We start from the raw sequence: 117,952 nt of genomic DNA, 5'->3' as shown, positions 1-117,952 counted from the left end.
GGGAGCAGAAAAAAAAAACATTTTCAAAACTGTTCCCGTTCCAGACATTGACGATTCACTACATTACTAAATCCTGAGCCAAATATTGTTTTACACATTCTCTTTGGCAAGGTTCTCCTGTGATACAAAAGTATCTGGAGCGGGATGGGCTACTATTTGGGGTCCTTCCTGGGTCCTTAATTTCCATGGTAACATTGTTGTTAACGTAACAATGCATCCGGGTCCCTGAAGCTACTAGCTAGCCGAATGGAAGAGGGACGACGTGTTATTACAGTAATGTATTCGCTAACTAGCGCCCCTGTTTGCTTCATCTAACGTTAAACATTAGATTACCACATTTGTCGTCGTTTGAACGGAAAGTGGCCTCTAATTTAGCTTGCTAGCTCACTCAGATAGTTTAGCGATTTATCTAGCTATGATGCTAGCTAATCATAATAATAAACGTTTTTAGCTAACTATCTAATTGTAGTAGTTTCCATATCACTTCTTAGACAATCAACAACATGACGCCGAAAAAAGAAGTGGGCGGCAAGTGGCAATTGGAGGTCCTGGCTCATCAGTAGAGTCTAGCATCAAACAGAGTAAGATAGATCATGTTAGCAGTTAGCTAACGTGATTTTAATATTTTGGATATAGCGATATGGACACATACTAAACTATTATTTCCCCTCGCTTGCTAATTGTTTTGTAAGGTTGGCTCAACCTGGCCTGCCCATGTCTCCACTCAAGTTGTTCAGCAGGGGCGGAGACAGTACTTCAGGTGGAGAGATCAGGAACCATGGGTATTTTACAAATTATATGCACTGTATCATATGAAAGAGTTAAAGTTGTGGAAGAATTTACTGATACCAATCATGTGCTACAGATGTGGTGATGAGTTTTGTGGCCCTCTGGAGCAGCTTGAAAGCTACCTGTAGAGGGAGCTGCAGGCTCTTGACCCACTTCTGCCAAAAGTCAAACTTCACGTCCCATCCATCTGCCTTTTAATTTATACATGTTATCCATACATTTTCATGGGTTTGGTACATGGTATTTACCTAACTACAATAAGGAGTACAGCCTATAACTTGGTTGTCAAGTCACAAAATCTGCCCTCTGTCATATATACTGTACAAGCCGCTACAGTCTTACATACTTCTTAAAAATGAAATCACATTTGGTGTGTAGCATTGCAGCATGGAGTGTTTGAATGCCAAGCGTTATATCTGGAGGAAACCTGGCACCATCCCTACGGTGAAGCATGGTGGTGGCATCATCATGCTGAGGGGATGTTTTTCCACGGCAGGAACTGGGAGACTAGTTGGGGTCGCTGGAAAGATGTACAGAGAAGCCCTTGATGAAAACCTGCTCCAGACCGCTCAGAACCTAAGACTGGGGTGAATGTTCACCTTCCAACAGGACAACGACCTGAAGCACACAGCCAAGACAATGCAGGAGTGGCTTTGGGACAAGTCTCTGAATGTCCTTGAGTGGCCCAGAAAGAGCCCGGACTTGAACCCGATCGAACATCCATTTGCAAACATTTCTAAAAATCTGTTTTTGCTTTGTCATTATGGGGTATTGTGTGTAGATTGATGAAGGGGAAAAAACAATTTAATCAATTCAAGAATAAGGCTGTAACGTAACACAATGTAGAAAAAGTCAAGGAGTCTGAATACTTAACTGAATGCATTATATATACAAAAGTATGTGGACAATTAGTGCATTTGGCTATTTCAGTCACAAATGTTGCTGACAGGTGTATAAAATCGAGCATCCAGCCATGCAATCATTGGGAGTAGATTGGCCTTACTGAAGAGCTCACTGACTTTCAACGTGGTAGCGTCATAGGATGCCACTTTTCCAACAATTTGTTTTGTCAAATGTCTGTCCTGCTAGAGCTGCCCCGGTCAACTGTAAAAGCTTTTATTATGAAGTGGAACCTTCTAGGAGCAACGGCTCAGCCGGGAAGTGGTAGGCCACACAGGCTCACAGAACGGGACCGCTGAGTGCTGAAGCGCGTAAAAATCATCTGTCCTTGGTTGCAACACTCACTACCGAGTTCCAAACTGGCCCTGGAATCAACGTCAGCACAATAACTGTTTTCTGGAGCTTCATGAAATGGGTTTCCATGGCTGAGCAGCCGCACAGAAACCTAAGATCACCATGCATAATGTCAAGCGTTGGCTGGAGTGGTGTAAAGCTCACCGTCATTGGAGTCTGGAGCAGTGGAAACGCGTTCTCTGGAGTGATTAAAAGTGATCACGCTTCACCATCGCAGTCTGACGAACGAATCTGGGTTTGGCGGATGCCAGGAGAATGCTCCCTGCCTCAATGCATAGTGCCAACTGTAAAGTTTGGTGGAGGAGGAATAATGGTCTGGGGCTGTTCATGGTTCGGGCTAGGTCCCTTAGTTCCAGTGAAGGAAAATATTAACGCTACATCATACAACGACACTAGACGATTCTGTGCTTCCAACTTTGTGGCAACAGTTTGGGGAAGGACCTTTCCTGTTTCAGCATGACAATGCCCCTGTGCACAAGCGAGATCCATACAGAAATTGTTTGTTGAGGTCGTGTGGAAGAACTTGACTGGCCTGCACAAAGCCCTGACCTTAACCCCATTTAACACTTTTGGGATGAATTGGTATGAGACTGCGAGCCAGGCCTAATCGCCCAACATCAGTGCCCGATCTCACTAATACTCTTGTCGCTGAATGGAAGAAAGTCCCCGCAGCAATATTCCAACATCTAGTGGGAAGCCTTCCCAGAAGAGTGGAGACTGTTATAGCAGCAAAGGGGGGACCAACTCCATATTAATGCCCATGATTTTGGAATGAGATGTTCGACGAGCAGGCGTCCACTTTCTTTTGATCGTGTTGTGTATGAAGTGGGTAAAACAGTATGTAAACATTATTAAAGTGACCATTGTTTAATGACTATGTGCATAGGGCAGCAATCTCTAAGGTGCAGGGTTGAGTATCGGGTGGTAGCCGGCTAGTAACATTGACTAAAGTTCTGGAGAGGGTACTGGGCAGAGGCCGGCTAGTGGTGACTAACAGTGATGGCCTGAGTCTCTCTCTTGCACCTGTACTGTGTCTGTCTGCCTTCTAGATGGTAGCAGGGTTATCAGGCCGTGGCTCGAGTGGCTGAGGTCCTTGATGATTTTCCTTGCCTTCTTGATCTTGGATCCTGGGCCTGCGAGAGGAGGAGAGGGCAGAGATCTGAGTGGTATACTACGAAGCACACTAGATCTACTCAGGCTTTTACAAATCTAGCCAGCTTCAGTTGGCTTCACATTCCAGATCAGGCTTCATCCGTACTACGATGGTGGATATTGCTCATCTGTCTGCTGCCTTTATGTTGAAACATCAGTCCATGGGCGAGTCAGTGCCACATTTTCATTTGTGCCGAAATCAAAATGAAAGTAAAGTTATCTTGCAAATTCAGCAGGCTATGGTGTGAAATAGGCATTTAGAAGTGCTGTCTTTATTTTATTAGGCTAGTTCTCATTAATGGGAAAGGGTGGATATTAGTACAACTCAGTCAGTTGTACAGCTGAATGCATTCATCTGAAATGTGTTTTCCGCATTTAATCCAACCCCTCTGAATCAGAGAGGTACGGGGGGCTGCCATAATCAACATCCAGGTCTTCGGGCGCCTGGGAAATAGTGGGTTAACTGCCTTGCTCAGGGGCAGAATGACAGATTTGTACCTTGTCAGCTCGGGGATTAGATCCAGCATCCTTTTGGTTACCGGCTCAACACTCTAACCACTAGGCTACCTGCCATCCAACAGCTAATGCCGTCTTTGGTGTGCTTATCAATGCACAAGCACCTTTTTCCGCACTCCTATTGCTCCTTCTGAACAGCTTGTTGGGTTGTGGCCAAAGACATATCATCCATAGAATGGGGTTGGAACATCTAACCCTATCAATTTGACTGTTAAACTCATGAGTACACTAGCAATGGCTGCCAGTCTTGACTTGAATGGGAACTGCCATATATGGTTTATATGTCTATGGTTGGTTGTGACCGTTTAACTTTCGCAAATTTTTACATTTGTGAAAGTTAAACTGACAGTTGCAAAAAATGTACAGTTTGGAAAGCAAATACTGTTTTAACTAAATGTGTAATGTGATAGGTATTTTAACATTATTTTTCTACACACAAAAGAAAACTATTTAATCAGTTTCTCAAATGAAGGGGATGATGACACAATCTTTACGAGAGGGAGGGTATCTGATTTAATTGGTCCTCAACTCGTGTCTCAGGCACTTCATTAAGGATAAATAGAGCAGCCTGGAGCAGGTTAGTTCTGAAAGATTTGTTTGCCATAGAAATATACCTGGGTAAAAGGTGGGCCACTTTTGTGGTATTGGTGAATTATGATTTTCATGTGTATGTTTGATGGGGTGCCATCCTCAGATAATAACATGTTTGCTTTCAATCTAAAGCCTTTTTGAAATTTGACACTGTTGCTGGATTAACAAGAAGTTAATCTTTAAACCCATGTATAACACTTGTATGATTTATGAATTATTATTATGAGTATTTCTGTTTTTGAATTTGGCACGCTGCTATTTCACTGGGTGTTTTCAAACGGAATTGGCGCGGGAAGGGATCACTAAGAAGTTTTTTAAATTTCTAAAAAATAAAAAACAGAAAAGTGGTGTGTACATACAGTGCCTTGCGAAAGTATTCGGCCCCCTTGAACTTTGCGACCTTTTGCCACATTTCAGGCTTCAAACATAAAGATATAAAACTGTATTTTTTTGTGAAGAATCAACAAGTGGGACACAATCATGAAGTGGAATGACATTTATTGGATATTTCAAACTTTTTTAACAAATCAAAAACTGAAAAATTGGGCGTGCAAAATGATTCAGCCCCCTTAAGTTAATACTTTGTAGCGCCACCTTTTGCTGCGATTACAGCTGTAAGTCGCTTGGGGTATGTCTCTATCAGTTTTGCACATCGAGAGACTGAATTTTTTCCCCATTCCTCCTTGCAAAACAGCTCGAGCTCAGTGAGGTTGGATGGAGAGCATTTGTGAACAGCAGTTCAATTCTTTCCACAGATTCTCGATTGGATTCTGGTCTGGACTTTGACTTGGCCATTCTAACACCTGGATATGTTTATTTTTGAACCATTCCATTGTAGATTTTGCTTTATGTTTTGGATCATTGTCTTGTTGGAAGACAAATCTCCGTCCCAGTCTCAGGTCTTTTGCAGACTCCATCAGGTTTTCTTCCAGAATGGTCCTGTATTTAGCTCCATCCATCTTCCCATCAATTTTAACCATCTTCCCTGTCCCTGCTGAAGAAAAGCAGGCCCAAACCATGATGCTGCCACCACCATGTTTGACAGTGGGGATGGTGTGTTCAGGGTGATGGGCTGTGTTGCTTTTACGCCAAACATAACATTTTGCATTGTTGCCAAAAAGTTCAATTTTGGTTTCATCTGATCAGAGCACCTTCTTCCACATGTCTTATGTGTCTCCCAGGTGGCTTGTGGCAAACTTTGTAGCGGTATTTATTAGAGAGGGGTAAAGAAAGATTTTGTTCGGGCACCAGGCAGGTATTAACCATGCCGAAAGGAAAAGAGTAGAATAGAGAGAGTACCACTACCAGAGCCACACACATCAGCAGAAGAGACTGCCTAGAGTGTAGCCTGTTTACCAGATAGCCAGTGGAGAGAAAAGGGAATACACACCATATAAAACCCACATCACAGCACAGGGGTAACCCAAACAAGAATACCTCATACAATAATACTAATAATGGCAGAGCAATTCAACAGCAACTTCATACAAGAACGAACCCAGTCATTAACATAGGATTTGCAATAATCTGTATTATTTTCTAGTGGATGAGTGCAGAGGGTATGAATGTGGGGGGTGTTCATCGACACAACAAAGGCCTTAAAAATGTCCACAGTCTTCTCGGCCACATGTCATTAGTACACCCCACCTCAATACAGTTCACATAATATACAACTTGCAAGCAACCTACTAAAATGTCCATCCAAATACTTCTGGCAGGGAAATAATAGTCCAGCTCTAATGAACTTCAATTGGAAGTGCATTTAAAAAATAGAGAGTCTGTTTCAGGGTAAAGCACTGGAATGAGAGGGAAGAGAAAGAGAGAGAAAAAGATACATCTTAGCTGTGGTCTTCAGGCCTGCCGGTGTCTGACTGTCCAATGGTTTGTTGGTTTGTTTGTTAAAGCTTCGCAACAATGTTGCTACTAATCCATGCGATCCATAACGGGCGCGTTCCCAAACAAAAACAACCACAATCTAAAGCGATCACACCGATGATTGAGTTAAATACTTTATAAACTACAAACGCTGAAAACAAACAACTTCTGCAGCACAGCACACACAATCAAACTGTCGTGCCACCCAATAGCTCCTCCCCAAAGAGCTGAACGAGCTCTCTTTATCTCCTCCTTCCTTACTGCTCATGCGCTCTTAAAGTGGCAGTGCACAGTGAAGGCTCCGAGCAGATTTCGCCACAACTTTAAACAACACTTTTTATGAATATCTTTAAGAAATGGCTTTCTTCTTGCCACTCTTCCATAAAGGCCAGATTTGTGCAATATACGACTGATTGTTGTCCTATGGACAGAGTCTCCCACCTCAGCTGTAGATCTCTGCAGTTCATCCAGAGTGATCATGGGCCTCTTGGCTGCATCTCTGATCAGTCTTCTCCTTGTATGAGCTGAAAGTTTAGAGGGACGGCCAGGTCTTGGTAGATTTGCAGTGGTCTGATACTCCTTCCATTTCAATATTATCGCTTGCACAGTGCTCCTTGGGATGTTTAAAGCTTGGGAAATCTTTTTGTATCCAAATCCGGCTTTAAACTTCTTCACAACAGTATCTCGGACCTGCCTGGTGTGTTCCTTGTTCTTCATGATGCTCTCTGCGCTTTTAACGGACCTCTGAGACTATCACAGTGCAGGTGCATTTATACGGAGACTTGATTACACACAGGTGGATTGTATTTATCATCATTAGTCATTTAGGTCAACATTGGATCATTCAGAGATCCTCACTGAACTTCTGGAGAGAGTTTGCTGCACTGAAAGTAAAGGGGCTGAATAATTTTGCACGTGTTATGAACTTGAATGAGGACTCAAAAGCGGTTGAACAAAAACAGAGTCCTTTAATGTCAAAACACAGGGAAGACATAGATCCTCTTCAGATGTAGAATAATGGCAAAATAGACAACCCGCAGAGAGGGCGACAAATGAAACAAAAAGTCCTTCTGATATTTACAGAAGAGTCCCCTTCTTAGCAGCAGAGGAGAATAGCTGGGTAGAGTCCCCTTCTTAGCAGCAGAGGAGAATAGCTGGGTTAGAGTCCCCTTCTTAGCAGCAGAGGAGAATAGCTGGGTTAGCGGCGACAGACTGCTGGTCTCTCTGGGTAGGCGCGGGTCATAGAGGACAGAGGTACCTGATCACACGTAGCATCAGAAGAACAGGCAGATTCCGACAGGACGGGACAAGGGTGAAGCAAACGAGACGATAGTTTGGATCTGGCATGAGAAACTCAAACGAGAATCTGACAAAGACTGAAGCAGGAACAGAGAGAGAAATAGAGACCTAATCAGAGGGAAAAAGGGAACAGGTGGGAAAAGGGTGAACGAGGTAGTTAGAGAAGATGAGGAACAGCTGGGGGAAGGAGAGGAAGAGAAGGTAACCTAATACGACCAGCAGGGGGAGATGGAGTGAAGAGAAAGAACAGGAACAAGACATAATATGACAATACATGACAGCACGCCCAATTTTTCCGTTTTTGATTTGTTAAAAAAGTTTGAAATATCCAATAAATGTCCTTCCACTTCATGATTGTGTCCCACTTGTTGTTGATTCTTCACAAAAAAATACAGTTTTATATCTTTATGTTTGAAGCCTGAAATGTGGCAAAAGGTTGCAAAGTTCAAGGGGGCCGAATACTTTTGCAAGGCACTGTATGTATTCACCACCTTTGCTATGAAGCCCCTAAATAAGATCTGGTGCAACCAATTACCTTCAGAAGTCACAATTATTTAAACACATAATTATTTAAAGTGCACCTGTGTGCACCTAAGTGTCACATGATCTCAGTATATATAGACCTGTTCTGAAAGGCCCCAGAGTCTGCAACACCACTAAGCAAGGGGCACCACCAAGCAAGTGGTAGCATGAAGACCAAGGAGTTCTCCAAACAGGTCAGGGACAAAGTTGTGGAGAAGTACAGGTCAAGGTTGGGTTATAAAAAAAAACTGAAATTTTGAACATCCCACAGAGCACCATCAAATCCATTATTAAGAAATTGAAAGAATATGGCACCACAACAAACTTGCCAAGAGAAGGCCGCCCAACAAAACTCACGGACCAGGCAAGAAGAGCATTAATCAGAGGCAACAAAGAGACCAAAGATAACCCTGAAGGAGCTGCAAAGCTCCACAGTGGAGATTGGAGTATCTGTTCATAGGACCACTTTAAGCCGTACACTCCATGGAGCTGGGCTTTATGGAAGAGTGGCCAGAAAAAAGCCATTGCTTAAAGAAAAAAAAAAGCATGTGGGAGACTCCCAAAACATATGGAATATTCTGGTCAGATGAGACTAAAATTGAGCATTTTGGCCATCAAGGAAAACGCTATGTCTGGCACAAACCCAACACCTCTCATCACCCTGAGAACACCATCGCAGTATCATGCTGTGGGGATGTTTTTCATCAGCGGGGACTGGTACACTGGTCAGAATTGAAGGATATTCTTGAGGAAAACCTGCTTCAGTCTTCCAGAGATTTGAGACTGGGACAGGTTCACCTTCCAGCAGGACAATGACCGTAAGCATACTGCTAAAGCAACACTCGGGTTAATTATTGAGGAATCATTTAAATGTCTTGGAATGGCCTAAACAAAGCCCAAACCTCAATCCAATTGAGATTCTGTGGTATGACTTAAAGATTGCTGTACACCAGCAGAACCCATCCAACTTGAAGGAGCTGGAGCTGTTTTGCCATGAAGAATGATGGATGTGCCAAGCTTATAGAGACATACCCCAAGAGACTTGCAGCTGTAATTGCTGCAGAAGGTGGCTATACAAAGTATTGACTTTGAGGGGGTGAATAGTTATGCACACCCAAGTTCATTTTTTTGCTATTATCTATTTTTTGTTTCACAATTATAAAATATTTTGCATCTTCAAAGTGGAAGGCATGTTGTGTAATTCAAATGACCCCCCCCCCCCCAAATCTATTTTAATTCCAGGTTGTAAGGCAACAAAATAAGAAAAATGCCAAGCGGGGTGAATACTTTAGCAAGCCACTGTAGAGTTTTGCTTTGTGACAGAATCACTATCAACAGTTTTAGATCGGAACATTTACACAACTGTGTGATTACAGATGTGCTGGGAGGTACTGAGTGTTGGTCAGAGCTCTCCAAGGACCAATCCAGCAAGCGGCGTCTGGATATAATGCTAGTAGAAGATCTCAGTCTTTACACTGGACTGGTAAACCTCCCTCCCTGCTGAACTTTCTAACTACCTGAACATCAACAACACATTTCCGAAAAGAATGGCATGGTCAAAATGTCTTCAGCCTGTGTCCACTTAGTGTACTTCTGATGATGTGCCCATATACCTGTGCTATGAGGGACAGTTGAGGAACCATAGGCTAAAGAAGGCTGATATGAGAAACATCAAGGAGGTTTGGAAGGAGAAGGTCATTGAGAATGGAAAGGTAAACTGTTACCTTTTTGCTTTCAAAATAATCAGTTAACATTTCACACACTCTTTGACTCTGTAATATTTATTCTAAATGTATTTATCTTCATAGAGATGAGAGCAGCCATCTTCCAGAATTTCTACACCAGCATGTGGAGAGCCAAGATGGGGAAAAGCCTGGGGAGTGGGTTTATAGATTATTAGAGGGCATTCGTCAACACCAAAATGATACTATACAATTAAAAATATATATTTTTTATTTAACTAGGCAAGTCAGTTAAGAACAAATTATTATTTCCAATGACAGCCTACCGGTGAACAGTGGGTTAACTGCCTTGTTCAGGGGCAGAACGACAGATTTTTACCTCATCAGCTCGGGATTCAATCCAGCAACCTTTGGGTTACTGGACCAACGCTCTAACCACTAGGCTACCTGTCGCCCCAAAAGACAGAGGTAATAACCAATAGTTTTTGGTTCCCAGTCCCTAGTTTCACACCTCAGTCCACATAATTCCGCACTCTCTCTTTTTGATAGAAGTATGTGTACAATAGCACCAATCCATGCTATTATTGCAATACAGTCACATACTGTACTACCACACAAACACAACCTTTACAAGAAACAGACTTAGACTGCCATTACTGACTGTTACCTGTGGCAAAGATGTGTTATACCCCTTGTTCACAGACGTTTGCATTAGTAATGATTAGTTTTGAAAGGATCATCAGGGGCATTGTGTTTGTGATTCACAGAGGTGACTGTGGCTGCCTTCAAGAACATTGACCCCTCTCTGGACTCTACCACACTGGACTGGAACCTAACTATGGCATTTCTAGATACCCCAGGAGGAGCTAGAGCAGCAGACAACAAAAAATGGACACAGAGCTGGCCCTGCAGCACCTCCTGGTAGCGGATGTAACCAGGGCTGGGCCTGCACCACAACAGGACTCATGCACTTTTAGAAAGTGTCAGCTGTCAGGCATCTTACTGTATTTTTTAAAAATTTGCTCTCATTGCAAAGTAATTGTTTCTACTGAAATGTGTCAATAGTGTAGAGTTTATGTAACCACATCAGCATTCCAAAGTTAAGCTATCACATACGTCTCAGGTGATGTTCGCCAGTCTATTACATTAATCACTGGTGCAGTATACCATTATAGAACTGTGGTATTTTGTGGATGTCCCCATGTAAAAACCCTGTGTAATGTTGATCCATGCCCTTTCTACCCAGTCATGTAATTTACACAGCAAATGTAATTCACCTTCATCAAAATGGGCTGAATAAGAGGTACCATATTTTTGTCTGAAGAGGAAAATGTGTGTGTTTGTGGAAAATCTAAAACCTACCAGCTGTATAGATTGAAGAACTCCATTTCCCTTTCCCCCAAAGCATTAGGACAGATTATTGTCCTGAGCATGCGCCATAAACTGGTGGAATCGCCATAACTGGGAGCCGGGGCACGGGTTTTGGGTCCGCGGTAAGTTGTTTGTTTGTATAAAGCATTCCATGATATATTGAATGAAAAAAAATCTGTATTCTAGCAACAATAGTATCGTATTATGTTTTAGACTGAATTAGTTGATATACCTTTTTTGACAGGCGCTGGCTCGCCAAAAGTGCTAACTAAGACACGCCTATGTTCTGTCTGGGCCCGGTCCAAAAAAAGGCTTCAAAATGTATTTTTAGCAGCCGAAACCACGTGCCATTCAATTTGTAAATCAAGCTTCACTGTGTTTTAATTTTTTAGAGCCGTGATTATATTTTATTAGATAAGCAATACAGGACTGCTAGCTAGCCAGACAACCAACGTTTGATATTTGCTATTAGCCTTGCCTATGCTAGCTATCTATGAACCTAGCCTCGCCGCTCAACTCAATCGTTGACCAATGTGGGCAAACTCGCGCTCCAATGTCACACACAGTGAAGTTTAAATCAAAACGACCCATTTCAGCGGCCAAAGAATACCCCGCAACTACACACCACTGTTCCGTGTAACTGCGGGCTGTTTGTGTGCTACCCCGCAACTACACACCACTGTTCCGTGTAACTGCGGGCTGTTTGGGTGCTACCCCGCAACTACACACCACTGTTACGTGTAACTGCGGGCTGTTTGGGTGCTACCCCGCAACTACACACCACTGTTCCGTGTAACTGCGGCTGTTTGGGTGCTGGAATGGGTCGTGTTGTGACGTCGGAGCGCCAGTCTGCCCGTAGTCGTCGCTGCTCAACTCTATAGTAAATGCGTTTAGCAGAGGAGCTATAAACCGTGAGTTAGCCAGTTTGGTTGGCGATTTCAGCCAAAAGATCCCGACAAAATTGTTAATGATGACATTTTAACTTAACTAACGTATTGAGCGGACTGTGTGAAGTAGTTTGCTGTCCTTTTAGAAGTCAACTTACGATCACAGGGAAAGTTAGTTACTAGTAACGTTAGCTAGCTGGTATAACTTGGTAGCTAACTAAAATAAAAAACTTGGTAGCTAATGTCAAACGATGGATATAACATTTTTGTAATTATAGTCCGAGAAGTATGACTAATGGAGGACTATTTACTAGGTTCATGTGAATAACTTTGGCCTCGTATAAAGTTATCGTGCGTGGGGGAGACGTATGACGCGCTGTGTCATTGATGTCGCACTTATCAAAACAAGACCAACTAATGTTAACTAGTATGGTCAGGATAGGTATGAACACTGGGAAAAAATACCCAAAGATTAATACACTATCTAAAGTGCTATTTTTTTTAGGAGCGCATGTACAGTTTTTTTTGTGCTGTGAATGTATTGTTGAAGCACTAAATTCCAAAAGATATTTCCTACATACTCTTTGCATAACCTGCATATGTCTGTAGGGTAGGGCAGATCATGGATAATTGTACGTGCACTCTTAATAATATGTATACTGCAATTTGACTACAACTAAGCCTAAAAATAGATTGTGTATTTGAAAATAACAATCATTTCATACTTGGGAATATACTTCCAAAATGAAACAAATTTTGTGCTGAAATCCTGGTGGTTTTAGTCTCTTGATTTAAAAAATGTTTTACCAAAAAACACAATAAATACCCCTAAAAATCACCTGTTGCCAACCCCTGCTCTACCTGGTCTTTCTTGATCATTTTTATTGAGTTTGGTTTATATCATTGGATTGTCTATACTTATAAGATTGTCTCTTCCACTAGTGCTTGTTGCCAGGTGATTCAGAATGGGGGAAAAGCCAATTTGGGAACAGATAGGATCCAGCTTTGTGCAACATTACTACCAGCTCTTTGACACTGACAGGACCCAGCTTGGAGCAATATATGTGAGTCTCAGAATGTGAATCTGTACCAATGAATATTTATCATAGTTACTCTGTCCTGTTGTCAGCCCCTTGTATTTATGGACCGTTCACGTGCTGTTGGGAGTTATCGGATGTTTGGAGTTAGGAATGGGAAGTTTCACTTGAATGACCCTCCCAAGTGGGCATTACAAATGGGAAACTGAGAAAAGGTTGTTCACCAATAACTTTTCACCTTTCAACCAAAGGATGACAACATATGTTTTTGACCGTTACAAAATTATCAATGTGGATAATGTTGCTAGTTTGACCATATTGTCAATGTTAACCAAGCTAGCTAACTATATTATTAGCAATATTAGCTATCTTATCAAGCTAGCTAAAATATTGTTGGTTGAAGAATTGGTCCGAATTTAACAGTTCTAGAACACAATCATGTCGGACTTCCCAGTTCCTACGAGCACATGAATGCCCCATTATTCCACCTTCAACCATCTATCCACCTCCTCTGCATCTGTAATAACTAATTCAGTAATGCATTTCAACAATTAATTAAATATTTGTTAATGTAAGGTTCAGTTGTTATTCAAATAGAAAAGTAGTGTATCATATCGCCATTCCTGTGAGCAAATGCTCCCTGATAATTCTATCCAAAACGCTAACCAAAGTAAAGATTGTTCAATCAATACATGTACCGTAGTCTTTCCTTATTTCAATGTAACTGTTCAAACCTTTACTTGGTTTATGTCTTTCAGAGACTGATGCTAGATCAAACAAGTTTTGACAAGCATTCATCTGAGGAACTTTTTGGGCCAAAGAAACAGGGTCTGAAGCATCAAGTTAGACTGTGGAGGACATGCAAATATGCATACTACTTGGACACTTCCAAGCTAAAGCATAATATATTTCAATAAGATGTGTAATATACAGCATATAGTAACATATTTTAAGCTGCTCAAATAATTGTAATGTCCATTTATCAATTGTGAGAACAAGCAAGTTGTTGATTGTACCCTTTTCTTTACATTCTGCTGAGTGAGCGTTCTTGATTCAGTGTATTGTTTGTGTGCCCCCTATTGGTTGCAGGGTGATTCTCATGAAACTCGCACATAAACACATCTTTCTCTATTATTCTTCTTGGATCACTAAGAATCGGATCTGTAGGTATCCATTTCATAATTATTGTTTTGTATTTGATCAGATATTATGCATTTTACCCAGGGATGAAAGTATATTTTATTTCTTCCCGGTATGGGACTTCAGTACCACAATTTTAACCAAGCTAGTTAACTTTAGCAACATACACTACTGTTCAAAAGTTTGGGGTCACTTAGAAATGTCCTTGTTTTGAAAGAAAAGCGGGAAAAAATGTCCATTAAAACAACATCAAATTGATCAGAAATACAGCGTAGACTTAATGTTGTAAATAACTATTGTAGCTGGAAACGTCATATTTTTAATGGAATGTCTACATAGGCGTACAGAGGCCCATTATCAGCAACCATCACTCCTGTGTTCCAAAGGCACGTTGTGTTAGCTAATCCAAGTTTATAATTTTCAAAGGCTAATTGATAATTAGAAAACCCTTTTGCAATTATGTTAGCACAGCTGAAAACTGTTCTGATTTAAAGAAGCAGTAAAACTGGCCGCCTTTAGACTAGTTGAGTATCTGGAGCATCAGCATTTGTGGGTTCGATTACAGGCTCAAAATGGCCAGAAACCAATACTTTCTTCTGAAACTTGTCAGTCTATTCTTGTTCTGAGAAATTAAGGTTATTCCATGTGAGAAATTGCCAAGAAACTGAAGAGCTGTTTACAGCTACAATAGTCATTTACAACATTAGCAATGTCTACACTGTATTTCAGATCAATTTGATGTTATTTTAATGGACAAAAAAATGTACTTTTCTTTCAAAACCAAGGTAATTTCTAAGTGTCCCCAAACTTATGAACGGTAGTGTACATATATAGAATTCCTATGAATTCAATAGGATCTCTGTTAGCCTGGTCGTAAAGATTTGTCATTTAACTTTTAAAATGTATTACCTTTTTATTGTGGCATAAACAACCAGTCATGATGTTTTCATCTGATTTGTCAAACAATCACTTCAAAGGGCTCCTTTACAAGGCTACCTGTGCACCTTCATCCACTCGTAAACATATTTCCAGCCTCCAAACAGTGGTGAATGGAGAGAGACCTCTGTTACACAAAACACCATGAATTGTAATGACATTTGGGGATTGTCATTAGGCTAGAATTGATGTGTCCACTGCTGTCCGTGCTCGCCTCTTAGTCGGACACTCGTCTCTGCCTTGGCATAATTTCAGTGTTCTCGTCAAACTACATTGCATTTTGGAATGTAGGCTATACCACCTGTTTTCATTCACAAATGTTTCCTGCCTCTGACATGCGCTAATGATAAATAGTGGTGTAATAGTCCCCCCCAAAAATTCATTTTTTATTTATTTAATTAGTGTAATAGGCTTATGTTTTACTGGTACAGCATATGCCCAGTATTTAGTTTGGACTGTACTGCTTTACTTTCACCTCTGATTTTACCACAAATTCCACAATTACAAATGCAAAATATAGGTTCCAAAATTCCAAAAAGTCTTAAACAAATACATTTCTAAGACTTTTTTTTACATTGTTCTCCTAATGAAAAGGCCAGTGTTAAACTTGAAATATGTAATTATAAACAATTATTTTGTGATTTCTCATTACCGCAACACAACCTTTTCTGAATATAGTTTTTTGTCATAATTGCTTGTGCATACATGTTATTTTTATGTACATATATTTGAATAAAGAACAAAGGGCACACTGTCAGATTAAGGCCAAATTACTGAAATGTTTTAAAAAATATATATATTTCCTAAATATTAGTGCATAATACGTTTTCAGAGATGAGAATGCATGTTTCGGTAATGAGTGTTGCATAGTTTGCCATTGAAAAACTACTGAGCTCTATTAGATATTCATTAACACAATACATCATCAAACGGTGTCATTTGTTAAGCCCAAATTACTTGCATAATACTAAAATCACTGATCTTAATGCAATTGACAAAAATAACCCTTTATTTTCTAAGATATTTCGAAAATTGGGGCGGCGGGTAGCCTAGTGGTTAGAGCGTTGGACAAGTAACCAGAAGGTTGTATGATCGAATCCCCGAGCTGACAAGGTAAAAAATCTGTCCTCCTGCACCTGAACAAGGCAGTTAACCTACGCCATCATTGGAAATAATAACTGACTTGCCTAGTTAAGTAAAGGTAAAATAAAAATACAATTTCTGAATTGAATGTCATCCCATGGACAAATGGAATAACATGATATGCCTGTAAAGCAGGGGGAAAAGTAAGGCGGTACGGCATCACGGCAAAATAAATAGTGAGGGTACGCCGTACCGGTAAAACATGAGCGTATTACAATATTTAAAACAAAATATCAAGAAAAATAGGCTGCATGTCATAGGCATGAAAAGTTTGTGAATGGATATAATGCCAAGGCAGAGATGAGTGGCTGACACAGAGACATACATAGACAGCAGTTGACGCGTAAGTTCTGGCCTAATGACAATCGCTAATGTCATGACACTTTTTGGTGTTTTGTGTATCCATTCACCACTGTTTGGATGCTGGAAATATGTCAAATCTATATCAAATGTTATTTGTCACATCCACATGGTTAGCAGATGTTAATGGAAGTGTAGCGAAATGCTTGTGCTTCTAGTTCCGACAGTGCAGTAATATCTAACATGTAATCTAACAATTCCCCAACATCTACCTAATACACACAATTCTAAAGGGGTGAATGACAATATGTAAGTATATGGATGAGCGATGGCCGAGAGGCATAGGCAAGGTGCAATAGATGGTATAAAATACAGTATATACATGTGATATGAGTAATGTAAGATATGTAAACATTATTGAAGTGGCATTGTTTAAAGTGACTAGTGATCCAGTTATTAAAGTGGCCAGTGATTGGGTCTCCAATGTAGGCAGCAGCCTCTCTGATTTAGTGATAGATGTTTAGCAGTCTGATGGCCTTGAGATAGAATCTGGTTTTCAGTCTCTCGGTCCCAGCTTTGATGCACCTGTACTAGAGGTCGACCGATTAATTGGAATGGCCGATTTCAAGTTTTCATAACAATCGGAAATCTGTATTTTTGGACACCGATTTGGCCGATTAAAAAATAAATAAATAAATGTAATCTTTATTTAACTTGATGATCTTTTTGGCCTTTTTGTGACATCGGGTGCTGTTGGTGTCATGGAGGGCAGGTAGTTTGCCCCCGGTGATGCGTTGTGTAGACCGCACCACCCTCTGGAGAGCCCTGCGGTTGTGGGCAGAGAAGTTGCTATACCAGGCTGTGATTCAGCTCGACAGGATGCTTTTGATTGTGCATCTGTAAAAGATTCAGGGTTGTGGGTGACAAGCTAAATTTCTTCAGCCTCCTGAGGTTGAAGAAGCGCTGTTGCGCCTTCACCACACTGTCTGTGTGGATGGACCATTTTCAGTTTGTTTGTGATGTGTACGCAGAGGAACTTAAAACTTTCCACCTTCTCCACTGCTGTCCCTTCGATGTGGATAGGGGGGTGGGGTGCTCCCTCTGCTGTTTCCTGAAGTCCATAATAATCTCCTTTGTTTTGTTGATGTTGAGTGTGAGGTTATTTTCCTGACACCACACTCCGGGTGCCCTCACTTCCTCCCTGTAGGCTGTTTCGTCATTGTTGGTAATCATGCCCACTACTGTTGTGTCGTCTGCAAACTTGATGATTGAGTTGGAGGCGTATGTGGCCACGCAGTCATGGTTGAACAGGGAGTACAGGAGGGGGAAGAGCACGCACCCTTGTGGGGCCCCAGTGTTGAGGGTCAGCGAAGTGGAGATGTTGCTTCCTACCCTCACCACCTGGGGGCGGCCCGTCAAAGTCCAGGACCCAATTGCACAGGGCGAGATTGAGACCCAGGGCCTCCAGTTTAAGGATGAGCTTGGATGGTACTATGGTGTTGGATGCTGAGCTGTAGTCAATGAACAGCATTCTTACATAGGTATTCCTTTTGTCCAGGTGGGATAGGGCAGTGTGATGACGATTGCGTCGTCTGTGGACCTGTTGGGGCGGTATGTTACCTGAAGTGGGTCTAGGGTGTCAGGTAAGGTGATATGATCCTTGACTAGTCTCTCAAAGCACTTCATGATGACAAGTGAGTGCTATGGGGCTGTAGTCATTTAGTTCAGTTACTTTTTCCTTCTTGGGTACAGGAACAATGGTAGCCATCTTGAAGCATGTGGGGACAACAGATTGGGATAGGGAGCTATTGAATATGTCCGTAAACACACTAGCCAGCTGGTCTGCACATGCTCTGAAGACGTGGCAAGGGATGCCTTCTGGGCCAGCAGCCTTGCAAGGGTTAACACGTTTAAATGTTTTACTCACCTCAGCCACGGAGAGGGGGTGCTCAGTCCTTGTTAGCGGGCCTCAAAGCTGGCAAAGAAGGTGTTTAGTTTGTCTGGAAGCGTGACGTCAGTGTCCGTAACGTGGCTGGTTTTCTTTTTGTAGTCTGTAATTTCCTGTAGACCTTGCCACATACGTCTCGTGTCTGAGCTGTTGAATTGCGACTCCACCTTATCCCCGTTCTGGCATTTTGCTTGTTTGATTGCCTTGCGAGGGAATAACTACACTGTTTATATTCAGTCATGTTCCCAGACTTCTTTCCATGGTTAAATGTGAATGTTTGCAGGTAGCCTAGTAAAGGAGCCCTTTGAAGTGATTGTATGGCAATCAGATGAAAACATCATGACTGGTTGTGTTTATGCCACAATAAAAGGTAATTCATTTAAAAAGTTAAATGACAAATCTTTACAACTAGGCCCACAGAGATCCTATTGAATTGATAGGGATTCCTATATTTAATTCTATGATTAAAAAAATATGCGTGCAAGCGTGTGCACCTAAAGCAGGTCCATACTGGGAAGAAATTAATTTTACTTTAACCCCTGCTATAAAATATTGAAATATGTGGGATATGGAGCAAGTGCTAAAACATGTAGACATGACAAAACCCGGGGATATCCTCCTTTAAGTGGAGGGGTTGGTCTTCGCTGAAGCACAAACAGATTGTGGATTTAAGTAAATTAAATGCTTTTTATACACCCATATTTCTTGACAACCTTAGTCAAATAATAGATGTTTTACAAAAAAATCTATACAATAGCTTTAAGCTGTGGTCCTAGTAAATAATAAAAGCACAGCGCACCCATACATTAGAAATAGCTTATTATCATTACCGAAATGAAGATTCTCATTACCGAAACAGACCTAAAAATGATATGGTAATGAGATGTGTTTGGTAATGAGAGGCCCTTAGTTCAATTTGCAAGTAATAGGAGACTGCCGTTGTGAGTCCGCAAACAATAGACCACATCTTCAAAGCCCTTTCATGCCTCCATGTTGTTAAGGTAATGGTTCTTAAGTTTTTCCCCATTTTATGTTTTTAGTCATTTTGGTAATGTGAAGGTCAAGTTTATTAAAGGGGGTGTTTGAGAATAAAATCCTTGTTCCCGCATATAAGTGAAGAAATTAAATGAACTTCTGCTCGTCTGACTACTCTAGATGATGCATCATGGGTGAATACAACTTTATTAAATCAAATTTGAGTTTTTGTAAAAACTCTGTTACGGTAATGAGAAAGATGTGTTTTTAATGTGTTTTTACGGAATACATATAAAAGATTAATGTAAACTTCATATGGTATAAAAATTGTATTATTTATGGACAAACTACAGCATAATGTTTTATTCAAATATGTTAAATTGTATAAAATGACCTGAGGATTTAATCCAGAATCATTTCGGTAACATTAACTAAAATCAGACTAATGTGATATGTATTTAAAATAATACACTCTGCCATTAACTAGGTATCTTAGTCTTCAGAATTATAGTTGACTGTTGCAGATACATTATGGTGTTCAAAGTCAATTTATTGCTGCCATGGTTAACTGGTTTCATGAGAATCACCCACAATTTACATTTTTAGATGGAAGGAGAACTGCACAAGCTGACTCATTTACATTATAATGAAAATGTATTACTGGGAAGGCTTCTGGTTGCTATCTTATTTGGCCTCAAACAATTTGATTTTCATCAAAGAACAAGATCAGAGCAACAGAGCCCGTTCTTCTATGCTTCCACATGGCACTTGCCTAAATTATTACATACTCCTTCACACCCTTGAGAATGCGTAGAAAAGTTAGTCATGCTTTTAAAATATTTGGCAGTCGGGACACTTCACATCCTTCCACCCTAAATATACCACCAATGTGCCTTCTGCTGGTGAATTCAATCCTCTGCTTTTCCTTTTAACAGATTGATGCATCATGCCTTACGTGGGAAGGACAGCAATTCCAGGGAAAGGCAGCAATTGTTGAGAAACTTTCTGTGAGTGACATTTTAAAATATTTGTCCTGAGGATGACAGAATGGAATACCTCAGTAATATGTCAGGAGTATACTGATTGAACAGAATATCCAGGAGACATCCTGGTGGAATGTGCTTGTCTCTGATACATCTGTCATGTTTCTTATTTCTTCTTTTCAGACTCTCCCCTTCTTAAAAATTGCTCACAGTATAACAGCACAAGACCACCAGCCCACCCCTGACAGCTGCATAATGAGTATGGTAGTAGGACAACTAAAAGTAAGTATTTCTCATTATATCACTGTAAAAATCAATATTACCAGTTTCTTAAACCAACAGCTGAGTAGTTTGCATGCTAGACATCCCCACCTGCTTTAAATTAAGAGTATTGGTTCTGTCTGTTCAAACTTCATTGTTAAAAGCACAGCTAGGTACATCTGTTTTCAGCTTCACCACAGTTTCAAGCCATTTGTTCACCGAGTTAATAAATAGCTATGCTGTTATTTATCTGCCTAAGCAAATAGAAGAGGCCATGGACCAGGCATTCCTGTGTTACACACAAACATACCCTTATTTTCTACGAGGTTGATAAGTACTTTAAAAGTCAGGGTTATTGTATATTATTGTATGTGTCTGTCTCTCAGGCAAGATGATGACCAGGTCCTGGGCTTTTAGAATAGCTTTTTTCTGAACAATTTCAGCAATGCCTGGGTTTGCACCAATGAGTTCTTCAGGCTTGCCCAGCACAACCCTTGATCTGTCTGTGGTCTAATGCCCCATCTTCTCCCTACTTACTGTCAGTAAGGATCTGTGTTCTGACTGACCATGGTTCAGTTGGGCTTTTACTAATCTCATGCCATAGAGGGATTTATTCATACTGGAGTTTGGTGTTTGCTTTGGGGATGATCAGTGAGATATATCTGCTGGAACGTGTGCTATGGGTGGGTGTTATTGTGAACTGAGATGGCATTGAAGCTCGTTTGGAGGTTAGTTAGCACAGTGTCCAAGGAAGGGCCGGAAGTATACAGAATGGTGTCGTCTGCGGAGAGGTGGATCAGGGAATCGCCCGCAGCAAGAGCGACATCATTGGTATATACAGAGAAAAGAGTCGGCCTGAGAATTTAACCCTGTGGTACCCCCATAGAGACTGCCAGAGGTCCGGACAACATGCCCTCCGATTTGACACACCGAACTCTGTCTGCAAAGTAGTTGGTGAACCTGGCAAGGCAGTCATTAGAAAAAGGCTACTGAGTCTGCCGATAAGAATATGGTGATTGACAGAGTCAAAAGCCTTGGCCAGGTCGATGAAGATGGCTGCACAGTACTGTCTTTTATCAATGGTGGTTATGATATCATTTTGTACCTTGAGCGTGGCTGAGGTGCACCCGTGACCGGCTCGGAAACCAGATTGCACAGCGGAGAAGGTACGGTGGGATTCGAGATGGCCAGTGATCTGTTTGTTGACTTGGCTTTCGAAGACCTTAGATAGGCAGGTTAGGATGGATATAGGTCTGTAACAGTTTGGGTCCGGGTGTCTCCCCCTTTGAAGAGGGGGATGACTGCGGCAGCTTTCCAATCCTTGGGGATCTCAGACGATATGAAAGAGAGGTTGAACAGGCTGGTAATAGGGGTTGCGACAATGGCGGCGGATAGTTTCAGAAATAGAGGGTCCAGATTGTCAAGCCCAGTTGATTTGTATGGGTCCAGGTTTTGCAGCTCTTTCAGAACATATGTTATCTGGATATGGGTAAAGGAGAAGCTGTGGAGGCTTGGGCGAGTAGCTGCAGGGAGGGCGGAGCTGTTGGCCGAGGTTGGCGGAGCTGTTGGCCGAGGTTGGAGTAGCCAGGGGGAAGGCATGGCCAGCCGTTGAGAAATGCTTGTTGAAGTTTTCGATCATCATGGATTTATCGGTGGTGACCGTGTTACCTAGCCTCAGTGCAGTGGGCATCTGGGAGGAGGTGCTCTTGTTCTCCATGGACTTTACAGTGTCCCAAAACTTTTTGGAGTTCGAGCTACAGCATGCGAATTTCTGCTTTCCTGACTGACTGAGTGTATTGGTTCCTGACTTCCCTGAACAGTTGCATATCATGGGGACTATTCGATGCTATTGCAGTCCGCCACAGGATGTTTTTGTGCTGGTCAAGGGCAGTCAGGTCTGGAGTGAACCAAGGGCTATATCTGTTCTTGGTTCTGCATTTTTTGAACGGGGCAACGTAGTCATTCTGTATTGACCAATTATCGCAACTAGTCTCAGCCGCAATAATGGCATTATATGCTAGCTCTGATCTTCACTGTGGACCTTCAACTTGCAAGCTGCTGATTGTTAGAAGCTTTTTAGAACACCAACGTGTCATTTGAAGGAGCCAATGCCATCATGATCACTGAGCAGTAAACCTTAGAGTTATGTATGCCTTGTCTCCACTGACACCTAAAGGGAATACTTGCTTTTTGTCTGCGGCTCTATCTCCATTAGTGCTTGTTCACACCTGCTTGTGCTCTGTTTGACTGGAATAGCCTGATCAGGAATTGGGGTTTGTCACAAGCAGTGTGACTGTATAAGTCAGGCTGACTGTAACCGCCCCGTTCCTCCCACATCCCTTCCCCCTGGAAGCCTCTTCCCCAGAGAAGAAATGTCTATCTCATTCTGCACATGTTTCTTTAGCTCTACTTTAAAAACACATTGTTGTGCTCACCCTCCCTTCACATTTCTCACTGTAAATTGTGAATGATAATTCTTCAAATTTTACTGGTGAAATGTCCATGCCAACCATTTTACCTCTAATTTCATGGTAATATGCATTTACTCTGAATAAATATATAAATGCAACAATTTCAACAATTTTACTGCGTTACCGTTCATATAAGGAAATCAGTCAATTGAAATAAATTCATTAGGCCCTAATCTATGGATTTCACATAACTGGGGATACAGATATGCATCTGTTGGTCACATATATATATATACTAAAATAAAAAATTTAAAAAGTAAGGTTGTGGATCAGAAAACCAGTCCATTTCTGGTTGGACTACTATTTGCCCCATGCTGCGTGACACATCTCCTATGCATAGAGTTATCAGGCTGTTGATTGTGGCCTGTGGAATATTGTCCCACTCCACTTCAATGGCTGTGTGAAGTTGCTGGATATTGGTGGGAACTGGAACATGCTGTCATACATGTCAATCCAGAGCATCCCAAACATGCTCAATGGGTGACATGTCTGGTGAGTATGCAGGCCATGGAAGAACTGGGACATTTTCAGCTTGCAGGAATTCTGTACAGATCCTTGTGACATGGGGCCGTGCATTATCATGCTGAAATATGAGGTGATGCGTGCAAGTGGCCATCGAAGGTGAGCAATTGCCCACTGAAGTCGGTTACGGCGCTGAACTGCAGTCAGCTCAAGACCCTGGTGAGGATGACGAACATGCAGATACGCTTCCCTGAGAGGTTTTCTGACAGTTTGTGCAAAAATTATTCGGTTTTGCAAACCCACAGTTTCATCAGCTGTCCGGGTGGCTGGTCTCAGACGATCCCGTAGGGGAGACGCCAGATGCGGAGGTCCTGGGCTGGCGTGGTTACACATGGTCTGTGGTTGTGAGGCCGGTTGGACGTAAACTGCGTTGGAGGCGACTTATGGTAGAGAAATTAACATTCAATTCTCTGGCAACATCTCTGGTGGACATTGCTGCATGTCAGCATGCCATTTGCACACTACTTCAAATGTTGTACATATGGAACATTTCTGGGATCTTTCTGCACAAACTTTGAGCGAGAAAAGCTTTTTGTACATATGGAACATTTCTGGGATCTTTCTTTTAGCTCATGAAACATGGGACCAACAATTTTTACATGTTGCGTTTCTATTTTTGTTCAGTATGGATCTTCTTTAATTATGTACAGTGTTTTAAATTATGTACAATGATAATTTTTTTGCAGATTGTGTTAACAAATCAAAGCACATATTTTGCCTATGGCGCGTGCTGTTGTGTTTTGGCCGCATGAGAGAAAAATACAACCATTCGCACAATCATCCAGAAATCCATAACAAATTAGGTGGTGTTTTTTGTCTCACAGTAACGTTATACAATGCTATTCTGTTCTGTTATGTAGAATAATATCATGATGTGCTCTTGCTAACATTTATTCAGGTTTGATCTAACATGATTAAACAAGCACCATTCTCCATCATAACTGAAATTTGCCAGAGTATCCTGTTCTCTGGGCAGCCAAACGAGTACAGACTGTGCATAAAGTAGAGAATCCCACACATGTGCAGAAGCTTCGGTTGTTTAGCTAATCGGGAAGAGGCATCCAGAGAATTTAGCAACGCGGCCACTCCGGATAAGTTAATTGATTGTAGAGTATCAGGAATGTGTTTGTTGTGTGCAAGCAGTTTGTGTTTCTTGGACCCAGCCAAAATCAACCCTTGTCAGAGATGCACCCAACTGTGGATTGGATACACAGCCATAGAACTGTGACTTGACTAAGCTCTGTCTTTGTGTTACAGGCCGATGAGGACCCTGTCATGGGATTTCATCAGAGTTTCATCCTGAAAAACATTAATGATGCTTGGGTATGCACCAATGACATGTTCCGGCTCGCGCTGCACAATTTCGGCTAAGGACACCAGAGGTGTGCAGGAAGGATATGAGGGAAGGCTGACGACACCTAAATGCCCAACCTTCCCTCTGTATCTTCCAAACCTGTTAGAGAAATTACACCGGATTCCAGATGTCAATCACAGAGACCTACAGGCACATAGCCTCCAACTGAATTGACATGTGTTCCTTTGCTGAGAGCTCGCAGAACCATCAGTCTCGTTTCCTACGCCAGTGTTTCCTAACCCCAGTACTTGAGTACCCCCAACATTACATATTTTTGTTGTTGCCCCGGACAAGCACACCTGATTCTACTTGTCAACTAATCATCATGCCCATGATAAGTTGAATTAGTTTTTTTTTGTCTGGGCCTACAACTAAAATGTGTGCTGTTGGGGGTATGTAAGGACCGGAGTTGGGAAACACTGCCCTACGCTGACCTGCATGATGCTGGGGAGCTTGAATATCTGAAGATGCCAGAAAAGGAAAAAAATACCAACCTACCTGCACCATTTTCTCTTCCATTTTAGTTTTATGTTTGGACTCAACATTTCTTAGATCCTGTTGTTTTCTCTTACTCCCCTTTGTGTTGTGGCTTGCCTTGGTGTATACAACTACATTTAGCTTATTTTGTTAAGTTCATATTAACATTCATTGTCATATCAGGTTGCTACAGCGATCCAAAGAATCATAGAAAATATGGTCAATAAGACACCCTCCCCTCAGACCAGCAAGTTTTCCATTTCCTGCTCACTGCTCTCTGTGACAATGAATACTAAAGCCACGATACACAATAAAAGTTGACTTTTTCTTAATGATTTCAGCTCATTGTTCCTCTGCCTTTCTCTCCTTACACCTACCTCCTCACTCTTATTTTAATTGTCTTGGCATTTTATAGACAACAATTTAGCTTCTAGTCAGGAGTTCCATAGCACAGTGTTTTATATGATCTGCTCTATCACTGATTTTCTCAAGCAAGATGCAGACAAAATGCAACAAAAAAATACATATTTAACCTGTCTCCAACCCTTCATCCACAAGAGAATTTAACAAGTGACATCAATAAGGAATCATGTCTTTTCGCTGGTCAGTCTGTCATGGAAAGTGCAGGTGTTCCTAATGTTTTGTATCATCAGTGTATATGGACATATGGTTCCCATTTATTTGATTTTTTTCTAAACTGCCTTTTTTTTTAGACAATACTGCATAAATAGCCAATAATGAATTGAAGGATGCTCTTGACAATTGGGAGCACTTTGTGCCATCAGAGTACTTTTGGAGAAGTTTTGCAAGAGGGAACAGGCATACATCAAATTATGCCTTTTATTTTGGTATTTTTTTACAGCAATAATGGTTGTATACTCTGCCCTCCATATGTATTTGGACAGTGAAGCCTATATATATCTATATATAGATTTGTCTTTATTTTTACTATTTTCTACATTGTAGAACTATGAAATAACCAATGGAATCATGTAGTAATCAAAAAAGTCTTAAACAAATTGTTTATTTGAGATTCTTCAAAGTAGCCACCTTTTGCCTTGACAGCTTTGCACACTCTTGGCATTCTCTCAACCAGCTTCATGGGGAATGCTTTTCCAACAGTCTTGAAGGAGTTCCCACATGTGCTGAGCACTTGTTGGCTGCTTTTCCTTCACTCTGTTGTTCAACTCATCCCAAATCATCTCAATTGGGTTGAGGTCAGGTGGTTGTGGAGGCCAGGTCATCTGATGCAGCACAATCACTCTCTTTCTTGGTCAAATAGCCCTTACACAGCCTGGAGGTGTGTTTTGGGTCATTGTCCTGTAGAAAAACAAATGATAGTCCCACTAAGCGCAAACCAGATGGGATGGTGTACCGCTGCAGAATTCTGTGGTAGCCATGCTAGCTAAGTGTGCCTTCAATTCTAAATAAATCACAGTGTCACCAGCAAAGCACCATCACACCACCACCTCCGTGCTTCATGGTGGGAACCACACATGCGGATATAATCCGTTCACCTACTCTGCGTCTCACAAAGACATGGTGGTTGCAACCAAAATCTCAAATTTGGACTCATCAGACCAAAGAACAGATTTCCACCGATCTAATGTCAATTGCTCGTGTTTGTTGGCCCAAGCAAGTCTCTTCATCTTATTGGTGTAGTGGTTTGTAGTTGTTTCTTTGCAGCAATTCAACCATAAAGGCCGGATTCACGCAGTCTCCTCTGAACAGTTTATGTTGAGATGTGTCTGGTACTTGAACTCTGTGAAGCATTTATTGGGCTGCAATCTGAGGTGCAGTTAACTCTAATGAGCTTATCCTCTGCAGCAGAGGTAACTCTGGGTCTTCCAGAGTTACGAATCAAAAGTTTGGACATCTACTCATTACAGAGTTTTTCTTTATTTGTACTATTTTCTGCATTATATAATAATAGTGAGGACATCAAAACTATGAAATATCACATATGGAATCATGTAGTAACCAAAACAGTGTTAAACAAATCTTCAAATTAGCAAACCTTTGACTTGATGACAACTTTGCACACACTTGGCATTCTCTCAACCAGATTCATGAGGTAGTCACCTGGAATGCAATTCAATTAACAGGTGTGCCTTGTTAATTTGTGTAGTTTCTTTACTTCTTAATGAGTTTGAGCCAATCAATTGTGTTGTGACAAGGTAGGGGTGGTATACAGAAGACAGCCCTATTTGGTAAATGACCAAGCCCAATTTATGGGAAGAACAGCTCAAATAAGGAAAGAGAAACAACAGACCATCATTGCTTTTAGACAACAGATGACGTGGCCTCCCCAGTCACTCAACCTCAACCCAATTGAGACAGTTTGGGATGAGTTGGACCGCAAAGTTAAGGAAAAACAGCCCCACACCATCACACGTCATCCATGCTTCACGGTGGGAATCACACATGTGAAGATCATCCGTTCACCTACGCTGTGTCTCTCTGTATCTCAGAATATGTGGGAACACCTTCAAGACTGTTTAAAAAGCATTCCAGGTGAAGCTGGTTGAGAGAATGCAAAGATTGTGAAAAGTTGTCATCAATGCAAAGTGTGGCTACTTTGAAGAATCTCAAATGTAAAATATATTTAGATTTGTTTACTAGTTGAATGTGCTGACAACAAAATCACAAATTATCAATGGAAATCAAATTTATCAACCCATGGAGGTCTGGATTTGGAGTCACACTCAAAATTAAAGTGGAAAACCACACTACAGGCTGATCCAACTTTGATGTAATGTTCTTAAAACAAGTCAAAATGAGGCTCAGTAGTGTGTGTGGTCTCCACGTGCCTGTATGACCTCCCTACAAAGTCTGGGCATGCTCCTGATGTTGTGGCAGATGGTCTCCTGAAGGATCTCCTCCCAGACCTGGACTAAAGCATCCGCCAACTCCTGGACAGTCTGTGGTGCAACGTGGCGTTGGTGGATGGAGCGAGACATGATGTCCCAGATGTGCTCAATTGGATTCAGGTCTGGGGAATGGGCGGGCCAGTCCATAGCATCAATGCCTTCCTCTTGCAGGAACTGCTGACACACTCCAGCCACATGAGGTCTAGCATTGTCTTGCATGGGGCGGCAGGGTAGCCTAGTGGTTAGAGCGTTGGACTAGTAACCCGGAAGGTTGCAAGTTCAAATCCCCAAGCTGACAAGGTACAAATCTGTCGTTCTGCCCCTGAACAGGCAGTTAACCCACTGTTCACCGGTAGGCTGTCATTGGAAATAAGAATTTGTTCTTAACTGACTTGCCTAGTTAAAAAATGTTGTTTTTTTAATTAGGAGGAACCCAGGGCCAACCGCACCAGCATATGGTCTCACAAGGGGTCTGAGGATCTCATCTCGGTACCTAATGGCAGTCAGGCTACCTCTGGCGAGCACATGGAGGGCTGTGCGGCCCCCCAAAGAAATGCCACCCCACACCATGACTGACCCACCGCCAAACCGGTCATGCTGGATGTTGCAGGCAGCAGAACATTCTCCACGGCATCTCCAGACTCACATCTGTCACGTGCTCAGTGTGAACCTGCTTTCATCTGTGAAGAGCACAGGGCACCAGTGGCGAATTTGCCAATCTTGGTGTTCTCTGGCAAATGCCAAACGTCCTGCACGGTGTTGGGCACAACCCCCAACTGTGGACGTCGGGCCCTCATACCACCCTCATGGAGTCTGTTTCTGACCGTTTGAGCAGACACATGCACATTTGTGGCCTGCTGGAGGTCATTTTGCAGGGCTCTGGCAGTACTCCTCCTTGCACAAAGGTGGAGGTAGCGGTCCTGCTGCTGGGTGGTTGCCCTCCTACGGCCTCCTCCACATCTCCTGGTGTACTGGCCTGTCTCCATGCTCTGGACACTACGCTGACAGACACAGCAAACCTTCTTGCCACAGCTCACATTGATGTTCCATCCTGGATGAGCTGCACTACCTGAGCCACTTGTGTGGGTTGTAGACTCCGTCTCATGCTACCACTAGACTGAAAGCACCGCCAGCATTCAAAAGTGACCAAAACATCAGCCAGGAAGCATAGGAACTGAGAAGTGGGTCTGTGGTTATCACCTGCAGAACCACTCCTTTATTGGGGGTGTCTTGCTAATTGCCTATAATTTCCACCTGTTGTCTATTCCATTTGCACAACAGCATGTGAAATTTATTGTCAATCAGTGTTGCTTCCTAAGTGGACAGTTTGATTTCACAGAAGTGTGATTGACTTGGAGTTACATTGTGTTGTTTAAGTGTTCCCTTTATTTTTTTGAGCAGTGTATATATATATATATATATATATATATATATATATCTTTTGGCTCTATACTCCAGCATTTTAGATTTGAAATAGAATGTTTCATATTAGGCGACAGTGCAGAATGTCAGCTTTTATTTGAAGATATTTTCATACATGCTGTATCTGTTTTACCATTTAGAAATGAAAACATTATGTGGAAACAGTCCCCACATTTGAAGAAGTCAAGTATTTGGACAAATGAACTTATATTAAAGTAGTGAAAAGATTAGTATTTTGTCCCATATTCCTTCCACACAATCACTAAATCAAGAGTGTGACTACAGACTTGTTGGATGCATTTTGAATGGTGAATAATGCCATTTTGGAGTCCCTTTTATAGTAAGTAAGAATGGAAGATGTTTCTGAACACTTCTACCTTCATGTAGATGCTGCCATGATTATGGATAATCATGAATGAATCATGAATAATGATGAGTAATAAGGTTACAGAGGCACGAAAGTCATACCCCCCAAAAAAATGCTTAGCTCCCTTGTTATTGGTAATGGTGAGAGTTTAGCATGTTTTGATGTAGCCTCTGAACGGCATCTTGCTCATCATTGTTCCACGATTCATTCATGTTTTTTCTTAAACATGGTATTATCAGGATTCATTTAAAGTTTTCAGAAACATCTTATTTACCGACTTAGAAAGAAAATGACTCCATTTATCATTCACCATTCAGCTGGGCAAACAACACAACGAAAACAAACTGCAAATGCATCCAGAGAGTTCGTAGAGTCACAAGCTTGATGTAGTCATTGAGTGCAAGAAATATGGGACAAAATACTAAACTTTTGACTACTTTAATAGTCTATAAGTGAATTTGTCAAAATACTTTACATGCGGGTGACTAGATACATAAAGTCCTTTCATTTAAAACGGTTTAACAGATATTAATGAAAATGCCCTCTAATAAAAGGTGACATTCTGTACTGTCTCCTCATACGAAACATTTGATCTCGAATCCTAGATGGAGTATAGAGACAAATTTAGTTATTTTAGCTTCACTGTCCAAATACATAGGGAGGGGAGTCTAAACTTTACTGCAGTCTCGTTGCCAGAAGGGACAGTGTAAGTACTGCGCCTTTTAATTACATACATTGTTTTGGAAAACAGAGAAACAGTTCTTGCTTGTTGTGTGACAAGGAAATCACCAAGAGTTCTCTCATGCTATAATATTTTAACAGTAAAGGCAGACTGGTAAGGGAGTGTGTTCTTATTTTCTATTTTTATTTGGTTGAGTTTCTAATTTTCTATTGTTACTATTTTTTGCTGTCAATCAAGGACTTGCATAACTAATGTTTTTCCTCTACCAGCCTGTCTGTTGGGGTTACTGGTTAAAACATTTTCCTGGTGTCACTGGTTCAATAAAGAAGATTAAAGGCATCTGTCTCTAAGTTCTGCTGTCATTCACAGACTTACAAGGTATACTGTACTATTCCGGTGGCAGACAGAAATAAAAGACGTATAAAAAGTTTGACCTTGTGTTTATTGGCAACCTTTATTGGCCTTCAGCAAGGCTTCAGAAAGGGTGCAGAATATTTGAGATGGACACGTTATTTGTTTTCTTAGTTGGTCTGACCAATTGGAATCTATGCTTCAAGATTGTTTTGATCACACGGTTTGGGATATGTTCTTGGCTGGCTCTGAGAATTGTATTTATCATCATTAGTCATTTAGGTCAACATTGGATCATTCAGAGATCCTCACTGAACTTCTGGAGAGAGTTTGCTGCACTGAAAGTAAAGGGGCTGAATAATTTTGCACGCCCAATTTTTCAGTTTTTGATTTGTTAAAAAAGTTTGAAATATCCAATAAATGTCGTTCCACTTCATGATTGTGTCCCACTTGTTGATTCTTCACAAAAAAATACAGTTTTATATCTTTATGTTTGAAGCCTGAAATGTGGCAAAAGGTCGCAAAGTTCAAGGGGGCCGAATACTTTCGCAAGGCACTGTAGATACTGTATTGTAATCAAGACTCATCCTATATAACTACTACTGTACAAACATTTTCTATTCATATACTGTCCATAATGTCTATACACACCATCGTATACAGTGCCTGAGAAAAGTATTCTTACCCCTTGACTTATTATTACAGCCTTATTCTACAATTGATTAAACTGTTTTTTTCCCCCTCTTCAATCTACACACAATACGCAATAATGGCATAAACAGGTTTTGAGAATTTTTGGCAAAATTGTAACAAATAAAAAACATATATTGCGTAAGTTTGCATAAGTATTCAGACCCTTTAGTCAGTACTTTGTTGAAGCACCTTTGGCAGCGATTACAGCCTCATGTCTTCTTGTGTATGACGCTACAAGCTTGGCACACCTTTATTTGGGGAGTTTCTCCCATTCTTCTCTGCAGATCATCTCAAGCTCTGTCAGATTGGATGGGGAACGTCGCTGCACAACTATTTTCAGGTCTCTCCGGAGATGTTCAATCAGGTTCAAGTCCGGACTCTGTCTGGGCCACTCAAGGACATTGAAACTTGTTTCCGAAGCCACTCCTGCATTGTCTTGGCTGTGTGCTTAGGGACATATCCTGTTGGAAGGTGAACCATCACCACAGTCTGAGGCCCTGAGCCCTCGGGAGCAGGTTTTCATCAAGGATCTCTTACTCCGTTCATCTATCCCTCGATCCTGACTAGTCTCCCAGTCCCTGCCGCTGAAAAACATATCCACAGCATGATGCACCATGCTTCACCGTAGGGATGGTGCCAGGTTTCATTCAGAAGTGATGATTGCCATTCAGGCTAAAACGTTGCAGTGATGGGAGTTGCAATCCCAGTGATGGGATTGCAGTGATGGGACAAGACTAACTACCAATTGGATATCACAAAATTGGGGAGAAAAAGGCCACTGTGTTCTTGGGGACCTTCCCCAGATCTGTGCCTTGACACAATCCTGTCTCGGAGCTCTACGGACAATTCCTTTGACCTCATGGCTTGGTTTTTGCTGTGACATGCACTGCCAACTGTGGGACCGTATTTTGACAGGTCTGTTCCTTTCCAAATCATGTCCAATCAATTGAATTTACCACAAGTGGACTCCAATCAACTAGAAACATCTTAGGGATGATCAATGGAAACAGGTTGCACCTGATCTCAATTTCGAGTCTCATAACAAAGGGTCTGAATACTTATGTAATAAGGTATTTTTATTTGTTATAAATTAGTAAACATTTCGAAAAACCTGTCTTGGTTTTGTCGTTATGGGTTATTGTGTGTTGATTGATGAAGAAATCGTTTATTTAATCTATTTTAGAATAAGGCTGTAACGTAACAAAATGTGGAAAAGGGGAAGGGGTCTGAATACTTTCCGAATGCATTGGAGTCCAGTTGTGGTAAATTGTATACAGTACCAGTCAAAAGTCTGGACACACATACTCATTCAAGGGTTTTTCTTTCTTTCTTTTTTAAAACTATTTTCTACATTGTAGAATAATAATGAAGACATCAAAACTATAAAAAAATATATTTGTATTTTTATTTCACCTTTATTTAACCAGGTAGGCCAGTTGAGAACAAGTTCTCATTTACAACTGCGACCTGGACAAGATAAAGCAAAGCAGTGCGACAAAAACAACAACACAGAGTTACACATAAACAAACTTACAATCAATAACACAATAGAAATAAAAATAGAAAAATCAATGTACGGTGTGTGCAAATGTAGAAGAGTAGGGAGGTAACAATAAATAGGACATAGTAATTCAAATAATTACAATTTAGCAATAACACTGGAGTTATAGATGTGCAGATGATGATGTGCAAGTAGAGATACTGGGGTGCAAAAGAGCAAGAGGGTAAGTAATAATATGGGGATGAGGTAGTTGGGTGGGCTATTTACAGATTGGCTGTGTACAGATACAGTGATCAGTAAGCTGCTCTAACAGCTGATGCTTAAAGTTAGAGAGGGAGATATAAGACTCCAGCTTCAGTGATTTTTGCAATTCGTTCCAGTCATTGGCAGCAGAGAATTGGAAGGAAAGGCAGCCAAAGTAAGTGTTGGCTTTGGGGATGACCAGTGAAATATACCTGCTGGAGAGCGTGCTACGGTTGGGTGCTGCTATGGTGACCAGTGAGCTAAGATAAGGCGGGGCTGTACCTAGCAGAGACTTGTAGATGACCTGGAGCCAGTGGGTTTGGCGATGAATATGTTGTGAGGGCCAGCCAACGAGACCATACAAGTCGCAGTGGTGGGTAGTATATGGGGCTTTGATGACAAAACGGATGGCACTGTGATAGACTACATCCAGTTTGCTGAGTAGAGTGTTGGGGGCTATTTTGTAAATGACATCGCCGAAGTCAAGGATCGGTAGGATAGTCAGTTTTACGAGGTAATGTTTGGCAGCATGAGTGAAAGAGGCTTTGTTGAGAAATAGGAAGCCGATTCTAGATTTAATTTTGGATTGGAGATGCTTGATGTGAGTCTGGAAGGGGAGTTTACAGTCTAACCAGACACCTAGGTATTTGTAGTTGTCCACATATTCTAGGTCAGAACCGTCCAGAGTAGTGATGCTAGTCGGGCGGGAGGGTGTGGGCAGAAATCGGTTGAAGAGCATGCACTTAGTTTTACTAGCATTTAAAAGCAGTTGGAGGCCACGGAAAGAGTGTTGTATGGCGTTGAAGCTTGTTTGGAGGTTTGTTAGTACAGTGTCCAAAGAAGGGCCAGATGTATACAGAATGGTGTCTTCTGCGTAGAGGTGGATCAGAGAATCACCAGCAGCAAGAGCGACATCATTGATACAAAGAAAAGAGAAAAGAGTCGGCCTGATAATTGAACCCTGTGGCACCCCCAGAGAGACTGCCAGAGGTCCGGACAACAGGCCCTCCGATTTGACACACTGAACTCTATCAGTGTGTCAAGTAGTTGGTGAACCAGGCGAGGCAGTCATTTGAGAAGCCAAGGCTATTGAGTCTGCCGATAAGAATACGGTGATTGACAGAGTCAAAAGCCTTGGCCAGGTCGATGAAGACGGCTGCACAGTACTGTCTTTTATCGGTGGCGGTTATGATATCGTTTAGGACCTTGAGCGTGGCTGAGGTGCACCCATGACCAGCTCGGAAACCAGATTGCATAGTGGAGAAGGTACGGTGGGATTCGAAATTGTCGGTGAGGTTTGTTAATTTGGCTTTCGAAGATTTTAGAAAGGCAGGGAAGGATGGATATAGGTCTATAACTGTTTGGGTCTAGAGTGTCTCCCCCTTTGAGGAGGGGGATGACCACAGCAGCGTTCCAATCCTTGGGGATCTCAGACGATATGAAAGAGAGGTTGAATAGGCTAGTAATAGGGGTTGCAACAATTTCGGCTGATCATTTTAGAGAGGGTCCAGATTGTCTAGCCCAGCTGATTTATAGGGATCCATAGTTTGCAGCTCTTTCAGAACATCAGCTGTCTGGATTTGGGTAAAGGAGAAGCAGGTGGGGCTTGGGCAAGTTGCTGCAGAGTGGGCTGAGATGTTGGCCGGGGTAGGGGTAGCCTGGTGGAAAGCATGGCCAGCCCTAGAAAAATGCTTATTGAAATGATCGATTATCGTGGATTTATCGGTGTTGACAGTGTTTCCTATCTTCAGTGCAGTGGGCAGCTGAGAGGAGGTACTCTTATTCCCCATGGACTTTACAGTGTCCCAAAACTTTTTGGAATTAGTGCTACAGGAAGCAAATTTCTGTTTGAAAAAGCTAGCCTTAGCTTTCCTAACTGACTGAGTATATTGGTTCCTGACTTCCCTGAAAAGTTGCATATCGCGAGGGCTTTCCGATGCTAATGCAGAACGCCACAGGATGTTTTTGTGCTGGTCAAGGGCAGTCTGGGGTGAAGCAAGGGCTATATCTGTTTTTTTGTTCTACATAGTTCTAAATAGCACATATGGAATCATGTAGTAACCAAAAAAGTGTTAAACATTTCAAAATAGATTTTATATTTGAGATTCTTCAAAGTAGCCACCCTTTGCTTTGATGACAGCTTTGCACACTCTTGGCAGTCATTTCTATATTAATTTCTATATTTCTTAATTCCTTTCTTATTTTTTTTTTTAGATTTGCATGTATTGTTTTATATTGTTAGGCACTACTGCACGGTTGGAGCTAGAAACATAAGCATATTGTTACACCAGTGATAACATCTGCAAAATACTGTATGTGTACAGTACCAATAGTATTTCATACGGTTTTCTGTGTATGGAATGTAATTCCATATGAAATGGCAATATTTTATTAGTGTCATTTAGACACATTTCAGTTGTATGCATTCAGTTAAACTGACTTGGTATCTACCTTTCCCTTTAATTACACACTGGTCAATTCCATGTTTGGGTTGATGGAAACATGAAATGCCGGTTTCAATTTGATAAATGCCGACATTTTGTTCGTTAGACATTATGGGATATTTTTGTGTAGGTAAAATTAATTCTGTGAGAAATTGCGTTGGAAACGCCTTTATCTGCAAATATTGATATAATAACCATTATTTTCAATGGTTTCAAAACCAGAGTGGGCACATTTGCTATATAACGCAAAAGTTTTTGTGACAAAACCATCGGTAGAGTTGAAAATGCAGTGGAAACCATTTAACTTGTATTTTTCATTGGGTATATGGGACTTTAACGGCAAAAGTTATTTTTATGTGCACCACGTCATCACGAACAGCCTTTTTATTCACATAAAGTCTGTTTGATAGCAACAGCTCTTGTGGCAAAATGCGCATATTGTTTTATGCAGATTTTTTAATCTGTCGCAAATTGTATGGAAACCAAGCTACGGTTGGATAAATATTGTATTAAAAAATCTGCCATCGTAAATTGGATGGAAACCAAGCTACGGTTGGATAAATATTGTAGATGCCATGCCACTTGTCTTGGTTCCGGACTGTTCGGCTATCATTCCACTCCTGTCATTCCATTTGCTAAACCATCTTTGGCATATATCACGAAGTACTAGGAGTGGAATGCTTTCGCTAAACAGACAGAAGGAATGCCACCTATGCTGCCACAATTTGGGGTGGTATGTGGAGCAGACAGTATCCTCGGAACTATACAGCGCACTAGCTTTTGCTGGGGAGAGAAATGCATGAACACCCAGCGGAAGTTTAGACGGTTAGTGGCGTTCGGTCAAACGAATTGAACACTCACAGCAAAGAACGAAAATATACATTATTTTGCAACGACCCAGTTTCCCCCCATCCCATACACATGGCTTCAAATTCAAACATAGATATAGAGGGTGCAACCCAGCATCTTCGTGATATATTAAAGCTGGACCGACCTGGGAACAGCGTTGGTAAGTGTAACTGGAATGAAAAGCGCTTTTAGGCCGCATTGCAAGCTAATTATACTAACTTAGCTACCTAGCTTTGGACAACATTCTAGTTTGCTAACGTAACCTTCCTATCAAAAGTTATGGACGGACGCTGCAAAATGCGAGCTAGCTCCGTATGCTCACGTTTGTACTTAGCTAGTTAACTTAAACTTTTTCACAAGTCATTAGCTAACGTTAGCTAGCTAATTTACATTTGCTAACATATTAGCTAGCTAAGTTATCAGACTGCTAGTTAGGCTAACGGTAACTGACTACGGTTGCTAGCCTATTAGTTAACTAATGTAGCTAGCAAGCTAAATTATCTTAACGACGTTACGCTTGCCAAATGTACAATTACGCTAGCTAGTTTAGTTAGCAAGTCGAACCACGGCTAGCTAACGCCTTGATCACACCACTATATGCAAGGCGAGTCCCCTCTGTACCACAGCACGCAGAGTATTGGTGGGACCAATTCTTTAGCGTGACATTGTTGACTCTAGTACCACCTTTCCAGCTGGAAAAAAAATCTGCGGCCAACAAATGGGTGTTACACACTAACACAAGGCTACGCTCTACAATTTCGTTAGCGACTCCCACGCTTCAGGAGTGTCTTGAAAACAACAGATTGCAAATGCTGCTCAGAAATTCCCTTGCTTCTAGAAAAGCAGGGATGTAGGGACAGGGTTGGTGAGCGGTCTTGAACCAGTTCCGTGGTGTATGGTCAGCGCCATGGAAATCAGCTCATGTCAACCTACTGGAGCTAAAGGCCTTTCATCTTGCATTCCGGCACTTCCTCCCAGTACTGACAAGACAACTACTGAAACGGACAGATGACACAAGCGAGGTTGTGCGCCAACTGTCGGGGTGGACTGAGGTCAGTGTCACTGCACAAGGAAGCTATTGCTTTGTGCAAACAGACACTATACATCCCTCAGAGCAATACACCTGCCGGCGGTGGAGAATCAGGCAGCAGACCCCACAGGAGGCCCTCTTCTTTCAGACTGGAGGATACATCCCACTGTAGTGGAGATGATCGGGTATCAATTTGGAAGGGCCATCTCCAAACTGTTTGCTTTGTCCTATGTGTTTTTTTTTGTTGTAAAGGGTACAGCAGGCCCACTCAGGGTCAATGCTCTATCGCACAGATGGCCAAGGGGGCTGCTGTATGCTTTTCCAGCAATTCACTTGTTCCCTCAGGTCTTGAGGAAGATCAGCCTGGAGTGCGCATCGGTTCCCACAATTCTAATTAGCATAATAAACAAATACCTGTCAAAATCTGTCTGTTTCAGCTGGATGTTTTTTGCTTTGGCTGCATCTCAATCACCGCATCCGCTGACGTTGCCCTTGCGTATCTGCGGTGGCGGGGCTACAGCGGCGTTTGTCAGACCATGAGACACTTTTTTTCTCACAAACGTCTGTAGCACCCAAACGGTTTGGCCTTCAAAATATTATGAGACTCTCACGAACACCATGGTGTTCTCAGTTTTGCTCTACGACCCCCACAAGCGTCATGGGACTCGTCTGAAGTTGGTACTGCAGATCTGCTAACTTCCCTCTGTAGAGTCAGAACAGTTTGGGCTGCACACTATGACCCATCTATGGAGAGTCTCTCCTGAACGTGTATGTACATGTTGGTTGTTTTGCTCTAGGACGAACACAAGCCCCAGACTCATTTGAAGGTATTCCGGTAGAAGTAAAAAAACAAATTAATGGGAGTAGTTTAGTGCCAAATGTAAGGATTTTTCTCAGTACAGATATAGGACAGACACTTCACAACAAATGTCTTTGTGATTTCTTTGAGATATTAGCCCATGTTTCTATGGACTAATAGCAGCAGGGTGTCACTCGTTCCATGTTGGACATAGTGTCTGCAGGATTGTTTTTTCATTTCAATTAAGTCCTAAACAACCAGGTGTGGGGAGTTTCTTACTAATTAGGGGCCTTCATTCATCAATCAAGTACAAGGCAGGAGCGGAAACCTGTGGACACTCGGCCCTCCGTGGAATGAGTTTGACATGTGGTCTAGAGGGTTAATAATTTTACCTGCCTCCCCACTGCTCACAGGAGAGTTATGAGTTGCATACACGTTGCCTGCATGCACACAGTGCATATCTTGCTGCAACAATAACTGTTTGTCAAACATAACAGCTTTTTGTGTGTTATGGGGGGAGCAGAGACTGGCACATTGGATTATCAATGCCGTGTCAAAATCATACTCTATAGCAGGTAGACCAATTCCAGATAGCGTGGTAGCACAGTTGTTCACGGGTATAGCCACTTCATGTGTCTTGTTCAGTGGGGCCTCCCTGGACTCTCTGTGCTGCTGCAAGTTGGGCAACACCCATGACTTTCTTGAGGTACTGCAGACTCAATGTTATGTCCACACCATCACTGGGGTCTGTGGTTTTGGACATGGCATGCTCTCTCAACCCAGATAAGTGAGCGTACCGTCAACCTTGTACGTACATACTTTTCAACCATCCATGAGATGGCTGTTCTATACAGAGGCCTTCCACTCTTGGTGCTGTTGCACCCAAATTAAGAATCATATAAGTTATAGCTTTCAGCTCGCTTGTGTGTACGGTTGTATACCACAGTTGAAATTCTGTTACCTTGTTGGGTAATTATATTCTGTTGCATCCTGTGGTGGATACAGTGATGTCCCAGGGACTCATCTGGACCAATTTAAATGGTGTTATCCCACTCATTTGTCTGAACTACCTCTAGGGTTATGGATGTAACATTGGGTTATGGATGTAACCTGAGCTGTTAAATCTGCTCAGAGGAATACAATTACATTCATTACCCAACGTTCTGTGCGCTGCATACGTTGGATAAATCCAACATATGCATCATTGTATGTGTAGACTTGACAAATAGTAGCAAAAAGGAATGCACACATATCCAGTACAAATGTTGGATTACGTGATGAATAAAGTGTCACTGCAGAATTTATTATGCAGTATTGATGCAATGACTGTCGGTCTGATCAAAGCATAACTTTAGCAGAATGCGCCATCCCTGTCATGCAAGTTAATGTCAGCTAATTAATGTTAGCTAGCTAGTAAAACATTAATTAATTGATGTTGGCTAGCTAACTAACATTACTAGACTAGCTACAGGTTAGATGTTTGCTTGCTTTCTTGGTAGTTTGCAAGGTTATCAAACTAGCAGTACATTTACGTGGCAAGTTAGCTATAGACGGCACTAGTTAGGTAAGTTGGCTAACGTTACAATTTTAAAGTGCGTAACGGCTACCTAACACATTGGTTTTATTTAATACAAATGAGTAGCTAGCTAGCTAAATAACTAGGCAGCAGGTTGCCCAAAAACTGACTGAAGTTGGGCAGGTGAAACCCTTTTTAGGTGATTTCTTGTATATCATAAAAATAAATAAATCATAGCACATTTTGGGATAATTTGGCAATTTTTTCCCCCTGGTTAAAACCTTTTGTGACTAGGGAGCAGTATTTTCATTTTTGGAAAAATAACGTTCCCGTAGTAAACGGGATATTTTGTCAGGACAAGATGCTAGAATATGCATATAATTGACAGTTTAGGATAGAAAAAACACTAAAGTTTCCAAAACAGTAAAATATTGTCTGTGAGTATAACAGAACTGATATTGTAGGCGAAAGCCTGAGAAAAATCCAATCCGGAAGTGCCTCATGTTTTGAAAGAGCTGCATTCCAATGCGTCCCTATTGAGCAGTGAATGGGCTATCAACCAGATTACCCTTTCTCCGTATTCCCCAAGGTGTCTACAGCATTGTGACGTAGTGTTACGCATTTATGTTGAAGAATACCCGTAAGCGGCTACATTGCGCAACTGGTCACCTGATGGCTCCCAGAGTGATTCTCGCGTAAAATACAGAGGTAGCCATTATTCCAATCTGTCCTACTGAAAAACCAATTGTCCCGGTGGATATATTATCGAATAGATATTTGAAAAACACCTTGAGGATTGATTATAAACAACGTTTGCCATGTTTCTGTCGATATTATGGAGCTAATTTGGAATATCTTTTGGCGTTTTCGTGACTGCAATTTCCGGGCGATTTCTCAGCCAAACGTGAAGAACAAACGGGGCTACTTTGCCTACAAAAATAATTTTTATGGAAAAAAGGAACATTGGCTATCTAACTGGGAGTCTCGTGAGTGAAAACATCCGAAGCTCATCAAAGGTAAACGATTTAATTTGATTGCTTTTCTGATTTCCGTGACCAAGTTACCTGCTGCTAGCTGGACAAAATGCAATGCTAGGCTATCGATAAACTTACACAAATGCTTGTCTAGCTTTGGCTGTAAAGCATATTTTGATAATCTGAGATGACAGGGTGATTAACAAAAGGCTAAGCTGTGTCAATATATTTCACTTGTGATTTTCATGAATAGGAATATTTTCTAGGAATATTTATGTCTGTTGTGTTATGCTAATTAGTGTCAGTCTGATTACGCTCCCTCGTGCAGGATGGGGAGTCACTAGAGGTTATTAAGTAGAAATCCATTGGGAAATTGATTTATATTACATTTATTCCTGAAATGTAAGTTTTAAATTATGCTATTGCTTCCTTTTGACAATACATTTTAATGAATAGCCCAATGTCAACAGTTTTGTCCAACTCAATAACCAATTTACAGAAACAGTACATTTTCTCCATCACTCTCCTTCTTGCACAGCCTGGAGGTGTGTTGGGTCATTGTCCTGTTGAAAAACAAATGTTAGTCCCACTAAGCCCAAACCAGATAGGAAAGCATATCGCTGCAGAATGCTGTAGTAGCGATGCTGGTTAAGTGTGCCTTGAATTCTAAATAAATCACAGACAGTGTCACCAGCAAAGCACCATCTCACCACCTCCGTGCTTCACGGTGGGAACCACACATGTGGAGATCATCCGTTCACCTACTCTGCGTCTCACAAAGATGAGGCGGTTGGAACCAAAGAACAGATTTCCACCGATCTAATGTCCATTGCTTGTTTTTCTTGGTCCAAGCAAGTCTCTTCTTATTATTGGTGTTCTTTAGTAGTGTTTTTTATTTTGCAGCAATTCGACCATAAATGCCTGATTTCATGCAGTCTCCTCTGAACAGTTGATATTTTGAATTCTGTTACTTGAGCTTTGTGAAGCATTTATTTGGGCCGCAATTTTTTGAGGCTGGTAACTCCAATGAAATGATCCTCTGCAGCAGAGGTTACTCTGGGTCTTCCTTTCCTGTGGCAGTCATCAATGAGAGCCAGTTTCATCATAGCGCTTGATTTTTGCAACTGCAATTGAAGAAACTTTCACAGTTCATAATGTTCTGGATTGACTGACCATGACTAGAAGTAATGATGGACTGTGGTTACTCTTTGCTTATTTGAGCTGGTCTTGCCATGACATGGACTTGGTCTTTTACCAAATAGGGCTGTCTTCTGTTTACCACCCCTACTTTGTCACAACACAACTGATTAGCTCAAACTCATTAAGAAGGAAAGAAATTCCACAGATTAACTTTTAACAAGGCACACCTAATTGAAATGCATTCCAGGTGACTACCTCATGAAGCAGGTTGAAAGAATGCAAAGTGTGCAAAGCTGTCAAGGCAAAGGGTTGCTATTTGAAGAATCTAAAATATAAATATTGTTTTTAACACTTTTTTTGCCTATACCTTTTATTTCATAGTTTTGATGTTTTCACTATTCTACAATGTAGAACATATTTAAAATAACCCTTGTTATACATTTTTGACTGGCACTGAATATCTACAGAAATAAGGCAGATCCTGCTGCCTGTTTTGAGTGTTTGTTTAATAGTGTAGTGTTCTGTGAGCACCAAGCCTCATGCAACTGCATAATGTTGGATAAAAAAAAATCACAAATTCATCTGTTTTTAATCTTTGCTATGCTGTAGTAAATGCTTTCCAATTTTTTATTTCCTTAGAACAGACTCTGGTATTACTTAATGCATTTAGTGTTTACACTGTTCTAAACAGGTAGAAAAATAATATTGTAATCAACAGCACCTGTTTGTCACATAGTATGCATGCAGCTCTCACTCCTATACCCTCCTTTTTCTTGACCACCTTATTGTTATATTATCATTATATTAAGCATTGTCATTATCATTGGTAGGCTTCATTGGTAGGCTTCGTATAGTAGTAGCCTTGTTTAAGCACCATTGATCTGTAGTCCTAAGAGCACGTCCTGTTTAGTCTTAATGCCATAACCTACTTAGGCCTATATATCAATTCATAAACTGGGTGGTTCGAGCCCTGAATGCTGATTGGCTTGGCTGACAGCCTTGGTATATCAGACCCTATACCACAGGTATGACAAAACATTTATTTTTACTGTTGGTAACCACTTTATAATAGCAATATGGCACCTCGAGTTTGTTGTATATGACCAATATACCACGGCTAAGGGCTGTATCCTGGCGCGCCGTGCTGCGTTGTGCTAAAGAACAGCCATTAGCCATGGTGTATTAGCCATATACCACACCCCCTCGGGCCTTGTTACTTATATATATATGTGTGTGTGTGTGTATATATATATATGTGTCTACTGTATCAATAATTCGTTCATGTCATGACACAGCATATGGATCATTCGCGCGTTGAAATGTAAACAAGCATTTTAGTTTTAAATTAATTAAAGGGAGCTTTAAATAATGAAACAATAAATGAACCACAATTCACGAATGCGTGCAACTGTTTTTAGTCTTTGCTGTAATAAAGGCTTCATATACAGTATATATATTTCGTTAGAACAGACTCTCTGGTAGACTTAGAGTTTACACTTCCAAATGGTCAGAAAAAAAAAATATCTTAAGCACCTGTTTGTCACACACAGGCCTAATATTCACGCAGCGCTTGCTCCTATACCCTCCTTTTTCTTGATCTCCAGTAGTTTCCACAACCAAGCCGTGTCTTCCGCACATCTAACTATCCATTTCCCTTCTACGCAACCAGTAAACATTCCCCATTTTCAAGTTTATTTTTCACGTCCTCTGCACTTATTTTGCTGTCACGTGTTAAGAGTTTTTTTTATAATCAATTTCTTATAATTATGATAGGCTATAGGTCTGGCCCTATTGGTCAAGTATATGTGATGCATACATGTGTCATGTAAAGGAGCAAGGGTTGAGGGAATAGGGAAGGTTTTTCTTAAACAAATTGGGGATTTTGATGTCAGAGAAACAATTAATCTAAATGGCTGTAATTATGTTGCAGCTTCAGAATGGACAGTGCGATCAACACTTGCTGTGCTATGGTCCCTGGTCACTGCAGCAGGGAGGAGAGACGACATGCGCCAGTAACGCAGCCACTTACTGTCATTTGTTTTAATACAGCGTGGCCATTGGGCTCCTTGAGTAATTTGTCTGTCTTAATTATTAAATCAAACAGTGCGCTTAAAGTATCAGACAAGATACATGTAGTTGATTTTATTGAAACGCATGGAAAAACATATCGATTTTTTTTTTTAAATATCCAACAATCGATTGGTCGAAAGAACCAATGACTCTTGGTCAACCAAGATTTTTTTGTTGTTGTTGGTGACGGAACTAGTTGATATTTGTCTATCCCCACCAGGCGTGTTCAAAACCAACTATATTAATTTGAGCACAGGTTGAAACACACAAAAAACATTAATGGACATTGCTAGCTAATTTGTCATGGGAAATAAAACAATTTATTTTACCTGAAATGTATATGGTCCCTTTAAAAAAAAAAAAAAAAAAATTATTACCCATTTTCAGTCACACAAAATCGTGTGCTCTCTACTCTGACAATTAATCCACAGATAAAATGGGAAACCTATATAGTTATTATATTTTTTATTCATCATTCCTTGTGAAATCCACAGAAGGATGAACATGGTAGTTGCCAACTAATTTTAAGGTACATTACCGCCACCAACTGGATAAGAGTGTGGACCAATTTCATCTTTCAAACACCGTCGTGGGTTAATATGCTTGTAAAAACCATGGGAGACGCGGGACTTGCAGAGCATCAAGGTGCCCGGTTTTGTCGACGCTGGCGAGCAGTTTGGATTAAATTATTGAATAACGTGTGTAAATGTATATTACAATACTCGCGCACGTAATGCGGACGGTTTAGTCATGTTAGAACGTTCAAATATGTGGGACAGCCCTTTTTGTGAAACCCGTAAAATCGGTTTGTTCACATTTGCTCTTTGCAATGGGTTTTCCTCAACCTATCAGAGTAAGATCGATGTGAGGTTGTGTTGCTAATAATGAGGGTGTTTCACTGTTATATTTCAGTCAAAAGACGCCCGATAAGGTAAAACATTTTTCCTTCGCTTCTGTTATTCAGCCGTCCCACGTTTTTATGCGTGTAAAGTACGTCAGATATTGTCATGACGGGCCTGATTGGAGGAAAAAAATGTAAGGTTAACTTTCCAACTGTAAACCAAACAAAATACGCTAGTCAAGGTGGGATCTTGTCGGTAAAATGAATTATGCGAGGATTGTCGGTGTAAACGCTTTTATGCGCAAATATTGATATCATAACCATATCGAATTAAACTTGGAGTCACGAGATGACGTGTCGTCTTCCCACTTCGACTCGTCGGGAGAGCAGGCAGTTAATTAGGCTACAGATGGAATAAGTTATGTTTGAACTTGTTGCGCAAGTGCAAGGTGATGCGCTTGATGCTCCTTTCCAATAAATATCGCGAGGGTCTTATTCTGATGACCTGATAATCGATGCTTGCCTGCCGTTTGACGAATAAAAATGTTCTCGCGCTTTTGTTCATAATTATTGTCTCCATGTAAGCTATACGCAATACTAGAGTGGTCACAGTCGCTATATAACGCAAATGTTTGAGAACCATAGTTGAAAATGTGATGGAAACCCATTTAACTTATATTCTTTGTGAGGGGGGATTTAACCGCAAAATGTATTTTTATGTCTACCACGTCATCACTCACAGCCTTTTATCTGCAACAAGGCAATTGTGTGGGAAAATGTTTTTATGCAGTTTTTCAATAGTCACATCTGTTGCCCAATTGGATGGAAGCCTAGCTAGAGACACGAAGAAAAAGAAACAGCAGGTTACAAAGTAGAGCCTTGTAGCTACGTTTTGATGTGTGGATTGGTCAAAATTCACCTTTCGCCACCTCAATTTCCATGATGAGTGCTAGATTTCTAGCTGTGTGGGAGTGCCTGACGCAGTTTGCTGAGGCATCGAGCTGAGCGAGAGGCAGAGCTGCATTGGCTGTATTGTGTCGGCGGCAAATTTTGTGACGGTTTTATTCTTTCAAGTAAAAACTACCAGAATTCAGTGGCTACAGCCTACAATCGATAAAACCATAGGCTAAATATCAGTGAATTGAAAATGTGTACCATCTATCTTTCTGTGCAGCTGGCTAGCAGGCGGCTCATTCTCTAATGTGCTTTAACGAATTATTTGCTGCAGTTTATCGCACATCACCAGAGTAACTCATCATCATGAAAAATAACATGACAATGTAACCCAACTTGGGTGTAGGCTTACCTTTTATGTTATTGGACTAGTAGCACTCTGCTACAGGTCAGATTTAGTGAGAAGTGGGGGTGTTGTGTGAGTGTTTGAGAATGCTGAGGTGTTTCTGTGTTGGTGGGGGTGCTTGTGTAGGGATGTTTGTGTTTCTAATTTGCATAAAGTAGTATAAAAAGAGGTATGATGATTTCATAAATTGTTAATGTGACCACCTACCTTAAATGTATTGGTCTAAATGACTGAAATTATGTATTCCATACGGCCTAAATCGCATAATAAACTATTAAATATATATTTTTGCTTTTATTTACTATCATGCGATATTGGACGATGTGTTGAATTTAAGAATCCTGACAGGCCACTTAGTGCCATTATTGACTAGGGATTAACATTTGCCTGTCCCCAACCTTTTACGATAACTTGAAAATAATGGTCAATCCTATTCTTGTGAAATAGTGTTCTGTGTTCCTGAGAAGCTTCTTTCTAACATGTAATACAAAGTATAACTCGAGAACCACAGTTTCACTTTGTCCCCTAACACCCTGCCTAACATGGCTCCTTATCGTCCAAAACAGCCAAATAAGCCAAAACAGCCAAATACTCCATCTAAACGTGAATCGATTCTCAATTGCAGCACTGTTCTAGAAACATAAATCCCTTTACTTTCATATCACAAAATAATTTCACAAATGCAAAATACCAATTTACTGTTTTAACCAGATTTAACATGGTTGCAGCTGACATTGTTTTTCAGTGACAGCATGTTTGTGGTATCAGTCTAAAGTTTACACACAGGTGTTTGGAGACTCAAAGCTAATTAGAACAGGTAGTCCACTCTGTCTTCCATCTGGTTTTACTTAAACAAGCACTGTAACATGAAAAGATGGCTGTGTGGGAACCCTAACCCTATAAAGGTATATATCAATTTAACCTTTTTTGTTTGTTTTTTTGACAATGTTTTCTCTGTGATTTGAAAGCCCTCATGCTTCCAAAATCATTACCGCAAGCGAAGTGTGTTAATGTTCAGACAGGGTGCCAGGGCTCTTAACAAAACTCTCCTGTTCCAGAAGACGCCTTCATCCAATAACTTATGTGTAATGTAATGGAACTGAGGGTCATCAAGGTCTAAGCACCAGAACCAAATCATAAGGCATGAGGTTGCCTGGGTTCTTTGGAGGCGATGAAACATCAGTCCTTGATGAATACGGGTTTTCTGGTAGCATGTAAAATTACACTAGGAACGTTGTCATCCCCTTTCGGCTTTACCCCTGAAAATGTTGCTTGGCAATAGGGTTCGCTACTTATCATAATTTTTGGTGATATCCAAAGTTAGGGGGACTGAGTTACTCACAGGTATTTGTTTCCGTAGATGCTTCTCCAAGTGAGAACCAAAGCAGAACATCTTTCAATGGTGAATTGAATGGACTTCTGGGAGCAGACCTTATAGGAGCAGGCGACAGGTCAACCATGGCTGAATCCACAGGCCCTAATTCAGAGAACATGAACACCCAAGAGTGTCAGATCATGTAAGTAATAAAGTTACCTCTTCTTTATTCTGTTGTACAGTATTTTTCTCTGCCTCAACAGAGATTTCTCAGGTACAGAAATGCACATTTCAGTATTGTGTGAAACATTTGGGTTGATTGAATGTTGAAACCCATGTTCAATCTAGATCTCTTTAGGAGATCAAGTGTCCAGTTTGTTAACATTGTATTTGGTTTCTTCACCAGCTGCCTCTCTGGGGATGATGGCTCCACTTGCATTCCCATCACATCTAACAATGTTGAAATTGTGGCCAGTCGAGACTCAAGCATTGACAGCAAGGCACGTGGCAGCAACAAGGTAAGACTTTGAGTATTAAAGGCCCAGTGCAGTCAATTTTGTTTTCTAGTGTTTTGTATCATATTTGTACAATAGTTGATATAACGAACAGTGTAAAAGTGTTATTTCCTGGAAGAGAACAACCAATTTATTGTTTTTTCCCCCTGTGTTTTCACTAAGCGCCGGCCGTTGGCCAAATAGCCAGTTATACTCATTTCGAGCTGGCCACTTTTTCCTGAGTGCCATGTATATACGCACTGAATACGGCTTTGTTAATGTCATGGTTTCACAATTATTATGCTAAAAACCGAGTTTCTACCCCAAACCGTTCAAAAGATGTTTCATTTTACTGGGTTTTCTTTTCTTTTTTTCTTGCGTTCATTTACAGGAAACATTTGATTAGTGCAGCGATTTGAACATAGTTGTACACCCAAAGGTAACTAACAAATGTGATTAGCGGGGAAACACTTGTAAAAAGCGCACTGCACATGCAAGTGGCATCATATGACAAAGATGGAAATAGACATTCGAATTTTAGGAGGGGATATCTAAAGATTCAACAACTAGCATGGGTTGCAAATATGACTAGGATTATGCCTTTGGCTGATAGACAACTAAAGAAAGTTGATTTGAAAACCAATGGAACACTAGAGAAATGCTGGTCTCAGTGGCATATGAGGAAGTGTTAAAAAAAATCTCTTTTTTTTTTTTATAAATCATTCCCTCAGCATATAGTACCAGTCAAAAGTTTGGGGACTCCTACTCATTTAAGGGTTTTCTTTTATTTGTACTATTTTCTACATTGTAGAATAATAGTGAAGACATCAACTATGAAATAATACACATGGATTCATGTAGTAACCAAAAAAGTGTTAAAGAAATCAGTAGTAGCCACCCTTTGCCTTGATTGCTTTCCACACTCTTGACATTCTCTCAACCAGCTTCACCTGGAATGCTTTTCCACAGTCTTGAAGGAGTTCCCACATATCCTGAGCACATGTTGGCTGCTTTTCTTTCACTCTGCGGTCCAACTCCTCCTAAACCATCTCAATTGGGTTGAGGTCAGGTGATTATGGAGGCGGCAGGGTAGCCTAGTGGTTAGAGCGTTGGACTAGTAACCGGAAGGTTACAGTTTCCTTCAAATCCCCGAACAGGCAGTTAACCCACTGTTCCTAGGCCATCATTGAAAATAAGAATGTGTTCTTAACTGACTTGCCTAGTTAAATAAAGGTAAAATAAAAAATTCCATCACGCTCCACGGCAAAAAAAGAAAGCGGGGACAAGTACTGATTTTGTTATTTTATTTATTCAGAAAAATCTGGAAAATGCGGCAGCTAGCGTGTCAAATTTATTTATAAAATCCTTCAGCTGATGTCACAAAGTGCTGTACAGAAACTCAGCTTAAAACCCCAAACAGCAAGCAATGCAGGTGTAGAAGCACAGTGGCTAGGAAAAACTCCCTAGAAAGGCTGGAGCCTAGGAGGAAACCTAGAGGAACCATGCTATGAGGGGTGGCCAGTCCTCTTCTGGCTGTGCTGGGTGGAGATTATAACAGAACATGGCCAAGATGTTCAAATGTTCATAGATGACCAGCAGGGTCAAATAATAATTATCACAGTGGTTGTCGAGGGTGCAACAGGTCAGCACCTCAAATGCCAGTTGGCTTTTCATGGCCGATACGCACGCAAGCAACCGGTATCTTTTTTTCTAAAGTACTGTAGCTGTATAGGGACTTTGGCGAACAGTAAATCATTGAATGCTTTCAATATGTCTATGCCTTGTGGCATTTTTCAAGTCTGCTTAAACTTGACTATATGCAGCATGAGTGGGTAGCTAACAAGATCCATTCCAGCCAGAGGTTCCTCACAGTCTTGCAACAGTATGACACGAGGCAAGTGCTCTTGCACTTTATCTGTCTTCTCAATGAAAACTAGTTAGAATTATCAAGCATATATTTTATGGAAAAGAGATGTGCGTTTCGGAAAAATGCATCATGCTGCCTTTTTGACAACATGACCGAGTGGCATAGATTACTGTTCGACAGTGGTGTAAAAATACTTTAAAGTACTACTCAAGTAGTTTTTGGGTGTGATCTGTACTTTTACTTTACTATTTATATATGGTTTTACTTCACTACCTTCCTATAGAAAATAATCTACTTTTTACTCCATACATTTTCCCTGACACCAAAATGTACTTGTTACATTTCGAATGCTTAGCAGGGCAGGAAAATGGTCCAATTCACTAAACACGAATGCTGTGTTTGTAAATTATGTCGTGAGGGTTGGAGTGTGCCTCTGGCTATACATCAATTTAAAAAAAGAAAATGGTGCCGTTTAATTTAAGGAATTGTAAATATTTAATACTTTTACTTTTGATACTTAAGTATATTTCAAACCAAATACTTTTACGCTTAATTGTTCCAAACCGCTCTGCCAATAAAAGCTAGTTTTCAGGTTGTATACCACGCACCACATTCCTAACTGTGGGTTAATGCACTTAGACCACTCCCATACAGTCCTAGCAAAATTCTTGCTTGATACATTTTCTTTGTTAAACTATTTTTGTTGCTTTTTTACCATTGGAAAATAAAAACAATTGTAACGATTACAGTACATTTCTTAGATGTTACCGAGTAATGATTTAATATTGAGATCAAAACGGCTGCACTGGGCCCTCAACTGTCCTTGAGGACATGAAAAGGGTCACCGGCGTGATTACACCAACGTTCTCAGACAAACAATGTAAAGACAATTTTTTTAGGCAAGGGTGGTTGTCTCAAGTCTAGATATCTCTAGATAGCTAAGCAATTTATTACCGAGCACTGTTTTGCTACCATTATTTGAACATCTGTCCTCATGTTAACACAATATACAATGTTCTTGACTCAGTGTTGCTCTGTTGTAAGTATATGGGTCCTTTAATTTTGACTCTTTCCTGTTCCATGCAGGTAAAAATCCAGCCTGTCGCCAAGTACGACTGGGAGCACAAGTATTACTACGGCAACCTCATTGCGGTCTCTAACGCATACCTGGCATATGCCATCCGAGGTGAGTTTGGAACAGTGGTGGCTGGTGGAAGTTTTAAATGTGGAGGAAAGGAATAGTAAAATATAGAATGGTCTCAAACTCATCAAACACCTGGTTTCCATGTTTGATAGCATTCCATTTACTCCATTTCATTCATTATTATTAGCCATCCTCCCCTCACCAGCCTCCTCTGGTGTGGAACCATGCATTACCATCCTTTGTTACTTGGTATGATCTGATCATTATATATACACATATACAGTTGAAGTTGGAAGTTTAAATACACCTAAGCCAAATGCATTTAAACTATTCCAGACATTTAATCCTAAGAAATGATCCCTGTCTTAGGTGAAATGTCTTAATAATAGTAGAGAGAGTGATTGGTTTATTTCAGCTTTTATTTCTTTCATCACATTCCCAGTGGGTCAGAAGTTTACATACACTCAATTAGTATTTGGTAGCATTGCCTTTAAATTGTTTAACTTGGGTCAAACGTTTCGTGTAGCCTTCCTCAAGCTTCCCACAATACGTTGGGTGAATTTTGGCCCATTCCTCCTGACAGAGCTGCTGTAACTGAGTCAGGTTTGTAGGCCTCCTTGCTCGCACATGCCTTTTCAGTTCTTCCCACAAATTTTCTATAGCATTGAGGTCGGGGCTTTGTGATGGCCACTCCAATACCTTGACTTTGTTGTCCTTAAGCCATTTTGCCACAACTTTGGAAGTATGCTTGGGGTCATTGTTCATTTGGAAGACACATTTGCGACCCTGATTTAACTTCCTGACTGATTGTCTTGAGATGTTGTTCAATATTTCCACATAATTTTCCTCCCTCACGATGCCATCTATTTTCTGATGTGCACCAGTCCCTCCTACAGCAAGCACCCCCAGAACATGATGCTGCCACCCTTGTGCTTCACAGTTGGGATGGTGTTCTTCGGCTTGCAAGCATCTCCCTTTTTCCTCCAAACATGACGATGGTCATTATGGCCAAACCGTTTTATTTGTACAACCTTTGTCCCCATGTGCAGTTGCTAACCCCGTAGTCTAGCTTTTTTATGGTGGTTTTGGAGCAGTGGCTTCTTCCTTGCTGAGTGGCCTTTCGGGATATGTCGATATATGACTTGTTTTACTTTTGATATAGATACTTTTTTACCGGTTTCCTCCAGCATCTTCACCAAGTCCTTTGCTGTTGTTCTGGGATTGATTTGCACTTTTCGCACCAAAGTAAGTTCATCACTAGGAGACAGAACGCATCTCCTTCCTGAGCGGTATGATGTCTGCGTGGTCCCATGGTGTTTATACTTGGGTACTATATTGTTTGTACAGATATACATGGTACCTTCAGGCGTTTGGAAATTGCTCCCAAGACTGAACCAGACTTGTGGAGGTCTCCCATTTTCTTTCTGATTTCTTTTGATTTTCCCATGATGTCAAGCAAAGAGGCACTGAGTTTGAAGGTAGGCCTTGAAATAAATCCACAGGTACACCTCCAATTGACTCAAATGCCAATTAGCCTATCAGAAGCTTCTAAAGCCATGACATTTTCTGGAATTTTTCAAGCTCTTTAAAGGCACAGTCAACTTAGTGTATGTTAACTTCAGACCCACTGGAATTGTGATACCGTGAAATAAACAATTGTTGGAAAAATGACTTGTGTCATCCACAAAGTAGATGTCCTAACCGACTTGCCAAAACTACAGTTTGTAAACAAGAAATTTGTGGAGTGGTTGAAAAACAAGTTTTAATGACTCCAACCTAAGTGTATGTAAACTTCTGACGTCAACTATGTGTATATGTGTGTATATATATGTATGTATGTATGTATATGTATGTTGTAGTGGAAATTTCCTGTATTACCAAATAATGAGAGCAAACTACCACACAAGTCAGAGTTATCATAAAGTCCATCTTTAATTATTATGAGCTCCATCACAACCCTGTGACTCTCAGATCAATTCAGTGTCTAATAAATGAATTCTCTGAGAGTGCTTACTCATTGCAACTGAGATCCTTTATAGCAAAGACACACATAGCCAGACAGCATTGGCTATAAATTATCCTTCAGCTTTGTCTCCTAAACTATGTTCTTATCTCGCTCTTGGTACCACTCAGGACCCACCATTGCCTCACCCAATGGCATATATCAAATACACCCCCTCCTGGACAAGATCACAGAGAGACAGTGACTGGCACACAGACATTGTAGAGCCAAGAGATAATTTGTTCCCCCTCAATCATCCCTTCACATGGTTTAAAAGATATGTTTACATATGAAGACAAGCTTGACCTCTCCCCTTTCTGTGGCCCAAGTAACTGAACCCTGACAGAGAACTGCAAACGGCCAACAGTATTATCAAAAAGACATTCTAATGACAAATAACTCGCATAAGCATGAAATAAAATATATATTTATAAATGTTACCTAAAGAATTCTGATTCTGCTACGACAATGTATATATATTATGCATCTATATGCATGCAGTGCCTTAGACCGCTGCGCCATTCGTTGGCTTCAACATTGTAAACTGAAATCACTGCCACTGAAACATTTTGAGAGCTTATGATGATATAGTGCACTCTAGCCTACTAATAACTCCACACCTACAAACCACCCAAAAATAGGTCACTATAACTAACAAAGCCTATGAAAAACCTGTTATTACCACAGGTAGCCTAGTTGTTAGAGCATTGGGCCAGTAACCAAAATGTTGCTGGATCGAATCCCTGTGCTGACAAGGTAAAATCTGTCTTTCTGCCCCAGAGCAAGGCAGTTAGTTAACCCACTGTTCCCCGAGCGCTGAAGATGTTGATTATGGCAGCCTCCCCTCACCTCTGATTCAGAGGGGTTGGGTTAAATGCACATTTCAGTTGTACAACTGACTAGGTATCTTCCTTTCCTTACTACCATTACTACTCCCGTCACTACCACTATTAAAAGATTAGCTGGCACACCACATTTACTTCAGTAAATGTCCTTTTTTAATTTACAATAGGTGGCAATATCACATTGCCTTAATAATAAGCATATACAGTTTTATTTCAAATGGATAGCAAAATCACAGGAATGGTTTCAGATCAAACTCAACATTCAGACTAAAGGCAGCGAGGGTCTTTAAACTAAAGACCCATGTGGCCTTTCATTTTAACAATGGGGGAAATTCCAGCGGGAGCAGAAAATATTTTTGTCATCTCTGATTTTTCTGGCAATTCTTACATAAGAATGTTGAACATACTTTTCACATTTGTATCACAAACCATTTTTGCGAAGATCATGATGAAACTGGCAATTTTTGGACATTTTTTTTTAGACCTATACATGCTGCCTGTGAACTGTACTTGATATAGACATCTTGGTGTCGTTATACTCTTAGGTGTGCTCTAACATGGAGAATGTCTAGATTCTGAAATAAAATTGTTCACATACCATTGATTCAACTTATTTATGATTTTCTCAGAACTACCCTTTTTGATTTTGTTCATTTTGACTTTGTTTGGAACAGTATACGCTACAAGTACATCAGATTTCCAGTGGGCTCTCTGCTAATTCTGAAGTTATGATACCTTTTATGGGCACCACCAACAGTGTATGGGAAAATGGATTCAAAGGGAACTCCCTCTGCTGGTGATTTACTGAATGTGCAATCCTAAAGGAGGGCTGTGATTGGTTAATGATATGTCAATTTCTATGTATATAATTTGTCCTGAAATCCAAATACAGTGCTTTCGGAAAGGTTTCAGACCCCTTGACTTTTTCCACATTTTGTTACGTTACAACCTTATTGTAAAATAGATTTTTTTAAATTTAAAAAACATCAATCTACACACAATAGTCTATAGTGACAGAGCAAAAACAGGTTTTTATATATGTTTTCAAATGTATAAAAATTAAAAAACAGGAATACCTTATTTACATAAGTATTCCGACCCTTTGCGATGAGACTTGAAATTGAGCTCAGGTGTGTCCTGTTTCCATTGATCATCCTTGAGATGTTTCTACAACTAGGAGTCCACCTGTGGTAAATTTAATTGATTGGACATGATTTGGAAAGGGGCACACCTGTCTATATAAGGTCCCACAGTTGACAGTGAATGTCAGAGCAAAGACCAAGCCATGAGGTCAAAGGAATTGCCCATAGAGCTCCAAGAATGGATTGTGTTGAGGTGTAAATTAATTACTTTTATTTAATCAATTTTAGAATAAGGCTGTAACGTAACAAAGTGGGAAAAGTCAAGTGGGCTGAATACTTAACGAATGCACTTAAAATTAAATTATATTATTCAAATAGTAAAATCATTTTAAATGCCCGTTCCTGCCGAAAACACACATTACCAAGACTGTCAGGTGCAAATGTGCTTGTGAACGATTCCCTTTTTATTTGTTCTAAGCATTTTGAGTGGCGCGTAGTGAGAATGGAATAATGATTATTCTTGTGTCCTTTAAAGAGATCACGTCTCAATTTGTTTAGAATTTCCTTGATGTCAGTATTGATCTGACCATTTTGTACCCCTTTCACTGGATTTTCTTTGTATTTCATGTTCTGGAAATACACATTTCTTACTCTGACCTTACGTACCCATTCAGATTTGTATTCCTTGGAAACCACAAACACCTTCTTTTTTTTTTCTTTTTTTTTTTTTTTCTTGTTGCTTTCAGTCTGCCCCAAAAATTGCACTTTAGAAACCTGCTCTTGGCATTTTGCAGCCAGAAATGCATGGTGTTGTTGCAAAGGTTAAAGGAAGGTCTATTTGTTTGATTAACAGTGGATAAGAAATGTATTTGATTTTGGCTGTGTGACTGCCAAGACCCCTGTGTTATCTCTTTGGCTGGAATCTTGATCTCCCTCTGCCTGTCATCAAATCACTTAACTTTATAGTAATGACAGAATTACAAACGACTGGAGGTTATAGAAATCTGTGGTAAAACATACACTGAACCAATATTGTGGTTTTCCCAAGTACTGCACTATGCCTGGGACCCTTGGCATTCAACTTTGTTTTAGCTATCCATGTAAAAACCAAAAGGTCTGGATTGATTCTGAATGTGACAGAAGTTGTCAAACTCATGTTTTGTACTTGTGTGCAGGAGCAAACAACCAGGCCATGATCCGTGTGTTGAGCTTGGGCTCGGCAGAGCGCACCCTGCTGAAGGGCTTCACTGGTGCAGTCACAGACCTGGCCTTCGCACACCTGGATTCCACCCTGCTGGGATGTGTTGACGAGGCCGGTAACCTGGTCATCTGGCAGCTCACCTGCCATAGCAGCAAGATCCTGTATCCTCCTCATTCTACTCAATAATAGCACTTCCCTTGGTTTTTTCCTACTGTTTCATGTAACAATATACATTTACCTGCTTTTGACCATTTAAAAGCACATTATATAGGATAGTGTGATGTGTGTACATCTGTGTGTTATGCACCTTAACCCACATACTTCCCAGCGATCAAGTCATTGTCCACGTCCGGAGGCCTGAGGACACACCTCTGAACTCCAATAGGAGGTTGATCTGGTGTCCCTTCATCCTAGAGGACAATGAAGAGAACCCTGAGGATGCCAGCCAGACCCTGGCCCTACTGCATGAAGACAGAGTATGTACAGTGCCTTCAGAAAGTATTCACACCCATTGACTTTTTCCACATTTTGTTGTTACAACCTGAATTTAAAAAGGATTAAATGGAAATGTCACTGGCCCACACACAATACCCCATAATGTTATTGGAATTATGTTTTTTGATTATTATTTTTTACACATTAATAAGAAAATATATAGAAGCTGAAATGTCTTTAGTCAATAAGTATTCAGCCCTTTTGTTATGGCAAGCCTAAATAAGTTCAGCAGTAAAAATGTGGTTGTCACATAAGTTGCATGCAGTAATAGTGTTTAACATGATTTTTGAATGACTGTCTCATCTCTATACCCCACACATCCAATTATCTGTAAGGTCCCTCAGTCAAGCAGTGAATTTCGAACACAGATTCAACCGCAAAGACCAGGGAGGTTTTCCAATGCCTCGCAAAGAAGGGCACCTATTGTTACATGGGTAAAAAAAATGAAATAAAATGGAATGTCCATTTGAGCATGGTGAAGTTATTAATTACACTTTGAATGGTGTGTAAATACACCGTCACTATAAAGATACAGGCGTCCTTCTCCTGCCCAGAGAGGAAGGAAACCCCTCAGGGATTTCATCATGAGGCCAATGGTGACTTTAAAACAGTTGCAGAGTTTAATGGCTGTGATAGGAGATGGATAAGCAACAGTGCAGTTACTCTACAATACTAACCTAAATGACAGAGTGAAAAGAAGGAAGCCTGTACAGAATAGCAAATATTCTAAAACATGCATCCTGTTTGCAACAAGGCACTAAAGTACTGCAAACAATGTGGAATAGAAATGAACTTTGTCCTGAATACAAAGCGTTATGTTTGGGGCAAATCCAATACAACACATTACGGAGTACTACTCTCTGTATTTTCAAGCATATAGTGGTTGCTGCATCATGTTACGGGTGTGCTTGGAATTGTTAAGGCCTGGGGAGTTTTTCAGGTTAAAAAAAACTGAATAGAGCTACAAATTGGCAAAATCCTAGACGAAAACCTGGTTCAGTCTACTTTCCACCATACTTTGGGAGAGAATCACCTTTCAGCAGGACAATAACCTAAAACTCAAGGCCAAATGTACACTGAAGTTGCTTACCTAGAAGACGGTGAATGTTCCTGATTGGCCGAGTTACAGTTTTGACTTAAATCTGCTTGAAAATCTATGGCAAGACCTGAAAATGGTTGTCTAGCGATGATCAACAACCAATTTTGAGGTAGAATTTTGAAAATAATGATGGGCAAATGTTGCACAATCTAGGTGTGCAAAGCTCTTCGTCTTACTCAGAAAGACGCGCAGCTGTAATCGCTGCCAAAGGTGATTCTAACATGTATTGACTCGGGGTTGAATATTTATCTAATCTAGCTATATTAGTGTCTTATTTTGTTTTACAAACGGTCAAAATGTTCTTCCAATTTGACAGAGTATTATGTGTAGATCATTGACAAAAAATGTAAACTATAACCATTTTAATCCCACTTTGAAACACAACAAAATTTGAAAAAAGTTATTCCTGAAGGCACTGTATGCCCTGCTTACACATAACCGGACTATTTACAAATGCCGCCGCCTCTTCCATTTGTACTATTTCCTTTACTCCCTCCCTTCAGCTGATTGTCCTGTCTTTTCTCCCCAGGCTGAAGTGTGGGATCTGGAGATCCTCCGCAGCAACAATGGCACCTGGCCAGTAGATGCCACTGACCTAAAGGACGGAGTTATAACCATAAAAGGACATACAGATGTAGGGCATTTAAATAATTTAGTAATCACATGGTCTGTTTCCAGTATGGAAAGCACTTATTTACGGGCTGGTTTTTAGTGTAGAAATTGAGTATGGGGTTTTTCTTTTTTTCTCCAGCGCATCAGTGAAGGTGCCCTGTCTCCGGATGGCACAGTCTTGGCCACAGCCAGTCATGATGGATATGTAAAGTTCTGGCAAATCTACATTGAAGGACAGGACCAGCCAAGGTAGACCTTTTTACTCACTTACTAAATTTTATACTATTAAATTATATTCTTGAACATTCCAGCTGTTTCTCTATGGTTACTTTGACTTTCCTTTGTGAAGTCCTCTCCCCGGCTTCTTCCACAGATGTCTACACGAGTGGCAGCCCCACAACGGGAACCCCCTTTCCTGCCTGCTGTTCTGTGACAACCACAAGAAACAGGACCCAGAGTAAGTAACTACTGCTGCTTTACTCTTTATCTTAACAGGCGTTGGGAGGATTTAGGGTTTAAGACTTTGTTTTGGGTGGGTTGTATCTTTTACATTTTTTTAATCAGACTACATTTTAAAATGGGTAATAAATACATGTTCATTTTGAGTTCCACGGGGTTAGGTAGACACGTGTAGGTGCCATCTTTTTCAGCATTACCCAATGCAATCAGTCATTTTCTCTTAAGCGCCCATGAGAGATTAATAAATGTTCTTCCCCTTTTGCCTTTCTAGTGTTCCATTCTGGCGCTTTCTGATTACTGGAGCTGATCAGAACCAGGAGTTGAAGATGTGGTGCACAGTGTCATGGACCTGCCTGCAGACCATCAGGTCTGACTGTTTTACCTGTGGGTTTCGCTATGCTTTTATGCTTGCAAGTTGTCTGTTACTGGACATGTTTTAACAAGAGCCTATGTACATGTGCTCTAGGTTCTCTCCAGACCCGTTCAACTCCTCAGTCCTGCCCTGTCTGAAGGCCAGTCTGGACCTGTCTGCAGAATGCCTCATCCTCAGTGACGTACAGAGAAAGGTCAGAATAACTTTTTATGTTCTGCTGTGTCACTGTGATCTTTCAACTGTAATCCTGTTGGATATTAGTATAATGAGTAATTGACCCTGGTTTGTGTTGTCCCTCTAGGTGTTGTATGTGATGGAGTTGTTGCAGGACCAGGAAAAAGGCAGAGCCAGCTTCACAGCCGTGTCAGAGTTTCTGCTCACACACCCTGTGCTTAGCTTCGGTGTTCAGGATGTCAGCCACAGCCGCCTGTGCCACACGGAGGTCCTCCCGCCAGACGAGGAGAGCGAGAGTATGACTGCAGGTGGGCTTCACCTTTTATACCCATTACCACTGTAACCGGATCTAACGATGGGCTGGTCTAACTCAGAATTATCATGGGTCAAATTTTTGCTTATGTTTTATTAAGACTTGTTCTTCCCTTTATCTCTAGATGGCAACCAGGGCACAATGGAATCCAAAGCTGGGATCCAAATCAAGCTATATTGTGTTCACACAAAGTGAGTGTCCTTATTCATGGTCATTATTACCATATTTACTAAGAGGTCTGCATTTAAATTATATAGTATCCCATTTCATACACCCATATGGGTGTTTATGTATTCTTCTGCCCACAGGTCCCTTCAAGATGTGCAGATCTGGTTCCAGCCAAACCTTGGATCTGGCTCATCCTTGTTCCTGCCTCACTCGAACTCAAATAATGGCTTTGGTGAGTTAGGTAAACTGTTAGTCTTCATAAACCAAAACTATCCTCTTCTGCGTTTTAAGTGAGATTTTAGAAATGTTATCCCAATTTTTCATGGATAAAAATCCATATTTGTACTTTCCTAGGTTTTTCAGATCACTTGACAGACATGAGTGTGGAAGGTTTGAGCTCTGATAAGGAATCTGGATGCGGCTCCGAAAATGATCTCTGCAAGATTCCCGCTCTTGCTGACTTCCTGTCCCCCTCTGGCACTGCTGCTATGCCCAAGCTCATGACCCCTGACGCCTTCATGACCCCCAGTGCTTCGGTATGTCCTGTTCCAAATGCTCTCTATTCTATCAAAATTACAGTGAATATCCAAGGATGGAAGATTACTCCTGGATCTTGATCCTGCTTTTCATTTTGTTTCTACCTTTGTCCCCCAGGTCCCAGCCTCCCCAGGCAGCAGTGCCAGCAGCCTGACCATAGTGACAGCCATGAGCAGCAACTCTGACAGTGGCGCCAGGTAGGTCTACTCGAAGAGTGCATAAGAGGAGAGGAATTCATAATTAACTAGAATGAGCAGGCAAACCGATTTGTGGTTTGACGTCCCTGACTCCAGTGATGGTAATGTCTGCAGGGGAGGAGAGGAGCTCACCCAGAGCCCTAAGATGTCTGTGGAGAGCAACTCCATCCTCATCGCAGGCTTAGGGGACAACATGCCGGTAGGCCAAACATGCACGCGCAGACACATACACAGCATGATGCCGTCATTACACACAGTTAGAAAGCAGGATATGTGCCACACAATTGGAGAGTCTGAGGGGCTAAAGTAACGTGTTCATGTCAACTTACAAGACCTTTCGTCCCTCTCCATCGTATGTGACATTATCCTTACTCCTTGTTCCATTTTGGTCTTCCCGGCTGTCTCATAAAGATTTACCATCTTCCACAAGAGACCACTCCTCATACGCTCATGTTCCCCCTCACCTACCCCCTCCGCCCTCTACAGGGGCTTCCCTCTCCAAACCCGCCCCTCTCGCTGGACCCGCAGGTCATTGAGCCTATGCTGATTCAGCAGGCCTCTCCTACCCGGGCCCGCTCTCCGGACGTCATCTCGTCTGCCTCCACGGCCATGTCTCAGGACATACCTGAGATCGCCTCTGAGACGCTGCAGCGAGGCCTGGGGGGGATGTCTGGAGCTGAATCTCGAGAAACTCTCCCAGCCCTCCACACAGACAGTATGGCTTCTGCAGCCTCAGCTCTTCACCACCTCTCTCCACGAAACCGGAACAGCTCTGACCATGGCCATCTGCCCCTGGAGCTGGGTGCTGTAGTAGGAGCAGTGGAGGCGGAACAGAGGCTCAGTAACACCCCCTCACTACTGGAGAACGCTCTGTCACAGGAGAATGCTGCTGCCGCTGCCTCCTGCTCAGACAACAATGTGAGCCACCCGTGGCCTGCAGCTCCTGACATCACACGGGAAACACGAAACAGCCTGCGAGACAATGGCCTGGGAGACTGGTAAGTTCACACACTGACATAAGCACAATGTCTTTACCGATGCAAGAAACCCCAGAGCATACACGGGTCTCTTTGTTTCTCTTAGTTCGAGGGAGGAAATTAAGGACAGACACATGTCCTCTCCATACCACAGACGCACCTACCACTTAACCCAGAATGACAGTCAGGACGCCAGTGCAGAACAGAGGTAAGATAGACATCTCTGGAACTCCCCTTCAGTTCTCAATTACCCTGGAAGGCTGTGGTATTTGCTTTGTTTTTTTGGAGGTCAGTGCTTGATTTGAAGTTTGCTTGTAAAGGTAAACTTGATTCTGATTTAAAGCTGCTACACATAGGATGTTTTTGCATTGTAATTTCAGAAAATGTCAATATCTGGTGCTAATAGTGGAATGATGGTGTTTCACAGTATTACTTACCCACCAGTGTTGTGATTGGCTGTGATATTTGTCTATTGATTTTTGCCTGCCGGAGCGGCATCTGTTGTCAAACTGCGAAAGCTGTTCTGACCGTGGATGTGTTTTCTAGTGGAAATCGCAATTTTCTTGGTTGCTAAAATTCAAACCGTTTGCTCAATTTCAGTTTGTGAGAGAACTAGCACTGAATAGCTTAGGAAGTCATTTTACCATCTAAATCCCTGTGAAAAATGTTTTCAATTTCAAAATATTGTTTTTACTGCTGTTTTGAAGTAGGGCTGGCCCGGCCCCTTGTTGACCAAAATCTTGATCAACTGTTTTTTTCCATATGGACACATCCAACAGTGCAGTTACAGCTTAATTCAAAAATGTATTTTATTGTTAGAAATCTCATCAATCTACACACAATACCAAATCATGACAAAGCCTAAACAGGTTTTTATACATTTTAGCAAATGTATAAACATAAATGTAATATTTCAGTTATGTAAGTATTCAGAACCTTACTCAGTACTTTGTTGAAGCACATTTGGCAGCGATTAAAACCTTGAGTCTCTTGGGTATGACGCTACAAGCTTGGCACACCTGTATTTGGAGAGTTTTTTTTCCATTCTTCTCTGCAGATCCTCAAGTTGTCAGGTTGGATGGGGAGTCTGCACAGCTATTTTCAGGTCTCTACAGACGTGTTTGATCAGGTTAAAGTCCGGGCTCTGGCTGGGCCACTCAAGGACATTCAGATACTTTTCCCGAAGCCACTCCTGCATTGTCTTGGCTGTGTGCTTAGGTCATTGTCCTGTTAGAAGATTAACCTCTCTTGGGTAGGGGGCAGTATTTTCACCTCCAGATGAAAGGTGTGCCCAAAGTAAACTACCTGTTACTCAGGCCTAGAAGCTAGGGTATGCATATAATTGGTAGATTTGGATAGAAAACACTCTAAAGTTTCTAAAACTGTTAAAATAATTTCTGTGAGTATAACAGCCGGGAAGAACTATTGGATATGAGAGCAACGTCAACTTACCAACATTACGACCAGGAATACGCCTTTCCCGAAGTGAATCCTGTGTTTGGACCATCACCCAGGACAATAGATCAGATCCCAGTAGGCAACCCAAAACAACGGCGCCGCACAAGGTGCAGATGGAGCGGTCTTCTGGTCAGGCTCCGCAGACGGTCACATCGCTCACTGCTCCCGAGGTATACTACTCGCCAATGTCCAGTCTCTTGACAACAAGGTAGACGAAATTCGAGCAAGGGGTTGCCTTCCAGAGAGACATCAGAGATTGTAACATTCTGTTTTTATTTTATTTATTTAACCAGGTAGGCTAGTTGAGAACAAGTTCTCATTTGCAACTGCGACCTGGCCAAGATAAAGCAAGCAGTGTGACACAGACAACAACACAGTTACACATGGAGTAAACAATAAACAAGCTAATAACACAAACAAGTCGATGACACAGTAGAAAAAAGAAAGTCTATATACAGTGTGTGCAAATGGCATGAGGTAGGCAATAAATAGGCCATAGGAGCGAATAATTACAATTTATCAGATTAACACTGGAGTGATAAATGAGCAGATGATGATGTGCAAGTAGAGATACTGGTGTGCAAAAGAGCAGAAAAGTAAATAAAATAAAAACAGTATGGGGATGAGGTAGGTAGATTAGATTGGGTGTTTCACAGAAACATGGCTCACTCGGGATACCGACAAACCAACATCTCTTTGGTAAGTAGAAGGGTGTGGATGTATGCCTTATGATTTACGAGTCGTGATGTGATCATAACAACATACAGGAACTCTAGTCCTTTTGTTCACCTGACCTAGAATTCCTTACAATCAAATGCTCAACCACATTACCTACCAAGAGAATTCTCTTCGATTATAATCACAGCCATGTATATTCCCCCCAGCAGTCACCTCGACGGCCCTGAAAGAACTTCATTGGACTCTATGTATACTGGAAACCACATATCCTGAGGCTGCATTTATTTTAGCTGAGAATTTTAACAAAGCTAATCTGAAAACAAGGCTCCCTAAATTGTATCCGCTTATCGAATGCGCAACCCGGGCTGGCAGCATTATGGATCATTGCTACTCTAACTTCCGCGACTCATACAAAGCCCTCCCTCGCCCTCCTTTCGGCAAATCTGACCGACTCCATTTTATTGCTCCCAGCCTATAGGCAGAAATGAAAACAGGAAACAGAAAGCTTGTCCGACCAATTTGACCCCACGCTTCAAGATTGCTTCCATCACGTGGACTGGGATATGTTCCGGATAGCCTTATACAACAACATTGATGTATATGCTGATTTTGTGAGCAAGTTTATTAGCAAGTGCATCGGTGATGTTGTACCCACGGTGACTATTAAAACCTTCCCCAACCAGAAACCATAGATTGATGGCAGCGTTCGCGCAAAACTGAAAGCGCGAACCACTGCTATTAATCATGGCAAGGTGAGCGGAAACATGACCGAATACTAACAGTGTAGCTATTCCATCCGCAAGGAAAACAAACAAGCTAAGCGTCAGTATGGAGACTGGAAATTAAAGTCTCAATTCAACGGCTCAGACACAAGAAATATATGGCAGGGTCTACAGTCAATCATGGATTACAAAAAGAAAAACAGCCCCGTCGCGGACATCGTCAAACTAAACATTTTCTTTGCTCACTTTGAGGAGAATACCGTGCCACTGACACGGCCCGCTACCAAAACCTGCGGGCTTTCCTTCACCGCAGCCAACGTAAGTAAAACATTTAAACGTGTTAACCCTCGCAAGGCTACTTGCCCAGACGGCACCCCTAGCCACATCCTCAGAGCATGCGCAGACCAGCTGGCTGGTGTGTTTACGGACATATTCAATCAATCCCTATCCCAGTCTACTGTTCCCACATGCTTCAAGATGTCCACCATTGTTTCTGTACCCAAGAAACCAAAGGTAACTGAGCTAAATTACTATCGTCCTGTAGCACTCACTTCCGTCATCATGAAGTGCTTTGAGAGACTAGTCAAGGATCACATCACCGACACCCTAGACCCACTTCAATTTGCTTACTGCCCCAATAGGTCTGCAGACAACGCAACCACACTGGAAAATAACCTCACACTCAACATCAACAAAACAAAGGAGATGATGGACTTCAGGAAACAGCAGAGGGAGCACCGCCCTATCCACATTGACGGGTCAGTAGTGAAGGTGGAAAGTTTTAAGTTCCTTGGCGTACACATCACGGACATACTGAAGTGGTCGTCCCACACAGACGGTGTGGTGAAGAAGGCGCAACAGCGCCTCTTCAACCTCAGGAGGCTGGAGAAATTTGCCTTGTCACCAAAAACACTCACAAACCTTTACAGATGCACAATCGAGAGCATCCTGTCGGGCTGTCACCGCCTGGCACGACAACTGCTCCGCCCACAACCGTAAGGCTCTCCAAAGGGTAGTGAGGTCTGCACCGGGGGCAAACTACCTGCCCTCCAGGACACCTACACCACCCGATGTCACAGGAAGGCCATAAAGATCATCAAGGACAACAACCACCCGAGTCACTGCCTGTTCACCCCGCTATCATCCAGAAGGCGAGGTCAGTACAGGTGCATCAAAGCTGGGACCGAGAGACGATGTAATAAATGTATCACTAGTCACTTTAAACAATGCCTCTTTATATAATGTTTACATATCCTACATTACTCATCTCATATGTATATACTGTACTCTATACCATCTACTGCATCTTACCTATGCCGCACAGCCATCGCTCATTATATTTATATGTACCTATATCTATATGGATGATTTATATAGCCAGGCACGTTTAACAGGCTATTGATTATAGACCTAATTAAGTTGGGTTTCCTCTCTCCTCACTTTTCTTAGACAATTATAGTAAGTGTTGCTTTCTCATCTCCTAATTCCGCCGCATTGTTCTCAACACCAATATGCTGGTCAATGTTGCTATTATGCCCATAGCAACATGGTCTTGGAAAAGGTGCCCATTCACCAGCGCACTGCTACGTTTCAAACCCGTGGACAACGAGCACGATCCAATGTGGGAGAAAGCACATTTGTTATAAAATAATATTATTTTTGTTCTGCACCATTGTTCTTACATAATATAACTATATACAATTTCTGTAGCAAATGTCTTAGTCCATCAGTCTGTGCCAGGCCCATGGCCTCGACTATGGATTATTCCACTCAGATATGCACGAGTCAGACAGGTGTCTTGTACACCATGATTTTTTTATTTGCTACTGCTCAACTAAATCTCGATCGACCAACAGCCTTTCGACCAAACAATCGACCAGTCGACTAAATGGGGTCAGCCCTAATTTGAAGCTGGTAGACCAAAACCACTGTTTGAAGTTTTGATCAGCTTCAAGAAGTTGTAAAAACAATATTTTTTTCTTATTGAAACTATATTTCACAGTGATTTAGATGGTACAATGATTGACAAAACTGCTTGTTTTCTCAGAAACTGAAATTGAGCGAATAGTGTAGAATTTTTGCAACCAGGAAATTAGCCATTTCCACTAGATAACACAGCCACAAAGTCAGGACAGCTTTCCCAGTTTGACAGCAGATGCCACTCCGGCAGGAGAAATCAATAGGCGAATATCACATCTAATCACAACACTGGCGAGTAAGTAATACTGTGAAGCACAATCATTCCACTATTAGTGCCAGATATATTATGGTTTTTGAATGCAATTACAATGCAACATTTCTACAACAACAAAAAAATCCTATGTGTAGCACCTTCAATGTTCATCCTAAACCTGTAGGGTTTTTTGTACCCATGCCTTAGTCTCGCTTATCACCAACTGTGAGCACTTATCCTGTACCTCTTGTTTTGCCTTCCTGTAACAGTGACCATGACGATGAGGTGGCCAGTCTAGAGTCGTCTTCAGGGAACTGTGGAGCCAGGTCGTCTCAAAGACTGCCAGTGAAGGAGTGGAAGAGTTCTCCCAGAGGCTCCCCTAAACTTAAGAGGAAGAGTAAAAAAGATGACGGGTGGGTGATAGCAGTCATGGTAAACCTTTTCTGTTATTTTACTTCAATGTCTAATGGCCTCTCTGCCTTCTCTTTTCAGGGATGCATCTCATGCCTCTCAGTCCAGGCAGCCTGAGCAGCATCATCAGGTAAGTGATCATGGTTGTTTGTTGTGATTATGACGCTGACACCAGGATGTACACCCATTATGTGTATTTTCAGCAATACCATTTGTTTACATTTGTCATTTAGCAGACTCGCTTATCCAGAGCGACTTACATACATACATTAAAAAAATTCAAATTAAAAAATCACACTGTTCCCCCGTGGGAATCGAACCCATAACTCTGGCATTGCAAGCGCTATGCTCTACCAACTGATCCACATGGGATAAGTAGATTATTCAGTATACCTGGTTTGCTTAGACGTTATGGTCTTCTGAACTTTTCAAGTTCTCTGCTGCCAATGACTGGAACAAACTGCAAAAATCTCTGAAGCTGGAGACTTATATTTCCCTCACAAACTTTAAGCATCAGCTGTCGGAGCAGCTTATCAATCATTGCACCTGTACATAGCCCATCTGTAAATAGCCCACCCAACTACCTCATCCCCATATTATTATTATTTTTTGCTACTTTGCACCCCAGTATCTCTACTTGCACATTCATCTTCTACACATCTATCACTCCAGTGTTTAATTGTTAGATTGTAATTATTTCGCCACTATGGCCTATTTATTGCCTTACCTCCTTAATCTTACCTCATTTGCACACACTGTATATATACTTTTCTATTGTGTTATTGACTGTACGTTTGTTTATCTAATGTGTAACTCTGTGTTTGTGTCGCACTGCTTTGCTTTATCTTGTACAGTTGTAAATGAGAACTTCTCAACTGGCCCACCTGGTTAAATAAAGGTGAAATTAAATCAACTTTCCTCTGTCATCTGATGTGACCTATAGCAGATGAACCCAGAGGTGCTGGAAGAACTCCTGATTTTGCTCCGTAACCAGCAGAGGGAGATAGCGGAGCTCCATCAGAGTCAGCTGGAGCTGCTTCAGAGAGTGACGGGCCACATGGACGCCGTGCAGAGCTCTGTCATAGCCCACGTAGAGCACGTCATGGTCAGCCAGCAGGAGCACGAACGTATCCTTACAACTGGGATATGTTACAAATTACAACTCCTAGACCTCCCTTTTTTCTGGTACCATAGAGAATTATAAATGAGATAAGCCGTTCCCCAAAGCAGCTGCTTTGTTTACGAAGAGCACACGACAAGGAGCAAACGGAAGCTTTCGTGACGATTTACTGTTGTGCAGCTCAAGAGGGGTGATCAAGTCACACTTGAAATTCATTACTGCCAGCTAAATATTTTATAACTAAGTGTAACTATCTAATACATTCTTTCCAGCTCAAGGCTCCAGCTATGCATGTGGTTGGCTAACTTGCTAGCTTGTAAGGTCAAGCTTCTTGCTTCTTGCTTAATCCCCTCCTGGATCAAGATCCTTGCTGTCTAATATTTGTTTTTTGCTTTGCAGCAAACCTTTTGAGATAGTTGTGCGACTTTGAGCTGGAGGGTCTGTTCTTGCAATCTGTTTTATTTTTGATCACTATATAAATAAAATTGCCTGAAATACCATATACCCACCCCGGTATGGTACAGGAACGGTAGGAAGGTATTAAAATTGGGACACCGTCCAACCAGGATCACTGCAATATATAGGGCAGTGTTATGAATGCAAATATTGTAGTTTAAATGGATTTAAATTCAAATGAACCAAGAACCTTTTGTCTTCTAGAAAGGTGCTTAATTAAGACCATTATTTTGTTGCATCAACCCACCACACAAGTTCCTCTGTGTCTGATCCTTGACCCGGCATTGATTCTCAGAGAGGAGAATGGAGAGAATCCTAGCAGAGGGACACACCCGTAACCAGCAGCTCCAGGAGCATCTCTCGCAGCAGCTAGGTCAAACTCTCAGTAACACCCTTTGTAATCGGCTGGACAAGACTCTCCGAGAGGAGATGAAGAAGACTGTTCCTCCCAGTTAGTACACTTCCTTAATTTTTCCAATAACATATTCTGTTTTTTTTATCAAATAAGTGTTTCACTGTGTAAAATCTCTGAGGTAACTGTTTGAGCTTACCTCACAGCTATCACCAAGAGCCTGGAGCCTGTCACTGCCCAAATGAGTAACACCATTGCTGCTAAGCTGACGGCTGTGGAGGCAGCACTGAAGGAGAACGTTAGCAAAGTCGTGAAGTCAAAGGTTAGTGGCAACCTTCAGATCATCATGGTTTCTAGAGCAGCATTTCTCAAGCTTGGGGTTGAAAATAAATTATAATACGCCGCTTAGTACATAGAACAGCGGTCACGTGAGTAACCTTCGATATCTGCTATTAGGGGTTCTGTTTTTTTCCCTATCAATTTGGTTCACTTTTGAATGGTTGAGGCTATAAGCTGTAATGACCCAATTTTCTGAAAGCTACGACTCTCGGGAACCCATGTCTTTCCTTCCACTGCTCTCGCATATTAAAATGGGGTCGTGGGACAAAAAAGTTTGGTCACCTCTGCTCTAAATCCTAGGTTGGTCATTGGATCAAGGAATGTAAAATTGTCATAGCTCACTTATTCAGTACTCTCTCTTATTTAGTCTTCAGTCAAAATGCACACATAAAAATGACCTGAAGCATTCATCTTTATCTCTCTATCCCTTCCTGTGCAGAACACCACAGATGCTATTGGCCGAGCAGCTGCCGAGGCAATGCAGGGGCCTATCCAGGCTGCCTACAAGGATGCTTTCCAAGGCATTGTGCTGCCTGTGTTTGAGAGAGGCTGCCAGTCTATGTTCCAGCAGATCAATGAGAGCTTCAAGCAGGGCACCCATGAGTGTAAGACAATCCTATTACCAACTGTTAACCCTCAGAATTTCTACTCCAGGCTGTTTGTTAGCTTTATGCAGTACCACGAGAGCAAGGTCAAGAACTTAGCCTTATTTTTAGCTTTTCACATTTATCATATGTTTAATTCAAGAAGAGCAGTGGGCTTTGTATGTAAATATTTGCTATATTCGTTTATTCAGCTGATTTTGTATTATGCTAACAGCACATCTGAATATGCCTGACAGATCTTTGTGTCGTACTGAGGATGTTTGTTTTCCTCTGTAGATATCCAGCAACTGGAGACCCATGTGAAGAACAAGAAGCAGCATGAGCAGGAAGCACGGGATCCTATGATTGGCCAGCTGCAACAGATGATTGACACGTTCCAGAACTCAACGGATCAGCTGGCCACCACCATCACAGCAAGTGTCCGCTCTGAGGTCCAGCATCAGCTCCACATGACGGTGGGAAAGTAAGTCCAACCAACGCCCAACAGAAAGCTCAATTTCTTTTTCTTTTTTTTTGTATTAGTGATTGGTAAAGCAATTAGAGATTGATCAGGCATCACAAACAGATGCCTTAGCAAGCAGTTTGGGTTGCCATATTGAGTGGCTGTGTAATGGATTGGTTGAGCAGAAACAAACACCTTAATCCTGGCTTAATTTCAGTACATAAATTCGATTGAACCACCGTCTGCGATGCAATTAATTTCATGGCACTTGAGTTTATAGATTTTTAGGTGTTTCAAAAAATGTCTGTAGGAATTTACACATTTTTTACTATTTCAATGTTTTGATAGTGTACCTTGGGTATATAACTGTGCCGGTTCGGTCCTGTGTCCAGTTTGCAGGACTCGATCCTGACCCAGGTGCAGCGCATTGTGAAGGGTGAGGTGAGTATGGCCATGAAGGAGCAGCAGGCAGCTGTGAACTCCAGCATCATGCAGGCCATGCGCTCTGCTGCAGGCACGCCTGTCCCCACCGCACACCTGGACTACCAGGCCCAGCAAGCCAGCATCCTGCAGCTGCTGCAGCAGGGACAGCTCAACCAGGCCTTCCAACAGGTGAGAGTCCTGCTCCCCTCTGCCTCCCAGCTGCTCACAGCGTCTCCTCTCCAATGCGTGGTGGATGTCAGAGGGCATCATTTAAAGATACCTGTGGCGTCTGATCGGTCTCTTCTCCTGCAACCCCCCTCTATAGGCCCTGTCAGCCTCTGACCTGAACCTGGTTCTGTATGTGTGCGAGACCATCGACTCCCAGCAGGTGTTTGGCCAGCATCCCTGCCCCCTCATCCAGCCAGTGCTGCTGTCCCTAATACAGCAGCTGTCCACTAACCTGGCCACACGCTCTGAGCTCAAGATCAGGTACGCATGCGCACCCACAGGAGCATGTCATAAGTTGTCTGGAAACCGTTGATCGTGAAAAACCCATCAGCGTTCTAGACACAAACTGGTGCACCTGTCACCTACTACCATACCCTGTTCAAAGGCACTTAAATCTTTTGTCTTGCCCATTTACCCTCTGAATGGCACACATACACAATCCATGTCTCAATTCTCTCAAGGCTTAAATATCATTTAACCTGTCTCCTCCCCTACATATACACTGATTGAAGTGGATTTAACAAATTACATCAATAAGGGATCATAGCTTTTACCTGGTCAGTCTATGTCATGGAAAGAGCATTTGTTCTTAATATCAAAACACATCCATTTTAATTCTTAAACACACCTTTGGTGTTTGCTCTTAATCAGGTTTATGCTCTCTTTTACAAGCCTCCCTCAAGGAACATACTGACTGACAAACCTTAGTCACATTTCCTCCATGTTGAGCTGTGTCAAACTGCAGCTCTACTGCTTTTTACGAGTTTAGACCATGTAACAAATGTGTGTAATAGGAACATGACAGGCCTATGAATATGAAAACATATCCAGACAATGCACTGCCAAGTCCCTTTACTGCTCTTTAAGAGCTCAAATGATCCGTCTTAATCCAGTTTGAATGACACCCTAAACTATCAGCCTGATACTGGCCAGCTGTTGAGAGTTCTACATCTGTGGGACTGAATCTGTAGCTGAGGCTGCCTTTTTCAAACACTCCATGCCTTTTTAATGCATGGTACAAGATATCTGTTTTAACTTATTTTGACCTCAAAATGTAAGGACTGTCGGTGTAACTTTGCAAGGGCTTTTAAGGGCATATCAGTCTCAGTAGAGAAGAGTCCTGATTGGGCTGTTGTCCAAGGTATGTGATATTTATAAATGTAGGACTTTGCTGAAATTAGAGGGAAATTGGTCCCTTTGAGCGTTGGGAGGTTAATGGCTCTTAAGCCCCAAGATTACCATTGAGAGAACTGTGCTTAGAGGTTTTAAATGCTTTGGATTGGGTCTGCAGATGTAAAATTGGAACAATCTGATGCGACGCATTTGGTTTGAGCCACTGGATTGGGTAACAGGACAGTGCTGCTGAGCGATCAGGGTCACTCCACTGCGTTTACTGTTTTAATCAAGACATTCAAATCTTTGCCATCGGCTGCAAGGTCATTAGGGTAACTTCGTCGGGACATGCAAGCCAATAATACTATTGGCTTAAATGGTACAAACAGAGTCTTCTAAAAGCCTGTGGTAACCTTCTCTCTGTCTGTATCAGTTACTTGGAGGATGCTGTGATGAACCTGGACCATGGTGATCCGGTGACGAGGGACCACATGAGTGCGGTGCTGTCCCAGGTCCGACAGAAGCTGTTCCAGTTCCTGCAGTCAGATCCACACAGTCCTCTCAGCAAGAGAGCCCGGCGCCTGGTGATGATGCTTCAGGGCCTGGTCAATCACTAGTTCTGTGCTTGGCGCCCAATGATGGAGCCCCTTCACTTCCCTGTTCTGCTCCCACACAGTTAGAACAAAGTGCAGTGAGTTTCGTTGATGTGCTGAGGGGAGCAGAGCTGTTGTTAAAGAGATGTGAACATGATGTACAGAGCGATCGGAAAGTATTCAGACCCCTTGACCTTTTCCACATTTTGTTAGTTTACGGCCTTATTCTAAAACTGATTACATCGTTTTCCCCCTCATCAATCTACACATATTACCCTATTATGACAAAGCAAAAATGTTTGCTAATTTATGAAAAATGTAAATATTACATTTACAAAATATTCAGACCCTCTTCTTGGGTATGACGCTACAAGCTTGGCACACTTATATTTGGGGAGTTTCTCCCATCTCCACAGAGGAACTCTGGGGCTCTGTCAGTGACCATCGGGTTCTTGGTCACCTCCCTGACAAAGGCCCTTCTCCCCTGATTGCTCAGTTTGGTCGGGTGGCCAGCTCTAGGAAGAGTGATTCCAAATTTCTTCCATTTAAGGTGTTCTTGAGATCCTTCAATGCTGCAGACATTTTTTTGCTACCCTTCCCCAGATCTTTGCCTCGACACAATCCTGTCTCGGAGCTCTATGGACAATTACTAAGACCTTATGGCTTGGTTTTTACTTATACTTATGTAAATAAGGTATTTCTGTTTTTTATTTTTAATACATTTGAAAAATGTCTAAAAACCTTTTTGGCTTGTCATTATTGGTTATTGTGTGTGGATTGCTGAGGACATTTATTTAATCCACTTTAGAATAAGACTGTAACGTAATACAATGTGGAAAAAGTCAAGGGGTCTGAATACTTTCCGATGGCTCTGCACTTTCTGTACCCTCGTCACTTTTTGATGCATTGTACATCGAAATGTAACATTTCGTTTTATCTTTAATTTTTACGTGTAGAAATGGCAAGAACAGACTGGGTTTGCCCTTTTTGGACTTGTGTAGATTGAAGGATTTTTTTTCAGTGGACACCCGCTGTTCATGAGTACTACGAACCTTTCCATTACCATCTATTTGTCTTTTCCTTGTCATATCCACAAGAGGCTGTTTCAGAAATACCTATCCTAAATGTAGACCGTCGTTACAGATGGATGAGCCTTTTATGTTTTCTGTATATTCAACCATTCTGTTAAATCCAGTGTATTTCGCTTTGAGGGACTTCTACAGTAGGCTTTCAATCTACACGGTTAGTTTTTTTCCTTTCTCTGATATTTCCGTGTTACTATGTACATAGGACAGGAGTATGCTTGTGGAGTCTTAGAAACTAATAGGGCCGTCCACATGTATAGCTTTATAAGGTCAACTCTTATGATGGCACCTCGACAAAATTGTCCCATGTCCCTGATTTTTTTTTTTTTTTTTTTTGCCCTGGGTTTTTTTATACCAACAATCCTTAACATTTGTAAGACTTGTATGATTTCATGAACTTGCTTGAAGACTTATTGAAGTTGTTATAATCCATAGAAAATCCTTCTAACAAGTTGTTACTTATACTGGCCTCGTTTTTGCATCAGGATATCCAAGTTATGTTCGTAAACCTGATGTACATCTCCTGTTCTTTAGAGGGCAGCCCTTGAATGCAGTCACATTAATATTTTTTAGCATGCTTTCTTTTAGGCAACTTGCAAAGTCTAGTTGGAAAGTTCAACAAAACTGGGAGCATGGCTTAAGGTATTAATACGTGTTTGTCTTCTAAACAAGTTAAAATGGTCTAATTATCTAGGAACAGACCTGTGAAACTCCACAATGTTGGGTTGCATTATGAATGTCAACTGCCCAATGCCTACTATGCCACTGGTCAGTTGAGTGTCATGCAAATAAGATGTTTGTTTTCCCTCTCAAACCTTTAATGTGCAGGAACAAAACATTTATAGTAAGTGCCTTATTGTACTTCACTGATGGGGGTTTGGCCTCCACTACCTTTAGTTGTTGTTATGCCATTTGAAACAATTGTGTAAATTAACCATATTTGCCTGACTGTAAAAAGTGTGTTACCGGATTTTTACGCACACTTATCAATGACTTATTTTGCAAACAAGGGTGCAAATAGCACAGGAAGAGCATCTTTGCATTAGGAATACAAACATGATTTGACAATAGAGAGGCTGGCTAGAAAAGTTCTCATAAATTATTGATAATGTAATTCCACTTTACTGTAGGAGTGATGGGAAATATTTAAACCCATGATCATCTTGTCTTACCAATTCCAAAATGTCAATCTCTGCTATTGATGTCTTGTCATCTAATTTCAAGGACAGTTATTTGTTATGAACGTAACATTCCTTTCTTAGACCAAAAGTAGAATGAGGGGGACATAGGGCGGTGTGAACTAAGCTTGGAGGTGTTTCTTGCCAGTCCTGCACACTAGTCCTGAGGCATGCTTATTTTACCAGGTCAGAATTGTTTGACCATAGTAGTGGTTTGTTTGATAAGCACCTATTGGTGTTCCAATTTATTTAACATGACTTGTTGAAAGTTGATTCTCAACTCCCAGTTTTTCTTTGCTTCAATTATTTGAGTTACATCAGTGAACACTATATAGTTGCTAGGTCACCTTCAGCTGCTGATTGATTGACAAAACGCTAGGTATGCCTGTATGCTCAGGAGAACCGTGCATAAAAAGGCAAACTGCTATATTCAAGGTTATAAGCCATCTGTATTATCAAGCCACAAAGCTGTGTAAAGCAGACCGTAATGTCTTTCTCCACAATGTTGAGAGTGAGGAGGAATCTGTCCGTGGTGGAGGAGGTTGATGATCCATCTTTTATTGTATTAAGTTACATGTCTGGTAACTGGAATAGCAGTTGTTTGACCTGAAATGTAAAAGCAGGATGGTTTCCATGCTCTTAGTTTTACTTATGTTTCATATTGATCAGGGTTAAGCAACAAGAATCAGACATGAATGTTGATAACAGTAAGCTTGTACATAAACGCTATACAATCTAAATATTTTTTCCTCGTTTTCAAAAACATTGAAATCATGTTTTGTGTATTACTCATTTTGATGGTCATTTCCATCGTGCTTTGTTCCCTGTGCTTGGATTGTTGTATATTTTACTCGTTTCTTTTACCCTAAACGTTTTGGAATAAAAAAAGAAAATGATTAATGCATTGCATAGTGCCCTTTATTTCACATGTAGCCTATTCGACACCACATTTACGTTTTTACATTTTGTGGTAAAGATAATAGCCGAATCCCCCTTCCACATAGGAGTTGTTTGACGCGGGTGCATAAAACTAAAGATGGTAACTTTTTGACACAAGCATGTTTTTTCCATGAGGATGAACATGGGTTAATTGCCACATTGAGGTTAAAATAGCACTTTTCTCCCTTACATATCGGTAGCCATCTAATGTGTCATGATAGGTGGAGACGAGATTTTGAGTCTGCCCTACTCCGCGCAAATGCGCCCTCCCTCACGCACACTAGATACACCATATAGATGCATACATAAGAGTAGGCGCTCTTCTCATGAACAAGATACTGAGCAACGCTCTCACCTATGTAGCAAAGTAGCTGTGCTCAGCAAACGGATTGTAACACTGACGCGGATTTTTACTTGTTTCAGACGCGTCTTTTTTCTGAATTGAGTGGCCTGAGCAGAATGGTATCCCTCGTGAATTACGCGTGTATTTTCTTGCCTCTTGCTCTCCATCTGAGTAAGTGTTCACTTAGAATTTTTTTTTCTTCTATAGAAATAACAGTAATGTTTAATTTGTTCGTACTATGTGGGTGGGATTTATTAAATGCACCTCTAAATTATAGGGGAACGAGTCGCGTTAAAGTGGACACCAGAAAATATTTTATCGGTGCCTAGGTACAAAATTCGTGAGTTCAAAATGTTTTATTATATAAATGTTTGAATGGATAATTAAGAGTTGCTGACGTAAAACTAGGTTACAGATTAAAATGAGTTAAATGATTGCAAAGAGATGAGGCAAGTAAACAATTGACAATCTTTTTTAGTCGTTTTACCATATTTGGTCGTATTGTATAGTTTGTGTATAGATGGTCCTTGTTTATAGTATTATATTAGTCGTCTACCATAGTTATTGATTTGAATTCACATGCCGCTTTGTTCTTGGGTAGCCTATTACACTACATTCTCAAGCGCAGTCGAAGCGTCAGCGTGTGTGGCGTCAGTGAATACAACATCTAGAACACATTTCCACTGTCTAGTTATTATAATAGCTTACGCATTATATTGTCTGCATTCTGAAATAGTTGTATGCTCTCTCGGGACAACTGAATCCGTCACCTCGATTCCCTCAGTTTATTCCTCACAAAGGAGGGGCTGATGTAATAGTGTTACGAATCCCTTTTGGCCCGACAGTCTAGGAGGGATGGTAATGAGACCCGTAACATAACTCATGCAAATTATTATTGTGACAAAGTAAAAGTGTGCACGAAATAACCACGACAACAGAAATCTACCGTCAAACTCTAGGTTTATTTATAAACACACGGTAATGGGGGGAGCAGGAAAAGGGGCTGAGCTGGACCCAAGAAAAGAAACAATAAGTATTCAAAAACACCCCTAAGCTAGACTAGCCTACTTTAACAACAGCTAACTAACTAACCAAAAATACAGTGGGTGGTCCGCCCAGTTCTAACTAGTGTATTTAACAAAGTTAACCTACGGGTAGTGTATGCCCATGGGCGACTTGTCTTGGTTTCCCCCTTTTCCCACCAGCAACAAACACCATAACCCAAAAACAATACTCACAGGTGATGACAAAGTGCTATGAGGTGCTTAAACAAAAGAGAGGTTAAGACACAAAGCAAGAGTGAAACACAGAGACCTACAGACATGGCATTTACAGAGAGATTGAGCGAGAGATTGCTCTAGAGCAAACAAATGATGGGGTTTTTAAACCATGGGGAAGGAACTGTGATAGGGTAGGAAATAGGAGGAGGTGTGTCTTCTGATTGATGATTGATTGGGGAGTGATGATTTTCACCTGTGAGGGGAGAAGGAGAGAAAAGAAACACACACACAGGATACACAAACACACACAGGATAACTGTATCCGTAACAAATAGCCTACTATCCATTGGGGAATTGAATGCGAAAAGAATAATTAATTAATCGCATTTGCCTTCCCCTGATAGACTGCATAAAGTAGCACAGGTATGTCATCTGAACCTGTGTGGCTCACAAGCTGAATAGTCCTCCTTTCAGGACAGTGCGGATCATAGCCATCCCTCAACCTTAACTTATTTTCGTGTGAAACCTATTGGTTAAAAAAAAACAAAGCACACACACCAAACAACCTTTGGAAGGATTATCCCAAGAGGTTATCATGTTATGTTACTTTTCCCTGGCGCTCAGTATTGGGACCCTTCATTCTGCATAATATTAGAGAGAAAATATGATCTGTCCCGTGAGTAGTCGACCTTTATAGTCATACAGCGTCGAATGTGTATCGCCTGCATACTATAGGCCAGGTATGACTAGATTCAGGCGCAGGACACATTTTAGTTGAGTGGATGGTCAGGGGTCCAGAACACAAGAAGCCTAAACAGATGTGATCATATACAAACGTAAGCAAAGTTTGAAATCATTTTTTGTCAAATAATATATCTGTTGGGGCTTTTTATGGTCACTTTTCCAGTTTACAAATGAATTGTAATGATGTCTCTCTATTATGCATGGGAATACTTTCGAACAGATTTGGGGAACCCTGCTATAGGCTATGTTAGACCAGCCATTGAGAGAAAAATGTTTGATTTAACAGGATTCTCTCTCAATTTACGCCTCTGTGGTTTGAGAGTGTTCTAAAGGCATTTTACTGCAGTACACAAGCATATGAAGCAGACATTACTTCCTCATTAAATCAGGTTCATGCTCTCTAGTAGAATTGCATCCACTTTCCTCTCTCTTCGTGACTATTCATTACTGATCTTCATTTCCCCATGTTAATTCATGGTTTACACATTCTCACACCAACCATGTCCTCTTCATTTTTATTCAGACTTTGCATATAATATCTATCAGATCACCAGTCTGGTACATCTACCATCCCCCGTCCTCGTTGTACTTCAATGGATAATCTGCAACTTTCTAGTCATCTCATCAACACACCTCACAATTAAGGCAATATAAAGTGCCTCTCCTGAATCCTTTGTTTGTAAATGAAGCTTCTGATTCGATTGCTGAAGAGTTTAGTAATTAAGGAGCATACGGGGAGGAATGGAGAGGAATTTAATTTCTTCACCTGAATTGTGCATATGATTAATCAGACACAGCCCCTCTAAGCTTTCAACTTCACATCAGCCCTGTCCCAATAATGACCTCCTCCCCTCACCCTATCCCTGTCTCCTCTCTTCAGCACAGACTTAGGAGTGGCGTGGAGTCCCTAAACAAACGCTGTGAAATGAAACCGCAGCTATGCATGATGCCCCATGACACTCCACCCTCAGCCAAGGCTGAGAATTAATATTCATAGGTAGACCAACTTTTATACTTCTGTTTTAAGGAGTTACAGGATCTTGTTTCTTCTAGCACTAATGAGTCGTGTGTGATTCAGCTGTGACTTTGTGTCAGTGAATTGGTGTGTTGTGTGCTTGGATGGCTATTGAGGAAGAAGAGAAGTCCATTGGCTCCCAATGTGCCCAAGGTTGCTGCAACTTATGTCCCTGGTGCTTTGTTCTGTGTAGGCAGCAGATGCTCTCATAGGCGGGGGGGGGTTGCGTACTGTAACTCTGAGGTATGGGCATAGATAGTCAGGTATCTCTTCCCATCTGTTTTCATAACAATGCTATACGTTTGGCTGAGATAAACAGTTATAGGGTAGCTTCAGAGGTCAGGTCATAGAGAAGAGAACAAGGAGTAAAGGCCGAGCAAAGGTCAGATAGTGTGTGCAGTGGACACTAGGGCTGGACAGTGATGTAATTGTCCCCCTGTTCCCATCTGTTGTTGAGTGGAGTGAGCATGGAGCTTCAGCTCTGTTGAAGCCTGTGCTAACCCTGATAAGTTACAACTGGAAACTCAGGTGTTCTAGTCAATAAAAACAAATTAACTCCCAGAGAGGGTCAGTGCGCTTGTGTCCATTACAATGAGCCTCTCACTTACTCTCCATATGAGGGGGAGAGGGATCAATGTGCACAGGAAGCTCATTTATTAGTCAGATGGAGAATGGCCTACCATGGTCCTGGACCAGTACTAAGAACACAGAGAGAAAGAGTAGTCATAGAATGAACAGCATGGGGAAAGGCTCTTATCGGAGTGTCAGATTGTTCTGTCACCGTCTCACTGAGTGCTTTGCTTTGTGTCAAAACTTCCATTCTGTCAACATGTGCTTAACAACTTCCAGGAAGTCAGTTCATTTTTACTCTAAATATATGCATGAAGACTCCATCTGCAAATAGCATTTTTATTGAAATGTATTAGATTTCCCTATACAATCTTCTGCAGTTCAAGACTACTCTAAACAGCGAGAGTTAGACGCGTGAACACAACAGAACCCTGTGCTTCATGAAAGAGCACAGGGAGAAAGGAGATGGAAACTGTTGCAGGGATTCCCTGCCCCATAGAACTGGGTTGGCATAATCAGCCAGGTTGTTGGCACCTCTGTGTGCCTTGGAGCCTCCACTTGTCATAGTGCCTCTGAGCTGGGCTGGCTAGCCTGGTACACGGTGGTCGGGAGGCCTTGGCAAACCCAGCCAGAACTTTCAGTCTTAGGGGCACTAGACATGTTAGCTGCTCAGGTGAAGTTCATTAAATGCATAGATCTGAGTGTTCTCCCTCGCTTTCTTTATCGCTTTACATAACAGTCGCTAAGTAAACAGTTTTTCGATATTCATCTTTAATTCAAGCTCCGTTGTGAGTTCTCTTAACAAGCTTTTAAGTTAAATAATGTAAAGATGAGGTCAGCTGGCTAACTCCATGTAGAATCAACTCATCACTCTTGTTCAGAGATAATCTCTCTGGCCCCTTCAGTTGTCTCAGTTTCAACAGTATGGGATACAGGAAACAAGGAATGCTGGCAGTGTACTCACAGAGGATATGTAACTGTTTGTAACCATTTCTTTAGCCGTGTGGATCAAAGCAATGTGCCTGCAGCCTTTGATTCCAGCCAGGTCACCCTTGATACAAGTCATTATTCGACATCCACCCATGTCTGAGGATGTTGGAAGACGATGTGGTAACCATCCACTAGGGGCAACAGTGAGCGCTGTTACCTTCGAGTAGGAATTTGCCTCTGATTCCATTGGTTGCAAGTTTGAATCCAGCAATATTGTTTTTTTGATTTTTGTTTTAAGCCTATCCCAAACCTTAACTCTTAATGCCTAAACTTAACCTTAAGCACTTCCAAATTTGACGTTTGCAACAACTTCGAAATGTAATGTTTGAGAAACCAGTGGTGGAAAGTACTTAAGTAAAAATACTTTAAAGTACCTCTTAAGTCGTTTTTTGGGTATCTGTACTTTACTTTACTACTTATATTATTGGCAACTTTTACTTCACCACATTCCTAAAGAAATGAATGTACCTTTTTCTCCTTAAATATTCCCTGACACCCAAAAGTACTAGTTACATTTTGAATGCATAGCAGGACATGAAAAATGGTCTAATTCACACACTTATCAAGAGATAATTCCTGGTCAATGCCTCTGATTTGGCAGACTCACTAAACACAAATGCTTAGTTTGTAAATGATGTCTGAGTGTTGAAGAAAATCATGCCGTCTGGTTCGCTTAATATAAGGAATTTTAAATCATTTATACTGAAGTATATTTTAGCGATTACATTTACTTTTGATACTTAAGTAAATTTTAAACCAAATACTTTTACTCAAGTAGTATTTGACTGGGTGACTTTCACTTGAGTCATTTTCTATTAAGGTATTTTTATTTATTTAACTAGGCAAGTCAGTTAAGAACAAATTCTTATTTTCAATGACGGCCTAGGAACAGTGGGTTGAGGGGCAGAACCTGTTCAGGGGCAGAACGACAGATTTGTACCTTGTCAGCTTGGGGATTTGAACTTGCAACCTTTCGGTTGCTAGTCCAACACTCTAACCACTAGGCTACCCTGCCGCCCCAGGGTATTTTTACTTTTACGCAAGTACAACAATTGGGTACTTTTTCCACCACTGTGAAAAACATGGATGAATGTCTAATTCTGACGTGAGACTGTGAGAGCTAGTTGAAGCTTCATGGGTTTTTTCTTTTTGTGGATCCATCCACTCATGTTCTTGTTTCCAATATTTTTCTTAGGTAATCTTTTACAGTAAGATGCTCTTACCTGTGTACTTACCTCTTGGCCCCCTTGGGTGAATAGGGAGTCCACCATCTGTGTAGTAACACTGCATGTAACAACACTAATATTAAAATGTTGTTACAGTACTTTAGCAATTGCAAAACAATATATTTGAGAGCAGATTTGTAATTACAGAAGTAGAATAGGTAAAATTAATAGAAAAATGAAAAGATGCTGGAGGAGTGCTTGACGCCATCTGTTAAACATGGTGGAGGCAATGTGATGGTCTGGGGGTGATTTGGTGGTGGTAAAGTGGGAGATTTATACAGGGTAAAAGGGATCTTGAAGAAGGAAGGCTATCACTCCATTTTGAAACGCCATGCCATACTCTGTGGACGGCGCTTAATTGGAGCCAATTCACTCCTACGACAGGACAATGACCGAAAGCACAGCTCCAAACTATGCAAGAACTATTTAGAGAAGAAGCAATCAGCTGGTATTCTGTGTATAATGGAGTGGCCAGCACAGTCACCGGATCTCAACCCTATTGATGGGTGGCAGGGTAGCCTAGTGGTTAGAGCGTTGGACTAGTAATCGGAAGTGTTGCAAGTTCAAATCCCCGAGCTGACAAGGTACAAATCTGTCCTTCTGCCCCTGAATAGGCAGTTAACCCACTGTTCCTAGGCCGACATTGAAAATAAGAATTTGTTCTTAACTTACTTGCCTCGTTAAAATAAAAAATGAGCTGTTTTCGGAGCAGCTTTACTGTATAGTACGTAAGAAGTGCCAATCCAACTTGTGGGAGGTGCTTCAGGAATTGACAACTAGAATGCCAAAGGTCTGCATTGCTGCAAATGGAGGATTCTTTGACGAAAGCAAAATTTAATGGACAAAATTATTATTTAAATAAAAAATCATTATTTATAACCTTCATTTTGCAGCTCATTTCATGTATGTTTTCATGGAAAACAAGGACATTCTGAAGTGACCCCAAACTTTTGAACGGTAGTGTAGGTATAAGAGCAACTTGTCTTCTTCATACAGTTTTAATTAGTGCACCTGTCCCATAAGTAACCTTGATTATTCCGTTGTGCCCCAACCATAAGATATGACCTAGGTGAACACATACATTACACACACATGTATTATGCAGTTTAAGTGATCCATGGTAAGGATGGTAGGTGATTGTAATGAGAGACTAGGAAACCATTCAGTATAAGTGCATTGACATCGAAAGCACTTTGGAAATCCCTTGTCAGTTATTATGTAATATATGTAATGTTAAAGCATCTGCGTACAGTATCTGCTTAACTCTGTATGATTACTATCTTACATAATGTTTTCATATAAATTACAATTATTATTTTTGGAAGAGGATATTTGCATATTCTGCAGTTGTAAAAATGTAAAATCTAGCCAATTATTTCTAGATTTGAAAGAACAGACCAAAAATACTAAATTAGCATGATCTTTCAGAGATACTTGGAAAAATATTGGGTTCTTCATGTTTTTTAATGCTGCATCCCAGGGAAAAATGCAGCTACGTGTGGCAGTCCTGAAGGATTTAAGCAGTTTCACCACTTTTCCATCTGGCTTTTTTATGTTAGTCACACGCAGAATTCCTGGTTATATCTCATCATGATGTTTTAAATTCCTTAAATGTATCTAACATTGATTAAATGTATTTAATATAAATAATGGCCCATTAGATCTGAAGTTAAAGCATGAAGCAGTTGGCCTGATGAATGATCCTGAATTTCATTCCATTGCTCAGTTATAAAGAGGATAGTAGGGGACATATCACACTTTTAAAGTCCCATATACTGAGTGTAGAATGTGTCCCATTTAGCCTACTTACATCCCACCCCTTCAACCACACACAAGATCCAGAAATAAACAGAGATAGCTTTTAATTACTCATGATTTCTCCGTAGGGATGAAACTCTTCTATTGCAACATATTTATCGTTATGCAGAGGACCAACCAACATTTCTTCCTGATGCAGGGGTTGTGGAAGGAATAATGCTGAATTGAGGTAGCCTGACTGTTTCTGCAATCAACAACTCTACATCATGGTCAAAGTAGACAGATATAACTTTACCTCTGATGGTTGAGTGCCTAAGGGCTTTTTTAGTAATGTCCCAATGATGTTATAGGAATGTTCTCAGGTTGCTGGGTCAGGGCTCAGCCGTGTGATGCTATATTAATGTTACAATTATTTGACTAACTTTCAGAAAAAGTAGATATTGGTGTTTGTAGAGCAGAAGGTGTAACAGGGAAAGGAAAAGGGAGGGCTTAGAGGAAAGGAGAGCGAATCACGAGTTAACTTTATCCTTCAAACTGTTTTCTTTGAGGGCACATGCCCTTATGTAACCTAATGGATCAAGTTGAAATGAAGTGCAAGAGATGCATACTCACCAAAGTCCAATGTTATCAATTTGTGTCAAGCCAGAAGGCAGTTGCTACACAAGTTTCCATTATTAACACCTTTTCTATCACAGATAGAAATCATCTTTTAACTTCAACACTTATTTGGAGTCTAGTTTTGCTCTTACATAGGGCTTCACATACTCTCTATTTTACTGTTATGAATCTGACCATGTACTGTATGACATCTGTTAGTTTGATACAGCTCTGTGGTCTATCAACTTCAATTATGACACATTGTATGACAGATGGGATTCTCGTGCCTCTTTCAAAGCCTATTTTCGGACCTTTTTGTGTGTAGCTGAGTAGTTTTTCTTTTTGTCAGACTGAATTATTGAGCCCTTATATCTTAACCGTCTCACGTTGGACACCACACTGATCGTATTCAAAAGGCAGTCCCATCTCATTGGCTTCTATGTCTTCTTCTTATCTGTTTTAGTGAGGGTTATTAGAGCAGCTATGTCTCATCTGCCTGTTATCAAAGGTAGCGCTCAGCTCAGCGCTCAGACTCTGCTGAGGGGAAGGGACGGGAGAAGAGGGGGATACAGTGAGCCACAGCTCCCTCCACCCTCCACAGGCAACAACACTCCCATGGGGCATGGACTTGGATGAGATATAGAGTGAGTGTGTGTGGTGTTTCTGTGTGTCCATGTGTTGTGTTCATTTTCTTAATGTGTGTGTGTGTGTCTGTGTTTATTAAACAGCGTGCTAAAGAAGGAATATGAAAGAAGCTTGCACATTAAAGATCTCTCTTCGTCAGTGCCCTTCAAGCAATTTGTGTATCCTTTTAGCTCTTCTGAGCCAAAGAAATAGTTACTTGGCAAGTCTTTTTTTCCTAAAGATTTATCAGATCTTTAGAGAGAGAGGGAAAGGCAGGAAGAGCGTTCAAGAGACAGAAAGGCTTAAGGAGCTGGACTGGATTTAACGTCTGAGAAGGCTTTTTCCTTACATTGATGTGAAACGTTGCTCTCTGAGTAAAGCCTATTTCTTATACTCTCTCTTCCTCCCTCCCTCTCTCTCTCCCTTTCACTCTCTATCTGTACTAACCAACTGGCAGATAATTTGCCTCATGCAGTCTTCCTACGTCTGCATTTTGTCCAATTATTTTCATACACCTACAGGACAACTTGTACAGCAGTAGCGCTGGTGGTCCTAATGAACATGATCGTCGGCAGTAGCAGCACTAATCCACTCATTTCAGTGTGACCTGCTTGGCTTCAACCCTCATTAGAACAGATTACAGTTAAACCAAGACTACACCAAGTTGCTCCACCTCTCCTTTCTCAAAATGCTTCAGAATAGACAAATGATGTTACCAAACCTTTGTCTTTCTGGAGCACAGTGGTATTTATGTAATCTCTCTCTCCACATTTCCGTCTCGCTCCTTTCTGCATCACTATTGTCCTCTATGGGAAAATGTATTTTCTGTGGATGTAGGATTTTATTATTTTCCCTCCTCTCCCCTGTGATAGGAACTGAGGTCCAAATGGAAACATTTGAGAGGTTAATCATTCATTTGGAAACGGGAGTTAGTCCGGTTTAGCTAATTATCAGGGGTTGTTTTTTATGCCGATCCTATGCATAGCCTACTCTCCCTCTCTCGCTCTCTCTGTCTTTCTCACACTCTTTCTTATTTTGCCCAGCATGGAGGTTGCAGTGGGAATTCAGTCCCTCTATACCTCTCGCACGCAATGCTGTCACTAGCAGGTTCATTAGCCTGGCTGTTGCCCTTAATGATGGAGTTACCATAGTGCCATAGTAAACCTCCCCAGCCTTCCACCTACTCAGTGTCAGAGAGTGTGACAGCAGTTACCTGGTCAGACAAAAATCTTTGGCTTTGCTGCTCAGACAGTGACATGCTGAATATTTGCTCAGACAACAAAACACTGAGCTACTACTAATCAGAGACACAATGGAGTCTATTTAGACAGTGCGCCACAGACCTCTGAGCGCCACCCACAGATGAAGAATGAGTACTTCTGTTCAAATTCCTGTCCCTGTGAGGGTGGTACTAATGATGTGGTGGATATATCAGTCTAATAATTGGCTAATGGTTCTTGTCTCTAGAGCACCTTGTATTGGATGGAGTTGTCTTCCCAGTGGATGTGTGTGGAGCCGACGTTCGAAAACACCAGGGCCAGTGTAATGTACATCTCACTCTGAATTAAATAGTCAGGTCCGTAATTATTGGCACCCTCAGTAAAGATTAGTAAAAAATAATGTATAAAATAAATAATACAAATACTGAGCTATTTTATATGCTCCAAAAATTGAGATTGTAGAACATGTTGCGAGGGTTCTTACACTATTCCTCCATTCAGAATGTTTCCAGATCCTTGATGTCCTTCGTCTGCTCTTATGGACTGCCCTGTTTAATTCAAACCACAGGTTTTCAATGGGGTTCATTTTGTGGTCAATTAACCATTTCTTTGTGGATTTTGATGTGTGCTTGGGCTTATTGTCTTGCTGGAAGATCCACTTGTGGCCAAGTGTCAGTTTCCTGGCAGAGGCAACCAGGTTTTTTTTGTCTAAAATATCCTGGTACTTGGTAAAGTTCAGGATGCCGTTGACCTTAACAAAGGCCACAGGACCAGTGGAAGCAAAATAGCCCAATATGAATGGTCTAAGATCCCTCCTAATATGTTCTCCAATCTCATAAAACATTTTAGAAAAAGGTTAAAAGCACATACCTTTAAATTTGGTAGGCCATACCCTATCCCTTGCCCACACTACAACAAACATGGCGTCAAAGCCGCTTCTCGCAACAGCCTTGAACGCTTCCCTCGAATACAGCATAGAGCACGTCACTGCAACACTAACGTAGCAGGTGTAAAAGAAACACCTGGAGGGGGATTGGCCAAGATGGCTGCTTGAACAGACGCTTTTTTACCGAGCTCCGTACCAAACTTCAGAAAGATTGTGAAAATTGTTTAAAAAAAAAAAAAAAAAAGTTTAGTCATTATCTTTATTTGTTCAAGATATAAGACCTTTCCTGTGACTGGAATGATAATTGGATAATTTATTTCAGCATGTCCATGCAAAGTCGTGACAAAAAAAGAAAGGAAAAAGTTAGCCGTTCTATTGCTAATCAACAAGAGAGAAACGTGCTTATAGACAACTGCCATAACTACACTTGGCCTATGGATAATATCATGCTTTCGAATGCTGAAGATGACGAATTCCCCTCTTTACCGGTTACTCCGTGCAAACCTCCACCCTCCAAAAAACCCAACATGAACTCTGACATCGTGGCTACCCTCTCCTTACTCATCAACTCCAGGTGTGACGGCATTGAGAAAATGGTAGCCGCGAACACCATGGTTATCGAAGGCTTGAAAAAGACTGTGGAGTTTGCATGTGGTGAAATTAATGATGTGAAAACGAGAGTGACAAAAGTTGAAAAAAATGTGGAAAGGGTGGAAAAGAATAACAATGTCTACCATAGACGTCTCACTGATCTGGAACAATACACAAGAAAATGGAACCTGAGACTCTACGGCTTGCCAGAGGTGGAGAATGAAGATGTGCGAGGAGAGGCTATCCGTATCTGCCAAGAAGTTTTGCCTGCAGAGAAGAACAAAGTTGGTGATACCATCGACGTTGTACATCGCCTCGGCAAGAAGCAACAGCAAAGCGATTCAAGACCCAGGGTATCATCATCCTATTCACTACCAGATTCTACAGGGATGCTGTCTGGAAAGCTGCTAGGAAGAACGCCTTCCTTCAGAGCCATGGTATGCGTTTCGCCGAGCATCTCAGCCCGGAGGACATAGAAAGAAGGAACAAGTTGTGGCCAACGATCAAGATAGCACGAAGTGAGGGGAAGGCTGCTTACTTCGTCGGAGGACGAGGTTTCATCAACGGTTCAGAAATCCATATTCCTCCCTAAAATCTCACCAGAAGGAACAGGTTGATGGTTTCAGCCATGCTATTCTCATTTTCCTTATGTGGTTTACCTATCAAGCATCAGGTGACTATTTTAAAGGAATACTCAGGTATTTCAATTCATTAGTTTGTTCTTGTATGACCAGAAGTCCTATTTTGTTTATAAACTTACGAAGAAGATTGAAAGCTGAATTTATGTTTTATATATACAGTAACTAAGATACTGTTTTAAATGGCATACAGGTCTGCTCTGACTTTACACGGTTATTGTTCTATTTAGTTATTAATACTTATTTCCACAGAAGGTCTTAGGAACGTTTATATGTAAAACATTTTGTTATTCAATTATTTTATGATCAGATTTCATATGTACTTAAAATAGTAGGTACCCTTTTATTTTAATTATTATTTGTTTTATTTCTCAGAATAGTTCCTGATTACACTAAAGAGGGTTTTTAGTCTCTCTTACCACAAGAACCCTTGGTTTGGTCTTGAACATAATTTCCAGTTGAGTTGAATTTCAAAGGTTATGGAATAAGCTATTTTCACTTTAAATTGACTTAAATGGTGCAGATCTCGGTTCCTTATCGTTTACGTTCACTGCTCCTACGTCTTTGACTCATCCTACTACAGTTTATACTTTTATATAATCTTTGTTGTTTTGTCTTTGTCTATATTATCTCTTAATGCTAGGGGGTTACGAAACAGTGTGAAGCGCAAGGCCTTATTTTTATTTGCTAAACAATTTCGAACAGATTTTTGCTTTTTTCAAGAGTCTCACTCAATTTCTGCTGATGCCAACTTCTGGAGGTCACAGTGGGGCAACGATATTTGGCTTTCCCATGGATCTGAACGCTCTGCTGGTGTCACTACAATGAAAAATACCTTTGGTGGTAATATTCTACACTCGGAATGTGACCTCTTTGGTCACTTTATTTGTCTTGTGATCAGTTACAATGACATTACACTCATTACTGTAAACTTCTACGGGTACAACACCAAACATGAGAATGATGAGTTGCTTGAATCTATAGAGAAACATATACTTCATTGGCTATCTAAATTTCCCAATTCGTTATTATTGATAGGAGGGGACTTTAACATTACAATAGATAATTCAACTGATAGATGGCCCCCAGGTAGGCCAACCAATCAGAATTTGGGTTTAATACTTTTTATGGAAAAGTTTGATCTTACTGAGATATGGAGAGAGAGGTTTCCGGCCGAAAGATCATTCACTTGGAGTAACAAAACAGGCTCCAGACAATCCAGAATAGATTTTTGGCTTATATCCAAATGTATTGATAGTGAGTGTGTTACTACAAATATTTGTACTACTCCCCTCACAGACCATAAGGCTATTTACATTGATATCAAAATATTTACCCCTGATACGAACCCTGGTAGAGCATCCTACTGGAAGCTAAATAGCTCATTATTAAATAATGATATTGTTACATTTGAGGTTAAAGATCTGCTCTCACACTTTTGGGAAAGGGCTTGTGAAGAAAAATCTTATTGCAAGAACTGGGAGCTCTTTAAATTTGAGGTGTCCAAATATCTTAGAAAATATGGTAGTAAACTTGCTAAGACCAGAAGAGCTGAGGAGGAAAAGGTGATCATTAAGATAACTTCCCTTTCTCAGAGGTCCCCAGCCGACCTCTTGGGGGAGGAGAAGATGGAACTAATTGAGTTACAAAATAAACTGGATAATATATATAAATTAAAAGCAGAAGGAGCCTTTATTAGATCTAGGAAAAAATGGATTGAGGAGGGAGAACAGAATTCATCCTATTTCTTTAGACTTGAGAAATTTCACTCTAAAAATAACACTATCCATAAGTTAAACATTGATGGTGTTATTACAGATGACCAAAAATTAATCGCTAAATACTGCAGCAATTTTTACAGAAAATTGTATAGCTCTACGTACTGTCAGGAGTCCACAGATATGTTTTTTAACTCACTGAATAATGTTCTAAACAGTGTGATGAACCCATCAAAGTTGAAGAGATTATAGAGTCTATCAAACATCTAAAGAACAATAAATCACCAGGTGTTGATGGAATTACATCAGAATTTTACAAATTATTTTCTGAACAAGTAGCTCCCTTCCTATTTGAAGTCTTTTTAGAGAGTATTAAAAACAATGTTCTCCCTCCTACAATGAGTCAGGGGTTAATAACACTGATACCTAAGCTTAAAAAAGAAGTGCTGCTCATTGATAACTGGCGTCCAATTTGTCTTCTTAATAATGACTATAAGATATTAGCCTCACTACTTGCAAAAATAATTAAATAAGTTTTGGATGCAATCATTGATGAAACACAGTCTGGCTTCATGAGGAACAGACATATTTCTAACAATGTCAGACTAGTATTAGACGTACTTGACTACTCAGACCTAATAACTGAGGATAGCTTCATATTATTTTTAGATTTTTATAAAGCATTTGACACAGTAGAGCATCAGTTTCTCTTCCACTCCCTTGAGAGACTTGGCTTTGGGGATTTTTTCTGTAAGGCTATTAAGACTCTCTATGCAAATGGTAACAGCTCTATCAAATTGAAATATGGCACCTCACCTAGATTTGAGTTAAAGAGAGGAATTAGGCAAGGTTGTCCTATCTCTCCGTACCTGTTTTTATTAATCACCCAACTTCTTGCAAATTCTTTAAATAATAGTCCTGTACAAGGTATTTCCATAGCTGGTAAAGAAATTATTATAAGCCAGCTGGCTGACGATACTACACTTTTTCTGAAAGACGCTAACCAAATTCCCATATCGATCAATCCTTGATGTGATACAATCCTTTTCCAAAGCGTCTGGTCTATATCTTAACATTAAGAAATGTGAACTCATGGCTGTCAAAGATTGTGTGACACCTTCATATTATGGTATTCCAGTAAAAGAAGAACTTACATATTTAGGCATAACCATTACAAAGGATCAGAAGTCTAGAGGCTTACTAAATTTTAACCCTCTTATTAAAAAAACCCAGAAGAAACTAAATCAATGGCTACAGAGGGACTTATCTTTAAAAGGTAGAGTCCTAATAATCAAGGCTGAAGGTATCTCTAGACTAACATATGGTGCTCTATCTTTATATCTTGACTGTAAAATAAGCAAGGAGATAGACCAGATGCTTTTCAACTTTCTTTGGAGAAACCGTACCCATTACATTAGGAAAACTGTTGTAATGAACACTTATGAGAATGGTGGACTGAATTTTCTGGATTTTACTACTTTAAATAATACTTTCAAGATCAATTGGATAAAGCAATTCCTAAGAAGACCCACTTCTATCTGGAATTTTATTCCTCATCATGTCTTCTCTACTTTTGGTGGCCTTAACTTCATGTTGTTTTGCAATTATAATATTGACAAAGTTCCAGTGAAACTTTCTGCTTTTCATCGGCAGGTTTTCTTGTCATGGTCCTTAATTTATAAACACAATTTTTCTCCACACAGATATTATATATGGAATAATCGGGATATATTGTATAAAAATACCTCTCTGTTTTTAGAATATTGGTTCAGAAATAATATCCTATTGGTGAGCCAACTGGTAAATGCAGAGGGTTTTTTACTCAGTTATAAAGAATTCTTATCACTTTACAAGGTCCCTGTAACACCTAAAGATTTTGCAATTGTTTTAGATGCCATTCCCTCAGGTGTTGCTATGTTATTCAAGAACATGTCAAGACCTGACCCTCAGAGCCTACCTTCTATTGACCCTGTTGACTCATCAGTAGGAAAGATTTGTTTCTCTTTTAGTCCATTCAACAACAGAGCGATACGATCCTTGTTTCAGCAGGATGTTGTATCTATACCTTATGTCATGCCTTATTGGAATGGATTTATTGATAATATCTGTTGGAAAAAAGTTTGGATGTTGCCACAAACATACCTACTTGTTAACAAAATTAAGGAAGTTTCCTTTAAAATTATTCATAAATATTATCCTGCCAACCACTATATGAAGAAGTTTAAGGAAAACATCAACTCAAATTGTTCCTTTTGTAACGACCACCCAGAAACAGTTGTGCATCTTTTTTGGCATTGTATGCATGTAAGAAAACTGTGGCAAGACATCAGTAGGTTTATAATTGAACACATTTATGAAGATTTTACACTATTGTGGAGAGATGTACTGTTTGGATTCTTTACATACAATAGAAATAAGCGGAATCATTGTTATGTAATTAATTTCATTATTCTTTTGGCCAAATTTCATATACACAAATGTAAATTTACAAACAGAAAACCACATTTTCGTACCCTACAAAAAGAAATCGAACTGTATTTTAAGACGGTTAAATGCTCTACTAACAAAAAAGCTGTTGGAATTGTAAGTATATGCATGTCCCTTAAGGTCCTTGTGTAATTGTAATGTGATATTGTACCCCCTAGCTCGATTGTCCATTGTTTGTAATCTATGTATGCTTGTGTTCCCTCATGTGCTTTATGTATTGATTTGTTGTTAATAAAAAAATAAAAAAAATAAAAATAATAATAAAAATAAAAAAATAAAAATAAAAAAAAAATATTTAAAAAATATTTAAAAAATAAAAGAAACGCCTGAAACTAGATCCCCCTACATACTGGTCTTGGCGATAAGAAAACAACCCTTCTGTTCAACCAATCCAGTAAATGTGGAGGAGGAGTTAGCAATATGGAGCGTCGCCTCGTTAACGTCCAAAAGCGGAAGTCGCTTCACAGGCTCTTTCCATTTCCCCTGAATACCGGAACATCCAGTTGTTGGGGACTTGGCAGAGGCTACTTCAACACAAATCATTATTTTCGAGGGCTGTCATTTACTTGAGAAAGCAGCGTGGTGAAGTATTCACAGAAAAATAAACAAAAGTAAGCTGACCAAAAGTTCGACAAACTTTCGTGAGAGGGAATATGCACTGTTCCCTGTACTCTGGGTGGAACAGATACTGCTACTGGAGAGTTCCACCTTCGATATTTATTTACATGCTCACCTTGTCTCATACCAGCTAGGTGCCACGGGCTACACACTGATACTAGATTATACTTTTGATTGGTATCTAATTAGTTTTAGTTTCATAATGACAATTACTTAAGCATTATGTAAGTTCCAGTCGTAATGTCAGTGTTACTACACAGGTATAAGAACAACTTATTGTTAAGGGTTACTACACTGATTCTCATGTATACAATGTCACTGGCAGAGCAAGAACCCTAACAGATTAACAAAAAAAAGTCTGTGGAGAGTATTTTTTTTAAACTACAGTTGAAGTTGGAAGTTTGCATACACTTAGGTTGGAGTCATTAAAACTCATTTCTCAACCACTCCACAAATACATTTCTTGATAACAAACTATAGTTTTGGCAAGTCGGTTAGGACATCTACTTTGTGCATGACACAAGTAATTTTTCCAATAATTCTTTACAGACAGATTATTTCACTGTATCTCAATTCCAGTGGGTCAGAAGTTTACATACACTAAGTTGACTGCTTTTAAACAGCTTGTAAAATTCCAGAAAATTATGTCATGGCGTTAGAAGCTTCTGATAGGCTAATTGACATAATTTGAGTTAATTGGAGGTGTACCTGTGGATGTATTTCAAGGCCTACCTTCAAACTCAGTGCCTCTTTGCTTGACATCATGGGAAAATCAAATAGAAAAGCCAAGACCTCAGAATATTTTTTGTAGACCTCCACAAGTCTGGTTCATCCTTGGGAGCAATTTCCAAACACCTGAAGGTACCACTTTCATCTGTACAAACAATAGTACGCAAGTATAAACACCAAGGGACCACGCAGCTGTCATACCGCTCAGGAAGGAGACGCATTCTGTCTCCTAGAGATGAACGTACTTTGGTGCGATTTGCACTTTTCATCTTGTGAAGATGCTGGAGGAAACGGGTACAAAAGTATCTATATCCACAGTAAAATGAGTCCTATATCGACATAACCTGAATGGCCGCTCAGCAAGGAAGAAGCCACTGTTCCAAAACCGCCAACAAAAAGCCAGACTACGGTTTGCAATTGCACATGGGGACAAAGATTGTACTTTTTGAAAAAATTTCCTCTGGTCTGATGAAACAAAAATAGAACTGTTTGGCCATAATGAATATCGTTATGTTTGGAGGAAAAAGGGGGATGCTTGCAAGCCGAAGATCACCATCCCAACCGTGAAGCACAGGGGTGGCAGCATCATGTTGTGGGGGTGCCTGCTGCAGGAGGGACTGGTGCACTTCACAAAATAGATGGCACCATGAGGATGGAAAATTATGTGGATATATTGAACAACATCAGTCAGGAAGTTAAAACTTGGTCGCAAATGCGTCTTCCAAATGGACAGTGACCCCAAGCATACTTCCAAAGTTGTGGCAAAATAGCTTAAGGACAACAAAGTCAAGGTATTGGAGTGGCCATCCCAAAGCCCTGACCTCAATCCTATAGAACATTTGTGGGCAGAACTGATAAAGTGTGTGCGAGCAAGGAGGATACACAAGTTTGTAGTTTGATTAAAAGTTTGTAGTTTGATTAAACACCTTTTTTGGGGAAGCTAAAATAAACAACAGATAACCTGCATCGGCGAAGAGGCCACTGAGATTCGTAGTGTTTTCTTCAGGCATTTCCTCACTTTCTACATAAACACAGTAAACAACCAGCGGTAGGAAGTAAAATTAAATGAGATCATAATGTACACCTAAATGGTTCTGAACTCTCAGTTCTGTTTTATTTTTAAAGGTGTCAAAACATTTTGTGTATGGGATCATCAGAAGGGCATCATTCAGAAATTGACACGAGAAAGAATGGTCTGCAGCACTTGTGCAGCAGACATCAGCACCAATTCAGCTAGTTCAGCACTGCGCCGGGGCAACAGCTGCATATTCACGAATAGAGATGTACAAGTACCGAGAAAGACTCAGCCCGTCAGTCTGCCAGGTGGGTCGCCTAGACCAGTGGTTCGCAAGCTTTTTATAGTCCCGTACCCCTTCAAACATTCAACCACCAGCTGCGTACCCCCTCTAGTAGTCTCAAATATTGTTTTTGCCATCACTGTAAGCCGGCCAGACACACACACTATACGATACATTTATTAAACATAAGAATGCGTGTGAGTTTTTGTCACAACCCGGCTCGTGGGAACTGACAAAGAGCTCTAATAGGACGAGGGCACAAATAATCATATAATAATAATCAATAATTATGCTCTTTATTTCGTCATCTTACATATAAAACCTTATTTTTTCATCAAAAATTGTGAATAACAGGTTAATGAGAAGGGTGTGCTTTAAATGATGTACGTAACTCTGCAATGTTGGGTTGTATTGGAGAGAGTCTCATTAAATCATTTTCAACACACAGCCTATGCTTGTATTTAGTTTTCATGCTAGTGAGGTCCAATAATCCACTCTCACATAGGTACATGGTTGCAAAGGGCATCAGTGCATCAGCACGACTTGCCAAGGCAGGATACTCTGAGCGCAGCCCAATCCAGAAATCTGGCAGTAGCTTCTGATTAAATAGAATTTTCACAGAACCACTTATTGCAATTTCGATGAGGCTCTCTTGTTCAGATATCGGTAAGTGGACTGGAGGCAGGGCATGAAAGGGATAACAAATCCAGTTGTTTGTGTCGTCCGTTTCGGGAAAGTATCTGCGTAATTTTGCACACAACTCAATCAGATGCTTCGCTATATCACATTTGACATTGTCCGTAAGCTTGCGTTCATTTGCACACAAAAATCATACAATGATGGAAAGACCTGTGTGTTGTCCTTGTTAATGCAGACAGAGAAGAGCTCCAATTTCTTAATCATAGCCTCAATTTTGTCCCGCACATTGAATATAGTTGTGGAGAGTCCCTGTAATCCTAGATTCACATCATTTTGGCGAGAAAAAACATCACCCAGACTGGCCAGTCGTGTGAGAAACTCGTCATCATACAAGCGGTCAGACAAGTGAAAATGATGGTCAGTAAAGAAACTTTAAGCTCGTCTCTCAATTAAAAAAAACATGTCAATACTTAGCCCCTTGATAACCAGCGCACTTCTGTATGTTGTAAAAGCGTTACATGGTCGCTGCCCATATCATTGCATAATGCAGAAAATACACGAGAGTTCAGGGGCCTTGCTTTAACATTTTCACTGTAGTGGCTAAAACGTCTTTCAAGCTGTCAGGTATTCCCTTGGCAGCAAGAGCCTCCCGGTGGATGCTGCAGTGTACCCAAGTAGCGTCGGGAGCAACTGCTTGCACGAACGTTACCACTCCACTATGTCTCCCTGTCATGGCTTTTGCGCCATCAGTACAGATAACAACACATCTTGACCACCAAAGTCCATTTAATGTCACAAAGCTGTCCAGTACTTTAAAAAATATCCTCTCCTGTTGTCCTGGTTTCCAGTGGTTTGCAGAAGAGGATGTCTTCCTTAATTGACCCCCCCATAAACATAACGGACATATACCAGGAGCTGTGCCAGGCCTGCCATGTCTGTTGACTCCAGCTGTAACGCATAGAATTTACTGGCTTCTATGCAAAGCAGTAATTGTTTCAAAACATCTCCTGCCATGTCACAGATGCGTCATGGAACAGTGTTGTTTGATGGAGTCGTTGTCTGTATAGTTTTTGTTGGCCTTTTCCCCCAGCATTGTCCCAGCCATATCTGCAGCAGCAGGAAGAATTAAGTCCTCCACAATAGTATGGGGCTTGCCTGTCCTAGCCACTCAGTATCTCACCATATAAGACGCTTCTAGCCCCTTCTTATTAACGGTATCTGTTGCGTTTATACATGTTACAACTCTTAAGTTGTCTTAATTAAACCATCTAATGTGATTGGATGTTAATTATTCGACTAGGCGACCTGTATTTGACATTGTGTTGTTATTTCACTGAACACTAGATGGTTTAACTTTATTTTTGGCAGTGAAACGAGGCTACTCAGGAGAGAAAGAAACCTCACCCAAATGTATAGCCGCGTTGGAAAATATAAATGGACTGTTTGAATATGTGAAATAAAAATCTAGCACATTTTTATTTGGCGTATGCCCGACGGCTGGGGTACCTAGTCTAGACCCACTTATTACAGGGCACTTTTTATTTTTCTCTTGCCTATTCTGTTTTTCTGCTTCCAGAGGTTAATAATATATGGAGGGATGCAGAATGGACCTTTATAAATACAACTTTATTCTGTTTTTCATGTGTGTATTTCCTCCAAACTTCAAAACATCTCCTGCTATATTGATGTTTTAAGGGAGCACATGTTAGACAACATATGCAAAACATTATGTTGGTACAGTATAGTTCAACTCATTATGCTGTTCTGTTTCATTTTTACTCTGTATTATATAGCAGGACAGATTATAGATATTGTGTTTCCTGAAAGTCTTACAAACTCCCCCGGGACCATAAGCTCTCTCATTTGGGTAGTGACCAGCAATTATGTGAGGATTATCAGGAGCAGTAATACGAATAAGCAGCAGTGTTTTAAGCAGCTCTGACTGGTGAGTCTTTTGCTGAATCCTTCCAACTGCTCCCCTTGATCTCTGTGCTCCACTCTCATAGCATGCAGCTACAACGACTGGGGAAGGCCATCATTGTAAATAACAATTTGTTCTTAACTGACTTGCCTGGTTAAATAACGGTAAAAAAAAGAAGAAGCGATTTACCCTGGTTTACGGGCCAGTTCATTACTGAGGTTTCAAGTGGAAGAGGGAGGTCAATACAATGAAGCAAAGGCTCCACCGTGGTAGTTCTGATGTGCAGTAGCACTGTGAGTCAAAGAAACTCCAGTAACAAGCCCCCTGGAACATTGCTGTAATGACAGGAAAACAAAATGATACAGTGCCTTTGGCATCCAGTTGTCTATACTGTACGATGTGCTAGAGATGGTATGGCTGTGATGCCTGACATATAGAACTTATAGGAACTTTTCCCTCTATCCTTTTAATATCGATATCTGCACTTTAACTCTGTTTTTTTCTCATGATGCCAATCGTCTTGAAAGAAAAGATCTGCACAGAAAAATCACTAGATTCCTAACCTTCAACGAACACGTAGCTAGATGTGCACATGTTCATCAATCTTTATTGATGGAGAGGGGGGAGTTTGGTAAATGATCAATGCAAAACCAGTGTGATGAAAATACACCAGAATGGATAGAAAAGTAATGTAATGTTATTTTAGGCTGAAACTACTACATCAGTTAAGTCTGTGGTTTCTTCATCAGTCATGTCTGTCTGACTTGAGACTTCCTGCTTTTTTATAGGAATGCTCTGTGGATTCCCCCAGGCTCTGTCATGCTATCAAATATTTACATTTAGGCTCAAAAGCAGCCTACAGTATCTGCTGCCCTGTATAGGATGCATATTGAACCAGACCTGGCTGGGACACGGGATGGTGCTGGGATATAGCATGATGCTGGAGTTCAATTAAGACACATTTCTATTGGGGAAAGTAGCAACGTGCTTATATGAGGAACCACTGGGCTGGACAACTGTGGTGTTTTTCCGACCAACATAGACTTTGTTTTAACTTGCTCAATAGACAGTGCATTTGTTAATTTCCTCTTCCCTCTAGTTCTTTATACTGTCCCTATCTCTCTTGGCTCAATTTAATTTTAACCATTATTTTACCAGGTTAGTTGACTGAGAACATGTTCTCATTTACAGCAACAACCTGGGGAATAGTTACAGGGGAGAGGAGGGGGATGAATGAGCCAATTGTAAGCTGGGGATGATTAGGTGACGGTATTTAGCCAGGACACCAGGGTTAACACCCCTACTCTTACGATAAGTGCCATGGGATCTTTAAAGACCTCAGAGATACAGGACACCCATTTAACGTCCCATCCGAAAGACAGCACCCTACACAGGGCAGTGTCCCCAATCACTGCCCTGGGGCATTGGGATATTTTTTAGATCAGAGGAAAGAGTGCCTCCTACTGGCCCTCCAACAGCATCTGGTCTCCCATTCAGGGACTGACCAGGACCAACTCTGCTTAGCTTCAGAAGCAAGCCAGCAGTGGGATGCAATCATTTGTCAATCTCTCTGCTCTCTCTCTGTCTTCATAAAATTCTGATGAGGATGAGTGAAACCAATCATCTTTAGACCCCCACTGCCAAACATTGCCCGAAATCAACAGGAAAAAAAGGAGGCCGGAAAAGTCATAATTATTAAATATTAATCATGTTCTTCCCAGGGGACCAGAAGAGAATGGGCCTTCTGGGCCTGTGTCCACAAAGCCTCTCAGAGTAGGAGTGCTGATCTAAGATCAGTTTAACCTTTTAGATCATAACGAATAAGATTATATAGACAGGTTGGAACTTGATCCTAGATCAGCACTCCTACTCTGAGACGCTTTGTGGATACAGGCCCCGGTGATCTGCTGTCTAACCCAATTACCATCCTCAGTTTTACCTCACTTAATCCCATTAGCTTCTTTGAGGGTTCGCCTTTAAATGGTTGGATTACAGTGGGAGGGAGTAGCATGGGAGGAGAGAGGGGATGGAGAGATAGAGGTCTGTAAAGGAGCAGTTTGGGGTTATTGAGTGGGCTCATGACTCACTTAAAAAAATGTATATATTCACACGGCTTACAGGCACTAGTTGCTTCATATTAAAATTATTCATATGTAGCCTAAATGCAATCTTGAAATTAAGTTGTATCTGGGTCACTCACACTACAGCCTGTACCCCTCTGACATGCTTCAGGGCCACTTTCCTTCCAAACTTATTTTTCACACATGGACTTTCTGGAGTGTGCACCTTCAAGGTTGGTTGTTGGCACAGTGCATCATGCTGTTCAGATTCAATTAGTTTGGATTGTGTAAAACCATGCTGATTTCAAGGACTTAAGTACTCTATCTGAAATAGGCTGACAAAGGAACATAACCATGTCTCTCAATGCCAGGAGAGCTGAAGATGTACAGCTATACACACACTATATATTCAAAAGTATGTGGACACCCCTTCAAATGACTGGATTCGGCTATTTCAGCCACACCTGTTGCTGACAGATGTATAAATCGAGCACACAGCCATGCAATTTCCATAGACAAACATTGGCGATAGAATGGCCTCACTGAAGAGCTCAGTGACTTCCAATGTGGCAACTAGTCAGTTTGTCAAATTTCTGCCCTGCTATAGCTGCCCCCGTCAACTGTAAGTGCTAAAATTGTGAAGTGGAAACGTCTTGGAGCAACAACGGCTCAGCCGTGAAGTGGTAGGCCACAAGCTCACAGAACGGGACAACCGAGTGCTGACGTGCGTAGCGTGTAAAAATCATCTGTCTTCGTTTGCAACACACTACCGAGTTCCAAACTGCCTCTGGAAGCAACGTCAGCACAATAACTGTTCGTCGGGAGCTTAATGAAAGTGGTTTCCATGGCCTAGCAGCAACACACAAGCCTAAGATCACCATGCGCCATGCCAAGCGTCAGCTAGAGTGGGGTAAAGCAAGACTGGACTCTGGAGCAGTGGAAACATCTTCTCTGGAGTGATGAATCACGCTATACCATCTGGCAATCCGACGGAGGAATCTGGGTTTGGCAGATGTCAGGAGAACGCTACCTGCCCCAATGCATAGTGCCAACTGTAAAGTTTGGTGAAGGAGGAATAATGGTCTGGGGCTATTTTTCATGGTTCGGGGTAGGCCCCTTAGTTCCACTGAAGGGAAATCTTAACGCTACAACATAAAATGACATTTTAGACAGTTCTGTGCTTCCAACTTTGCAGCAACAGTTTGAGGAAGGCCCTTTCCTGTTTCAGCATGACAATGCCCATGTGAACAAAGCGAGGTCCATACAGAAATGGTTTGCGAGATCGGTGTGGACAATTTGACTGGCCTGCACAGAGCCCTGACCTTAACCCCATCGAACACCTTTGGGATGAACTGCGAGTCAGGCCTCATCGCCCAACATCAGTTCCTGACCTCACTAATACTCTTGTGGTTGAATGGAAGCAAGTCCCCGCAATGTTCCAACATCTAGTGGAAAGCCTTCCAAGAAGAGTGGAGACTTATAGCAGCAAAGGGGGGACCAACTCCATATTAATGCCCATGATTTTGTAATGAAATGTTCGACGGGCAGGTGTCCACATACTTTTGGTCATGTAGTATACATATGGAGGATCCAGCTATAGAGGATCCAAGGTTTGTCAAGCCTTGTACAAGACAGAGCTTTGTTGCCACTTGTTTAAAGTAACCAAACACGTTTACAAAAAACACTCAGAAGTCCTGTGCTTGGCAATATTGAACTCTCTGAATGCTCATTTCTCCCCAATGTGAGCCAGGGATACAGAGAGTGCTGATGGTATACTGTATGTCTCTGTGTCTCCGTCCAGTCGTCGGCCCCTGTCCCAGCTCTGCTGCCTCCACCAGGAGGTGTCACTCCATCTATAAGGGCTTCGCTCAGTGTCTGATGGCTCTGGGAGACAGCCTGACCGACAGTGCCCAGAAAGATGAGGACACACAGGAGATACACACCATCTGCAAGTAAGCACCCCCCCACACACACACACATTATAGCCCTACAGTCACTGACAGATGAACCAAGACCAATGATTATGAACTTACAGTAGATACAAATCCCCTCATCTATATGTTATTTATAGACACATACACACACACACTCTGAAAAGAGAAATTGACATAACACTGTGACCTATAATTGAATTACCATTGAACGATGGGCTTCACCAGATCTTTACCTCTATTTCAATATCTCCATTGCTTTCTCTTTCTTCTCCATGGTTATACCCCAGCTCTCTCTCTCTTCTCCATGGTTATACCCCAGCTCTCTCTTTCTTCTCCATGGTTATACCCCAGCTCTCTCTTCCTTCTCCATGGTTATACCCCAGCTCTCTCTTTCTTCTCCATGGTTATACCCCAGCTCTCTCTCTCTTCTCCATGGTTATACTCCAGCTCTCTCTCTCTTCTCCATGGTTATACCCCAGATCTCTCTTTCTTCGCCATGGTTATACCCCAGCTCTCTCTCTCTTCTCCATGGTTATACCCCAGCTCTCTCTCTCTTCTCCATGGTTATACCCCAGCTCTCTCTTTCTTCTCCATGGTTATACCCCAGCTCTCTCTTCTCCATGGTTATACCCCAGCTCTCTCTCTCTTCTCCATGGTTATACCCCATCTCTCTCTTTCTTCTCCATGGATATACCCCAACCCTCTCTCTCTTCTCCATGGTTATACCCCACCTCTCTCTTCTCCATGGTTATACCCCAGCTCTCTCTCTCTTCTCCACGGTTATACCCCAGCTCTCTCTTTCTTCTCCATGGATATAGCCCAACTCTCTCTCTCTTCTCCATGGTTATACCCCACCTCTCTCTTCTCCATGGTTATACTCCAGCTCTCTCTCTCTTCTCCATGGTTATACCCCACCTCTCTCTTCTCCATGGTTATACCCCAGCTCTCTCTCTCTTCTCCATGGTTATACCCCAGCTCTCTCTTTCTTCTCCATGGATATACCCCAACGCTCTCTCTCTCTTCTCCATGGTTATACCCCACCTCTCTCTTCTCCATGGTTATACCCCAGCTCTCTCTCTCTTCTCCATGGTTATACCCCAGCTCTCTCTCTCTTCTCCATGGTTATACCCCAGCTCTCTCTTTCTTCTCCATGGATATACCCCAACTCTCTCTCTCTTCTCCATGGTTATACCCCAGCTCTCTCTTCTCCATGGTTATACCCCAGCTCTCTCTTTCTTCTCCATGGATATACCCCAACTCTCTCTCTCTTCTCCATGGTTATACCCCACCTCTCTCTTCTCCATGGTTATACTCCAGCTCTCTCTCTCTTCTCCATGGTTATACCCCACCTCTCTCTTCTCCATGGTTATACCCCAGCTCTCTCTCTCTTCTCCATGGTTATACCCCACCTCTCTCTTCTCCATGGTTATACCCCAGCTCTCTCTCTCTTCTCCATGGTTATACCCCACCTCTCTCTTCTCCATGTATATACCCCAGCTCTCTCTTCTCCACGGTTATACCCCAGCTCTCTCTTCTCCATGTTTATACACCAGCTCTCTCTCTCTCTTCTCCATGGTTATACCCCACCTCTCTCTTCTCCATGGTTATATCTTTCTTCTCCATGGTTATACCCCAGCTCTCTCTCTTCTCCATGGTTATACCCCAGCTCTCTCTTTCTTCTCCTGGATATACCCCAGCTCTTCTCCATGGTTATACCCCAGCTCTCTCTTCTCCATGGTTATACCCCAGCTCTCTCTTTCTTCTCCATGGATATACCCCAGCTCTCTCTCTCTTCTCCATGGTTATACCCCAGCTCTCTCTTCTCCATGGTTATACCCCAGCTCTCTCTTTCTTATCCATGGTTATACCCCAGCTCTCTCTTTCTTCTCCATGGTTATACCCCAGCTCTCTCTTTCTTCTCCATGGTTATACCCCAGCTCTCTCTTCTCCATGGTTATACCCCAGCTCTCTCTCTCTTCTCCATGGTTATACTCCAGCTCTCTCTTCTCCATGGTTATACCCCAGCTCTCTCTTTCTTCTCCATGGTTATACCCCAGCTCTCTCTTCTCCATGGTTATACCCCAGCTCTCTCTTTCTTCTCCATGGTTATACCTCAGCTCTCTCTTCTCCATGGTTATACCCCAGCTCTCTCTCTCTTCTCCATGGTTATACCCCAGCTCTCTCTTTCTTCTCCATGGTTATACCCCAGCTCTCTCTTCTCCACGGTTATACCCCAGCTCTCTCTTCTCCATGTTTATACACCAGCTCTCTCTCTCTCTTCTCCATGGTTATACCCCACCTCTCTCTTCTCCATGGTTATACCCCAGCTCTCTCTCTCTCTTCTCCATGGTTATACCCCAGCTCTCTCTTTCTTCTCCATGGTTATACCCCAGCTCTCTCTTCTCCATGGTTATACCCCAGCTCTCTCTTTCTTCTCCATGGATATACCCCAGCTCTCTCTCTCTTCTCCATGGTTATACCCCAGCTCTCTCTTCTCCATGGTTATACCCCAGCTCTCTCTTTCTTATCCATGGTTATACCCCAGCTCTCTCTTTCTTCTCCATGGTTATACCCCAGCTCTCTCTTTCTTCTCCATGGTTATACCCCAGCTCTCTCTTCTCCATGGTTATACCCCAGCTCTCTCTCTCTTCTCCATGGTTATACTCCAGCTCTCTCTTCTCCATGGTTATACCCCATCTCTCTCTTTCTTCTCCATGGTTATACCCCAGCTCTCTCTTTCTTCTCCATGGTTATACCCCAGCTCTCTCTTCTCCATGGTTATACCCCAGCTCTCTCTTTCTTCTCCATGGTTATACCCCAGCTCTCTCTTTCTTCTCCATGGTTATACCCCAGCTCTCTCTCTCTTCTCCATGGTTATACCCCCAGCTCTTTCTTCTCCATGGTTATACCCCAGCTCTCTCTTTCTTCTCCATGGTTATACCCCAGCTCTCTCTTCTCCATGGTTATACCCCAGCCCTCTCTTTCTTCTCCATGGTTATACCCCAGCTCTCTCTCTCTTCTCCATGGTTATACCCCAGCTCTCTCTTTCTTCTTCATGGTTATACCCCAGCTATCTCTAACATCCTGAAAGCACTTCCCATTTGCTTGAGGCATATTGGAGTGCCTAATTAAATATTGAGGGTCTCTCTTTATCCATCTCTGTCTTCCATTCTATTTATACATGCGTCTGTAATCCATCTTAACATTATGTCAAGGAATTTTTTATAAAATCGAAACTCATTTACTTAATTTCTACATATTAAAACACTCTAAACTGCAATTTGGGGAACATCAAAAACAAGCCAAATTTGACTCCAGACATCATCAACTTGTTGCTGTAGCTTCATTCTCCTCAGTCAATTAGGGACTTAACATTCTACAAACACATTAGCTGCTACGCACTAGTTCAGCACCGGGGTTACACTCTAGTTCAGTTTCATATCAAGTCAAACAGCAGTTACCTAGCCAAAGTACAGCCATCTTTACCTCAGCACTGTTTGGAGAAAATGTTGCGCTGTTCCCTACAGTTGCATCGACAAGCGCTCCATAAAGCTAGCCAGCCATAAACAGCCTTCCCTCCAGCTCCCAGACGTCTGCATGGTCCTAAAGTCCTAAGGGTTCTAAACTGCATTTGCCTTTTAATCTGGATTTGAATATTTGTAGTAGCCATTTTAAATTGTTGTTGTTGAGCTAGGGTATGACCCCCCTGAAAGATGCATCACCCCATCACGATCAACCCATTCCCAGAAAACATTGCATCAATGTAGGAAGGTCCTGTCGGGAGTTGTTGTTCACTATTGAGGAGCTGGAGAAACACATGTTGTCTTCAGGTATATATAGTGGTCATTACAATTATGTTATTATTTTGGTCACATTCCTCAAGGTACTAATTAAGGTACTAATCCTGCCATTCAGTAAACTTACATACGTCTGCACACATGCACAATTCCACGCATCCACACACACGCACACGCACACACACACACACACACACACACACACACACACACACACACACACACACACACACACACACACACACACACACACACACACACACACACACTCACTCTTCCTAGGAATGTGGTCAAATCTGTTAGGGAAAGGCAGTTAGTAGAGAGGCAATATTTTCCCTACTGGATAAAAGTCTCAGATTTGCATCTAGGCCAAGGCTGCACCACTGTCAGTATTCTCTATGGAATGCTAGGAGAGTTTACCTTGAGTATAGAATAAAAATTAAGGAAAATCTGATGTTACTAGGTACAGGTAATGTCCTTGTTTCCTGGGCCGTGAGCTTGGTTTGTTTATGCATTAGCATGCAGTGTATGTTTCAGATCAAGTGTTTAATCTAACACCTCAGCAATCCTTTATTATTTTAATCAGAAAATAGACTGGAGGGAGATATTGCTAACAAGCTGCCCTTCACCTGCTGTTACTCTGCTGTTTTCTACTGCACATGTGACTCTGGGACTTTGCAAGGCTGCATTTTGCTTCCTCTTTGTTTCACCCATTCCCCTCAAGGTCTCCTGTGTGTACGATAAACAGATGCCCTAAGCCCCCAACAGATGTGCTGTTTAAGGGTTGAGTTAAGACCATGGGCCCATATCCAAATACAGTGCAAGTTTAGCCTTTCTGCACTTGTACACAGGGAATGTGAATATAAGATGATTATGAGTGGTGTTGTTCCAACTCTTGTTCCAACTCTTCCCGTCCACACACAATACCCCATAATGACAAAGAAAAAGCAGGTTTTTAGAAATGAGAAAAAAAACAGAAATATCACATTTACATAAGTATTCAGACCCTTTATTCAGTACCTTGTTGAAGCACCTTTGGCAGCGATTACAGCCTTGAGGCCCTTGGGTGTACAAGCTTGGCACACCTGTATTTGGGGAGTTTCTCCCATTCTTCTCTGCATATCCTATCATGTTCTGTCAGGTTGGATGGGGAGCAATGCTGCACAGCTATTTTCAGGTTTCTTCACAGATGTTCGATCAGGTTCAAGTCCAGGCTCTGGCTGGGCACTCAAGGACATTCAGAGACTTGTCCCGAAGCCACTCCTGTGTTGTCTTGGCTGTGTGCTTAGGGTCATTGTCCATTTGGAAGGTGAACCTTCGCCCCAGTCTGAGGTCCTGAGCGCACTGGAGCAGGTTTTCATCAAGGATCTTTCTGTACTTTGCTTCGTTCATCTTTCCCTCGATCCTGACTAATCTCTCAGTCCCTGAAAAACATGAAAAACATGAAAAACATCCCCACAGCATGATGCTGCCACCACCATGTTTCACCATAGGGATGGTGCCAGGTTTCCTCTAGAAGTGACACTTGGCATTCAGGCCAAAGAGTTCAATCTTGGTTTCACTAGACCAGAGAATCTTGTTCCTCACAGTCTGCAAGTCTTTAGGTGCCTTTTGGCAATCTCCAAGAGGGCTGTCATGTGCCTTTTACTGAGGAGTGGCTTCCATCTGGCCACTCTACCATAAAGGGCTGATTGGTGGAGTGCTGTAGAGATAGTTGTCCTTCTGGAAGGTTCTCCCATCTTCACAGAGGAACTGTGCCTCGACACAATACTCTCAGAGCTCTACGGACAATTCCATCGATCTCAGGGCTTGGTTTTTGCTCTGACATGCACTGTAAACTGTGGGAGCTTGTATAGACAGGTGTGCACCTTCCAAATCATGTCCAATCAATTGAATTTACCACAGGTGGACTCAATCCGGGCGCCAAAGACGTGGATGTCGATTAAGGCAGCCCTCCGCACCTCTCTGATTCAGAGGGGTTGGGTTAAATGCAGAAGACGCATTTCAGTTGAAGGCATTCAGTTGTACAACTGACTAGGTATACCCCTTTCTCGTTCCCTAATCAAGTTGTAGAAACATCTCAAGGATGATCAATGGAAACAGGATGCACCTGAGCTCAATTTCGAGTCTCATAGCAAAGGGTCTGAATACTTATGTAAATAAGGTATTGATGTTTGTTTTGTTTTTTTGATGAGGAAAATTGTTTATTTAATACATTTTAGAATAAGGCTGTAAAAAAAAGTCAATGGGTCTGGATCATTTCCAAAGGCACTGTATGTGACCATCTCTGTTCCATCCCCTACAGGTCCTGGGATGAGTTTCATGACTGTGCAAACGTGGCGATGGCCTGGTGTCCGGATGAGGCTTCTGCTGTCTGGGAGTCTTTGCGACAGGAGTCCAAGAAGATGCAGTTTTCTGGAAACCTGTATTACATGTGCTCCAGTCGTGACCAACCAGCTGCCAACGCTGATGCCCTGAGCCCGTCCAACCAGGAAGAGATTAGCCAGGAGTCTCTTAAAGCACACGCCCACTGTCCAGGTCCTGCCTCCTTCTTATTGCTCCCCTCATGTCTGTCTTTTCTGCTGCTGTTGCCTAGCCTATAGACATGACCAGAGTGAAGGGCAGGGAGGAACTCATAGAGGACATGTACAAACAGACAGTATCAATAAGTCACTCATATTTTTTTCTGTACTAAAAAGGAGTTGCATATATTTCTAGCTGCACGTTCAGATTGGCAGCTCCTCATCTGTGTAGTGTATTCATTTCATACACACATATCATCTCTATGGATAACTTTATATGTTTGTACAATACTACTGTCCTCAGATTTTTTATTCATAGAATTTAGATGTGTATTACAATGAGTTTTGTTGCAAAACGCTACTTACAGTGCCTTGCAAAAGTTTTCACCCCCTTGGCATGTTGTTGCATTACAACCTGTAATTTAAATAGATTTTTATTTGGATTTCATTGTAATGGACATACACAAAATAGTCCAAATTGGTGAAGTGAAATGAAAACATAACTTGTTTCAAAATATTCAAAAATATTACAATGGAAAAGTGGTGCTTGCATGTGTATTCACCCCCTTTGCTATGAAGCTCTTAAATAAGATCTAGTGCAACCAATTACCTTCAGAAGTTACATACATACATTTGTTAAATAAAGTGCACCTGTGTGCAATCTAACTGTTACATGATCTGTCACATGATCTCAGTGTACATATACACCTGTTCTGAAAGGCCCCAGAGTCTGCAACACCACTAAGCAAGGGGCACCACCAAGCAAGCGGCACCATGAAGACCAAGGAGTTCTCCAAACAGTGCAGGGACAAAGTTGTGGAGAAGTACAGATCATGGGTGGGTTATAAAAAAATATCTTAAACTTTGAACATCCCATGGAGCACCATTAAATCCATTATAAGAAAATGGAAAGAATATGGCACCACAACAAACCTGCCAGGAGAGGGCCGCCCACCAAAACTCATGGACCAGGCAAGGAGGTCATTAATCAGAGAGGCAACAAAGAGACCAACGATAACACTGAAGGAGTTGCAAAGCTCCACAGAGGAGATTGGAGTATCTGTCCATAGGACCACTTTAAGCCGTACACTCCACAGCGCTGGGCTTTACGGAAGAGTGGCCAGAAAAAAGCCATTGCTTAAAAATAAAATAAACAAACATGTTTGTTGTTCACCAAAAGGCATGTGGGAGACTCCCCGAACATATGGAAGAAGGTACTAAAATGGAGCTTTCTGGCCATCAAGGAAAACGCTATGTCTGGTGCAAACTCTCTTCACCCCGAGAACACTATCCCCACAGTGAAGCATGGTGGTGGCAGCATCATGCTGTGGGTGTGTTTTTCATTGGCAGGAACTGGGAAACTGGTCTGAATTGAAGGAATGATGGATGGCGCTAAATACAGGGATATTCTTGAGGGAAACCTGTTTCAGTCTTCAAGCGATTTTAGACTGGGACGGAGGTTCACCTTCCAGCAGGACAATGACCCTAAGCATACTGCTAAAGCAGCACTCGGGTGGTTTAAGGGGAAACATTAATGTCTTGGAATGGCCTAGTCAAAGCCCAGACCTAAATCCAATTGAGAATCTGTGGTATGACTTAAAGATTGCTGGAGCAGTTTAGCCTTGAAGAATGGGCAAAAATCCAAGTGGCTAGATGTGCCAAGCATAACACCAAGAGACTTGCAGCTGTAATTTCTGCAAAAGGTGTCTCTACAAAGTATTGACTTTGGTGGGGTGAATAGTTATCCACACTCACGTTTTCTGTTTTTTTTTGTCTTATTTCTTGTTTGTTTCACAAGGAAAAATATCTTGCATCTTCAAAGTGGTAGGCATGTTGTGTAAATCAAATGATACAAACCCCCCAAAAAATCCATTTTAATTCCAGGTTGTAAGGCAACAAAATCAGAAAAATGCCAAGGGGGGTGAATAGTTCCGCAAGCCACTGTATCCATTATTTAGCTGGAATGGAATGTTCGTATCCTGTATATTTAACATATCAATTCAACACATAATAAATAATCTCATGCTATAGTACTTGGCACCCTATTCCTTATATAGTGCACTAATTTTAACCAGAGCCTAGATCTCATATTACGGTATTGATAAATGTTTTAATATATATATATTTTAAATATTAATGTCCCAAATGTATCATTTCTACAGTTCTTTAATAAAAATATAATTATATGTCACATTTGACTGTGTAAAACCTTGCAGTACTACTCTTTTCTCTGAGAGGGAGGCGGATACAATGGGGTCTGAAATTATTGAGAGCCTTGATAAAGTAAATAATGAATGTATAAAATAAATAATTCAAGTAATGAACTATATTGTATGCTCCAAAAAATGTGGAAATTATATTTTATACTAACACAATTTCTCAAAGAAAGAGATTTAGTTTAATAAGTAATCATTTTTTTCTCAAAAAGGTGGGAGTCAAAATGATTGACATCCCTAAAGATTCTTATAAATAAAGTAGTCAAAAGTTGAGTATTTGTTCCCATTTAGCATTTGTTCCTATTCCTAGCATGCAATGACAACATCAGGCTTGTTACTACAAACTTGTTGGATGCATTTGCAGTTAGTTTTGGTTATGTTTTAGATTATTTTGTGCCCAATAGAAATGAATGGTAAATAATGTATTGAGTCATTTTCAACTCACTTTTATTATAAATAAGAATAGAACATGTTTCTAAACACTTACCATGATTATGGGTAATCCTTAATGAATTGTGATTAATGATAATTGAGAAAGTTACAGAGAGTCAAAGATCAAACCTCCAAGACATGCTAACCTCTCACCATTAGCAATAACAGGGGAGGTTAGCATGTCTCATTGCTCATCTTTATCAAGGGTGTTAATTATTTCGGACCCCAGTGTATATCTCGTTTTGCAACCAAAATGTATTATTTGTCTCTCTGAAATAAATCCATCTAGTGATAGGTCTCAAACAAACACATTTCTGTAATTTAACAACCCCATGTCATGATAAGATGAGGTAGAAACACACAACTCTTTGAAAAGAAATAAGCTAATTTACAAACATTTCTGAAAATGGATATACAGTGTTTTGGAATTAAACTGTTCAGTTGAATAGTATGGTTCCAGGGGATGCTATCTGGGAGAGCTGAGGTTAGAATGTAAATGAGCACATAAACCTCAAACATCTGGAACCCAAGAAAGAGTCTTCAAGCCTTACCAGGCAAGGCTTAACAGCAACGTCTCAAACACTGTATCCTAAGTTTGTCAGGTTGCTATTCAATCAGAGAGCACTGTGGGATGTTTTGTAGCATTGAAGGCAATTCTTTAAAATGTAGTTTGAGACTCACTGAGGATTACTGAGAGGATTACTTAGAGTAAAACCTGTAAAACAATAGAACTCACCTGCAGGCAAGCATAATGAAGTATACCCAGGTCGAGGCAGTTCGCTGCCACTGCTCAACGGTGCAGTCATCCCGTGTGTTTAATACAGAGTTTATGAACAGATAAACCACTTAACTTACATTCAACATCACTTCTTATTGTCTGTTGTCTAGCTCAAGTCTAGAATAACCTATAATTATATTGAGTTATTTGTGTTTAAGAAATATGGATGGTATAGAAATAAGCTAGGTTTTACTCTGAAGGACTTTTGTTTTATAATACTCAGCACCATGAGGATAACCCCTGTTTGACTCCATGACATGAAAAGTTAGCTGCGTTTAAAACCTAGTACTAATTGAATGTACGTCTGAGATAAACTACCATGTTGGAAATGTTACTGTACCTTTTAAAAAGTTCATGTTTTCTACTTGCTTTGCCCTACTCAACAGCTTTAGCGGTCAATTTGGATTTGCAGTGGATTTGCATTTTTTATTGGCAATTAATCTTGTTTGCTAATGCAGCAAAGTTATGTGGGATGGTCAGGCAAGCGGTAGTAAACTGGAGTGAAAACCTGAAGGAAATCTATTTTCATCTGCATTGTAAAATATATCAAGTGGATTTAGTTGATTATTAACCCAATTTAAATATTTAAAGAATATTGTCTGGCTATAACATCAGCTAACACTGCAACATTTTAGGTAAGTGGATAACACATTTTAGGCTGTTGGCAAACTCTCTATTTCTAAATTGTGTGTGTTTGCGTGCGAGCGTGTGTCTGTGCGTATGTGTGTGTGTGCGTGTATGTATCTGCTTGTGTGCATTGTGCCAGTGTAATAAGACTTGGTGAATAAAAGCTATGACTTTTATGCCTGCCTCTCTGTTATCTTGCTTTCAAAATACTTTTTCATTCCTGTATACATCAGCTCATAAGCATCATTATTCTTTGCATAGATATGATGTTAATGTACCTGAATTGTATAGTTCTGAACTAGCAGTTTTAAAGAACAAAAGTGTTGTGTTATATGCTTGGGACTCTGTATGATTGGCATGTACAACTGTGCACTCTTTCTTTTTATGATGTGTTGAAAAGGAAGAAACCATTCTGTCTGTAATCTCATTGTACTACATTGACCATACATCTCTCAAAGATAGAAGCAGATGAGACGAAGGGTGCAAATTCAACAGATTATACATTCCTCCCTTTGAATATGTGATACTGTCATCCTAAAGGCAGCCCATCAAACAGAATGCTTATTTAGAGCCCCGGGGATGAATACGCCTCTGAGGGACATTCATCTATGGGGTTTTTCCACTATGGACAGACCACACACTGGACCAAGTTCAGAGATACTGGGCTTGGGAGAACAACATCCCAATATATGTCATTCAATTGAATAGTGTGTACTGACAATCTTCAGTAGAAGCGTATCTTTTGTACAGAAAGCCATCCACAGAGTGTTCCGGTCTTGTTGGACTGAGTTTTCAACATTGGTTCAAATTCTTTTCACTTTCACTGTGTCTGTCTGTATGAAGTATGTTTTGCTACATTTATAAATAATCAATAAAATGGCGATGACTGATGCTGAATCTGCATTTACTTTCAGAGGGTTTTACATGTTCTACTCAGTGTACTTAAGCCAGCCAACTAATGACGACTTCAAAGATGTTCTTTAGTTTTGATTAAATATCAAACGTAAATGTTGGTGTTGCGAGTTAGTTGATGGCTTTAGTGCACTGAGTGTTGTCTTGTGTTCAGTGACTGAGATTTGGACAGATACGGTACCTTCCTGCACAACTACAGGACTTCAGATTGAGATTTGGTGTGAAGATGGGAGGTATGCAAACTTGCTCCTGGTTATTTGGAAGACTATATGTTAATATTTCATGCCTCCCAGCTGCCTCAGTAAACAGAAAACCATATCCAGTTAAATGAATAGAGGAGACTTTGTCCCAGCACACACCATATTCCTATACCATAGACTGTAAGTACAGACAGATTATTAATTCATGACATGACAAATGCTGACATGTACAGAATGTAAACATAGAGCATTGTAGTTCATGCGCAGATCATATTAGAAAATGAGATGTTATGTTTGACACATAACAAATGCATCATCCACACTTCCCTCCCTCAAGGTTCAAATGTATATCAGGCTTCAAATCTGGAACCTCTATCTCTCTGATCTTTTTATTGCAGTTATGGATCAAATTATGCTGTTAAGAAATGTAAGAGATCAACCCTGTAGATCAGTAGTTCTTTACACACCCTGCCCACCCACGGCCAGTGCTCCCCTGCAAAAACCACTGCATGCAGTAATCCTAACACAGACTGATTGATTGTGGACAACCAAGGGTGTTCTCTGGCTCTTGCTACCCTCCTCTCTGTGGCTTTGCTGTTCTGATCTATCAGAAAACCCCACCCGTTGACAAGAGGTTCAATTAAGGTTATGTTTTATGAAGCCACTGGCTGAAGATGAGAGTGATTTTGTTTTCAGCTAGGGGTATTTTGGAAAGCTTGGCTTCAGCCCCAGTGAACAACATCAAGTGTATAACTTGGGATTTGGGCTTTGGGAGCAAGCTGACCTACTGAATAATGAGAGTTTTATTCTCTTTAAGCATGAAAATTTGAAGTAGAATGGCCAACTCGTCCACAAAATGAAACCATTGTCATACCCTGATCGGTTTCACCTGTCTTTGTGCTTGTCTCCACCCCTCTCCAGGTGTCGCCCATCTTTCCCATTATCCCCTGAGCATTCATACCTGTGTTCTCTGTTTGTCTGTTGCCAGTTAGTCTTGTCTTGTCAGGTCTTACCAGCGTGCTTTCCCGTTTTCCTGTTTCTCAAGTATTTGTTTCCTAGTTCTCCCGGTTCTGACCATTTATGCCTGCCCTGACCCCGAGCCTCCCTGCCGTCCTGTACCTGCCTGTCGTCCTGTACCTGCTTGACTCTGACCTGATTAGGAACTTCTGCCTGTCCATGACCTGCCCTTTGCCCCGTGTTATAATACATGATTGAGAACTGTACTATCTGCCTCCTATGTCTGCATCTGGGTCATATCCTGAGTATTGATAGTACGAACTGGCCATGACTGACCCAGCAGACTCACACTAGCTCCACAATGCTGTCTCCCAGTAAGGAACCACCATTGGAAGACACGAGGAGTTACTGCAATGCCTCCATACCCTGGAAGAACGCCACGACCATGCGTTCGATACATTGCTGGAGCAATTCCACGGATTCCCTACAAGGCAGCAAGCCACACCAGTAATTCCCTGGACTCTCAGCAATCCCGCCACCAGCGGCGCTTCTTCCCAGCCTACGCCAGAGTCCCGAGAACCCGGCTTACCTCCGGAGCGCTATGCTGGATATTCTGGAACTTGCCGGAACATTTCTCTCCCAGTGCTCCCTCTGTCACATGAATTGACGCTGGAGAGGAGAAGCAGGAACAGGGAGTCAAACGTTTAATAAAGAACGGACATGGAGCGAGACAGGAACAGCGTCAGCACAAGGGTAACAAAGACAAAAAACAATTAATGCATCAGCAGGGAACAGAGCAGGTGAACTGACAAATATAGGGGAGGCAATAAACAGGTGATGAGTGAGTCCAGGTGAGTCCAGTATCGCTGATGCGCAGGACGAGGGAAGGCAGGTGTGCATAATGGATGGAATGAGTGAGTGATACAGGGCAGCCTGGCACCCTCAAGCGCCAGGGGGGGAGCGGGAGCAGACGTGACACCCTCATCTTCGAGCTGCAGCCTTTGTCGTTCCCCTTGGACCACTCGAGGATAGCGTACCTCATAATGCTGAAGTCCGGGAGGGCACCTGCCTTGGCTACGCGGTGAGGGAGCAACAGTCCGCAGTCTGCCTCAGTCTGGAGGAGTTGTGGTGGAAGAATGGAAGGTGTTCGATTCTCCATTGTCTGGGTGAGAGGCTACTCGTAAACTGCTCCAGCTACATCAAGACTCCCATAGTGTGGCAGACTACGCTGTGGATTTCCGCACGTTGGTGGCTGAGAGTGCCTGGAACCCTGAAGTGTTGTTCGACATGTTCCTTCATGGATTATCGAAGGTGATCAAAGATGAGCTTGCAGCCCGGGAGCTGCCCATGGACCTTGACTCCATCATAGCCTTGACCCTCTGGATCGATGGGCGGCTACGAGAACGTAGGATAGAGAGGAAATCTGTTCCCTGTCGACTTCGCACTCCCTCGATTCCCACCTCAACTCTGAGGATTCCCGGAAAACCCCAAAGTAATTTCAGAGAGAATCCAATGTCACCCAAGTGCTTACGGGAATCACGAGGGTGGTCGACTCGCCTCCTTTAGAGCACAAGCTACTGGGAAGGACTTGATTGTCTCCGGATGAACGTTTATGCAGACTGAACACCAGAAACTGTCTGCATTGTGGGACTACAGTACTCTGGTGAGCCGTACAGGGATTTCCCATTCTCCCATTACTCGCACCCCTCTCCATGCCACCCTGTTGTGGGGTGAGAAGGCCTAATCACTCCGGGTGCTCATTGACACTACCTTGGTGTCGGAGCTGGGTATCTCCACTCAACTCTTCTCCATTCACATGGACGTCAGAGCACTGAATGGGTGCTCTATTGGCAGAGTCACACTCACTACAATTCCGATCAACCTACGAGTATCAGGAAATCACAGTGAGTGTATGCAGTTCCTGCTCATAGAATCTACCATGTACCCGTGGTTTTGGGATATTCATGGCTCCAGAAGCACAGTCCCCTGATCGACTGGGCTACTGGTTCTATCGTGGGTTGGAGCCCGTTCTGCCATGCTCATTGTCTTAAGTCGGCCCAGCCTGCCCCGGGACATATTTCTGTAGGCTTGAGAGAAGCCTCGGCTCTCTCCGCCATTCCCGCAGAGTACCTGTACCTCTGGGAAGTCTTCAACAAGGCCCGCGCTATGTCTCTCCCTCCGCATCTACCCTAAGACTGCGCCATTGACCTTCTCCCGGGCACTTACACGCCCTCGGGGGCTGCTTTACTCCCTGTCGGGTCCGGAGACCAAGACTATGGAGGAGTACATTGAGAACTCGCTCGCTGCAGGGAGTATTCGTTCATTGGCCTCTCTTGCTGGCGTAGGGTTATTCTTTGTGGAGAAGAAGGACAAAACCCTGCACCTGTGTATCGACTACAGGGGCCTTAATGACATCACGGTTAAAAACCCTTACCCTCTACCACTCATCTCCTTGGCTTTCTAACCTCTTCAGGGACCGACCATCTTCTCTAAGTTGGACCTTCGGAACGCCTACCATCTGGTTCATATACGGGAGGGAGATGAGTGGAAAACATCCTTTAACATGGCTAGCGGGCACTATGAGTACTTAGTTATACCATTCGGACTGACCAACACTCCCGCGGTGCTCCAGGCCCTGGTCAACGGTGTGCTCCGGGACATGCTGAACTGGTTCGTGTTTGTCTACCCCGACGACATCCTTGTCTTTCCCCGTTCAGCTCAAGAACACGTCCTCGACATCCGAGACCAGTTTTTCGTTAAAGCTGAAAAGTGTGAATTCCATTGCTCCACCAACTCCTTCCTAGGATACGTCATCGCTGCAGGACATATACAGATAGATCCAGACAGGGTGAGAGCAGTTGTGGATTGGCCTGAACCCACATCCAGAGTGCAGCTGCAACGTTTCCTGGGGTTTGCTCATTTCCGGGGTTACAGCATCCTGGCTTCCCCCCCCTCAGCACTCACCTCTCCAAAGATTCCCTTCACGTGGTGAATAATAAATTATTGAGAACTGTACTATCCGCCTCCAGTGTCTGCCATCTGGGTCATATCCTGAGTCGTGATAACCATACCCTAAAACAAATTATTGCTAATTTCTACTTTTTTACATAACAAGTAGTATTTTACAATTAAAGTGCTTTCAGAAAGTGTTATTTTACATCCTGAATTCAAAATGGATTACAAATAAAAAATATTGCCACCCATTTACACACAATACCCCATAATTACAAAGTGAGTTTTTTGTGCAAATTCATTGAAAATTAAATACAGATATATCTAATTTACATACAGTTGAAGTCAGAAGTTTACATACACTTAGGTTGGAGTCATTAAAACTAGTCTTTCAACCACTCCACAAATGTCTTGTAAACAAACTATAGTTTTGACAAGTCGGTTAGGACATCTACTTTGTGCATGACACAAGGAATTTTTAAAACAA

The 117,952-nt window shown here is 41.4% G+C and overlaps 3 protein-coding genes across 14 annotated transcripts; all 3 read left to right on the top strand.

Moving 5' to 3' along the window:
- The first annotated feature begins 11,072 nt into the window (after nt 1–11,072).
- On the top strand, nt 11,073–25,825 carry LOC115134281 (nuclear transport factor 2-like). 2 transcript variants are annotated; one of them, XM_029668088.2, is made up of 5 exons: nt 11,073–11,173; nt 12,881–13,002; nt 20,353–20,424; nt 20,584–20,682; nt 24,912–25,825. In XM_029668088.2, the coding sequence occupies exons 2-5, from the start codon at nt 12,904–12,906 to the stop codon at nt 25,023–25,025; spliced, it is 384 nt and encodes a 127-aa protein (XP_029523948.1). In that variant the 5' UTR covers nt 11,073–11,173; nt 12,881–12,903; the 3' UTR covers nt 25,026–25,825. The 2 variants fall into 2 exon arrangements, with proteins under 2 accessions (XP_029523948.1, XP_029523949.1); XM_029668089.2 differs by lacking the exon at nt 11,073–11,173 and adding an exon at nt 11,855–11,962.
- An 11,032-nt stretch (nt 25,826–36,857) lies between these two features.
- LOC115134279 (enhancer of mRNA-decapping protein 4-like) lies at nt 36,858–76,207 on the top strand. Of its 11 annotated transcripts, none has more exons than XM_029668086.2 (29): nt 36,858–37,067; nt 47,938–48,094; nt 48,299–48,410; nt 51,340–51,439; nt 56,502–56,688; nt 56,856–57,003; nt 58,651–58,755; nt 58,873–58,982; nt 59,107–59,190; nt 59,464–59,559; nt 59,659–59,758; nt 59,867–60,047; nt 60,177–60,243; nt 60,361–60,452; nt 60,575–60,756; nt 60,875–60,954; nt 61,069–61,153; nt 61,366–61,952; nt 62,038–62,139; nt 67,232–67,375; nt 67,455–67,503; nt 68,317–68,500; nt 69,245–69,400; nt 69,508–69,623; nt 70,080–70,245; nt 70,522–70,708; nt 71,080–71,299; nt 71,436–71,599; nt 72,885–76,207. In XM_029668086.2, the coding sequence occupies exons 1-29, from the start codon at nt 36,980–36,982 to the stop codon at nt 73,066–73,068; spliced, it is 4,233 nt and encodes a 1,410-aa protein (XP_029523946.1). In that variant the 5' UTR covers nt 36,858–36,979; the 3' UTR covers nt 73,069–76,207. The 11 variants fall into 11 exon arrangements, with proteins under 11 accessions (XP_029523946.1, XP_064878654.1, XP_029523945.1 ...); XM_065022582.1 differs by having other exon boundaries at nt 61,051–61,153; XM_029668085.2 differs by having other exon boundaries at nt 60,361–60,461; nt 61,051–61,153.
- Nucleotides 76,208–76,526: 319 nt separating this feature from the next.
- Nucleotides 76,527–111,195, top strand: LOC115134762 (neuritin-like). Its single transcript, XM_029668957.2, has 3 exons — nt 76,527–76,760; nt 101,940–102,090; nt 108,175–111,195. The coding sequence occupies exons 1-3, from the start codon at nt 76,706–76,708 to the stop codon at nt 108,470–108,472; spliced, it is 504 nt and encodes a 167-aa protein (XP_029524817.1). The 5' UTR covers nt 76,527–76,705; the 3' UTR covers nt 108,473–111,195.
- Nucleotides 111,196–117,952: the final 6,757 nt, after the last annotated feature.

The sequence above is a fragment of the Oncorhynchus nerka genome, linkage group LG9a, assembly GCF_034236695.1.
Source record: "Oncorhynchus nerka isolate Pitt River linkage group LG9a, Oner_Uvic_2.0, whole genome shotgun sequence".
Taxonomy (NCBI): Eukaryota; Metazoa; Chordata; class Actinopteri; order Salmoniformes; family Salmonidae; genus Oncorhynchus; species Oncorhynchus nerka.
This window is presented reverse-complemented; position numbering and strand designations above follow the sequence as displayed.

Bases quoted from the DNA above. Each gene is read 5' to 3' on its own strand.
- LOC115134281 (XM_029668088.2), top strand. From the start codon at position 12,904: ATGGGGGAAAAGCCAATTTGGGAACAGATAGGATCCAGCTTTGTGCAA. The intron at 13,003-20,352 runs GTGAGTCTCAGA...TCCTTTTAACAG, and splicing joins CCCAGCTTGGAGCAATATAT to ATTGATGCATCATGCCTTAC. The intron at 20,425-20,583 runs GTGAGTGACATT...TCTTCTTTTCAG, and splicing joins CAATTGTTGAGAAACTTTCT to ACTCTCCCCTTCTTAAAAAT.
- LOC115134279 (XM_029668080.2), top strand. From the start codon at position 36,980: ATGGCTTCAAATTCAAACATAGATATAGAGGGTGCAACCCAGCATCTT. The intron at 48,411-51,339 runs GTAAGACTTTGA...TGTTCCATGCAG, and splicing joins AGGCACGTGGCAGCAACAAG to GTAAAAATCCAGCCTGTCGC. The intron at 61,154-61,365 runs GTAGGCCAAACA...TGTCTCATAAAG, and splicing joins GCTTAGGGGACAACATGCCG to ATTTACCATCTTCCACAAGA.
- LOC115134762 (XM_029668957.2), top strand. From the start codon at position 76,706: ATGGTATCCCTCGTGAATTACGCGTGTATTTTCTTGCCTCTTGCTCTC. The intron at 76,761-101,939 runs GTAAGTGTTCAC...GTCTCCGTCCAG, and splicing joins GCCTCTTGCTCTCCATCTGA to TCGTCGGCCCCTGTCCCAGC. The intron at 102,091-108,174 runs GTAAGCACCCCC...CATCCCCTACAG, and splicing joins GAGATACACACCATCTGCAA to GTCCTGGGATGAGTTTCATG.